Source organism: Bufo gargarizans, chromosome 2, assembly GCF_014858855.1.
Source record: "Bufo gargarizans isolate SCDJY-AF-19 chromosome 2, ASM1485885v1, whole genome shotgun sequence".
NCBI classification, from domain to species: Eukaryota; Metazoa; Chordata; class Amphibia; order Anura; family Bufonidae; genus Bufo; species Bufo gargarizans.
This window is the reverse complement of record NC_058081.1, coordinates 210,925,254-211,028,551: the sequence shown is the minus strand read 5'-3', so window position 1 is coordinate 211,028,551 and position 103,298 is coordinate 210,925,254. Positions and strand designations below refer to the sequence as shown.

General features: G+C 44.5%; 1 protein-coding gene across 1 annotated transcript; it reads right to left on the bottom strand.

Annotated features, from left to right (window-relative positions):
- Positions 1 to 50,276: 50,276 nt before the first annotated feature.
- TSPAN33 (tetraspanin 33) lies at positions 50,277 to 97,909 on the bottom strand. Its single transcript, XM_044283430.1, has 8 exons — positions 97,730 to 97,909; positions 70,268 to 70,325; positions 69,705 to 69,832; positions 67,703 to 67,777; positions 56,740 to 56,835; positions 53,891 to 54,019; positions 53,142 to 53,303; positions 50,277 to 50,757 (listed from the first exon to the last, which is right to left on the bottom strand). Exons 1-8 carry the CDS (start codon positions 97,826 to 97,828, stop codon positions 50,656 to 50,658), a joined length of 849 nt encoding a protein of 282 aa, XP_044139365.1. The 5' UTR covers positions 97,829 to 97,909; the 3' UTR covers positions 50,277 to 50,655.
- Positions 97,910 to 103,298: the final 5,389 nt, after the last annotated feature.

Genomic DNA, 103,298 nt, shown 5'->3' with positions numbered 1-103,298 from the left:
ATATTCTTGTCTTAGAATATTACGAATATTTGAAAAAACAAATATATTTGATATAGTGCTATCATGTTTTTGCTCGGCAACTGAAAATTTTGCGATAAAAATTCGTAGAATATAACGAATATTCAGCGAATATTCAACAAAATATTCGCTAAATATTGCGAATTCGAATATGACCCCTGCCGCTCATCACTATTTGTAAGATCTGGTCCTTTTAGTAGATGATCGTTCAGTGCAACACCATCGTACTTTGCTGAGCAATCAAATACCACTCTAATCTTATCTGGTTTCTTTGAGTGGTAGACACCTTGATGTGGGATGTACCACACTTCTACTTCTTTAGGCTGATTATTAACTTTCTCTGCATGTCCTTCTTCAAGAATGCCTCCCATGAATTTCAAATAATAATTCTTCATTTTGGGATCTCTTACCATCCTTTTCTTCAAACATTTCAATTTTGCTAGGGCAAGGTTTCTGTTATTTGGCAGATGAGGTCGTTCTCTAAAGGGTAAGGGCATTTGAAGATGACCTTGATTCTGTTGAATACTTTCTTCTAGAGTGTGTAAAAACTCTATGTCTTCTTGGGATACATTCTTTTCTTTAGAACTTATGTCTGCAAAGTCGGATTCAAGGATCGTGATCACTTTTGTTGGACTTACAGTTGGTAACTCTTAGACTGATATTCGATGACACAATCCTGTGACCTGTCTTGAGTTTGCGATCTGCTGTTATCCTCCAACAACACCCCATCCTAGATCAGTTTGAACAGCATAGGGTTTACCCTTTCCTCCTGTGATTACCTTTCGTGGTACCAAGGCTTCGGGACAATCTTAGCCTATCAACAGTCCAACACCAAACTCCTTCAGCGGGAACATTTCATGAGATATGACAGATAGGTGTTCCCATTTATTGGCTGTTTCACAGGTAGGTATGCAATCTTGATCTAGAGGTATATCGTCTTTTGTATAAGCTGGAGGTAGATCTAATGTGCAGTTTGAATGAAGTCCTCTAACTCTCAGTCCTTTGACTGTTCACTAATGTGTCTCTCCCCATCATTGTGGTGAGTTTGAGCTTCACTGGTTCTGTAGCCACTTGTAATTTCTTGCAGATTTTTTGATCAATGAAGGTGACGTCACTCTGGGCATCCAGTAGTGCATAGGCGTATACCTTCTTGTTCCTCCTTTTAGGATTTGAAATGCAAACTGGTAGAACCATTGATGTGCTGTTTCTTTCTCCTTCCCTCACTCTGCAAGAGAATACCGATACTTTCTTTCCTTCCTCAGTATCTTTAAGTATTGAGGATTTATCTTTCTTTGGACGTTCTTCATGTAGTGGTGTAGGATGGTGTCCTAAGCAAATGCTGCATATGGACTTTTTTTACACTCCTTAGTAACATGGCCTTTTCTTAGACATCCGAAACGCAGTTGGTTATCCAGTACAAATTTTTTCTTTTCTTCTGGAGACTCTATGGGGTGGTTCTCTCCACAGAACATACATTTGAAGGTAGTGTGAAGATTTGTCGGTTCTGTCTCTCTACTGATCCCAGTAGTGACTTTGAACTTGCTCTTGTAGGTATCTGGACCTTTGGCTGCTGTGTTGGTTGAAAAGCTAGTTGCTCTGGCACGTCTTATATCTCTTGCAGGCTTTCTTCTAAGGATTTTAAGACATAACATGATGTTACTGGATTACATGCTATCCATGCTTCCTCATTGATGAACCCAGAGAACTCTAAAACTTGGGAAGTTCTTACCTAGATCTAACTGTTTAGTCACATAGTGATTCCATTTAGAAGCTTCTTCTTCAGGTAGCTTAGTTAGCATCCTGTGGTTTTCTAGATAGTTGTTCAGTACTTCCAGTCCTTGAACATGTGGGATGGCATTGCTGCATGCTTGCAGGAAGTCACCATACTTTTGGAGTCTGAAGTGTTCTTTAGGACCTATTTTAGGCCAGTTATTCAGTTTCTCTCTAAAGGCTCTTTGTACTAAGAAAGGATGACCATATCTTGCATTAAATTTTTCCCAAGTTTGCTTGTAGGCTTCTTCGTCTCTTCTATAGAAGTTACCTTCAAGAACTTCCTTGGCTTCTCCACCAACATATCTCTGAAGGTAGAATAACTTGTTGACTGGACTGAAGCAATGATGCTCAATGATCATTTCAGAGCTTGCCTTCCACTCTATGAACTCCAGTACATCTCCTGAAAATATAGTAGGTTCCAGAACGGGAAGTCTAGCTAGGACTGTTCTCTGTTGTCTTGCTGGGACAATGGTTGTAACATTCTTTTGACCGTTGCAGTGACATTTAGGCTACTTTCACACTAGCGTTCGTCGGTCCGCTCGTGAGCTCCGTTTGAAGGGGCTCACGAGCGGACCCGAACGCAGCCGTCCAGCCCTGATGCAGTCTGAATGGAGCGGATCCGCTCAGACTGCATCAGTCTGGCGGCGTTCAGCCTCCGCTCCGCTCGCCTCCGCACGGACAGGCGGACAGCTGAACGCTGCTTGCAGCGTTCGGGTGTCCGCCTGGCCGTGCGGAGGCATGCGGATCCGTGCGGATCCGTCCAGACTTACAATGTAAGTCAATGGGGACGGATCCGTTTGAAGATGCCACAATATGGCTCAATCTTCAGGCGGATCCGTCCCCCATTGACTTTACATTGAAAGTCTGGACGGATCCGTACGAGGCTATTTTCACACTTAGCTGTTATATGCTAAAATAATGCAGACGGATCCGTTCTGAACGGAGCCTCCGTCTGCATTATTATGATCGGATCCGTTCAGAACGGATCCGATCGAACGCTAGTGTGAAAGTAGCCTTAGGAATATAATCATCCAGTTCTATTTTCTCATTTAGTTCTGAATTAGGGGGAGTCCTCTTCTTCATTTTTTTCCGTTACAGATAGAAGGTTCACACACCTTTTTCCTAACACTGAACTAGGTCTCCCTTTGCCTTTCTGAGCAGGGATGGAAGGATAATGACTTATTTCCTCACTAAGTGCTGGAGATTTCCTTCCATTCTCCTGGGCATATGGAGGAAAATAGGAGTCCGTTTCTTTACATAGTACAGATTTAAACCTAAGACTACTCTGATTCATATCCTCTTTGTGTACTCTAAGTCTGACTTCTATGATCTAAACTTCTTTTTGCCTTTCCAGACTTTTCATCTTTTGGCGCTGTGCCTCGATTTCAGCTTCCTTTTCAGCCACCAGTTGGCTCTGCGCCTCGATGGCAGCTTCCATCTCAATTTCTGCTCTCTTGACAGCAAGTTGTTCAGCTAATTCTTTTCTTTTGGCTAAAGTACTTGAGGAACCTGATACGGGGGCGGCACTTCTGCTAGCGAAGGAAGTCCCAATTGTAACTGTGGTTCCACCTAAGGACCTAGCATAGCCTCTCATAAAGAGCTTGTTCATTCTCCTTCTTGCTTGCTTTAACTTCATCATAGTTTTCAGAAGATGATAGTTCTCTCATAAGCTTTACTAAATCTTTAGTGACTGCAGTACACGTGTCCATGTTCCTTACAATGTCCTGGGAAGGTGTAGTAAGCGACCGCAGGTTGACATATGCTGCCATAAGCTCTGATTCAGATTCTTCGACCGTCTCTACCATATCACTCAAGTTCCCTTTTATACTTTCTGGTTTTAACTTTCCACGAATGCCTTTAATGTATAATTTCCACTTCACATACATTCTGGCAAACTTTTTTCCTTTTAATACTGCTTCTTGCTCCAAACTTTACAGCATCTTTGGGGTCAGTTTTTTAGTACGTGATGAATGTCGTAGTTCATCTGTTTGGGCTATATTTGTTTGAGGCAAGACTAATTCTGCATCAGACAGGTTCTTTTGCTCTTCAACTTCTACTCTATATATCTTTGTATCGTCTAACAGTGGCATGGTAATACTAGGCTCAGACATTTTACTTTAAATGCTATAACAATCAATATGAATATTAAAGGACCTTTCACTTTAAATGTAATTTTGACAAATGCAGAAATAAATCACTTTCACTTTAAATGCAATAGCAATAGATGCAGGCAATAAATTACTTTCACTTTAAATACTTTAGAGTCCGTGTAATACAAACTGTCCTTTGTTTTACTTTATTCCTAAAAAGGAAAATGTCTCTTTATGCCAAAGCCTATATGCAATGATAAGTAAGGAAAGCTCTGACTTTATTCTGAAGAGCAGGAACAAATGTCAGTCTTAAAGGAGACTTGTCTTTTCTTGATGTGATGCGATGCTCTGTGCTGACTTGCGATACTCTGTGATGACTTGCTATGCTCTGTGCAGACTTGCTATGCTCTGTGCAGACTTGCGATGCTCTGTGCAGACTTGCCAAAATTGGCTTGGATACGCTGCTGCAGGCTTTAGGCCTAGTTGCGGGAGACTAGCTGGCTGCAGTACGTGGCCTCTTCGTGGATAGCGGTGCAGACACTCTAGCTCTGGACTTTGGCCTCCCACCATGCGTCTATTTCTCTCTCTAGGGATCGCAGGAGGGTTGGCGCTCTTTCTCTGACTATCTTGCCTTTGCCGTTCTGCCACTTTAAGAGTCAACTGCAGTTTGACTAATGCACACATTCTAAGGCCTCTATGGTAGCTCCGCTGAGGTGTCTTTGCTTGCTCACTCAGGGAACAGTTGCTGCATGGTGGTATATGCTGGTGCTCTGCTGCTCTAATGCACTCTTTTCTGTTCAAGTTGAAGAGCGCTATCACTTGCACAGAAATAGTTCCACTGTAGGTTTAAAGAGCACACCAAATGTTTGAAATAACTTCTTTATTAACTTCAACTTTTCCTTATATAACACTGCCGCCTCCGCAGCAGATAGTCCATGTACATAACACGTGTTGAAAAGATATCACAAAATGGCAGTATGCATAAGATGGAGTTTCAACTGTTCAATCTTGTCATTCAACATAAAATGGTGGATATACTTCTCCTTTGAGTATCGGTACTCTCACTTTAAGTTATTTAAGCACTTTATGATCTCTCTGAGAGGTATATCTGAGGTCTAACTAATAGTTCACTTGCTGAATTTGGTCGCAATTGGCAATATGCAGTTAGCAGTAACTATTTGCAGATTGGTTGAGTATGATCTGGTATGGTTGTATGCAATATGGAATTTGAATTTGGGCTGTGAACTTTGTAGTTTTGCAATTGGTGGAACTGTAAGTAGACACACATATAACTGGTTCAGTATACAGTTCTAATCACCATATTAACAGTAGGAACATTATATAACTGTTTTTAAATACCTATTTTGGCCTCTCTGCTTCCATAAAACTCAGCTCTTAGTGGAGTGAATGTCTATTCAGCTTCTCTCTTTGGTGAATAATAATTTCTAGCAGCTCCTGCTAGGGAATTTCCCATACAGGCTGTGTGTGAGGCTGGCTGTGATTGGCCAAGACACCTGCTGTGTATGAGGCTGGCTGTGATTGGTCTAGACTCCTGCCCAGCAACAACAGTTTAACTCTATGCTTCCTGTTGTTTCTGCTGTGTCATTGAGCTTACGTCACATCCATATAATGAATCTTAAAGGCATATTATCTTTTCTGCTTCTGTGAACACAATATATATAACAGTTATATGACATCCAAACATGGCAGGTCTAGCTGTATAAACATATAAGCTCTATTAGCAACCTAGGACAGGTCTTATCTGGTCAGCTAGACAGGCTCTTTTCAGCTTTGACACCTGCTGCACACACAATCACCTTATCAGTGGCCTCCATGATCCATTACTGGTTCTGTACACCCTTCCAGCATACAGTCATATTTTCTCTTCTCACATCAAGCTCACCGACTTGACACTCATCTTGTCAGGTACAACTGACTCCTGGTTGCCACTAGCAACCACCTTAGTTTCACAGGAAACTGACATGGCAGCATCACTCTCTGAGCTGCTATCCGTCACAGCACAAGCACCCCATGTCACATTTGTCATTATGAGCCCTGACCTCTAGGGGCACACATGAGCTAATCTCCACATTGGGCATTTCCTTAGTAACCGCATCTGCTTCAGATTTTGCACCATCCTGCTTCCTCTTAGGCCTCTTGCCCACGACCGTTGTGCTCCTGTGGCCATATTGCGGGCCACATACAGCGGTTCCACAATACACAGGGTACCGGCCATGTGCATTCCGCATCACAGATGCGGACCCATTCACTTGAATGGGTCCGCAAATCCGGAGGTGCGGTGCGTAACGGAACCCCACGGAAGCACTATGGAGTGCTTCCATGGGGTTCCGATCCGTGCTTCCGTTCTACAAAAAAATATAACTTGTTCTATCTTTTTGCGTAACGGACTGATCACTGACCCATTCAAGTTTAATGGGTCTGGATCCGTCCCGGCCGACGAACGGTTGTTGCCCATGCATTGGGGTCCACAAATTGTGGTCCCCAATGCACGAAACGGAACTAATACGTTCATGTGCAAGAGGCCTTACACGGCTTAGCATAGAATCCCTGAGTTTAGCCATCCCAAAGTTACCTCTTGTAACTGACAATTCAGGTAAAGCAGTGACTTTCTGTCCTGCAGACACCTGTGAGGGAGACATCTCAGTCGGCTAAGGCTACTTTCACACTTGCGGCAGAGTGATCCGGCAAGCAGTTCTGTAGCCAGAACTGCCTGCCGGATTCGGCAATCTGCAAGCAAACGGACAGCATTTGTAAATGGATCTGGATGCAGATCCATTTTACAAATTCATTGCAAGAACGGATCCGTCTCTCTGCATGTCATCCGGAGAAACGGATACGTTAGATATTTGTTTCACATTTTTACCCCTTTAAACATTTTTCACATTTTTACCCTTTTAAACTCGGCAGCACCCAGCCATTTTCATTCCCACATCCTCCACCATATGTGACAACTCGGGGTCACTTAGCTCTTCAGGATTGCCGTCTTCTCCGCTTAGACGGTTGGCACACCTTAGGAAGCCACTCCAACACTACATATTTTGGTGCAAACTGGCCACGACCAGCTTTATTGTCACTTTTACAGCAGTCCAGACAAATCATAAACATAAATCCTCGGCCGTCTGGCCACTGACTATGTAAGGGTGGGTTCACACTAGCATTAGGGATTCCGTTATGGCTTTCCGTTATAACGGAATGCCCAGACAGAATGCAAAACGGAAGCCTTTAAAAGGCATTCTGTTTGCTTTCCGTCCTAATAGAAGTCTATAGGAAAGCATAACGGATCCGTCTGTTTCCCGTTATGCAAGACGGAAAACAAAGTCCTGTGGACTTTGTTTTCTGTCTTGTATAACGGGAACCAGACGGATCCGTTTTGATTCCCACAGACTTCTATTAGGACGGAGAGCAAACGGAATGCCCTTCAAAAGGCTTCCGTTTTGCATTCCGTCATAATACAAGTCTATGGGCAGAAGAACGGATCCGTCCTTCGGTCTTATAACCATGTTATAATGGAAAGCCATAACGGAATCCCTAACGCTAGTGTGAACCCACCCTAAGTCGTGTACCGGGGTGGGCTCCCCAGGATACAGTGAAGTCATGAACGAGGAGAGCACCAGCTTTTGCCAAAACTGAATTTTACAAAAATATGGTAATAAACACAACCATAAATGCTGGGGGCACACAATAAATTTACATACACCCAGCCCGAAGGCTGAGACCCTTGTGCTACACGCGGCACCCTCCGATGGATGCAGGAGGAAAGTGCAGTAATTTGCCTACTTGCGGGCACAACTAAACTGCCATACCTTACCTGTTATTACCCTAAAAAAAACAAGAACCGCTGTATGGGTGTGTGGTACGGACTAGCCTGCGGTGCAGCACAACAGCTTACAATCTTACAAAGCTCTACAGTATTTCCCATCCCATAACTGGTCTTGTAGCATGTGCCTAAGTATTCCTCCTGAGCAAAACGCCAGCCTGGCTTGAGTTTGTGGGAATTTTATCAGCTTCCCAATGTGAAATGTCACTTTAAGTTATGGAGTCCTTGCAATGAACAGTAGTAACACTTGTGGCCTGACACAAACAGAGACCCTAACTAAGCACAGGCCTGGTCTCGTTCTCTAAGCACCAACACTGTAATGAGGTGCGTGCATGATCTTACTGACCCGGGTCTGCTCTGCATCCGCTGGGGACTGAACAGAACAAATGCCTCTCCAACAAGCATGCAGTACCGCAGTGTATGTAGCTTTGCTCCTCAGCTCCATCAGCGTTCCTGGAAGCAATCTTTGTTCCTCTGGACAGGATCAGGGTCTTGGACACGATCAGCTTTACTTAGCTGCAGCTCTGTTCACCGAGGGGTGCTCTTACACCTGGATGCCGTCTAATTCTCTGCTCACACAGTTCCTCAGTCTCAGCTTTCTCTAAGATGGCTGCTTCCTTTTCTTCTCCAGGCTCTAAAACCCCACCTCTCACGAATATAAAAATATATGCAGTCTGTTAGCTGTGTTTTGGAAAAAGTGGCATCTTGTGGCCAAACAGCAGAATGTCAGCCCAGTTAATTTAATTTAATCTATAAAAACTGTGTTCAGACAATGAGAGCTGTTTCCCCATCTCAGAATTACACAGTATTTCTCCCTCTCTATTGGAATCTGGGTCTACCACCCAGCTCCCCAAAACACAACACGGTGATTACCCTACCCAGGGTTAGAGGGTCCCAGCTCCCACAAGCCTTGATGCAGCCTGCTCCTTCCCCAGACTGGGAGCCCTGATTGCGGAGCCCAGCCCACATTTACCTGAGCTCCTCAGCTGGCTGCTAATTATCTAAATTACCAGGCTAGCTGCTGCAGACAGTGGGAAAACCCTATTTTCCCAGCCTTTCCTATTCTCAGCCAGGCTCCTCTGGGTGAGATACACCATTTCAATGGCCCTCATATGGCCCTCTGCCAGCTCCACTGCCACAGTCCTTACAATATTATTCTTTCTATCTGTAAAGCACGCCGCTGTACTCTTGGGCACCATGGTCATGCCACTTGCCAGTCTTTTTTTAAACAGTTTTGATATTTGTATGGTAGATTGTCTACATGTCAGTAAGGGTCCATCAAAACACGGATACCGGCCTTGTGCGTTCCGCATTTTGCGATCTGCACATGGCCTGCCCTATGACAGAAATGCCTATTCCTGGCCGTGATGGCTAACAAGAATAGGACATGCTCTGTCTTTTTTGCGGGTTCACGGAACAGAACTACAGAAGCACACGGTGTGCTGTACACATCTTTTGCGGCCCCATTGAAATGAATGGGTCCGCAGCTATTCCGCAAAATTGCAGAACGGTTGTGGACCCAGAACTACGCACTTGTGAATGGACCCTTACTAGGACAACTATTTTGAACTAAGTCATTCTAGATACCTTTTTCTGCGGCTGCCACTGCTCTGCTCACCTGTGTCACGGTACAGTGTGGGAGAACTCCACACCGAACACGGATTGGAAACGGGGATAACAACTAGGCCTGGATGTTGGGATAAGGGAGCAGGTCACCTCCTAATGCATCCCTAATCCTCGCCCTGACTCCTATCCGTATGAGCAAACTAGATGGTAGGAGGGCTCATACACAGGAACCTCGGACCCTGAGTTGTCCTGAAAATCCCTGGAATAGAGAAAGGGATGAGACAACCTGTTCTTCCAAGATAAGGAAGAACAGGAGTCTCCACCGGCCAAGACGCAAGGAAAGAGAAAGACAGAGAACAGCCACTGGATCAGCATGTAAGAGCCCAGAACAACCAGCACTTACCTGCCACAGCAACAACGACTGGAACCTAAACACCAAACAGGACGCAGCACAAAACAACAAACACAGAATCCAGCAAACCAGTAACTGCTTGGACTCCCATGCGGAAAGGGTGCATGGTGGCCCCCGGCAGAGCTGCTCACTGAGTTGTTGTTCCCCCTCCGGGGAACCCAGGAGCCCTCTCACCGAAGGCACAAAACAGAGGGAACATGTCTAGCATCCATGCAGGACTTTGCACACCAAAGACAGACCAGACATGGAACAACAACTAGACATACAACACCAACCCGTACATACCAAACTACACATAGAATAGGGGAAGGTGACATCGAGATATCATTGGGGATACATCGATGTCCCACTAGGTGGCCCCACACATTAATTTCTACCACACTGCTACCATGTAGTAGTTTGCCCTCACACAATAATTTCCCCTACCCAGTAGTTTACCCCACACTGCCCCCACACAGTAGTTTACTCCACACTGCCCCCACACAGTAATTTACCCCACACTGTAGTTTACCCCACACTGCCCCCACACAGTAGTTTTCCCCACACAGTAATTTCCCCCACAATGCCCCCACACAGTAGTTTCCCCGACATTGCCGTAATATTTTTTCCCCCATAGTAATTTCCCCCCATACTGCAATTTCCCCCCGATGTACTGTATCTTTACATGTCCTCCTGTGTCTCCCCCCACCCATGTCCTCCAAAGTTGGCACATATTATAAAAAAAAAAAACTAAAAGCTAAATACTCACCTATGTCCAGGCGCGCTATGGCAGGCGCGCACTCTTCACTGTGCTTCGTCCCGGCATATGCGCGCGCGATGACATCATTATGCTCGCCTGAGCTGGGATTTCACTACCGCATAGGCCTCAGGCCGACTAGGCCTGAAGTCTATGACGGTGATCGGCGGCGGGGCAGGGAACTAGGCTTTCCCGTTTCCCGCCGCAGTATGTGGGCATTCGGGTCGGCGTTGGGCCCCCCAGCGGTTCTGGGCCCAGGGCTGCCGACCCGAACGTCCCTATTGTAATCCGCCACCGATTGCAGGGTATGGGATTTTGACAGGCTGCCATAGTAATCAATCGGAACCCTGTGATTTTGCCTAGGATGCTTTGATAAGAAGACATCCTTTTGTCTAGCCCCTCAGATGCTGCGGTAGCTATTGACTCCAACATCTTAGGGGTTCTATAACTGGGATCAGAGTCACCGCGGTTCTGGTCATTGCTTGTGGGTGTCAGCTGGATAACAGTCAGTATCATCTGCATATGGAGTGCGCTCAGCTAGTGAGCCTGCTCCATACATCTATTACATGCAAATGATATACAGTTATGTAATTTTGTGTTAAGGGGCACATGTTGTTTTAATATATTTTATCAGGCGCAGGTGACTCTTCTATTCATAGATAAGTATAATACATCACCAACTGGTACTATATTTTATATATATATATATATATATATATATATATATTTAATTTTTTTCACCATTGTTCATCTTTTAAGCGATGGCCTATTCAGGATAGGTCATCATTAGTTGATTGGTGGGGATCTGACAACCCGGACTCCAACCAGGCTGTTCAGCAATAGCTCTGGCGTTGGAAGCAGATAACTCACTGCAGCACTGTTCCCATCACCAGAGCTATTACTGAACAGCTGATCGTCAGGGTATTGGATCCCCACGATCAGCTAGTGATGGCCTATCCTGAGGACAGGTTATCGAGTAAAAAAGGTGGACAACCCCTTTAATTGATACAGGATACACTCCTTACATCTACAGTACATGTACTTTTATCATGGTAATCCTGTTTCTTTCCATTCTTGTGGTAGTCTTACGGTGGCTTACAGACTGTACACGTGTGATTACATGCTTCCTATAGTACTACAGTGCACGATCGTGCTATGTAAAATGATAAATCAATCATCCACAATTCTGTATAACTTTCATAAAAGTAAATCTTTCATGAATGCATTAACAAAGACAGGAAAGTACTAAAGAGTTTTTCTACTACCCCTGTCTAAGGACAACCATAGAACTTGCCTCCTAGATGCACAACTCACTTCTAAGCCTCGTCTTGAAATGATGCCTTCAGCAAGTCGACAACTAACCACCTCAGAGTCCCCACCACACCCATACATGCCTGGAACATCAGGGGCTGTGTTTTCTGGCCAACACTGAAAAGCAACTTGGCAGGCTGTGCCATCAAGACGTAGTGAACTGTCATAAATTGTATTGCCAAGAACACCCTGCTAGACCTACCAGGGCTTCAGTATGCTGTATCCGTAGTATACTATTTATATATCTATTAGTTCCAAGTGTAGGAGTAGTGGAACGTCTCCTCATCTGTGTGGCATATAACCCACAACTTGTGTTATAATGAAGCAAATCGATGACAGAAATCTAAAAATAAGGCCTATTGCACACGACCGTATGGCTTTTTTAGTATTTTGTGGTCTGCAAAAAACGGATCAGCAAAAAATAAGGATGACATCCATCCGTGTGAATTCCGCTTTTTGCGGAACGGAACATCTGGCCCCTAATAGAACAGTACTATCCTTGTCCGTTATGCGGACAATAATAGGACATGTTCTATCTTTGAACGGTACGGAAACGGAATGCATACGGAGTACATTCAGTTTTTTTTGCGAACCCCTTGAAATGAATGGTTCTGTATACGGACCATATACGGAACGCAAAAAAACGGAACGTAAACTGAAAAAAAAAGTGTGCATGAGGCCTAAGGCTATGAATAGCTGAGGGACCAGACACACAGCTTCATGAGAGGGATATGCTAACATGCAGTCAAGGACTCCTGCACACTTACCTATTACTGCGCCATGCCACCCGTGTGTTCTGTAGAGATTTAATATGGCACACATAAATATGCAGAGTTTCTGTATGGATCCTACAGAAAAAATGTGCCATGCTCCATTGGATTCTCTACTCTGGAAATATTTTCCTTGGAAGCATTACTACTATTCTAGATAAATCTGTAGCACATTGGTGTAAAGGCCACCATAAGTAGCCCACAGATTTCCTACAGCTCCAGAGTGGTGATGTTCAGGATATGCACAGACAATTTAAGACCGTAGGTGACGTATGCTCTTACACGTATTGTTACAAGACAGCTATAGGGATCTTTGTTAATTCCCGGGCTGTCCCTAGATAAATGCAAAACCGTCTGATTGTGATGCTAAGGTCCCTTTCACACAAGCGAGTTTTCCGCGCGGGTGCAATGCGTGACGTGAACGCATAGCACCCGCACTGAATCCTGACCCATTCATTTCAATGGGTCTGTGTACATGAGCGTTGTTTTTCACTCATCAGTTCTGCGTTGCGTGAAAATCGCAGCATGTTCTATATTCTGCGTTTTTCACGCAGCCCTGGCCCCATAGAAGTGAATGGGGCTTCGTGAAAAACGCATTGCATCTGCAAGCAAGAGGGGTTGCGATGCTAAGAGATTGTTTGTAAACATTCAGTTTTTTTATCACACGCGTGAAAAACGCATCAAAACGCATTGCACCCGCGCGGAAAAAACTGAACAACTAAATGCAATCGCAGACAAAACTGACTGAACTTGCTTGCAAAATAGTGTGAGTTTCACTGAACGCACTCTGAACGCATCCGGCCCCAATCCGTAACGCCTGTGTGAAACCAGCCTAAAGCTGGATTTAGGCTGTGTTCACACGGGCGAGATTTCCGCGCGGGTGCAATGCAGTAGGTGAACGCATTGCACCTGCACTGAATCCGGCACCATTCATTTCAATGGGGCTGTGTATATGAGCGTTTTTTTTCACGCATCACTTCTGCAATGCTTTAAAATCGCAGCATGTTCTATATTCTGCGTTTTTCACGCAGCCCTGGCTCCATAGAAGTGAATGGGGCTGCGTTAATAACGCATTGCATCCGCAAGCAAGTGCGGGTGCGATGCGTTTTTCACTGATGGTTGCTAGGAGATGTTGTTTGTAAACCTTCAGTTTTTTATCACATGCATGAAAACGCATCAAAACGCATTGCACCCGCGCGGAAAAAACTGAACAACTAAACGCAATTGCAGCCAAAACTGACTGAACTTGCTTGCAAAATGGTGCGAGTTTAACTGAACGCACCCTGAACGCATCCGGACCTAATCTGTCACGCTCGTGTGAAATCAGCCTTACATAGGCCAACTGAGCGGCTGATTGTCGGGAAGAAAGAGTTCAGCTGCTCGTTCAATGAAGAAGACTGCCATTTAGGTCCCTTTCACACGAGCGTGAGGGATTGGCTCCGGATGCGTTCAGGGTGCGTTCAGTGAAACTCGCACTATTTTGCAAGCAAGTTCAGTCAGTTTTGTCTGCGTTCAGTTGTTCAGTTTTTTCCGCACTTGCTTGCAGATGCAATGCGTTTTTCACGCGCGTGATAAAAAACTGAAGGTTTACAAACAACTTCTCTTAGCAACCATCAGTGAAAGATGCATCGCACCCGCACTTGCTTGCGGATACAATGCGTTTTTCACGCAGCCCCATTCACTTCTATGGGGCCAGGGCTGTGTGAAAAACGCAGAATATAGAACATGCTGCAATTTTCACGCAACGCAGAAGTGATGCGTGAAAAACAACGCTCATGTACACAGCCCCATTGAAATGAATAGGTCAGGATTCAGTGCGGGTGCTGTGAGTTCACGTCACGCATTGCACCCGTGCGGAAAACTCGCTCGTGTGAAGGTAGCCTTACATGCAGCGATGTCCTTCACTGTATGCTATTGTGATCCCTCGTCCTCATTAACAATCATGGCTTCTGAGCAGCAGATCGCAGTTTAGACCACATGATCTGCTGCTCAGAAGCCATGATCGGTGGTGCCTGCACAAGCAACAGGATCACCTGATGAACGTTCACAATCTTAAATGTGGGGTATTAAGGTCCCCTTAAGGCCAATTTTGCAGGCGATTGTCGGGAAAGAAGCATTGCTCATCAGTGAAGGAGACCTTGCATTTACATGTAGTGATCTCCTTTACAGTATGGGGAGGAGAGATCACTAATGCCATCGCTCGTCCACATACAGAATAATTGTTTTCTGGCACCAGAGGCTACACAGCACAATCGGCTGCCGGCAAACGGCGATTTTTGTGACAGCCTGAATGATGTGATTATCCGACGAACGAGCGCTTTAGGCCTCTTTCACACGGGCGTCATGTTTTTTGCCCGGATAAGAGCCGGGTGCGTTGCGGGAAAATGCGCGATTTTTCCGCGCGAGTGCAAAACATTGTCATGCGTTTTGCACTCGCGTGAGAAAAATCACGCATGTTTGGTACCCAAACCCGAACTTCCTCACAGAAGTTCGGGCTTGGGATTGATGTTCTGAAGATTGTATTATTTTCCCTTATAACATGGTTATAAGGGAAAATAATAGCATTCTGAATACAGAATGCTTAGTATAATAGGGCTGGAAGGGTTAAAAATAATAAAAAAAAGTTAACTCACCTTCTCCTCTTGTTCGCGTAGATGCTGGTCTGTTCTTTAGCTGTGGACTGAATGACCTGAGGTGATGTCAGATCACATGCTCCAATCACATGGTCCATCACCATGGTGATGGAGCATGTGATCTGACGTCATCAAAGGTCCTTCAGCCACAGCTAAAGAACAGACCGGCCTCTACGCTAACAAGAGGAGAAGGTGAGTTAACTTTTTTTATTATTTTTAACCCTTCCAGCCCTATTATACTAAGCATTCTGTATTCAGAATGCTATTATTTTCCCTTATAACCATGTTATAAGGGAAAATAATACAGTGAATAGACTGTCACCTAGAACCCATGCGTGAAAATCGCACCGCATCCGCACTTGCTTGCGGATGCTTGCGATTTTCACGCAACCCCATTCATTTCTATAGGGCCTGCGTTACGTGAAAAACGCACAAAGAGGAGCATGCTGCGATTTTCACGCAACGCATAAGTGATGCGTGAAAATCACCGCTCGTGTGCACAGCCCCATAGAAATGAATGGGTCAGGATTCAGTGCGGGTGCAGTGCGTTCACCGCACGCATCGCACCCGCACGGAAAACTCGCCCGTGTGAAAGGGGCCTTACTCTTTCATCGAGCAATCGGCAGCACCTTTACATTGCCGGATAATCGCTAATGAGCGTTCCTATGAACGCTTGTTAGCGATCATCTGGCCGAGAATGGGCCCATGTAAAGTGCCTTTAACGCTGCACCTGTGCATCAAATGTAATCATAGGATGCATTAAGAAAATAAAAAACACAGTATGCCCATTGTAAGGCCTCTGTGGAAAAATCCAGCCTTATCGATGAAGATGTCTGCGAAGGATCCGCGTTTGGTCTGTGTGTTATCTGTATTCCACGGACACTGCTCAGCTGAAAATCTGTGCCATCCGTGTTGTTTCAATAATTTTTCACAGAGCCATACACTTCAATGGGCCTGTTTGGGTCGCATCACAGACCAAAGTAGCGCATGTCTCCATGATTTTTTCACAGTCACTAAGAAAATACTGATGTGCGAAAAAAGACATTACCCACGTCATTGAAAAACAGAAACGTAAATGAGACCTAAATGTGGTTTAGAGATTCGCTTTTTATTGTACATGCTGTTTTTGTTGTCAGGCTTTGATAGCCTTATAATGTCTGTACATTTGCATAGTGCTGTACTATTGTAAATGGGCTGTGGGTCGGATACACCTTAAGGGCTCATGCACACAACCGTATGTACTTTGCGGTCCGCAAAAAACGGATCCGCAAGCGGATGACATCCTTGTGTATTCTGCATTTTGCCCTTCATAGAACAGTACTATCCTTGTCTGTAATGCGGACAATAATAGAACATGTTCTATTTTATTTAGCGGAACGGAAATACGGACATATGGAAACAAAATGCTCACAAAGTAACTTCAGTTTTTTTGCGGACCCATTGAAGTGAATGGTTCCGCATACAGTCCGCAAAAGAAATGGAACGGACACGGAAAGAAACTAGGTTTGTGTGCATGAGGCCTAAGGGTCCATTCACACTGCCATATTTCTCGGTCTGCTTCCGATCCACAATTTTGCGGAACGGGAGCTGACCCATTTATTTCAATAGGGCTGCAAAAGATGCGGACAGCACACTGTGTGCTATATGCATCCGTAGTTCCGTTCCTCGGTCCGGCAAAAAGATAGAGCATGTCGTATTCTTGTCCGCAATAGAATAGGCATTTTCTATCATAGAGACGGCCATGTGCAGTCCGCAAAATACGGAACGCACGCGGTTGGTATCTGTGTTTTGCTGACCGCAAAACACTTAAGGACGTCTGAATGCACCCTAAGGCTACATTCACACGACCGTATGTATTTTGCGGTCCGCAAAATGTGGATCCGCAAAAAATATGGATGACGTTTATGTGACATCGGTGTTGCATCTGTTTTTTGGCGGATCCATTGTAACAATACCTATACTTGTCCGCAAAACGGACAGGAATAGGACATATTCTATATTTTTTGCGGGGCTACAGAACGGACAAACGGTGTGCTGTCTGCATTTTTGGCGGACCCATTGAAATGAATAGGTCTGCATCTTTTCTGCAAAAAAAAACAAAACGGAACAGACACGGAAACTGTGTGAATGTAGCCTAAAAGGAACCTTGTAGGCTTAGGAGTCTGGTGGGCGGTCCGATCAGTCATTGACAACCTCTGTATGCACACTAGGAAAACCCACTGGACTCCTAAGCATAGAAAGAGCAGGGATTTAAATGAATAATAAAGTTATATTAATATATTTTCCTACAAAACTATACCGTATATCAATCTGCTCAGGTCCTCCTGCTCTATAATATGCAGACTGCAGACTGCACTGCATTTAAAGGGAACATACGATTCCCTTTAGCACCTCCTGCCGCCATGGCACATGAATACATGTTAGGTATTTGTATGATATTCCGATTATTTGGATGCTTATGGCCGTCACGATTCTCCCTCTCATAGTTTTCCTGCAGCATACTCCTGAGTAAACGGGCTCACGTGTCTCATGATATGAAGAATGCATTGCGGGAAATATTCTGACTGTAGGGCTTTCAGTCAAGTAAATGCTACAATGTTAAATCTGTGCTTTCTTGTGGCAGCCCTGTGTACCTGGTGCTAAGAATAAGGCCTGGCTGTTTTTCTGCTCTCTTTGCAGAATTCCTAACATTCTTGCCATTTGCCAGGATGAATTTCGACCCAAGGAGCATTTCTTCAGCACTGGCAGTGTGGGGTAACGGGGGTGTTTTTCTTTTTTCCCTCTTTTGGCTGCTTTCTGCCCTGCTTGCTCCAAACACTGAGGATTAGGACCAAAAGCAGAAGGCTGTGTGTGTGGTCCGCTCTGCATCCTTTCCCCTGTACCTCCTCCTGCCTCACAGGCCCCATGCCCACCCTCGCAGTTAAGTCATGCTGCAATATTTTAACTCTTTCCTGAAATGAAGACATTATATGCAACTCATAACTTTTTCAGGTTGTTATATTTCTAGTTTTCCTCAGCTATTACTTGTATCAAGCACATGGCGTTATTAGGGTTAAGAGGGCTAAATGAAAATATGACTCTGAAGATAGTGTAGCTTTCATGATCTTGGTGATTACTTACGTGGCATGTTATTGCAGGTGAGAAGAGTTGTAGGAAGTGATAGGACCATTATATAGCATTAACAGAAGCTACCATACTTTCGGGTGGTGCGGCTTCAGGTTCCCAATTCATCTCTCTGTATTCCGGCATTGCCAGAAACTTGAAAGTCTCTGTCCGGCCACATTAACTATAATGAGATCTGACCGCATTCCAGAAAATATGCCCTAAAGAAGCTCTATGAGGCTACTTTCACACTAGCGTTCAGAGCGGATCCGTCTGAGACGGATCCGCTCATATAATGCAGACGGTGGCTCCGTTCAGAACGGATCCGTCTGCATTATATTGTAAAAAAAATTCTAAGTGTGAAAGTAGCCTGAACGGATCCGTCCAGACTTTTACATTGAAAGTCAATGGGGGACGGATCCTTTTGAAGATTGAGCCATAGTGTGTCATCTTCAAACGGATCCGTCCCCATTGACTTACATTGTAAGTCTGGACGGATCCGCACGCCTCCGCACGGCCAGGCGGACACCCGAACGCTGCAAGCAGCGTTCAGGTGTCCGCCTGCTGAGCGGAGCAGAGGACAAACCATGCCAGACTGATGCATTCTGAGCGGATCCGCGTCCACTCAGAATGCATTAGGGCTGGACGGATGCGTTCGGGGCCGCTGATGAGCCCCTTCAAACGGAGCTCACAAGCGGACACCCGAACGCTAGTGTGAAAGTAGCCTTATAGAGACTCACTTTAAAGTGTCAATGTATTTAGAAAACGCAACATATCAGTGGTTTTGATCAGTGGGGGTCTGAGTGCTGAGACTCCCACTGATCGCTAGAACGAGGAGAGAGAAGTGCTCACATAGAGTCCTCTAACTTTTCGCTGCAGAAGACACACACAGGGACACCTTAGGCTGAGTTCACATTACTGTTCTTTCCTATTTTCTGAAAAGTCAGAGGAATATGAAAAAAAAGACTGATCTGTCATTTTGAGCATTAATTATAATTCCGGCAAAAATGCTGGGTTTCAGTTGGAAGCAGACAGTTGCATGCAGTAGTTTATGTCTGGCAGAAACCCAGCATCTATGTCACGGGAGCCAGCGGCACACTCTCCCTTCACAGTGCCGCCGGCATTCCGCACGCATAGCGGAGCGTGGATGTGGGCGGCGTCCTCATCTCCATGGGGACCAGGGAGCTTGGAGGATCCGGCCGCGCATGCCTCCTCTGCATGGCCAGCGTCCTCCGTCCCCTAGACAACAAGCAGCAGGAGAGCTGAGCGCCAATAATGATGATTGGCGCTCGGCTATGTTGGGCTGTGTTATGCCAGTCATAACGCTGGCCACGTCATGTGACTCACCAGTCTGGGCTATTTAACAGGCAGCCTGCTGGCCACAAGTTGCCTGTGATTGGTCTTTCTACCTTCACCAGCATTCCTATTGTTACCTAGCTATTGTATTTGGACCTCGGCTTTGTTTCTGACCTCGACCTTGTTACCTCCTTGGAATTGACGTGACCTCTCGGTTTGTGTTGACCTTACTATTGTGTTTTCCCTTGTGTACCTGCGTGACCTCCTGGCTTTGACCTTTGCTTCCCTGACTCTGTTACGTGTTACACTTGCACTCTTTAGGCCCCTGCACGTATCTAAGCTAGGGACCGCCGCCAAGTCAGTTAGGACGGGCAGTGCAAGTAGGTAGGGACAGAGGTGCGGGTGGAGATCAGGGCTGCACTCTTCCCACCCCTACGTGACAGAATCACAGGCCTTACCTAATACCGTGGACCCTATGCGAGCCCTTATGGATCAGGTACATAGTCTCGCTCAAATGGTGCAGTATTTGGCAGAGAGGCTACAGCAGCAAGAATTGCATCAAACCCCACCTGTAGTGGTCTCTTCCGCTCAAAATATTGAACCTCATGTAAAACTGCATGACCATTTTTCACAGGATAAGAAGAATTTCCTGACATTTAAAGAAAGCTGCAAGCTTTATTTTCGTTTACATCCACATTCTTCGGGCTCTGAACAATAAAGGGTAGGCATTGTTATCTGTTTGTTGCAGGGAGACCCGTAAGAATGGGCTTACTCTCTTCCCACAGATTCCCCTTGTCTATCTAATGTTGAATAGTTTTTTTTTTCAGGCCTTAAGTGTATTGTACGATGAACCTGATAAGTCGACCGTAGCTGAAAGTCAATTAAGGTCTCTTAGTCAGGGAGACAGACCAGTGGAGGAATATTGAACCAAATTCTGGAAATGGTGCGTTTACTCTGGTTGGAATGATCCAGTGCTTAGATGTCAGTTTCAGTTGGGGCTCTCAGAAGACTTGAAGATATGTTGGTCAGTTACCCCCTCCCTGACACTTTAGAACAGATTATGACTCTAGCTGTTAGATTGGACTGACGAATTAGGGAAAGGCAAAGCTTACATCCGATCCCTCACCCTCAAGAGTCCAATCCTCCAGAAGAGCCCATGCAGCTCAGAATGACTAGGAGGGATCTGAGACGTCAAAAGGGTTTCTGCTTCTACTGCGGAGAATCAGATCACTGGCTGGGTAGGCAATGTCCTAAAGTTCCTCCTTCCACATCCGGACGCCCAGAAGGATAAGGTTCCCAAGGTGGTTAAAGAGATGGTGTTGTTGCCGGTGGTTGTTTCTTTTGGCTCCAGTAAGGGCCTGGGAGGGCATTTGTTGATTCTGGGTCTGCCGCTAATTATATTGACCATAACTTTGCTCTTTCCCTTGGTGTGCCCATGTTGTTCCTTGCTAACCCTATTCAGATCATTGCTATTAATTCCACGCCGTTGGTGGGCGGGACAGTAGAATATTATACTCCGGAAGTAACCTTGACTGTGGGGGTCTGTCATATGGAGTGTACTTCTTTTTTTAATTCTAAAACATTTACCTGTGGCGGTAGTTCTGGGTATACCTTGGCTCCAGGTTCATAATCCAGTCATCTACTGGTCCATGGGTGAATTAGAGAAATGAGGGGTGAAATGTGATTCATGTTGTCTACCTGTTATTCAGGCTGGAGTCTCTGCTGAGTCAAACTCTCTTCCCACATACATTAGTGACTTTGCTGATGTTTTTTTTCTATGTCCGAGGCTGATTTCCTTTCCCCTCATATACCTTATGACTGTGCCATAGACCTTGTTCCGGGATTTAAGTACCCTAGGGGTCGTATTTATAATTTGTCAGGTCCGGAACAGAAGTCTATGAGGGACTACTTGAAGGAGAGTCTACAAAAAGGACATATTAGCCCCCCAGTGTCTCCTTTTGTCAATGACATCTTTAGACAATTTATTGGAAAATTCTTAATTGTTTATTTAGATGACATCCTGATTTATTCGCCTGACTGGGATTCTTACATTATTTACACTAGACAGGTACTGGAGGCTCTTCGGGAGAACCGACTGTTCGTGAAGGGTGAGAAGTATATTTTTGGAGTACAGGAAAATTCGTTTTTAGGATATATTCTCACACCCCAATCCTTCAAGATGGATCCAGGGCAGGTACAGGCCATTTTGGACTGGGTGAGACCTTCCTCTCCTCAAGCGTTATAATGCTTCTTGGGTTTCGCAAATTATTATCGAAAATTTATTAAGAACTTTTCTATTATTGCCAAGCCTCTCACGGATCTAATAAAGAAGGAAGCTGATCTAGTGAATTGGTTACCAGAGGCAATAAAGGCTTTTGAAACACTCAAGAGGTGTTTCGTTAATGTCCTAGTATTAGTTCAACCTGACCAAGAGCAGCCTTTTGTGGTGGAGGTTGATGCTTCTGAGGATGGAGTTGGGGCAGTACTCTCCCAGGGGTCATCAACTCTCACTGGCTGAGACTTCAGTGGTAGGGCCCTCAGCCATTTGGGTGCTCACATGATCACAGCTGAGATTTTGAAATCAGTGACACGACAGAATGACAAATACTGCTGAAATGCTCTTCCTCCTACAGGTCAGCTAAAACAGAATTGAATTAAAGTCCAGGAGAAACCCTTTAAGCATATTCAGGTGCAATACTCTGACTCAAGCACCTGGCTGTATACTTGGTGCTGTATGGATCCACAATACTGCAGCCATAGCTATATGGGGGCAAAATTTGCTTCTGTATGCCTCTGACCAATCACCACTGAGCAACACACGGAGTGCTTATGGCTTCGTACGCGGTCCATGCACGGGCATGAGCCATAAGCTTCCACATTCCTCATTTGGGATATTATTTCTAGTGCTATAGTCTGTTAACATGTAATAGAAAGACTGATAATGAGATTACCTCTGACATGATATGCATCCGGGATTAAACATGCTTGGCTTTAGTGAATAAACTTGTGGTCATTTCTGTAAAAAGTGATGCTTTCATATAAAGTAGGCTAAAGTAGAATTATAATAAACTATGTGAGAAAGTGATTTTCTAAGAAGCCACGTGAAAATGTGTCTCAAACCTGTCTTGCCTTGCCCTTAGTTTTGCTGCCAACTACCTGCTTTTTCTCCATCTCATCTTGGGTGACTCATGTTAACACACAGCTCTTTAAACCTGCAGTATCAGGCTACAGGAAAGGGGAAAGCTGGCCTCCAGTGAAAGAGAAGACCTGCGTTCTTCCTCTCTGTGATGCACTAGTGCCCCCTAGGGGATGAACAAACAGAACCGCTATTGAAGTACCGTAACTCAGTTTACAGCAACTCAATAGTCTCTCGTCTGGGAAAATATTATTTAAACTCTTTTGGCCTATAATATAAAAAATACTTTTTTTTAACTCCTATTTTCTCCTATTGCTGATGACATATCCGTACCAGTGATATCATATGATCGTGGCAGCCAAACATGGCAAAGGGGATTGGAGAGGTGTACTGAAGATCTGTATGTGGAGGGTTAACCACCCACAAACAACTGCAGGTTTGATTCAGCACAAAGTAATCTTCTGACAGCTATGATTTAGTACAGCGTCAAAATGTGGGGTTCATATCTACTGATTTTTGAGGGGCCTGAAAATAGTAAATCCTCTTATTTTTGTATATCAAGTATTATGCAGTGAATATAACCATCAAAACTTCGGTCTATAGGTTATTTCAGTTGTGTATATCAAACAGTGTAGTTTAATACTTAAAATTGTACTACTATTGCACAGTAAAAGCATGTTTTGTCAGGACAAAAATTGCATGTCTGTGTTGCCATATACCAAGAGTGATAACTTTCTGAATGTTTTAGTCAAGCACTTTCTTGGAGTTAAAGGGGCTGTCTCACTTCAGCAAATAGCATTTATCATGTGGAGAAAGTTAATACAGTAATACAAGGCACTTACTAATGTATTGTGATTGTTCATATTGCCTCCTTTGCTTGCTGGATTCATTTTCCCATAAGATCATACACTGTTTGTTTCCTTGGTTACGACCACCCTGAAATCCATCAGTGGTGGCTGTGCTTGAACACTATTGGAAAAAGTGTCGGCCTTTCTGGTGGCCGGGACTGTGGGAGAGCACATAGGCTGGTGCTTTTTTCTATACTGACTGTGCAAGCACGACCCCCACAGATGGATTGCAGGGCTTTCGTAACCGTGGAAACGAGCAGTGTATAATGTGATGGAAAAATGAATCCAGCCAGCAAAGGAGACAATATGGACAATAACAATACATTAGTAAGTGCCTTGTATTAACATAGTAGTAACATAGTATATAAGGCCCAAAAAAGACATTTGTCCATCCAGTTCGGCCTGTTATCTTGCAAGTTGATCCAGAGGAAGGCAAAAATAAACCCTGTGAGGTAGAAGACAATTTTCACCACTTAAGGGGGAAAAAATTCCTTCCTGACTCCAATCAGGCAATCAGAATAACTCCCTGGATCAACGACCCCTCTCTAGTAGCTATAGCCTGTAATATTACGCTCCAGAAATACATCCAGGCCCCTCTTGAACTCCTTTATTGTACTCACCATCACCACCTCCTCAGGCAGAGAGTTCCATAGTCTCACTGCTCTTACCGGAAAGAATCCTCTTCTATGTTTGTGTACAAACCTTCTTTCCTCCAGACTCAGAGGATGTCCCCTTGTCACAGTCACGGGGATAAATAGATGATGGGAGAGATCTCTGTACTGTCCCCTGATATACACAGCCTGTCCAACAAAAAAAAAAGTCGCCACCTGAATTTAACTAAGCAAATAGTTATGAGCATCCTATTGGATAATTACTACAAAAGGGACTTTCTTTTTGTCCCACATACCAACTGGATACTTTCCAGCTTGAAATGGACCTTCAAAAGGTTCTTTCGGAACTTGAGACTTAAAGTACATTTTTCGGATAAACCGGACATCGTGATCCCCTCGCTGGAACCTAAATCTTTAATTTCCCTTAAGACGTTGGGATTGTGTTTAAAATCCATTTTCTCCCCTCCCAAAACCTCCCCTGCGGTTGAGACATTTGTAAAGTTGGTCAACAGGGACATGTCCGTGCTGAGCAAAAATCTCCAAGATGGTACCTTCCGGATTGCTCCCAATCTTTCTAATATTGAACGTCAAACTCTTTCTACACTACCGTAATTTAAAATAGTGACTTGATTATAAAACCTGCTGATAAAGGAGGGGCCATAGTAGTAATTGACAAGACAGATTATATGACAGAGGTGCACAGACAACTGAGCGACACCCAGGTTTATGAAAAGATAGCAGTTAACCCTACACTGGCAATTAAAACTCTCATACAGACTACCCTCATTAAACACTTAATAACCCCTTCCCAATTACTCCCAATAGGTCAGGGCAGGCAGCACATGTACAGGTCAGGCAATCCAGGTCGGCAACAGGAGAGTCAAAGCAAGCAAGCAGGGATCAAACAGGTAGCAGAGTCCAGGAATACAAGTATGAGTCAGGAACACAGGCACACAAGCGGATACAAGGAACCTTAGCAGGACACAAGTACCTTGACACAGAGGCATCTGGGAAGAGGGCTGAGCCACTTATATATGTGCAGGAGGGTCACATGACCTAACCCATAAAGCACAGGAAGTGACGCTCGCCGGCCCTTAAGGAAGTGTTGCAGGAAACAAGCAGCAAGCATGCTGTGGACAGGGCTGAGAGAAAACTGTAGAGCGGATCCCAGAACAACAGTACCTACACAGACAGAGCACAGGACTGAAGCTGCGAATGGGAAGCATTGGCCGCAGATCACAGTGGAACACGGCACCCGGGACTGTGGCGGTAAGCAGGGGAACAGCGGCGCACAGCAGCCGCTGTTACAAGGATGAGTGGAAGATGGCTTTTATTACCCCAGAGGGTCACTTTGAGATCCTGGTAATGCCTTTTGGGTTGACCAATGCTCTGCGGTTTTTCAGCATTTTCTGAATGACATTTTTCATAACCTGATGGGGAGGTTTGTTGTCGTGTATTTGGATGACATACTAATTTATTCTCCAGACGTGGAGACTCATCAGGATCACGTTAGACAAATGTTACCGATCCTAAGAGATAATAAATTGTAAGCAACATTAGAGTGTGTTTTTGCTGTACATGAGGTATAATTCTTGGGCTACCTGCTGTCATCTTCAGGTTTTCAAATGGATCCAGAGAAAGTCCGTGATGTATTGGACTGGGATTGACCTGAGACTCTGAAGGCTCTTATGCAGTTTTTGGGATTCACCAACTATTACCGAAAATGTATTCAGAACTATTTTACAGTGGTGAAACCCTTAACTGACATGACTAAGAAAGGGACAGGTGTTTACAAACTCGGCCAAGTATAGAGACAGGGGGATATGATACTATATGAAGATCTTAAAAAGGAGTATGGACTGGGTAATGTATAACTGAGTTTTTTTTTATTTACAATTAAAACAAGCACTGCGTACTTTGCTAGGAAAAGGTACACAAATTGATACCCTTCCGCAGCCGTTAGTGAATATCTCCAAGTTAACAGCACGGGGGAAATAAATTTCTAAAATATACGGATGTCTGCTACATCAAAAGACCAAGGAAAAAGCAGCCAATAGCTTAATGCATAAATGGAAAGATGCTATAAACCCCCAGCGAGAAGAGTTTTAGGAATTGGCTATACAGGAAAAAAATAGGGGTTCAAAGAACTTTTCCCATAGGATTACCCAATTCAATATATTATACTGTCTTTACTACTCCCCTAAGATATTAATGAAGTGTTATAAACCTAAAGTTTTTAATTGTTTGGGGAGTGATGGATAAAATGGACACCCACCAACATCGGGAAATTGCATCCAAACTCCTCTTCCAAGCTAGGAAATGCATTATTGGGCATTGGGGAGGTAGTGCTGTTCCCACGGTCAGGGAATGGGAGAAGTTTACTAGAACCTCACTTGCCAGAGAGGAATTTCACCTGGCAAATATTAAGAAAAAACATAGATTTGTTAGAATATGGCAGAAATGGTTAATATAATTACTCCCCTGGAGACGACGGGTGGTATGGGTTGGGGCCGTGGGATGTGGGGGTGAGAGAGGGGTAAGAGGTATGAGGAGCTTCCCCATTTTTTTTCCCCCTCTTCGAGGGGGAGCAGACATCGAATAAGGGAGGAGGGGGAGGGTAAATACAATGTTATGTAATTAACCACCTCCGGACCGCCTAACGCAGATGTGCGGTCCGGAGGTGGCGGCCCTGCGCAGAGTCACGCATATATGCGTCATCTTGCGAGGGCCGGGATTTCCTGTGAATGCGCGCACACAGGCGCGCGCGCTCACAGGAACGGAAGGTAAGCAAGTGGATCTCCAGCCTGCCAGCGGCGATCGCTCGCTGGCAGGCTGGAGATCCGAATTTTTTAACCCCTAACAGGTATATTAGACGCTGTTTTCATAACAGCGTCTAATATACCTCCTACCTGGTCCTCTGGTGGTCCCTTTTGTTAGGATCGACCACCAGAGGACTCAGGTAGGTCAGTACAGTCGCACCAAACACCACACTACACTACACCCCCCCCGTCACTTATTAACCCCTTATAAACCCCTGATCACCCATGATCACCCCATATAAACTCCCTGATCACCCCCCTGTCATTGATCACCGCCCTGTCATTGATCACCCCCCCTGTCAGGCTCCGTTCAGACGTCCGTATGATTTTTACGGATCCACGGATACATGGATCGGATCCGCAAAACGCATACGGACGTCTAAATGGAGCCTTACAGGGGGGTGATCAATGACAGGCGGGTGATCACCCATATACACTCCCTGATCACCCCCTGTCATTGATCACCCCCCTGTCATTGATCACCCCCCTGTAAGGCTCCATTCAGACGTCCGCATGATTTTTACGGATCCATGGATACATGGATCGGATCCGCAAAACACATGCGGACGTCTGAATGGAGCCTTACAGGGGGTGATCAATGACAGGCGGGTGATCACCCATATACACTCCCTGATCACCCCCTGTCATTGATCACCCCCCTGTAAGGCTCCATTCAGACGTCCGCATGATTTTTACGGATCCATGGATACATGGATCGGATCCGCAAAACACATGCGGACGTCTGAATGGAGCCTTACAGGGGGTGATCAATGACAGGCGGGTGATCACCCATATACACTCCCTGATCACCCCCCTGTCATTGATCACCCCCCTGTAAGGCTCCATTCAGACGTCCGCATGCGTTTTGTGGATCCGATCCATGTATCCATGGATCCGTAAAAATCATGCGGATGTCTGAATGGAGCCTTACAGGGGGGGTGATCAGTGACAGGGGGGTGATCACCCCCTGTCATTGATAACCCCCCTGTAAGGCTCCATTCAGACGTCCGCATGTGTTTTGTGGATCCGATCCATGTATCCATGGATCCGTAAAAATCATGCGGATGTCTGAATGGAGCCTTACAGGGGGGGTGATCAGTGACAGGGGGGTGATCACCCTGATCACCCCCTGTCATTGATAACCCCCCTGTAAGGCTCCATTCAGACGTCCGCATGTGTTTTGTGGATCCGATCCATGTATCCATGTATCCGTAAAAATCATGCGGATGTCTGAATGGAGCCTTACAGGGGGGGGTGATCAGTGACAGGGGGGTGATCACCCTGATCACCCCCTGTCATTGATAACCCCCCTGTAAGGCTCCATTCAGACGTCCGCATGTGTTTTGTGGATCCGATCCATGGATCCGTGGATCCGTAAAAAATCATGCGGATGTCTGAATGGAGCCTTACAGGGGGGGGGTGATCAGTGACAGGGGGGTGATCACCCTGATCACCCTGATCACCCCCTGTCATTGATAACCCCCCTGTAAGGCTCCATTCAGACGTCCGCATGTGTTTTGCGGATCCGATCCATGGATCCGTAAAAATTATACGGACGTCTGAATGGAGCCTTACCAGGGGGGTGATCAATGACAGGGGGGTGATCAGGGAATCTATACGGGTGATCACCCCCCTGTCATTGATCACCCCCCTGTCATTGATCACCCCCCCCCTGGTAAGGCTCCATTCAGACATTTTTTTTGGCACAAGTTAGCAGAAATTTTTTGTTTGTTTTTGTTTTTGTTTTTTCTTACTAAGTCTCATATTCTACTAACTTGTGTCAAAAAATAAAATCTCACATGAACTCACCATACCCCTCACGGAATCCAAATGCGTAAACATTTTTAGACATTTATATTCCAGACTTCTTCTCACGCTTTAGGGCCCCTAAAAAGCCAGGGCAGTATAAATACCCCACATGTGACCCCATTTCGGAAAGAAGACACCCCAAGGTATTCGCTGAGGGGCATATTGAGTCCATGAAAGATTGAAATTTTTGTCCTAAGTTAGCGGAAAGTGAGACTTTGTGAGAAAAAAACAAAAAAATTCAATTTCCGCTAACTTATGCAAAAAATAAAAAATTTCTAGGAACTCGCCAGGCCCCTCATTGAATACCTTGGGGTGTCTTCTTTCCAAAGTGGGGTCACATGTGGGGTATTTATACTGCCCTGGCTTTTTAGGGGCCCGAAAGTGTGAGAAGAAGTCTGGGATCCAAATGTCTAAAAATGCCCTCCTAAAAGGAATTTGGGCCCCTTTGCGCATCTAGGCTGCAAAAAAGTGTCACACATCTGGTATCGCCGTACTCAGGAGAAGTTGGGCAATGTGTTTTGGGGTGTCATTTTACATATACCCATGCTGGGTGAGAAAAATATCTTGGTCAAATGCCAACTTTGTATAAAAAAATAGGAAAAGTTGTCTTTTGCCAAGATATTTCTCTTACCCAGCATGGTTATATGTAAAATGGCACCCCAAAACACATTCCCCAACTTCTCCTGAGTACGGCGATACCAGATGTGTGACACTTTTTTGCAGCCAAGGTGGGCAAAGGGGCACATATTCCAAAGTGCACCTTTCGGATTTCACAGGCCATTTTTTACAGATTTTGATTGCAAGGTACTTCTTACACATTTGGGCCCCTAAATTGCCAGGGCAGTATAACTACGCCACAAGTGACCCCATTTTGGAAAGAAGACACCCCAAGGTATTCCGTGAGGGGCATGGCGAGTTCCTAGAATTTTTTATTTTTTGTCACAAGTTAGCGGAAAATGATGATTTTTCTTTTTTTTTCTTTTTTCCTTACAAAGTCTCATATTCCACTAACTTGCGACAAAAAATAAAAAATTCTAGGAACTCGCCGTGCCCCTCACGGAATACCTTGGGGTGTCTTCTTTCCAAAATGGGGTCACTTGTGGCGTAGTTATACTGCCCTGGCAATTTAGGGGCCCAAATGTGTAAGAAGTACCTTGCAATCAAAATGTGTAAAAAATGGCCTGCGAAATCCGAAAGGTGCACTTTGGAATTTGGGCCCCTTTGCCCACCTTGGCTGCAAAAAGTGTCACACATCTGGTATCGCCGTACTCAGAAGAAGTTGGGGAATGTGTTTTGGGGTGTCATTTTACATATACCCATGCTGGGTGAGAAAAATATCTTGGTCAAATGCCAACTTTGTATAAAAAAAATAGGAAAAGTTGTCTTTTGCCAAGATATTTCTCTCACCCAACATGGGTATATGTAAAATGGCATGCCAAAATACATTCCCCAACTTCTCCTGAGTACGGCGATACCAGATGTGTGACACTTTTTTGCAGCCAAGGTGGGCAAAGGGGCACATATTCCAAAGTGCACCTTTCGGATTTCACCGGTCATTTTTTACACATTTCGATTGCAAGGTACTTCTCACACATTTGGGCCCCTAAATTGCCAGGGCAGTATAACTACCCCACAAGTGACCCCATTTTGGAAAGAAGACACCCCAAGGTATTCCGTGAGGGGCATGGCGAGTTCCTAGAATGTTTTATTTTTTGTCGCAAGTTAGTGGAATATGAGACTTTGTAAGAAAAAAATAAAAATAAAAAATCATCATCATTTTCCGCTAACTTGTGACAAAAAATAAAATGTTCTATGAACTCACTATGCCCATCAGCGAATACCTTAGGGTGTCTACTTTCCGAAATGGGGTCATTTGTGGGGTTTTTCTACTGTCTGGGCATTGTAGAACCTCAGGAATCATGACAGGTGCTCAGAAAGTCAGAGCTGCTTCAAAAAGCGGAAATTCACATTTTTGTACCATAGTTTGTAAACGCTATAACTTTTACCCAAACCATTTTTTTTTTGCCCAAACATTTTTTTTTTATCAAAGACATGTAGAACTATAAATTTAGCGAAAAATTTATATATGGATGTCGTTTTTTTTGCAAAATTTTACAGCTGAAAGTGAAAAATGTCATTTTTTTGCAAAAAAATCGTTACATTTCGATTAATAACAAAAAAAGTAAAAATGTCAGCAGCAATAAAATACCACCAAATGAAAGCTCCATTAGTGAGAAGAAAAGGAGGTAAAATTCATTTGGGTGGTAAATTGCATGACCGAGCGATAAACGGTGAAAGGAGTGTAGTGCCGAAGTGTAAAAAGTGCTCTGGTCATGAAGGGGGTTTCAGCTAGCGGGGCTGAAGTGGTTAAAAGATGTTATAACTCTTTTTGTATGAAGCAAAAAATAATAAAGATTAAAAAAAAAAAGTGAGAAGAATGTCATTTACAAATAAAGAGACTTTAAATTCTACCTGATTGACTTTAACCCAATGTATGTCAGGATGAGACTTAATAGCTGCAGCAAGGGGTTCAATGCATAGCACGAAAAGGAGAGGGGAGAGCGGACATCCTTGACGTGTATTATTATAGATGGGAAATGTACTAGATTGCGCATTAATATTATTATGATATTACTTTTAAAATTAGAGGGGCAAAGGTTTAAAAGTAATATCAGGAAGTATTACTTTACTGAGAGAGTAGTGGATGCATGGAATAGCCTTCCTGCAGAAGTGGTAGCGGCAAATACAGTGGAGGAGTTTAAGCATGCATGGGATAGGCATAAGGCCATCCTTCATATAAGATAGGGCGAAGGGCTATTCATAGTATTCAGTATATTGGGCAGACTAGATGGGCCAAATGGTTCTTATCTGCCGACACATTCTATGTTTAGATAAAGCATTTTGATGGTGGCCGTAGGCTGGGTATAAAGTGTGCAGAGTGCAGTGAGGAAAGGACCTGTAATGCCAAAAGCTTGCAGGGTGGAGAACAAAAAAGGTCAACTCAAGCGATCAAACGCTTTTTCTGCGTCAAGGCTTAACAATAAAGCTTGATGGTTATGCATATTAATATCATCTATCAGGTCTATGGTTCTCCTCGTGTTATCTCCATCCTGACGACCCGTAACAAAACCCACTTGGTCCTTGTGTATTAATTGATGGAACTAGTACGAGAGTCGATCATCGAGGGTTTTGGTAGATATTTTTAGATCAGAATTGAGGAGGGCAATAGGTCGGTAATTTGAACAGTCCAGTGGGTCTTTACCGGGTTTTGGAATAAGGGTTATGTATGAATGTAGAATCGATGCAGGTATCGGAGTTCACTTTAAAAAAAGAGTTAAATAATGTTAACATATGCAGTAGAAGTATAGAGGAAAAGGTTTTATAGTAGAGGTAAGGTAATCCATCCGGCCCAGGGGATTTCTTCTGCCGTAATCTGGGCATTGAGCGAGGATAAAGCTGTCATGCCCCACTCTGACGATGTGCGGAGGTCAGCCAGGAGAGCAGCACGAGTTTAGTGATTGCTTTGGAGCCGTGCTGGATCCGCCTCTCTCAGGTGCACTGGGTGGGGTCTTTAGTTTAAATAGCACACTGCCCAGTGTCCTGAGCGGATTATACTGTTCATTCTGGTCTGGGAAGCTTGGAGAGAAGGTTGGCTGTCAGTTCCTGCTCTCAGAGATAAGTGTCATTGCTAGTTCGGTTGTTTGTGTCTTCTTGTCCATCCAGGTTCTGTGCGAGCAGACTGCTCCTATCTCCCCACTTCACCATCTTAGGGAGTTCAAGGTTTTTGTTAGCCCAGGCTGGAGGACACTAGCACACCACCTACCTTCAAGGTCTGCTGTGGGCTGAGCAGTTTCAGGGAAAGAGGTCAGGGATAAGCTAGGAGGTGACCCTTCCCCTGTCTCTCGACAAGAGCCTGGTTGGTGTGTTATCTTTGGTACAAAGTGTACGTCCGCAGTGACAAAAGCCTCTCTCGACACCTTTGGTAGGTTGCATTGAGTCAAAAACGAGGTGAAGAGATTTTGGCGTTCCGCCTGATCGGATGGTACTTGCTGTAGGAGGGAATAAAGAGATGTATAAAACTCTTGAAAAAGGTTTGAGATAGCTTTAGGATCATATATCATATTGCCATCAGCTCGCCTCAAAACTGTTGGGGTTCCTAAGACATTGGAGTCGCGCAGCTGATACGCTAGGATAGTGTGGGGTTTATTACCCCATGCATAAAAACTTTGCCGTGAATATAGTAGTAGCTTTTTTGTTTTTGCAAAAGCCAATTCACGCAGTCTAGCTCGCAAAATTACTATACGGCGTAACAAGTGACATGAGCGGCGAGTCTCCAATTGGAATTCTAAATCTCTCAACTGAGCAGTGATGGTAGCATGCTGCAAGTTACAATCTTTTTTCAATCTGGAACCCAAAGCAATACAGTTGCCTCTAAAAACTGCTTTATGTGCCTCCCACAGTGTAGAAACAGAGGAAACAGATAACTGGTTGAGACAGAAATATTCAGAGAGTGTTAAGGAGTTCTTTTCTAAGTAATGGCCTGGCAAGAAAAGTGTATTTAATCGCCAGTGGCATACTTTAGTATGGTTTCCAGACTTCTAATGAAAATGGAAATCGGAGCATGGTCCGACCACGTGATATTTCCCACCTCTGCTTCACTTAGCATTCGAAGGGTAGGGATATTACCAAAAAGATAATCGATACGGGTATGCGTACTGTGTGGATTAGAATAAAAAGTGTAAGACTTAGGCTCCTTGACATGTCCGCAGAATGGGTCCGCATCCATTCCGCAAATTTCTCATATGTCTCAGATTCAGGCAGGCCCCTGAATCAGATATTATTTCTGCGCCCTCTGTTATCTAAATCTTCTAGGTGACAGGAATTGCCCCTGATAGTCCGGGAGTGACAGGCAGGGGCGGGCTGGGCCGGGGGGCAGGCAGGCAATTGCCCCCCAGGCTGCCTAAAAAAACGGCCGCTGGGCCGCCCCTTTAACAAAAATTATTTATATTTTTTTATTCTTCAGGGCCGCACCGCCGATCACCACAGGCGGCGCGGCCCTGGATATAATTGCGGCGGCGGGGTGGTACTGTGTGCTGTGGGGCAGGGGAGGGACTCAGGGAGAGGCATGTCCCTCCCCTGTTCTTCTGATAGGCCGCAGGCACTAATGCCTGCAGCCTATCAGAGGCCGGCTCAGGCAGCGCGATGACGTCATTATCATTGCGCCGCCTGAGTCGAGTGGCACACAGCAGGGACATGGGCTGGAGGAGGCCTGCATCGCTGCTGATGGAGCCAGGTAAGTATTAGTGTTTTTTGGGTTTTTTTCTTTGCGGGGGGAGCTGGCACTATGTGGGGGGGGGGGGGGGATCTGGCACTATAGGGGGGGCTGGCACTATAAGGGGGCTGGCACTATTGGGGGGGATCTGGCATTATTGGGCGGATCTGGCTCTATTGGGGGCTGGCACTATAGGGGGGCTGGCACTATGGGGGAGCTGGCACTATGGGGGGGCTGGCACTATGGGGGGGGCTGGCACTATTGGGGGGATCTGGCACTATTGGGGGGATCTGGCACTATTGGGGGGATCTGGCACTATAGGCGGGCTGGCACTATGGGGGAGCTAGCACTATAGGGGGGCTGGCACTATAGGGGGGCTGGCACTATTGGGGGGATCTGGCACTATTGGGGGGCTTGCACTATGGGGGGGCTGGCACTATGGCACTATGGGGGGGGGAGCTCTAAAGGGGCCTTTTGTATTGGAACATTATGGGGGCACTATGGCATTTGGTGGCACTAAGGGGGCATTTTTTACTGCCACATTATGGGAGGCACTATAGGGGAGAGCAGCACTATGGGGCATTATTTGGGGGCACTATGGGGGAGTGGAGCACTATTGGGGCATATGGTGGCACTAAGAAGGGGCATTTTTTTACTGGCACATTGTGGGGGAGAGGAGCACAATTATTTTTGGGGGACATTATCTTTATACTATTAGTGTCTGGGCGCAGTTATTTTTTAGAGCACTGTGTGCAAATAATTGTTTAAAGGGAACCTGTCACCTGGATTTTGGGTATAGAGCTGAGGACATGGGTTGCTAGATGGCCTCTAGCACATCTGAAATACCCGGTCCCCATAGCTCTGGGTGCTTTTATTGTGTATAAAAAACAATTTGATACATATGCAAATTAACCTGAGATGAGTCAGAGCTTGAAAATATGACTCTTCTCTGGTCACACAAGTAAGATATGACTCTTTTATGTTAATTTGCATATGTATCAAATCTTTTTTTTACACAATAAGAGGAGCTATGGGGACTGGGTATTGCGGATGTGCTAGTGGCCATCTAGCAACCCATGTCCTCAGCTCTATACCCAAAATCCCGGTGACAGGTTCCCTTTAAGGGGGCACTATCTGTGTGGTAGTAGTATTTCCAGGGGGACTATTTCTGCAGTATAGTATTGGGGTGGCAGGAAAGGGTGTTCAGAAGATGTGAAGATGATGGAAATGTGGGAAACTAATGTCTGTTTGTCAATCTCTGCAGAGACGGGAGATGGCAGAAAAATCATCATGGCGGTCTGGGCTGAATGGAGAAGATAAAGAAAGAGAACATCTACAACAAAGGTGACATCACTGGATGTAAGAGGTATGAGGTGCTATGTAGGAGAGGAGATGCTCCGGCTCCTTCCCCTGCCATTTGCAGAAGGAGGATTCAGAGCTGGGTGAGGATGATGAAAGGGGGCAGCAGGCCACGGGCGGGTGACAGATGGTGGGGGGAATCACAAGCCCTGAGCAGGATCAGGGGAGGGAGTAGAGTGGAGGAGCTTCCTGGCTGTAGCCTGCTGTTTATTGTATAATGTGAAGCAGGCAGTGCAGCCAGGACAGGCCTCCCCTCTCCGTATGATTTGTAGAGACAGGCCGCAACTATAGAATGTCAGCGGTACAGTGTTTGTTGGGAGTGGCCTATTATATGTAGGAGGGGCTTTAATAATGGGCGGGGCTAAAATGGGCCACTTGACTGGATTTGCCCCCCAGGACTAAGGCTGCCAGCCCTTCCCTGGTGATAGGTAATGATACATCTACGGGTATCATCATGATCTGTTTCTATAGAGTCAATGCGGGTGGACATATGTTCAAAATCTTGACGCAGAGAGGATATTTCAGATTTACATGTGCTCATCACCTCTGCTATTAGGGCCTTGAAGTTTTCTTTAGTAGGGAAATGCTGTAGGGTCTGGTGAAATATTAAGGTAGCCTGTGAGGGTGGTAGTGAACCTTCCTCTCCATCCTCCACTGAGAGCAGCTTCCACTTAGCAATGTCCCCTTCATTCCACTCCAGGGTCTGTGCTGGATCTATAGGGTCACCTGGGGGGTCACCCCAGTCACGGCGACGCTGAGATGGTGTTGCGGCTTGCCTAGCCTGTTTGGCTGCTGACTTGGGCGGAATGGCAGACGTCAGCAAGGCCTGATTATGGGGCCCAAACAATGCCTCTGCAAGGTCCCCTGAAGCATGACTGGGAGGCTTGGGAATAAATTCCCTTGCTGCTGGGCCTCCTGAGAATCGGGTTTGCTGGGCCTTGTGGCAGAGGGAGCGCGTGAGCTACTGCGTCCCTGTAATCTTCAGAGGACGAGGGCAGAAGTAGAAGGAGCAGGGCCTCGATTAAGGTATGTGTCCAACGTTGAGCTTACCAGATTGGTGACTGGAGTATTCCTGGGCTTTTTGGGGTTCAATTTATTCCCCATGGGATGCGTTGCCGGTGCTAATGGGTCTCCTTAATAAAGCGAAGCGGCGGAGCTCAACACCTACGCTGCCATCTCTTCAGCAGTCCAGACCACGCCCGGGGACAGATTGTCCCCCACTGAATCTACACCATCACACTCTCAAGGTAGACTCTCATGACTCTATAGGCACCTGAACCGGAAGTATGCACTCTATGATCTGTGGCGGATAAACTATCCCACATCTACAGTCGTGGCCAAAAGTTTTGAGAATTACATAAATATTGGAAATGGGAAAAGTTGCTGATTAAGTTTTTATAATAGCAATTTGCATATACTCCAGAATGTTATGAAGAGTGATCAGATGAATTGCATAGTCCTTCTTTGCCATGAAAATTAACTTAATCCCAAAAAAAACTTTCCACTGCATTTCATTGCTGTCATTAAACGACCTGCTGAGATCATTTCAGTAATCGTCTTGTTAACTCAGGTGAGAATGTTGACGAGCACAAGGCTGGAGATCATTATGTCAGGCTGATTGGGTTAAAATGGCAGACTTGACCTGTTAAAAGGAGGGTGATGCTTGAAATCATTGTTCTTCCATTGTTAACCATGGTGACCTGCAAAGAAACGCGTGCAGCCATCATTGCGTTGCATAAAAATGGCTTCACAGGCAAGGATATTGTGGCTACTAAGATTGCACCTCAATCAACAATTTATAGGATCATCAAGAACTTCAAGGAAAGAGGTTCAATTCTTGTTAAGAAGGCTTTCTCCTAAAGAGGATTCAGCTGCGGGATCGGAGTGCCACCAGTGCAGATCTTGCTCAGGAATGGCAGCAGGCTGGTGTGAGCGCATCTGCACGCACAGTGAGGCGAAGACTTTTGGAAGATGGCCTGGTGTCAAGAAAGTCAGCAAAGAAGCCACTTCTCTCCAAAAAAAAACATCAGGGACAGATTGATCTTCTGCAGAAAATATGGTGAATGGACTGCTGAGGACTGGGGCAAAGTCATATTTTCCGATGAAGCCTCTTTCCGATTGTTTGGGGCATCAGGAAAAAGGCTTGTCCGGAGAAGAAAAGGTGAGCGCTACCATCAGTCCTGTGTCATGCCAACAGTAAAGCATCCTGAGACCATTCATGTGTGGGGTTGCTTTTCATCCAAGGGAGTCGGCTCACTCACAATTTTGCCCAAAAGCACACCGATGAATAAAGAATGGTACCAAAACACCCTCCAACAGCAACTTCTTCCAACAATCCAACAACAGTTTGGTGAAGAACAATGCATTTTCCAGCACGATGGAGCACCAAGCCATAAGGCAAAAGTGATAACTAAGTGGCTTGGGGACCAAAAAGGTTGACATTTTGGGTCCATGGCCTGGAAACTCCCCAGATCTTAATCCCATTGAGAACTTGTGGTCAATCCTCAAGAGGTGGGTGGACAAACAAAAACCCACTAATTCTGACAAACTACAAGAAGTGATTATGAAAGAATGGGTTGCTATCAGTCAGGAATTGGCTCAGAAGTTGATTGAGAGCATGCCCAGTCGAATTGCAGAGGTCCTGAAAAAGAAGGGCCAACACTGCAAATACTGTCTCTTTGCATAAATGTCATGTAATTGTCGATAAAAGCCTTTGAAACGTATAAAGTGCGTGTAATTATATTTCACTACATCACAGAAACAACTGAAACAAAGATCTAAAAGCAGTTTAGCAGCAAACTTTGTGAAAACTAATATTTGTGTCATCCTCAAAACTTTTGGCCACGACTGTAGATCCTACACCTTCTACTCACACCCGCATCGGACACACACCCATATAGATAATTTTTGGGGAAATATACCTACCCTCCGATTGCTTTGCGATGCAGAGGTGGGGAACATTACGTGGTCAGATCATGACCGATTTCTATCTCTCTTAAAACCTCTGGATACCACACTAGAGTGTGTCATTGGAGACTAAACGATTCCTTACTTACTAGGCCATTACTTAAACAGGAACTGCACACCACCCTCACTGAATACTTCTCTGTTAACCAATCTTCTGTGTCATCCATTTCTACACTATGGGAGGCACATAAGGCGGTCTTCAGGGGAAATTGTATTGCCCTGGGCTCAAAACTAAAACGAGACACTGCTTTGCAAAAGACCACAGTTACTGCTCAATTGAAAGATTTAGAATCTCAGCTGGGAACACTTTGATCGTGCCATCTGCTTTGCCATATAGTGCTCTTGCGCGCTAGATTGCGGGAATTGGCCATGGCAAAAACAGAAAAGTTGTTACTGTATTCAAGGCAACACTTCTACGCATGGGGTAATAAGCCTCACACTATGTTAGCACATCAGTTGCGTGAGTCCAATGTGACAGGAACCCCAACAGCACTGTAGCAGTCTGATGGCACTATGATATATGACCCTAATACTATTTCCACCCTTTTACAAGAATATTAAACACGTCTCTATACTCTCTCTTGCAATAACTTTCTTCCAACAAGACAGACCACCAAAACCTTTTCTTTGCTTTTCTGAATAAATGTAGTCTGTCAAAGAGGCCGAACATGGCACTAGCATCTCTTAATACCCAGATCACGGTGGAAGAGCTTGAGGGGGTAGTTAAACAGCTCCCTAACAATAAATCCCCTGGGCCCCGATGGCCTACCTTACCTCCTCCTACCACATATGTTAACTTTATTCAATTCCTTCTTACAGCGTGCTCCGATACCCTAGTCGACTCTCCACTCCTATATAACCCTCATTCCAAAACCAGGCAAAGACCCATTAGACTGTTCAAATTATCGAACCATAACCCTTCTTAACTTCAACCTAAAAATATTCACTAAAATCTTTGCTAACCGGCTCTCATATTGGCTCCCCCAATTGATACACAAGGACCAAGTGGGCTTTGTTCTATGATGGCAGGGTGGCGACAACAAGAGGAGAACTATAAGCTTGATCGACGTGGTCAATAAACGTAAGCAACAAGCTCTAATATTAAAGAGGACCTTTCACTAGTATACAAACTAAAAACTAACTATCTGTGGGCAGAGCGGCGCCCAGGGGTCCCCCTGCACTTACTAGTATGCCTGGGCGCCGCTCCATTCGCCCGGTAATCAAAAAATTAGTCCAGTACACTAGGCTGAGACACCGGAGCCTATAACAGGCAAACGGAGCGGCGCCCAGGCATACTAGTAAGTGCAGGGGGACCCCTGGGCGCCGCTCTGCCCACAGATAGAGTTAGTTTTTAGTTTGTATACTAGTGAAAGGTCCTCTTTAAGCTTGGATGCGGAAAAAGCATTCAACCATCTAAGTTGGTCTTTCATGTTTTCCACCCTGCGGGCTTTTGGTATCACTGGCCCTTTTCTAACCTTCACTATGGAGGAGATCCAGTCCTTAAAGGGAACCTGTCACCGGGATTTTGTGTATAGAGCTGAGGACATGGGTTGCTAGATGGCTGCTAGCACATCATCAATATCCAGTCCCTATAGCTCTATGTGCTTTTATTGTGTAAAAAAAACTATTTGATACATATGCAAATTACCCTGAAATGAGTCCTGTCCCTGACTCATCTCACATACAGGACTCACCTCAGGTTAATTTGCATATGTATCAAGCCGTTTTTTTTTTTTACACAATGAAAGCACACATAGCTATGGGGACTGGGTATTGCGGATGTGCTAGCGGCCATCTAGTAGCCCATGTCCTCAGCTCTATACACAAAATCCCGGTGACAGGTTCCCTTTAATGGAACCTTTTCCATACACATAATGGTCTTTAACTGAAAACCTGAAAGGAAGCTTGGGTCCATTACTTCACCACTCTTGATCTCATAGAAGGACTAGATGTGGGGGTCGTGGGTTTCAGATGGGACTCCTAAGGCTCTCAAGGATCACAGTTCCCCATCACATGATTCGTCAGAATAAACCTCCCTCAGTCAGAGAGGGGATACCCTCCACACATGTCCTTGTTACTGGTTATGTTTTTTTTTTTTTTAAATGTCTATTCTGTTTTAATCTCGCATTATATGTGATTGGATTGTGTTAATGGATGATTTCAGTGGGAAAAAAAACTTTTATAAAACCCAAATAAAATGTGTTTAAAAAAAAAAACCACTGTGAAAAATGTTGCTTACTGTAAACGCAGACATCCACCTCAATTTTCTTCAGGTGACAAAGTCTGGCTATCCTCTAAAAACATCAACCTCAAGGTTTCAGCTTATAAGCTGGCTCCTTATTTCCTTGGTCCATTTAAAGTCATTAAGAAATTAAATCCAGCCTGCTACAAGTTGCATCTCCCTGCCTCTCTGCAAATATCTAATTCTTTCCATGTCTCTCAATTCAAACCTGTGATCTTCAATCGCTATTTTAGAGCTTCCACCCCTGCAGTCTTTGGTCAGTTCTCCTGTTCCTCCTTGTGGGCACAAGTGCCGTGCTGCTCAACCAGCTGGCCTCTTTGCTTGGCTGGAGCTCCGGTTCTGCTTGCCTTTTTCCCCCAGCCAGTGGTGTTCTTGGTTGCCGGCGTCTCATGTATCTCCAGTAGGCGGCAGCCTGCAGGCCTGTTCCATAAGACTTGTGTGCTTGCCCTCAGCCTCTTAATAGGAGCCAGTGGGTACACATCCAAATTCTTCCCCAGACTATGACTGTGCATCCCTGGGTATAGGAGGCACCTTCCCAAGAGGGTGCCTGAACTTCAGGTTCCTAGTTTACTTGTGTGTGTGTGTTATTCTGTCTGTTAGCCCATTTACTTAACTTTTGCCTGATAACTGACTCTGATACTTTGCTACCTCCCCTGACCTTAGTCTGTTTCCCATATTGATCGATTGCTGCCTGCCCTCAGACACGCTTGAACTCTGCCTGCCTTGACCTCATCCTGTCTCCTGACTACCAATACTGTCTGACCCCTCGGTACTTCACACTGGTGTTTCTGACCCCCGCGGATCAGCTGCCAACTACACAGGGAATACCTCAAGAGGCAGCGGCCTGGTGGCCCCCCTGCAGAGAAGAGTGGATCATTGTATAGGGGTTAAAGGATGAAAACAGGGGACTGCTAGGATAATGCCCTTAAAGGGGTTGTTTCATCTCAGACAATGGGGGCATATCGATAGGATATGCCCCCATTGTCTGATAGGTATGGGTCCCAGCCACCCTCCATTCATTTTCTATAGGGCTGCAGAAAGCGAGCGCTGGCTTGAATATTTCCGTCAGGCCTATAGAAGAGAATGGGAGCGCTGGCCAATCATGCGCAGTGCACTCCTGTTCACTTCTATGGGGAGAGAGCTTGGTGGTGGCTGGACCGGAGTCCTCCATTCAACACTTTGCGGGGCTCCATTCCTGATATAGGCACCCGCACCTATCAGACAATGGGGGCATATCCTAGAGATATACCCCCATTGTCTGAGATGAGACAACCCCTTTAAGGATAGCCCAAAGTCAAACCGGTTAGTTGGTACAAAGGGTTCCACATCCACTGTCTGTTACAGAATGTCTGATCAGTGAGATCCCCACCATTCGTGAAAATGGGGTCCCAAGGTCCCCTAAAATTAGGAAAATTTACTTCTACCTCACATTTTTTTTTGCCTTCCTCTTGATCAACTTGCAGGATAACAGGCTGAACTGGAAGGACAGATGTCTTTTCAGCCTTACAAACTATGTTACTATTTTACCGCTATGGCTGCTATGGAGCCCGCAGTGGCAGTAGGGGCCAAGACCATAATGGATTTCTGTCAACCATCACAGCCCAGGCCTCATTCCCTGGCCTGTGATCTTCCCAGCAGGTACAATCCAATAACATCAGAAGAGAACATAGGGAGGGATCATTCCTCAGCCTGTCCTTGCCTACTTTCCCTGTTAGTCCAGCAGTCGCAATGATGTCACTGCAACGTATCTGCTAGGGAGACCATAATGTGCTACATTTATCCGGGCAATGGGTTTAAGGCGAGTATTAATTTTTTTTACATTTTATTACCACTATAGGGACTTCAGAAGGGGCACTAATGGGCAAACACTACTATGTGGGAGCACTAGGGGAAAAAACTAATGTGAAGAGGAAGCAGTAATGTGTGAGGGCACTAAGGGAAGAAAAATAATATGTGGAGACATTAAAGGGGATAACCATTGTGTGGCGGTACTAAGAGAACATAACTACTATATCGAGGCACTAAGGGGGAATAACTACTGTGTGGAGCACTATGGGAGCAAACGTACTGTGAAGGGGGATGCTACTGTGGAAGAGACACTAAGGGGACATGACTAGTGGATGGGACTATGTGGGGCACCAAGGAAGGAGCACTTCTGTGTGGTGGCACTTAAGTGACATAACTACCGTGTAGGGGAACTAATGAATAACTACTGTGAAGGGGGCTTTACTACTGTGTGGAAGCATTAAGGAATCACTATTGCGTGGATAGGGGGTTATATGGTGAGCGTGGGAGGTCTTGACTAGCCGCGGGAGGGGTGGGGAGCATTAAAAAATTTGCTATGGGGCCCAGCCTTTTCTAGTTATGACTCTGTACGTTTTATTATACTTATTTTATGCTACTTTCACACTAGTGTTTATATTGTCACACTTTGGTGTGGGAGGGAAACACCACACCGAGCATAGGAGGGAAGGAGGAAACAGGGAATTAGGCTTAAGAACTAGGGAAGGAAGATAGACACCTCCTAGTGAAAACCCTAACCAAAATCCTGACTGACTACCAGTATGAACAGACCCCAAAGGTAGGTGAGTTCATACGCAGGAATACCTAGGGTCCTATCTAGCCCTATAAGACCCTGGTACTAATGGCAGGGACGAGACTACCTGTTCCTCCAAAAGGAAGGACAAACAGGAGTCTACTTCAGGCCTAATACAAACAATAGGGAAATGCAACACACAGAACCCAAACAAAATACAAAAGGGATAGGAAAGACTTAACTTCAGAGAGGCTATGTAAGCACCAGGAACTCAGCCGAGATCTAACCACAAACAATCCACAGGCACAGAAGCTATAAACCGCACAGCATAGTGGGAGAAGCAACTATAAATAAGGAAGGTTAAATGACCACATAAGCATCACCTGGAGGCAAGGGGTGTGGCCATACCAGACACAACACAGATACCTATTGATTCACAAGTAAAACCTGTCAGATAAAACCACGTGTTGCCAATCTCATAGATCTTCTGCCACTCACTGTCGCCAGGACGTCAGTATGTCTCTGTACGTCCGTGACATCTATTTTCCAGTATTAAGATCCGTCATAGGGTCTCAATACCGGGGAAAAATGTTTCCGTTTTGTCCCCATTCATTGTTAATAGGGACAAAGTGTAACTAAACAGAACGGAATGCCGTTTGGTTGTGTTCTCATACCGGAGAGCAAACCGCAGCATGCTGCGGTTTTCTTTCCGTCATGGGATGCGGAGCAAGACAGATCAGTCATGACCCACAATGCTGTCAATGTCAATGAGGATGGATCTGTTTTCTCTGTCACAATAGTAAACGGATCTGTCCCCCATTGACTTTCAATGGAGTTCATGACGGATCCGTCTTGGCCATGTTAAAGATAATACAACCGGATCCGTTCATAACGGATGCAGATGGTTATATTATCAGTAACGGAAGCGTTTTTGTTGAGCCCTGCAGGATTCAGCAAAAACAGTAGTGTGAAAGTAGCCTTACTTTATATAGTATAATAGCAGTTAATGTTTTTTCATTCTTTAAAATATTTTTGAATAAATGTCACTGCATGGTAAACATCTTTATGCATCCAAAATATACCAATGAGACACATAATTGACTACATCATACTGTATTTTATTTGTACAATACATTTATCTCCAAGTATTACATACAGCCCAAATGGAATGAATATTTAAACTGTATTGTACTGTTGCAAAACACAAACAGTTTTGAGAGCATAAGAAAATATATAATTTTGTCTTGTAACATACAAAAATACAGTTTACTGTTATACACAGGACAGAGTGGAGCCCTTTAGTTAAAATGATACAGTAAAATATGTTTATAGTCCCTGTGGGTAAGCATATACTTTGTGGAAGTATTGAAGAACGTTCACATGTGGATTCTTCTGCTGGAGGCTGACCCTGCGATATCTGCCATACATTTAGGGTTTTACGTGCCACAGATCCACTTGCAGATTTTGATGCATAATCCATGGGTAGATAACTGCCACAGTTTCCGTGCAGAATCTACATCAATAAGGCTACATGCACATGACTGTATTTTGGGTTGTGTCCAATTTGCACTTTTAGCGGATCGCATGCTGACCCATTCATTTCTAGGAGTCCACAAAAAATGTGGACAGCAAATATGTAATCCATGTAGCTGTTCTGCAAAATATAGAACATGCCCTATTCTTGTTCGTTTTGAGAACAAATAGCCAGGTCTAGTGAAGGGAGTGAGTAAATTGCGGCTTGCACACGGACAGTATCCATATTTTGCGGATCTGTGGTTTGTGGACCGCAAAACTGATACAATCACGTGCACATAACCTGACTGACACGTCACTTATTTTTCTGTGACATGAATTTCAAATCCACAGCGGAATATTACACACGTCTGAATGGTAACAATCATGGATACAATCAGAATTACCTGCATGTCCTGTTGCTTGTAGAGGTGGCGCAGTGTAATTACAACTACTCCGTCCTCTTCAAACTGCTGATCGGCGGGGGTGCTGGGAGTCGAACCCCTGTCGATCTGATATTGATTATCTATCCTGAGGATAGGTCATCAATATTGTTTAGCTGCACAACCCCTTTAACAGCAAAATAGTAATGCTACAAAACCCTGATTTTTCTTACCTCCTTGCTTTTTAATAAGCAGTTCTACAGTTTGAAGAAACTCTACATCCCTATATCACATATAAAGCGGCAAAAATATTAGGGTTTACTGAAATTAACTGAATATTCAGTTGTTAAGAGGAGCTGGGCTGGACACAGACGGGACAGACTTTGAAAGAAAAAATTAAGCATATTGCCCTATAAACATATATTGTCTCAGCAATGCTATTTCAATAGTGGGGATAACTAGTTGCCAGACAGCTTTGGTGCTGCTTAGGCCTCTTTCACACTTGCGTTGTCCGGATCCGGCGTGTACTCCACTTGCTGGAATTACACGCCGGATCCGGAAAAACGCAAGTGAACTGAAAGCATTTGAAGACGGATCAGTCTTCAAAATGCTTTAAGTGTTACTATGGCAGCCAGGACGCTAGTAAAGTCCTGGTTGCCATAGTAGGAGCGGGGAGCGGGGGAGCGGTATACTTACAGTCCGTGCGGCTCCCGGGGCGCTCCAGAATGACGTCAGAGCGCCCCATGCGAATGGATGACGTGCCATGTGATCACATCATCCATGCGCGTGGGGCGCCCTGACGTCACTCTGGAGCGCCCCGGGAGCCGCACGGACGGTAAGTATACCGCTCCCCGCTACACTTTACCATGGCTGCCAGGACTTTAGCGTCCCGGCAGCCATGGTAACCATTCAGAAAAAGCTAAACGTCGGATCCGGCAATGCGCCGAAACGACGTTTAGCTTAAGGCCGGATCCGGATTAATGCCTTTCAATGGGCATTAATTCCGGATCTGGCCTTGCGGCAAGTCTTCAGGATTTTTGGCCGGAGCAAAAAGCGCAGCATGCTGCAGTATTTTCTCCGGCCAAAAAACGTTCCGGTCCTGAACTGAAGACATCCTGATGCATCCTGAACGGATTTCTCTCCATTCAGAATGCATTAGGATAAAACTGATCAGGATTCTTCTGGCATAGAGCCCCGACGACGGAACTCTATGCCGGAAGAAAAGAACGCAGGTGTGAAAGAGCCCTAACTCTGAAGCCAACAAGACACTGCAGGTTAAAGGTGTTGCCCAAGTTATTTTTATCGATGAACTATCCTCGAGATAGGTCATCAATATCAGATCGGCGGGGGTCCGACTCCTGGCACGCTCGCTGTTCAGCTGGTTGAAAAGAGGGCGCACATTGTGCGAGCGCTGCCTTCCCTTCAGTGTTTGCCTGCTTGCAGGAACGAGCCGTCACACTAAAATGTATGGGATGACTTCTTGTACTTATACCTGCTCATCGCTGCTGTTGCGACGGCGAGCAGGTAAACAATGAAGAGAAGGCAGCGCTGGCACCCACAGATAACAGTTTGATGTTGGATCTCCTCAAAACATCAGGATCTGCAATAAAAAAAAAAAAAAAAAAAAAAAAAAAAAAAAAAATCGAATAAAATGTCTATAGCCAGTGTTATGCTGAAAGTAGTTGTCCCATGAATAAATGTTTCTGTTAGATCACACATAAGGTTTCAATTGGAAGAATTAATGGGGTCTTCATGTACTTTAATACTGATGGTCTATCCTCAGGATAGACCATAAATATCTGATTAGCAGGGGGTCCAACGCTCTGCACCCCACCAATCAGCTGTTCTGCAGTAGCTTCGGAACTAAAAGACGGCTCCAGAACTACACCGCTCTGGAAATTGACGGAATTCATTTTGGTGATGGACAGAGCTGGTATCTGCAGAGCTGCACTCATTCACTACAACGGGACCAGCACTGCAGTAACCAGTTCCATCCACTACAGAAATGGACAGAGCTGTAAAGTTCTGCCACTGACTTTTAGCCCTTGAGCTCCTGTAGAACAGCTGATTATAGGGATGCGGGGTGTGGGACCTCTGTTGATTAGATATTGAAGGCAAATCCTGAGGATGGACCATCAATGTTAAAGTACCAAAAGACCCCTTTAAAAAAAAGAAGTGTTTGTTATTGCACACTCTGGTTTTCATTTGATTCAAAAACATCATTGATCCCTAATGTCTCCAGTACCAGTGAGAAAAAGTGTCTTCTATATTCTTACTGGCTGGCCTGTACAAAAGCAGGACTCATTCTGCTGCCTTTTTACAAGACTACCCAGGGACTGAAAAGGAGGTACATGTGTGACAGAACACATTAGTTCTAAGAGGGAATAAAAAGAACACCAGGGGGCGCTATGACACATGTAACAGCAATATCTAGACACACAAGCAAACTGATATCTACACAACTCCTTGAAATTTCACAATAGTTGGGATGATACATATAGCAAAATCACTATATCTAGAATGTAGCTAGTGAATGTTTCTCTACTTCTAAGTCTATGTATATATGATGTCACATCAGTGTTACACTTGTATGCAACAATATTCATCTTAATGACCTTAAATACCCAATAAACAATGTACAATCATCATATTGTGCCAAAATGACAAGGAGCTGTACTGTACCAAACACAGTGGTTGATACAGTGCATTTACACCGACTTTGGAAATGCATATTTTTTAAATTAAACTCTAGCAAAATTCATACATTTTCATGAATCATAGCTCTTAAGGAAAAAATTGTTACTTTGGTAATAAATGTTATTGCCATTAAAGGGAACCTGTTACCGGGATTTTGTGTATAGAGCTGAGGACATGGGTTGCTAGATGACCGCTAGCACATCTGCAATACCCAGTCCCCATAGCTCTGTGTGCTTTTATTGTGTAAAAAAAACTATTTGATACATATGCAAATTAACCTGAGATGAGTCCTGTTCTGGAGATGAGTCAGGGACAGGACTCATCTCAGGTTAATTTGCATATGTATCAAATTGTTTTTTTAACACAATAAAAGCACACAGAGCTATGGGGACTGGGTATTGCGAATGTGCTAGCGGCCATCTAGCAACCCATGTCCTCAGCTCTATACCCAAAATCCCGGTGACAGGTTCCCTTTAAGTTATACTTTCTACTGTTTGTATGGTCTCTGTTATCTACAAGAGATATTTTCAATCTGTGGTCCCTGATATAGGAGTCACGTTTCAGCAGATGCAATAAAGAGTGTATGGCTACTTTAGGCACTGTTCTAGAAATAGTGATAGGCCAGCGTTGCAGACTATGGGGGCACCTGCAGAAACTGGATATTGTAGAAGTAGAAAAAAATATTTTTCACAGTTTTTATGATGCTGCTGCCTCTATTCAATACAGTTCATTCTAGAATTCACTGAATGGTACATTTGCATGTAAGTGGGATTATAGTACAATGAGCAAATGCCTTCATTTGAAATTCTTTTAACTGGAGAGAAGTGCCCACTGAATGCTGTCTATAGGAGAATGGAGTATATAGAGTATTAAGGCAATCATCTGTATAGTTTTACTACTATGTCAATGCATATACCAGTATCAGATATATACTGTAAATAAGCAAATAGCTCTTTAAAGGTATACTCTGGTTACTATAAGTTATCCCCTATCCACTAGGTAGGGGATAACTAACTGATTGGACCACCACCAATCACTGGGAACCCCACTGATCCTGAGAATGAGGGTTCCATTCCCCAGTCCTGATGGAGGGGCAGATTGAGCTCCATTCATTCTCTAAGGCAGCGGTCCCCAACCGCCAGGCCCTGGAAGATTGTTACAGAGGAGCGAAGACGTCAGGCGCATGCGCGCCCGACGCGCACATCACACACAGCGTGGCCGTACAGAGCGGGAAGGAAGGGGAGCGTTCCTTCCTTCCAACTATGATGCCAGCCAGCCACTGCCACCAATGAGAAGAGAGTGGGCGGAGGAGGGGAGGGACTGTGGCCACTGTGCCACTAATAATAATTAATAATAATGGGTCCAGACTCAATAAAAAGCAGGACATGTAGAGCGGTGCCCAGGGATCTCCCGCACTTACTATTATTCCGCTCTGTTCGCCCGCTGTGGCCCCAGTTCCATTCTCCCACACTGGATGCTAATTACTATCGGAACACCAGGAAGGAGACATCAGCTTTTCTCCCTGGGCCTTCCTTCTCACTCACTGCGCAGAGCATCACAGTCAGGGAGAAAAAAAAAATCACCTTCTCACTGGCTGTGACGCTCTGCACTCTACAGGGAGAAGGAATGCCCAGGGAGAAAAGCTGATGCCTCCTCCCTGGTGTTCCGATAGTAGCAATTAGCATACAGCGCGGAAGACGGTAACGGGGGCTACAGCGGGCGAACGGAGTGGCGCCCAGGAATAATAGCAAGTGCAGGGAGATCCCTGGGCGTTGCTCTACATGTCCTGCTACTTAGTTAATAAAGTATGGACCCATGAAAGGTCCTCTTACAGATACAGGAGGCAGGTGCGGCACCTGAGGGGTTAACTGCCGCTGATCACAGCTCCCTGTCAGAGGTCGGGTGCCAGCTATGTGATTCTGCCGAACCCGCCTCCTGTATCTGTATTAAAGGTTAATTATCATTGGTGGCGCAGCACACCCACCCCCCAGTATTAAAAACATTGGTGGCGCAGTGCACCCCCCACCAGTATTAAAAGCATTGGTGGCAGTGGCCACAGGGTCCCCTCCCCTCCTTGGTGGTGCAGTGGCAGTTCTGATCGGAGCCCCAGCAGTGTAATCCTGGGGCTCCGATCGGTTAACAAGGCAGCTAGGACGCTACTGAAGACCTGTTTGCCATGGTAAGCTCCCTGCTGCTATGTGTACTATGCAGAGAGCAGCAGGGAGAGTGTAAAGTCCTATTCACCCCAATAGAGCTCTATTAGGGTAAATAGGACAAGAGATGAAAAGATCCCAGGTTCTAGCCCCTAAGGGGGGAAATAGTTATTAAATAAAAAATAAAAAAGTGAAAAAAACAAAATATTAAGTAGAAATCAGCCCCTTTCCCAATTTTACATATAAAATATATAAACAATAAATAAACATATTACATATCGCCATGTCTGAAATGTTGTGAGCGCCGAAACAGAAAAATAAAAACTCTTAGCGCCGCCCACCCCCTAAGCCCCACCCCAGAACCCCCACCCGATCCCTGGGAAAATAGTCTTGCATGAAACTGCTCCTTGGTGCAAAAAAGGTTGGGGACCACTGCTCTAAGGAACTGCTGGAGATAGATAATACTTTTGGTAGTTGGAATACCCCTTTAATTCTAAAAGCTTTATGGTGTTTGAGTTAATTAAGTAACCTAACCAATGACAACACTAACAGTACAGAGGCTTTGCTTCAAGTGTTAATTTTAGTCCTTCAAGTCTCTGGTTCTGATCCAGACGGATGTTCTGTTGCTGCTTCCTCTCGGCACTGCTCATTTCGCTTCTTCAACATTATCACACTGTACCCAGGTTCCTGTGACGTTTTTTTTTTTCTTTGCCTGCTGCATTGTTGCTGTTCAGAGCAGTGTTGGACGCAAACGCCTATCCTTCTGTCAGTACCACGGGTCTGACCGGTGCTGCTGGTTATATGACTGGAGTTTGATTTGGTCTCTGATCTGGTTAATAAGAACCTGAGATAGAAGAATTCCAACCAGCTTTTTCAAAAGAAAGAAAAGAGCAGACAAGAGTTACTACGAGTATTTCAATATCTTTAAAGAGGTTGTCTTACTTAGACAAATGGAATTTATCATCTAGATTCTAGAGAAAGTAGGCAAGGCACATCGTAATGTATTGCGATTATCCATATTACCTCATTTGCTGGCTGGATTTATTTTTCCATCACATTATATACTGCTCGTTTCCATGCAATCCAGCAGTGGTGGCCCTGCTTGCACACGATAGGAAAAAGTACCAGTCTATTTGCACTCCCGAGGTCCTGGCCGCCAGAGAGGCTGGGGCCTTTTCCTACAGTGTGCAAGCACGGCCACCATTGCTGGATTGCAGGGTAGTCGTAACCTCTGAAAACCTGCAATGTATAATGAGATATAAAAATGGATGAAACCAACAAAGGAAGCAATATGTACAATCACAATACATTAGTAACTGCCTTATACTAACTTTCTCTACATGATAAATGCCATTTGCTAAAGTGAGACAACTCCTTTAAAGGGGTTCTCCGGGAATTAATACAATTAAAATACATAAATATTACTTTATGATAAATTTATTCCCAAATAACTTTAATTAGTTATAATGGCTCATTTTGTCTAGGGAGCAATCAATAGGAGAAATAAAATGGCCACCATCCTATTAGTACATGGAGGTTCCAGAATACAGGTTATATGATCTTCAACTGAATCTCTGTAGGAATGGAGTTCATGAGGAGACATGAAGTACAGAGAGGGGGTGGGGGTGACTGATGAGTAGCAGCACTTGTATGCAGTCTCCATTACCACAGCCCCACATTACCACAGTCTGTCCTCTCAGTACTTCATGTCTCCTCATGTACTCCATTCCTACAGAGATTCAGCTGAAGATCTTATCAGCTGTATTCAGGATCATAATCTCTGACAAGCAGAACAGAGATGAGGAGGAGGCAGCTCTTTGTGAAGTAACTTGTCCTCCTGTGTGATTAGGACCGGTTGTGTGCACTAATAGGACGGCGGCCATTTTATTTCTCCTAATGATTGTTCTCCCGACAAAACGAGCCATTATAACTAATGAAAGGTATTTGGGAATATATTTATAATAAAGTAATATTCAAGTATTTTCATTTTCTTAATTCCCGGAGAACCCCTTTTAAGGACGCATTCTCATTAATTTTATTTGGTTTTGCAACCAATCACCATGTTATTGACTTCCCTTTATAAGCTTTTCTTACGCCCATTAGTCCTGCTGTACACCTGTCTGCAGCACTTGGAGCTGCCAGTTTTTTTATGGTCTTGTGAGCAGTAATGCCCTCCGACCAAGTGATCCTCACATCACAGCTCCTCTTGTATGCTCCCCAAACTGTTATGTAGTAGTATTATAGGCTATGCTGTACTGCTCTCGCCAGCTGAATAGAACACCTTCTTGGTTACTATGCATGTTTGGTGGCTCTCCTTTAGAAGTCCATGGAGCAGCAGAGAGGCGTCTGTATCATCCCCATATGAAGCACTGAAATAAAGCTATAGAACAACCTACAATACTTAAATATTTATTCATATTCTGTCAGTAGTAAACAATCTGAAATAGATACATTTAAAGCTTACACCACTATATACAACCATTAGATATGTGTATGTGAAAGCAGTATACTACCAGCAGTCAGTGGGTTGTCTATTATGAGAAAAGATTGAATTTGTCCTGCCGTAAATGGATATCCCCAATACTTTCTGTGATGACATATTATTAGGATAAGCGAGGACTTACTGATTGGTTGGGGTCTGACTTTCAGCGGGACCCCCATGGACCCAGAGAATGTGGGTCTGTTGCAGTCCCTTAACAGTTCTTCTCTGCTTAGCAATGCTCTTGTCCACCCGCTGTGGAAGGGGAATACAACATGGCTCTATTCAAGTGAAAGGGTCTAGGAGCATCGCCAGACAGGGAAAAGCTGTGATGAGGCCCCATCACCCCAGGATCAATGATGGGAATACCCATTTCACTAAATATGTTTGAGTAATCAGCTAGCTCAGACCAAACCTAAACTGGCCTATAATTTTTTTACTCATCCACTTATTCCCATCATGGACAGTGGGGGCATATCGTAAGGCGAACGGAGCGGGGAGAGTGGTGGCTGGAGGACCTTGGGTTTCCCGGGGTCTGGCCACCGCCAAGTGCTCTCCCCATACAAGTTAATGGGAGCAGTGCTTCCGAGATATGTAGACTTGTATGTTTATGCAAATTAGGCGGTTTGAGCACCGAGGGGCCCTCATAGCTCTTTGAGCACTGCTACAGCTTACACCTCTTGGTGCTTAGTACACTCCCCTCTGCATTTATTGACAGGACTAGACAGCTTCATAAGTACAAGTTGTTATATAAAAGAGTAGTATTATGTTACCTGTGGGATAGCCAGACCTAGTGCAACCCCTCCAAGCAAGAAGAGGTTACTATGCAGCCAGTTAACCAGCTTGTCAATGCAGCCATTGGTGTGTATAAACTCTCCTGCCTCTACGTAGTCGAGAGTCTGCATGTCATATCCACACATGGTATTCACGACAGCCTACAAGAGAATATATGGGTATTTATGCATTGCCCCGATATTTAACAGACCAATGTTGTCCTTCATGTGCACTCTATGTAGCTTTTTAGATACAGAACAAAACTAGCTTACTGCTCTGTACGAAGCATGTATAGCTCTCCGCCTATTGCTTGGTAGAAATAAAACAAAATCAAGATGTTGTCTACATTATCTATTAAATGACACTAAGTTTTCTGAAGACACTATGAACACACATAGGCAGACATTACTACAAATTGACATGCTGTCTATGAGACATGCAAGCTGTCCTTACAAAACGGTTGCTGCAAAGACATCTGGAAATCTTTGTATATTCAAAACAATCTTGGAAAGTAAAAAATTAATGTGACGATTCAATGATCCTGTACTGACCTCACATACTTTTTCTGCTCCTCTCACACAACTGCATTCATCCCACTCTAGATGTGACCTTCAGATGTAACAAGAAATCCTATACAGTTCTGTACATGTAATGTAATGAGTACATTTTTTTCATTTATTAGAGAGGGATTCCTCCTCCATCTTGCATAAATACAAAATCCTCATGATTTACAATGGGAAATTCTTACCTCATCCTCACTATAGAGGCAGCAGGAGTAGGGTACAGAGCAACGTTCTCGACTGGGGTTTTCTAGGGAACAGTTGAAGTATATGTTCTGGGACCAGTCTTTATAAGATATTCCACCACAACAGTTAAACTAAGGAGGAACGCATAGGATAAGATCACCAATTAAAGCTGTTAAACTTTGCATAAATCAATAGTGCAGGTGAATATAAGAAACTGTGTAATATATATTTCTCCACTTCTCAGCTCTGTTCCTAAATTGATATTCACTCTGAAATGTCTGCTGAATCTGTCTTAAGAGACCAAGACTGTTAGTTCCCTGAAGGATAAAATTACATCTGCCTATAGAAGTCCATGGAGGGGAAGACATGCTTCAGCAATTCCCAGAATGACCACTAATTTAATGACCCAAACCTTAACCATCATATATGCTGATGATGCTGTAACTTTAGGCCATCAGAACCGCGGTTGGGCTGGGAAATACAGCCATAACATGGACACTAATGTGTATCCACATTAGGGATGTTTGAATGAAGCCTTAGTTTTACTGCCTCACAGCTACAGGTTTCACTTCTTTTCTGGTCAGAACTTCTCTACAATGTCTTCCATGTTCTGCTTCTCCATATTTGAAAGATAGTGACACGTAAGCAGAGTCCCTTAAACTTTCTGTGAGCAGTGTATGGGAGACATCACAGCAGCTAGTGTCCACCCACTGGCTTGTGGAGAACACAGAATTAAAGATGGAGACTACACATGGGAAACTGCAAAAAAATGCAAGTCATATATCGGTCAGACACAATGTTTTTACTCTTGTATAGCTTATTCTTAAAAAAAAAAAAAAAAAAAAAAAAAAAAGAACATCTACTTCTTCTTCTACTACTATCTGTATGGTAGAAGGAAGGGACAGTTGGAAGTAACAAGCATACAGGAACAGAATACACTGTTTGGTTTTCACTGTAACCAATTGAGTGATGCAGGTCTGCATAAAAGCAGCAAACACAAAATGAGTGGAATAATTGGAGATTTAAAGGGCTTCTGTCACCCCACTAAACTCTTTTTTTTGGGGTACTTATAATCCCTATACTGCGATATATCTATACATTATGTTATTAATCATTTTCGTTCTGTAGATAAGGCAAAAAACGTCTTTCGGTGACGTCATCGGCGCAGGCGCACTGAGGGAGTGCTGAGGAGGCAAGCCTCCTCTCAGAGCGCCTGCACCGAATCAAGACAGGCGCGCAATTTTTGAAATGCAGACAGGGCCAGCCGGAGGAGGAGATCGCGGCTGGCCCTGTCAATCAACAGGAGGAGGGGGCGGTTTTTTGCGGCTGCTACAAGCAAGTAGATGCCCTACTTGCTGGTAGACAGGTAATTAGCATATTATAAAAGTACGTTTTTTGCCTCATCTACAGAACGAAAATGATTAATAACATAATTTATAGATATATCGCAGTATAGGGATTGTAAGTACCCCAAAAAATAAGTGAGTTTAGTGGGGTGACAGAAGCCCTTTAAGACCATTTAGAGTTGGTAATTTTTTATTTTAAAAGCATTGGAGACATGAAAAGATGACTGCATTTGTGGACATAGTGTCACGGCCTTTGGTGTGCGCCGTGACACTGTTGCCACGCTTGCAGTTGCCTGTGGCAACGTGTTGCTGTTATAGCATGCAGGGGCAGTGTCATGCCTTTGTTTTGTGCGCCGTGACATGGTTGCCACGCATTCTGTTGCCTGCGGCAACGTGTTGCTTTTTATGCTTGTGTGTGCACTTCCCCTTTAAGTTGTTTCCTCCTTATGTCTGGTGGCCGTGGGGTTAATGTCTTCCTTGGTGTGGAACTGGGTGTGGTCTCTAGGCTCTATTTATCCTTGTGTTTTGAGCCTGAGATCTAGTTTTGTCTCCAGCCTTTGTGTGTGTTGGAGTGTTGATATTCCTGGATTCCATGTGTCCAGTCTTAGAGCCATCCTAGTTGAACATCATTGTCACCCCCTTGTTTCTTTGTTCTATACCATACCCTTACCTGTTGTTGTGTTTGGCGTGGGTTTATGTTATGGGTGTGTGGTGATGCCTTGTTTTGCGTTATGCCTGGCATGGTTGCTAGACATCACCTTGTCTTTCTATGCCTCTGGAAGGGGGCCTCATTGGTTTCCCGGAGGGGTGAACCCATAGTTTAGGAGCAACCTTGCCTGAAGCCAGCTTGCATCTGGTGTTCGCAGGATGTTCCAGGTTGTTTGGTTGTCGTTGTTCCATCTTTGCTACGGCAGGTAATTGTTTGTTGTTCTAGTGTGTTGTTGTTTTCCCTGGTGCTTACCTGCCGTTCAGTTGCTGCTCTATCTATCTATCTTCCATCTGTTACTAGGCCACTGGAGACTCCGGTTCGTCTGTGTTTTTGAGGAACCGGTTGTCTCCTATTCCTGACCCCTATGCAAGGGACCGTTAGGGTCAGCAGTATCTAGGTTCCATTGTATGAGCCCTCCCACCTTTAGGGGGCGCTCATACGGTCAGGAGATCAGGGTAAGGATTAGGGCAGCTGTAGGAGGTGACCTACGCCTTTTCCCTGTGTTCGGGCTTAGTAACAGCCCGCATAATTTGGTGGGGAGTTTCCCCCACTCCCCATAGTGACACACAGCTTTTAAAGATTCTAACTACAGATATGATAGGTCCAGTATAATTGTACTTTAGTTTACCTTTAGCATTATCATAGTAGCCTTCCTAAGTTACCAAATTTTGGCAGTGCATTGTATTGTACTATATTCCAATCTATTAACCAGAAATGTACAAGGGGATATTACAGACTGCCATTATGTATTGTTGAATTTACTTTTCTCTATAGCAGACCAATGATGTTATATTACCTGTCTTTGTCCAATGTCTATGAGATTTTGTAGATCCAGATCATCCCTGTAGTGAACAATTGCATTATCAATCACTTCACTGACCTTCCCACGAGCCTTCAAGAGAATAAGCATACTTACAATCAAGCAGGGCAATGTTAACGAGGCCAGCATTCTACATACAGGCACTATAATATTATTGTTAAAGGGGGTTACCCAAGATCTATAATGTCAACTGCGATGCTAGGGAGGATCATCCCCGTCACCACCTGCTATTGGCTGCCCTCCGACGCCGGAAGTTTTTATCCGTGCAAATTGGAGGTGCAGCGGCAGCTGTGACGGCATTAGAAGCAACGCGGGTGGAATGTCTGAGAGGGGCCTGGGCACATGGGGGGGGGGGGGGGGGGGGCTGGATTTCAGATATTTGATAACCCCTTCAATATATACCAGGCTAAAATGCAAGGAAATAAATAACATCAATATCTGAATGGAAGGTTAATGCCTTGGAACAATGAAAAAAAATCACACAGTCAAGTTACATTATTAGGACCACTTCTGCCGTCGGCAGCATGTAGCTCATGAAGGAACTCTTGTGTTGTGAGCTGGCTTGGTCTTGATTAGCTTTCTGCACACATATCGCTTGTTGCTGTCATGGGTAAAAGGGGCGAGTTATCAGAGGTGCGACTAGGAGGATTATTGTCTTTCGGGCCAAGAGTAGCAGTATTTCTGAAACTGTGCAGTTTGTGAACTGTTCACGTGCTGCAGTGCTGAAAGTGTATTGTGAGTGGACAAATGGCAGCATTGTGAATAAGCGTTGTGGAAACCACGGAGCACCATGTGCCATTGATGTGAGAGATGAACATTGGCTATGAAGGTGTATGAGGGCGGACTGACACACTTCAGAGGAGTAGCTCACCACCAGAATGAACCAGGGGGCTACCAGTCTAAAACAGTTCAGTGAACCCTACTACATATGGGGCTCCAAAGCAGACTATGGTCACTGCACCTCTGCTAACAAAGTTGCATCTGCAGAAAAGGCTTAAATTTTCTCGGCAGTATCAGAATTGGATCTTCAGTTTTGCCTTCTCCAATGAGTCACATTTTCTGCTTCATCGAACCAATAGCCATTGGCATGTCAGGTGAGAATCATCAAAGAACAAACACCCTGCAACCATTTCTGGAAGAACAGAAGCTGGTGGTGGCAGCACTATGGTCTGGGGAATGTTTTTATGGTGTTCTCTGGGCCCAATCATCCATGTGGAAGACACTCTCAACAGATTTGGGTATGAATGAATCCATCCTTGCAGATTACATACACCCATACATGCTGATTGTCTTCCCTGGGGCGGATGGGATCTTCCAGATTGGCAATGTGACATGTCACATGGCTAGAAATGTCCAACACTGGATTGAATAGTATGACCAAGACTTCCAAGTACTAGGCTAGCCCCCTAATTCCCCAGACTTGAATACAAATATCTGTGGGACCACCTCAATCGTCGTGTTCACTCTATGGATCCTCTATGGATGTGTGACGCAATGTAATCAGCATGGCTCCAGATACCTGTGACAACAAGCACACGGCTGTTAAATCTGGATATTAGCTGATAGCCATATTAAAGTGACTTCACTGTGTAGAATACACATAAATTGAGTAATTTGGCAAATTTTAGCCACCTCCTTCCGAGTGGCATTCACAAATCTAGAATCTCCTGAGCTCACATAGTGTTCACCGTCTGCTCAGGGATTCCCTTGGTAGTTTTTTGGAAAGCTCTGGGCAATTTAAATGCACTTACTCAGTTTTAATGTATGCACTTTTTACATCACATCTAAACTCCAACATCTGCCACTATAATAGCCATATGGTGTCTTATGGCACTATAATGCTGAAAAAAGGCTGGTCATTCAGTTCACTTTTTTGTAGTGGCCTACTGTATAGGATAACAGTCTGCACCACTCTCCTATACAGTTTTAAAAAAAAAACTTGTATACCAGCATGACTCGTTTGGCCACTGTCAGCTGAATGGAGGTCTAGGATTAAGTTATTTTCCAAAACATATGCAAAAGTAAAAAAGAAAGGTGAATGAAACCTTATATCTATAAATAAAACATAAGAATAAGGTTGATAAGTAAACTTTTCCCTTTTTTCTTCTAAATGTATGCTGGGTTCATGAGTAGTGATAGTGTGAAACAGGCAAAACCATATCATTTTTTACTACGAATTGCTGTGGTTTTGCCATGTGGTTATTGACAGCACGGTTTTCACAGGTGAAACATGTTAAAAACCGCAAGGTTGAAAATGCACTGCAAAACCGTGGCAAATGTGCAGTTTTGCACAATACACTACCCGTGAACCCAGCCAAAATGTAGGACTACAGTTCATCTGTATAATAATTTCATATAGATGCACAGTACAAGTACTTAAATACATAAACCATTCCTAATTTCTTTACAAGCAGGAGACTCCATTATATGCAATACTTCTTTACTGGACTCCAACAGCAAAAGTTTAAAGAAAGATATGAAGAAAAAAAATGTAAAGAAACATGCAGTGAGGTACACTGACAGCCAATCACAACACAGCATAGGGTATTTAAGCTCCTGTAATATGCAAATCATCCTCTTTCTTTGCTGTTGACTCCAGCTAAGTGTACTGGTTTTTTGTCTTGTGTGACAGGATATTTATATTCACCCCATAGATATTACCACATATAGCTACTACCACGGTACCCCAATGTTTCCTGTGGTAAAGTGGTCATTGTTTTGGGTTATCACCCAACTCTCATACACTTCCCCTTGGTGTTAGGATCTTACTTTACCACTTCCCCGCTACCGTCCTCCGGTGGCCTACTCTCTTCCTCCGGCGACTCTGTGTCTCCTCCCCCTGAGAGGACGCTGCTCTCCGCTGTGTGCGAGCGACAGCTAACGCTGGTCATCAGCTGTGCTTCGCTGCACACAATCTCCTCACTACCTCAGGCTCGGCACTGAAGAGATTCCCGTTGAGTTTCAACTCTCTGCTCCATTTACCGGTCCTCCTGCGCCATCTTCTGCCCTCCGGCTGTATTACCACAGTATCCTTTTATATAACAGTTATATATATAGTGGTTTTGCATATCTTATGTGCATTCTGCCTCTCCTAATCACCTCATACTAACTAGTAAGTCTCTTTTTTCTGCTAGTAGTGCATTTTTCTACATATTACACATAGAATTTTGTCATATGTTACATTATTTGAATTATTTTTATTCCTTGACAATTGTTCATATATTCCTCCTGGCTGAAGGAAATGCTGAAGCTGAATTTTTGGACGAAAATTTTATCCAGTCTCTGATAGAACAAACCATACAAAAGTCAATTCATGCGGCATTAAACTCTGCTATGTCATCTGTACACGAGGTTATTAATAAATCTGTTGTGGCCCAAGCCATATCTCATTCCACCTCCTAATTTACCTCAAGCGATTCCGGCCACTCCATCGGATTTTTGGTCAGCGGAAGATTCCACATCTAATATGGCGCAGGGCCTTCACAAACAAGGCAAACACTCTTACAAACGCAGCTTTATATTTATCGATCCTCAGCCCAAGAAACAAGCCAAAATGGCTAAAACTAAAGAGGATCAGGTTCATACTCTAACGCTACAGATGTCAATAGTTTACATCCCTTACCCTCCGCCACTGAGGAGTTAAAAACTAAGCGGGCTCTAAGGGCTTCGACATCCTGAGTCAAGCCCAAGACATCAACACTCAGTCAGCCATTCTGAGTCTCCCTCCCAGAAAGCTAAAAACCATCCGAAGAGAGATTCGGTCAGTCTTGAACAGGCAGCGGATCTCACTTCGCACTTTAGCTCGGATAGTAGGTCTGCTATCCTCTTCCATTCAAGCAATTTTCCCCGCTCCTCTACATTATCAAGCTCTCCAACGCTTGAAAATCCGTCATCTCAGGAAAGGTTTGGGATATTCGGACGAAGTATCCCTTTCCCCAGATGCCAAAGAGGAACTCCTGTGGTGGTTGGATCACATCCAATTATGGAATGGGACGGCTAGCTTCAATACGGTTCCAGATCTGATTCTGGAATCGGATGCCAGTTGCAGCGGATGGGGTGACCGGTGCGGCTCCTTATCCACTAGTGGAAAATGGTCCGAAGAGGTGCTACTTCACATCAATTGCCTGGAACTCTTGGCAGGGTTCTTCGCCCTTAAGAGTTTTGCAAGAGACAGATCGCGCTGTTGCATTCTCTTGCGGATGGACAACATCTCTGCAGTACAGTATGTGAACGTCTGGGAGGCACCAGATCAGAAATCCTGGCCAATATAGCGAAAGAATTCTGGCACTTTTGTCTCGACAGACATTACGCTGAAGGCGGAATATCTTCTGGGCCTTTCCAACTCATTTGCAGATTGGAACTCTCGCTTCATAACAGTCGACAGCGACTGGCGTCTACATCCTATGATTTTCCAACTCCTCGACTCACTGTGGGGCCCCCTCCAATTAGACCTTTTCGCATCTCGATTAAACCATCAGCTTCCCAAATTCTTCAGCTGGCGTCCCGACCCGGAGTTGTTGGGTACAGATGCCCTCCTCCACCTCTGGCCTTCGGGAACTCTATACGCCCCCCCCCCCATTGCTCTCATTCCAAAAGCACTGTTAACCAGAACCCAGAAATAGACTATAGTCTTGATAACTCCATTCTGGCCTACTCAGTCTTGGTTTCCTCAACTCCTGGGGATGACCATAGACTTTCTACGCTTATTGCCAACTCATCATTCCATTCTCCTGGACCCTTCCGGGAATCCTCATCCCTTAGTCTTGTCAGACCTACTTCATCTAGTAGCATGGCTCATCTCCGGTCAACAGAGTTTGATATCTGACTTTCACACTCAGCTCAGGATATCCTCTCAGATGCTTGGGCCCCGGGTACCAGGTCTGCTTACAGATCAGCCTGGAGACTTTGGGCTGATTGGTGCTTACAACGGAATGTGGATCCCGTTCACGCACCTACGGTACAGGTCTTGAATTACCTATCGGACGATTAACGTTTATTGTTCAGCGATTTCCTTACATCATGCTCCGCTCCAGACTATGTCAATAGGTAACACCCCCTTGTCTGTAAGTTAATGAAAAGGTATGAAATTCCGCAGACCTCCTTTACCAAAGTATCATTCTACCTAGGATGTTACTTTGGTACTTAACCTTTTTGTCTCCTGGGGAGATAATGATCTCCTATCTTTAAAGCTCCTTTCTTTTAAAGGGGTTGTCCGGGTTCAGAGCTGAACCCGGACATACCCTTATTTTCACCCCGGCAGCCCCCCTGAGCCTAGCATCGGAGCATCTCATGCTCCGATGCGCTCCAGTGCCCTGCGCTAGATCGCGCAGGGCACGGGCTCTTTTGTTTTTAATAACACACTGCCGGGCGGTAACTTCCGCCCAGCGGTGTATTCGGTGACGTCACCGGCTCTGAGGGGCGGGCTTTAGCTCTGCCCTAGCCGTTTTACTGGCTAGGGCAGAGCCAAATCCCGCCCATCAGTGCCGGTGACGTCACCGGGGTTCCTGTCAGCCCCATGGAGAGCCCCGGTACATCACCGGAACTCAGAAAAATGCCTTTGCCCTGTGCGATTTAGCGCAGGGCAAAGGAGAGCATCGGAGCATGAACTGCTCCGATGCTCATGTCAGGGGGGCTGCCTGGGTGAAAATGGAGGGCTGTCCAGGTTCAGCTCTGAACCTGGACAAGCCCTTTAAGTTAGCTACTCTTCTATGCCTCCTCTCTTTCAAAAGAGTCTCCGATGTTAGAGCCTTAGACATATCCCAAAGACAATTTTCCCCACAAGGCGTATCCTTCTCCATTTCCCGGTGTACTAAGACCAATTTTCCCTCCGTTTTTTTTACTCCGCCTTTCCTCAACAAGAACATTTGTGTAATCGTTGTCTCAAGGTCTACAAACGTAAGAATGAATCTCTTAGACAACCAGCTCATTCTCAATTATCGTTCTGTAAACCTCACCTTCCGGTTTCATCCCCCAACTATAGCCAGGTGGATTAGGCAGTCTATACAATTAGCAGGTATCGATACCTCCGTATTCAGGGCTCATTTGTTGTTGTGCAAAGGTTATGCAGGCTGGTGCCTCTCTATCTGAAATTCTTAAGGCGGCCGACTGGTCGTCAGAATCCACATTCAAAACATTCTACTTTCGACCCGAACCCCATACTTAGATGTTCTTAATCTAATCGCATAATATAGAGTTCCAGTTTATTACTCATGTATTGTATTAGCTTTAAACATGCATATAATGGAGTCTCCTGCTTGTAATAAAATTGGAGATTTTCCTAGCTGCTTGTGCAGGAAAATATGGATTTTATTAAATACTGGAGACAAATATTATCCCACCCTATAACCCACCCTGTTTCTGTTCTCTTCTAGTTTAATATTCTTCTGGGAGTCTTCAGTCGATCTCTTCCCTCGACATGGCTCATTGAACTTTGGATGATTTCCAGTTTTTAGTTCAGGAAAGATTGATGACATGTTCGTTATTTCTGTTTGTTTACATCAAAGGAAGAGGATAATTTTCATATTACAGTGGCTTATATACCCTATGCTGTGTTGTGATTGGCTGCCAGTGTACCTCACTGCATGTTTCTTTACATTTTTTTTCTTCATATCTTTATTTAAACTTTGCTGTTGATTGGAGTCCAGTAAAGTATTGCATATAATGTTCGTCTCTAGTCTTTAATAAAATCCATATTTTCCTGCACAAGTAGCTAGGAAAATCTCCAAGCAGGAGACTCCATAAACCAATAGAAACACTAAGGCCCCTTTTTACACAAGCGCGCGGGTGCAATGCGTGATGCGAACGCATTGCGCCCGCACTGAACACCGACCCATTCATTTCAATGGGTCTGTGTACATGAGCGTTGTTTTTCACGCATCACTTGCGTTGCGTGAAAATCGCAGCATGTTCTATATTCTGTGTTTTATCGCGCAACGCTGGCCCTATAGAAGTGAATCGGGCTGCGTGAAAATCACATCCGCACTTGCTTGCGTGTTTTTCACAGATGTTTGCTAAGAGATGTTTTTTTGTGTACCTTGAATTTTTTTTATCATGCGCGTGCAAAACGCATTAAATCACATTGCTCCGGCGTGATAAAACCTGAACGCGATCGCATACAAAACTGAATGACCTTGCTTGCGAAATTGCGCATTTTTCACTGAACGCATCCGGACCTAATCCGCTCACTCTCGTCTGCAAGGGGCCTAAGGCCATCAAGTTTGTCTTGATGTGCCCTGCGCTGTCAGAGCAGGCATATCATTTATGACGAGGCAAAGCCTCACTGTTCTCCAGCAGGAAACTGGTGAGGACAATGTAAAAGGGCCGCTTGTGACTACATCTAGGCGTAATGGCATTTAAAAACTCGCTTTTGCGACTTTTTAAAATCAAAAGCAAGGCATAGGGAATGATAAATATCCCCCTCAAGGCCTCCTGCACATGACCGTAGGTGTTCCATTGCCGTATTGCAGACCTCATTTGCGGATACGCAATACATGGGCACCATTCCGTGTGCATTCCGCATCACGGATCGCGGACCCATTAAAGTGAAACTGCGATGCACTGCGGCTGCCCCACGGTTGGTGTTCGTGCATTGCGGGCCGCAGCACGGCCACGGGACGCACACGTTCGTGTGCAGGAGGCCTAAGGCTGTATTACACAGCCTGATATTGCAGATGATTGTCAGGAGGGAAGAGTTCCCTCCTGGCAATCACCTGCTTGCCAGCAGAGGAGTCCACTGCAATTACTTGCAGCGATCTCCTCCGCAGCATGGGGCAGAGAGATTGCTATGCCATAGCTCGTCACCATACTAAATAGTGGTTTGCCTGTGGAAGATCGTAAAATTTTTTTAACATGTCAAAAGATTTGGTTTGCCAGATGATCGCGCTCATTTGCTTGTTCATCAGAAACAGTATTACACTGCCAGATGATCACTAATGTGTGTTCATGCGAACACTCATTAGCGATTATCTGCCAAAAAAATTATAATCGGACAGTGTAATACAGGCTTTAGTTTTTTATATCTTGAATGAGTAATCAGTTCAGTCATCTCATGTCTTATTTTTGCACACAGAGCTTCCTCCCCTCTGGACATTGCATCCCACAAGATGACATCTAAGGGCCCATTCACACGTCCGCAAAATGGGTCTGCATCCGTTCCGCAATTTTGTGGAACAGGTGCGGACCTATTCATTTTCAATGTAGCCTGAATGTGCTGTCCGCGTCAGCGGATCCGCCAAAAAATAGAACATGTCCTATTCTTGTCCGCAATTGCGGACAAGAATGGGCATTTTATATGAGTGTGCCAGCGATGTGCGGTCCGCAAAATGCGGAACACACATTGCCAGTGTCCGTGTTTTGTGGCTCTGCAAAACACATACGGACATGTGAATGGACCCGCCCCTCTTTCTGTGTACCATTTCATATAAATGTATTTACAGGAGCTTTATAATTGAGGAAACCTATTTTCTAGCTAAACATTTTCTACTGTACACAAAGCACACCATTAAATGCTGCAGAAGGTATTTTGGATATCGTAAATCTGCTCTGAGTGCACAGACTATCGACTCCACAGCTGTGTTTATCCATGATAAACTGCATGCATGAAGAAAGGACGAAAGTTTAAGCAAAACTTCCAGCTTTAGTTTTCACAAAATAGACACGGTCACGTAGGAGCACTCGCATATAAAATTTTGAAATATGTAATTTGTATGAAAATATTTTTGAAGTGATATGGATCAAGTTATAAGCATATCATGTCAATTTTCAGACTAAAACATATAGTACATCACAAATAAGTGGCAAACATGAAAGTGTTAAGCCTTAGGCCTCATGCACACGACCGTTGTGTGTTTTTTGGTCTGCAAATTGCGGATCCGCAAAACACGGATGGCGTCCGTGTGCGTACCGCAATTTGCGGAACGGCGCGAAATAGCCATTAATATCATTGCCTAGTCTTGTCCGCAAAATGGACAAGAATAGGACAGGTTATATTTTTTTTTGCGGACCACGGAACGGAGCAACGGTTTCAGAAAGGACACAGAGTGCTGTCCGCATCTTTTGTGGCCCCAGTGAAGTGAATGGGTCCGCATCCAAGACGCAAATACTGCGGCTCGGATGCGGACCAAAACAACGGTCATGTGCATGAGGCCTTATTCACACGTTGTGTTTGGTTAGTGATTTCCATCAGCGATTGTGAGCTAAAACCAGGATTGGAGCCTCCACAGACATAAGGTATAAGGGAAAGATCTGCACCTGTTCTGTGTTTAGAGACGCACCTGGTTTTGGCTCACAATAACCGATGGAAATCACTGACCGAACACTGACGTGTGAGTAAGGCCTCATGCACACGACCGTTGTGTGCATCCGTGTCCGTTGTTCCGTTTTCCGTGATTTTCTGCGGACCCATTGACTTTCAATGGGTCCGTTGAAAACTCGGAAAATGCACCGTTTGTCATCTGCGTCCGTGATCCGTGTTTCCTGTCTGTCAAAAAAATATGACCTGTCCTATTTTTTTGACTGACAACGGTTCGCGGACCCATTCAAGTCAATGGGTCCGTGAAAAAACACGGATGCACACAAGATTTTCATCCGCGTCCGTGATCAGTGTCCATTTTTTTCCTATCATTTGTAAGGCAAACTTGACTTAGATTTTTTTCTCACTTTTCTGGTCTGGTCATCCTCCAAAAATCCAGGAAGACACACGGAAGAAAAAACGGACACGGATCACGGAACAACGGAACCCCGTTTTGCGGACCGTGAAAAATTACTGTTGTGTGCATGAGGCCTAAGGCATTATTGTGAATGAAGCAAGACAAAGGACAGCAACTATAGATGATCATCTATTATAGCTCTACAAAATGAGGGTATAAAAGGCACAAATTTTGTTTGCAAAAACACGTGACTTTTTAGGCTTTTTCCAGTACTTTTGTCACTTTCCCAAACAGTGAGCTGGGTGTGGGTGGGAGGATGCGGGCTGCAATGGCACCTCCGCCACCCAATTTTAGTTCTGGCACATGGACAGCAGAAGATTAATTTATACCTCTGCTTTTTATGACTTTATTGTTCACAGGTAAGGTCAGTGACTGACACAGAAGAGGTGTTATCAGTGATTGAGGACATTCTGTGTGTAAGAGTGTATACAGAGATAGCTGTCAGTCACTGATACCTGTACATGAGGGAGGTGTTATCAGTGAGTGATAGCATTCTCTGTATCAGTGTTTATACATAGATAGCTGTCAGTCACTGATACCTGTACATGGGGGAAGTGTTATTGGTAATTGATAGCATTCTCTGTGTAAGTGTGTATACATAGACACATTTATCTATTTCCCCCCTGCTATCAATGACTAATAACATCTCCCACGTGTTCATCTGAAGCCAGAAATAGCTGCTATTTAAATATATAAATTAATGGCTTTGCTGGATATTTTCCCACAAAAATTATAAGAAAAAATTGTGTTTTAACATATGCAAATGAGCACCTAGGAGCAACGGGGCCGTTGCCTTTACATCAAGAGGCTCAGCCCTTTCTACAACTGCCATGCCCTCTGCACTTTAATTGACAGGGTCAGCCAGTGAAAATATCACATCGGGCCCTGTGAAAGTACAGAGGGCACTGTAGTTGTAGAGACAGCAGAGCCTCTAGGTGTAATGGGAACGCCTCCTTTGCTCCTAGAGGCTCATTTGCATATATTAAGACATTTTTCTCAGCAATGCGGACACATAACATGGGACCAACATAGATGTCTTCAGCTGCCAAGTGCAGATGCACTAGGTCAGCCAATGTCATAGCTACAAATCTACTGACAGATGTCCTTACAGAAGAAGATAGCAATAAATGTGTCCATAGTCTATAAGTACTGTACCAAACAAGAGATTTATTGGCTGCAAGTTAACCAACAAAACTCAGATGCAATGAAATACATTGGCTATTAAACATCACCTTGTCCGAGAAGACGAAGCCCACAATGCCTGCAGACAGCTGCAGTAGAAACACCAATGTCAGACATATAGAGAACTGCAGGAGGAAGTCAATAAATAAACATTACTTAGAAATTACTATATGGGAAAAATGGGTAAAGTTAAAAGTATTCAGTTGGGCTAGGTTCACATCACCATTTAGTTTTCAGTTCTACTGATACATCAAATAAACAGAAGATAAAAAAAATAAAATAAAAAAAATTATATATATATATATATATATATATATATATATATATATATATACATACACACACATACACATACATATACAGTATATATATTTTGAGCACCCATTGAGCTTATTTTGCATCACATTACAATCTGCTACTAATATGTGCTACTATCTGGTTTTAAAGAGGACCTGTCACCACTCCTGAATGATTGTTTTAATAGCTCCATGCATTTCCCATGTAATAACAATTCTGGAGCATCTATTCTTATGTCTGTATGTTGTCCCATTCCTTTATTTCTATTAAAAGTTATGAATGAATTGCCAGCAGTCTGTAGTAAGGGTACAGACCGGTGGTAACCAGTTGGGGGGGGGTGTACCTCCACAGTCTGAAAATGGCAGCACTGATTGGATAGAGTGAGTCTGTGCAGGTGCACACCCCCAACTGGTTACCACCCCTCTGTACCCTTACTACAGACTGCTAGCAATTCATTCATAACTTCTAGTAGAAATAATAAAGGAATGGCACAACATACGGACAGAAGGATAGATGTTCCATAATTGGTATTACATGGGGGATGCATGTAGCTATTAAATCAGGCATGCCAGGAGAGGAGACGGGTCCTCTTTAACTGGCAGAAAAAAACATTCCCTTGCATGTCTCCTCTGGGTCATCCCTGATATGCAGGGTAGAAGCAATTTCAGAACATCACTAGGCTGATAATATAAATGAGGATCAGGCAGTGGGAGAGTGGTGGATGTACACATTGAAAATGGATCACTCTTCAACTGCTCATTTTAAATGCATGTAAATGACAAATATTGGTGATTATTTCATGACCTGTACAGTAAATATAATATTTACTGGTGTTAAAATCTCTTTCAGAGGAGCCGCTTATGCAAATCACAAACATCTAGCGTTTCTTTTAAGGAAAAAGGTAAATGACCTGTACCTAATGTAATGAGAAATACATTTTACTGTATATATTTTTATTTCTTTCATGAACCATAAAAAATCTAGAAAAGGCAGCCATGTTATCTGTTTTCACTGACAGGAGGCAGACCTTAGAGAGCACCTGTCATTAGGATTAACCCTATTAAACCAGGCATACTGCCTGACACAGCTGAACATGTTGAGTTCAATGTTATCTTCCTGCAATCAATGTCCATTGATGAGAAATCCTAACATTTATTAATATGCTAATGTGGTGCTTGGTGCACCAAGGGGCAGGCCTAGCCCCATGGAACACCGCCTCACCTTCTCTTCTCCCCCGTTTCTACTCCCGAAGTGATTGACGGGACCAGGAATCCGCACTGCTCCGATGCCTGACCCCGAAATCTCACTCTTGTGCCAGTTGGGGCATGTGCAGTCGATCTTGCTCAGCTGCCTCCACTCCGAGATCTGAACTGCGCATGTGCCAATTGTAATCTTGCTGGCACATGTGCAAAACTTTAGGGCCAGGCACTGGAGCAGGGAGGATGCCTGGACCTGTGAATCAGTTTGGGAAGTAGCAACAGGGGAGAGGAAGAGGTGAAGTTGCATTCCAAGGGACTAGGCCTGGGGTGGACCAGCCAACTGCAGAAAGGAAGGTGGTGTTGACCTCAGGGTTGATCATGGTGACAGATGCTCTTTTATAACAAAGGTTACAGAAGAATCAGAGATACTGAGATAGAGAAGTATAGAGAAAATATTACACGTTACACAACAATGTGTGGTGATCATTTCTTTTCATAGGGAGCTTTTTTTTTTTTTTTTTTTATGAATGTAAAACTCCAGGTCAATGTAACCCACCGCTTGCAAAAGGCAGATGTTTTCCCGTAGAGACCCAATGCATCCACAAAATGTAATAAGGAACATTAAAACGCCAGCCGCTATAAGGAGTACTGCAGGGTCCACAGCAAGACATGCCATAGCAGCCTCTGTTGAGGATTTACAATACAGTATTAGCATTGGAGCAGCAAGGCAATCACACCAGCTTCATATTCAGTGCAAGCTACTGCTATAACATCAACTACTCGGACACTAAAATGTAAGAAAAACATGCATTCTTTAATAATCTTAGTGTGGCTTAGTGTGACGCCATATGGGTGCACATGTGAAAATTATTAAGAGACTGAATGAGTTTGATGTATTGTGAATATACTGTATGTCTTTAGTCAGTACAAAGTAGAGGAAGCAGAAAGTTTTTCGGAATGACTGACAGACAGGGTTCCCTTCCATTATTAGTGGTTGTGCTCCAATAGCTAGTCTCACGTATTGTATACTTGATGTCAGTGGTGCTGTAGCTAGTTTTCTATGTACTAGATATGTGCATTCTAGTCCTCACATTTAGAATGGAAGCATAGCCCGCTTACCTGCATGTTTCATCAGTCGCGCATAGACTCCAACACCCACCATCACTATGGATATCACCTTGAAATAGAGTAATGAAAAATATATCAGTGCAGTCACCTCATGTTACCCCCCAAGAGTGTAGTACCTAGTGTTGGGCAATATACACCCAGAACAGCTGATTGGTGGGGCTGCAGAGTGTAGTACCTAGTGTTGGGCAATATACACACAGAACAGCTGATTGGTGCGGCTGCAGAGTGTAGTACATAGTGTTGGGCACTATACACACACAGAACAGCTGATTGGTGCGGCTGCAGAGTGTAGTACCTAGTGTTGGGCAATATACACACAGAACAGCTGATTGGTGGGGCTGCAGAGTGTAGTACCTAGTGTTGGGCACTATACACACAGAACAGCTGATTGGTGGGGCTGCAGAGTGTAGTACCTAGTGTTGGGCAATATACACACAGAACAGCTGATTGGTGGGGCTGCAGAGTGTAGTACCTAGTGTTGGGCAAATATACACACAGAACAGCTGATTGGTGGGGCTGCAGAGTGTAGTACCTAGTGTTGGGCAATATACACACAGAACAGCTGATTGGTGGGGCTGCAGAGTGTAGTACTAGTGTTGGGCAATATACACACAGAACAGCTGATTGGTGGGGCTGCAGAGTGTAGTACCTAGTGTTGGGCAATATACACACAGAACAGCTGATTGGGCGGGGCTGCAGAGTGTAGTACCTAGTGTTGGGCAATATACACACAGAACAGCTGATTGGTGCAGGCTGCAGAGTGTAGTACCTAGTGTTGGGCAATATACACACAGAACAGCTGATTGGTGGGGCTGCAGAGTGTAGTACCTAGTGTTGGGCACTATACACACAGAACAGCTGATTGGTGGGGCTGCAGAGTGTAGTACCTAGTGTTGGGCAATATACACACAGAACAGCTGATTGGTGGGGCTGCAGAGTGTAGTACCTAGTGTTGGGCACTATACACACAGAACAGCTGATTGGTGGGGCTGCAGAGTGTAGTACCTAGTGTTGGGCAATATACACACAGAACAGCTGATTGGTGGGGCTGCAGAGTGTAGTACATAGTGTTGGGCACTATACACACAGAACAGCTGATTGGTGCGGCTGCAGAGTGTAGTACCCAGTGTTGGGCACTATACACACAGAACAGCTGATTGGTGGGGCTGCAGAGTGTAGTACCTAGTGTTGGGCACTATACACACAGAACAGCTGATTGGTGGGGCTGCAGAGTGTAGTACCTAGTGTTGGGCACTATACACACAGAACAGCTGATTGGTGGGGCTGCAGAGTGTAGTACCTAGTGTTGGGCACTATACACACAGAACAGCTGATTGGTGGGGCTGCGGGGCTGCAGAGTGTAGTACCTAGTGTGGGCAATATACACACAGAACAGCTGATGGTGGGGCTGCAGAGTGTAGTACCTAGTGTTGGGCAATATACACACTAGAACAGCTGATTGGTGGGGCTGAAGAGTGTAGTACCTAGTGTTGGGCAATATACACACAGAACAGCTGATTGGTGGGGCTGCAGAGTGTAGTACCTAGTGTTGGGCACTATACACACTATACACACAGAACAGCTGATTGGTGGGGCTGCAGAGTGTAGTACCTAGTGTGGGCAATATACACACAGAACAGCTGATTGGTGGGGCTGCAGAGTGTAGTACTAGTGTGGGCAATATACACACAGAACAGCTGATTGGTGGGGCTGCAGAGTGTAGTACCTAGTGTTGGGCAATTACACACAGAACAGCTGATTGGTGGGCTGCAGAGTGTAGTACCTAGTGTTGGGCACTATACACACAGAACAGCTGATTGGTGGGGCTGCAGAGTGTAGTACCTAGTGTTGGGCAATATACACACAGAACAGCTGATTGGTGGGGCGCAGAGTGTAGTACCTAGTGTTGGGCACTATACACACAGAACAGCTGATTGGTGGGGCTGCAGAGTGTAGTACCCAGTGTTGGGCACTATACACACAGAACAGCTGATTGGTGGGGCTGCAGAGTGTAGTACCTAGTGTTGGGCACTATACACACAGAACAGCTGATTGGTGGGGCTGCAGAGTGTAGTACCTAGTGTTGGGCACTATACACACAGAACAGCTGATTGGTGGGGCTGCAGAGTGTAGTACCTAGTGTTGGGCACTATACACACAGAACAGCTGATTGGTGGGGCTGCAGAGTGTAGTACCTAGTGTTGGGCACTATACACACAGAACAGCTGATTGGTGGGGCTGCAGAGTGTAGTACCTAGTGTTGGGCACTATACACACAGAACAGCTCAGCTGATTGGTGCGGCTGCAGAGTGTAGTACATAGTGTTGGGCACTATACACACAGAACAGCTGATTGGTGGGGCTGCAGAGTGTAGTACCTAGTGTTGGGCACTATACACACAGAACAGCTGATTGGTGGGGCTGCAGAGTGTAGTACCTAGTGTTGGGCACTATACACACAGAACAGCTGATTGGTGGGGCTGCAGAGTGTAGTACCCTAGTGTTGGGCACTATACACACAGAACAGCTGATTGGTGGGGCTGCAGAGTGTAGTACCTAGTGTTGGGCACTATACACACAGAACAGCTGATTGGTGGGGCTGCAGAGTGTAGTACCTAGTGTTGGGCACTATACACACAGAACAGCTGATTGGTGGGGCTGCAGAGTGTAGTACCTAGTGTTGGGCACTATACACACAGAACAGCTGATTGGTGGGGCTGCAGAGTGTAGTACCTAGTGTTGGGCACTATACACACAGAACAGCTGATTGGTGGGGCTGCAGAGTGTAGTACCTAGTGTTGGGCACTATACACACAGAACAGCTGATTGGTGGGGCTGCAGAGTGTAGTACCTAGTGTTGGGCACTATACACCCAGAACAGCTGATTGGTGCGGCTGCAGAGTGTAGTACATAGTGTTGGGCACTATACACACACAGAAAAGCTGATTGGTGGGGCTGCAGAGTGTAGTACCTAGTGTTGGGCACTATACACACAGAACAGCTGATTGGTGGGGCTGCAGAGTGTAGTACCTAGTGTTGGGCACTATACACACAGAACAGCTGATTGGTGCAGCTGCAGAGTGTAGTACCTAGTGTTGGGCACTATACACACACAGAACAGCTGATTGGTGGGGCTGCAGAGTGTAGTACCTAGTGTTGGGCACTATACACACAGAACAGCTGATTGGTGCGGCTGCAGAGTGTAGTACCCAGTGTTGGGCACTATACACACAGAACAGCTGATTGGTGGGGCTGCAGAGTGTAGTACATAGTGTTGGGCAATATACTGGTATATGTGATATACTGCAGTATTCATTTTTTTTATTTAAAGAAGGTAGGGGTGCAGAGTGTCGGACCTAGTGTTGGGCAATATACTGGTATATGTGATATACCGTGACATTAATTTTTTTATTTAAAGGGGTTGTCTCACTTTAGCACGTGCCATTTCTTTTTTAAACTCGTTTTATTGAGAATAACAACCAAAATTGGTACAGTTATACATATGTCAGTATCTTGAATTACAAATTATCGTATATTCATACATTGCCATAAATTTGTACAGTGCAAACGGAGCGCAATGCAATCCAATTACGATGACATTAAAGCAGGTAAAACAAAGCACGTGACGTCACTTAGCAAATTATGTTTACCATTCTACCCCTCCCACCCAACATGCATCATGACATACTTAAGCACGCAATTCTATGCATTTCGTACTGAGTACATGTGAGAAGGCACAGCTGTAATTGGTGAAGAGCACCAAGATCCCCACACCCTCTCAAATTTCTGAGGACATTTCCTATTCCCATACATCACTTTTTCATAGGGCAAAACTTGGTTCACCAGGGCCTTCCATTGGCCTATTGTCGGCGGTCTGTCCGCCATCCACCGCAAAGCTATAGCTTTCCGTGCCAAGAATAGAGACTCTTTTAAGAAAGTGCAAACATACAGGGAGCGGGCATCATTATCCACTATCCCTAGGAGGCAAATTTTAGGACAACAGGGAATCACCTCTGTGATCAAAGTGGACAAAGTATCCACTACTTTCTTCCAGAAGGGTTTCACATACCGGCAGTCCCAGATAAGATGCCAGAAATCCGCATTATCTTGGGCGCACCTGTGGCATCTCGTGTGGTCAAGCCTACCCATTTTGTACAATCTGGTGGGTGTTAAATAACTCCTGTGGAGAATGAATAGCTGAGTGAGCCTGTTGTTAAGAGAGGGTGACACAGTCGATGGCGCACACAAAGCCTCAGCCCATTCCTCATCACTAAGCTGTGGCACCCTCTCCTTCCACCTAGTCTCCACCAACAGGGGTTTGGAGCGAATTTTCAAATCTAAAAGATGTGTGTACAAGGTCGAAATCATCCCCTTAGGCCCCTGTGTTCTAAGTATAGCACGTGCCATTTCTCATGTAGAGAAAGGTAATACAAGGCACTTACTAATATATTGAGATTGTCCATATTGCCTCCTGGTGGCCGGGACTGTGGGAGCACACATAGGCTAGTGCCTACCACCGCTAAGAACGACCACGACTTAGGGATTGCAGGGTGGTCTGTAACCATGGAAACGAGCAGTGCATAATGTGATGGAAAAAATGTATCCAGCCAGCAAAGCAAGCAATATGGACAATCACAGTACATTAGTAAGTTGCTTGTATTAACTTTCTCTACATAAGCAATGTTATTTGCTGAAGTGATACAACCCCTTTAAAGAAGTTCTCAAATTTGTTTTGTTTTTTTATCATGCTTGGTAAGCTGTGAGTAAAGCTTTCTCAAACAGCTGATCACTAGGGGTGCCAGGAGTTGGAGCCCCATCAGTCTCATATTGATGATCTATCCTGAGGATGGGTCATCAATATGAAAATCCTGGAGAACCTCTTAAATTTATCAGGTCATGATCTATAGTAAAGCAGAATCCTGTTCTTTAAGAGCAGCCACATAGGCCACAGACACTCACTGACTTCTATGGGAGGTAGAGGGAGAGCTTATGCTCTGATACCTGTGGAGATGTCAGGAAGGAGCAGATAAGGCTACTTTCACACTAGCGTTCGGGTTTCCGTTCGTGAGCTCCGTTTGAAGGAGCTCACGAGCGGACCCGAACGCTTCCGTCCAGCCCTGATGCAGTCTGAATGGAGGCGGATCCGCTCAGACTGCATCAGTCTGGCGGCGTTCAGCCTCCGCTCCGCTCGCCTCCGCACGGACAGGCGGACAGCTGAACGCTGCTTGCAGCGTTCGGGTGTCCGCCTGGCCGTTCGGAGGCGTGCGGATCCGTGCGGATCCGTCCAGACTTTCAATGTAAGTCAATGGGGACGGATCCGTTTGAAGATGCCACAATGTGGCTCAATCTTCAAGCGGATCCGTCCCCCATTGACTTTACATTGAAAGTCTGGACGGATCCGTCCCAGGCTATTTTCACACTTAGCTTTTTTTTGCTAATATAATGCAGACGGATCCGTTCTGAACGGAGCCTCCGTCTGCATTATTATGAGCGGATCCGTTCAGAACGGATCCGCCCGAACGCTAGTGTGAAAGTAGCCTAAGCTGTAATTAGGGCAATTCGATTCATTCGTCAGAGTGTTGTTTTCTTCAGGAGCCTGGTATAAGTTTTGGTTTTCCCTCGTTTGGTTACTATAATGTAACACCAGGTAAACAGGTGTGTGTGGTGTAGTAACCAGTTTTTCAACAGTTGCACACTTTTTACTAGAGACATTTACAAATAGATTCACACACTGGTAACACAATTGTCCTTCACTGACTTTTATAGGCATGTATATCAGCTTGTTGGCAGATTACAGCAGCTCGGTGAGGCATCTACTGCCCCAAAGCACCAGCAAAGCTGCAAATCATTAGTCAGGCAGTAAAAACTCAGCGCTGGTCGCTCGCATACTGTACCTTTAGCATGTCCTAGACTGAAACCTCTATAACCACCAAGGTTAATTAGAACTCAGCCCATGGGCACAGATGTCTCTGGGGATAATGTGTTGTTGTACGTTACAGTCTAGAGAACAGCATTCCTCATTCTGTATGAAAGGTAAGTCCAGTGTATTAACCTGTGAGCAAGGTCATAACTATGTCTAATATTTATATAAGACATCTTTATGAAGCATTGTCACTCCTAGAAGCCAGTGTCCTGCAGGGACCACAGCAAGTACAAGTCTCCTAAACATCTATGTCCATGAGTGTTATCAGGTAGTACATGGGTTTTTTGACTCCTAGTCATTAAAGGGTTTCTGTCATGAGAAATAACGTTATGTAGGTGACTGACATTAGCGATCTGCTACTGTCAGCAGTACATGACTGTGCTTTATAACTCCTGCCTGCCGCCGTTCCTTCAAAATAAAGACTTTTATAATATGCTAATGAGCCTCTAGGTGCTACTGGGGCGCTGCTGCAGCACCTAGAGGCTCTGCCTTCTCACCCTTTGGCACACCTATGTAGAGTTGATTGACGCTCGAGTTCTCCTCAGTGTCCCGTAAATCCTGCGCCGTCCTGTTTAGTATTCGGCGCAGGCGCAGTGAGTGAAAGACGCGCTCCTGCTGCCAGCTTCCTTCCTTCGGTGCATTCTATGGTAAGAGTGAATTATCCCCCATCCACAGTATAGGGGATAAATATTAGATTTGTGGGAGTCTGAACGAACGCACCCCCATGATCATAAGAATGGGGGCCCTGTACCCCCAGAGCTGCTGGTTGACCAAGTACACTGCTGCTCCATTCATTCTCTATGGGATAACAGAAAACAGATTCTTCTTAATGGAACACCCCATTAAGGGGGTTATCCCATGATAAATGTAAAAAATGAAAATCAGACATCATCTAGTATAGGGATGCTCAACCTGCGGTCCTTCCAGTTGTTGTAAAACTACAACTCCCATCATGCCCTGCTGTAGGCTAATAGCTGTGGGTTGGCCGGGTATGCTGGAAGTTGTAGTTTTGCAACAGCTGGAGGACCGCAGGTTGGGCATCTTCAAAGTTGTGGGCATGTTCTGTAAATTAAATGATGCAAATCCTCAAACAATCCATGTTAGGCCGAATGCACACGGCCGTGTTCCGCGGTCGTGAGCAGTCCATGGTATGCCGACCTAGATTTCTGCTGACAGCAGGAGCGCATGGCGTCACTGGTTGCTATGACGCTGTGCGCTTCATGCCGCCGCTGCACTACAGTAATACACTCGTATAGATCATACGAGTGTATTACTGTAGTGCAGCGGCGGCATAAAGCGCATATAGGAACCAATGACGCCGTGCGCTCCTGCTGTCAGCAGGAATCCAGGCCGGCATACCACAGACCGCTCACGGCTGCGGAACACGGCCGTGTGCATTCGGCCTTAATTAAAGGTTGTGAGGCACCAAAATACGAAAAAAGTCAAGGGGGGTGACTACTTTTGCAAGGAACTGTATATGTGGCAGGCACACACTACTATAGATGTATATGTGGCAGGCACACACTACTATGGATGTACAGTGGGGCAAAAAAGTATTTAGTCACCCACCAGTTGTGCAAGTTCTCCCACTTAAAAAAGATGAGAGGCCTGTAATTTTCATCATAGGTACACTTCACCTATGACAGAAAATCAGGATTTCTAATGAATTAATTGGTAAATTCCTCGGTAAAATAAGTACCGTATTTGGCCACCTACAAGCATTTCTGGCTTTCACAGACCTGTAACTTATTCTTTAAGAGGCTCCTCTGTTACCCACTCGTTACCTGTATTAATGGCACCCGTTTGAACTTGTTATTAGTATAAAAGACACCTATCCACAGCATCAAACAGTCACACTCCAAACTCCACTGCAACGGATCCTACAGATCCTGGCGTCACCGTTTCTCACACCACCCTTGTTTTGTGGATTAGGAGGTACCCTCTACCCCTCTCAACTTCATCTTGGAAGAGATGTCTCCTGACCAAGATTTCATCCAAAGTGCCCTCCGGGCAGCATTGGACAAGGCCGCGTCCTTGGCTAAAAATCTAATTGTCTCTGCGGAGGCGTCCGCTAGGAAACCTGTGGCGGATTTTAACAAGGGAATAGAATCTAGTAGGGATCGACCGATATTGATTTTTTAGGGCCGATACCGATAATTTGTGAACTTTCAGGCCGATAGCCGATAATTTATACCGATATTCTGGGAATTTTCATTTTTGAAAAAAAAATAAAAAATTCCCATAAATCTGCTGAAAATTAATGTTTATTGTTAATGTGTATTTATTTTTTTTGTAAATCTTTCTATTTCATTTATATTTAATATTTTGGTGTTTTTATTTTTATTTGTAACTTTTATATTTTTTTTTACTAACTTTTAGCCCCCTTAGGGACTAGAACCCTCGTCCTATTCACCCTGATAGAGCTCTATCAGGGTGAATAGGAGCTCACACTGTCCCTGCTGCTGTGTGCTTTGTGCACACAGCAGCATGGAGCTTACCATGGCATCCAGGGCTTCAATAGCGTCCTGGCTGCCATGGTAACCGATCGGAGCCCCAGCATTACACTGCTGGGGCTCCGATCGGAGGAGCAGGGGAGAGGGGATCCTGTGAAGGGGCGCACTGTGCCACCAATGTTTTTAGTACTGGGGTGGGGGGGCCCTATGCGCCACCACTGCTTAATACTGGGGGGGCTTGGGGGGGAGGGGGGCGCACTGCGCCACCGATGCTTAATACTGGGGGGCTTGGGGGGGCACACTGCGCCACCAATGAAGCTTAATCTCTCATTTATTCATATACAGGAGGCGGGAGCTGGCTGCAGGATCACATAGCCGGCTCCCGACCTCTATGAGCAGTAGCTGCGATCCGCGGCACCTGAGGAGTTAACTACCGCAGATCGCAGCTACAGCTCATAGAGGCCGGGAGCCGGCTATGTGATTGTGCAGCCAGCTCCCGCCTCCTCTATATGAATAAATGAGAGATTAAGCTTCATTGGTGGCGCAGTGGCCATAGCTCCTCCCCTCTTGTCCCCTGTCCTTTCATTGGCGGCAGCGGCACAGGGGGAGGAGACACTGCTCCTTCTCCCCTGTGCTGCTGCTGAGGGAACACTGAGAGCGCTGTCAGCAGCGCGATCTGTGTTCTCCATACGTTATCGGAATATCTGCAAAATAAATGCCGATACCGATGGCGTTCAAAATCCTGAATATCGGCCGATAATATCGGTAAATCCGATAATCGGTCGATCCCTAGAATCTAGTATCTGTTCCCTGGACGTCTTGTTAATTAGATGATTTGCCGATACCGATAGCGTTCAAAATCCTGAATATCGGCCGATAATATCGGTAAATCCGATAATCGGTCGATCCCTAGAATCTAGTATCTGTTCCCTGGACGTCTTGTTAATTAGATGATTTTCTAATTTATTCAGCCACAGGTACATAGATCTGGCGACAGAAGTAGCGGCTATGTTGGTCTTAACACTAAACATAGCTGCCTCCCAGGATTTTTTTTAATAAACTGTCAGCCTTCCTTTCCATGGTGTCCCTTAACTGACAGGAGTCCTCGAATGGTAGCAAGGTTTTCTGACTGACCTTGGCCACCTGGATGTCAATTCTGGGGATTTCGTCAAAAATCTTAGAGTTTGATGGGTCAAATACAAGGCGGTTCCTGAATTCCTTGGAAATTCCTAGTTTCTTTTCTAGATGGGCCCATTCATCCATCACCATCTCCTTAAAGGGGTTGTCCCACTTGATTAAATAGGGTTACATTAAATCATTGCCCCCCACTGAACATTTCTTCTAATACATGTCATAAAAAAAACCATAGCATTCAGCCTAAAAACGCTCCTTTTACTCCCCTTTGTTTGTGCTGGTATCCCATGGATACGGCCGCATCTCGCTGGCCACATCCATGCCGCACCTGCGCACTGGTAACTATTGCGATCCTACAGCCGGCCTCTCACTCACACTGTGAGCGCACGTCGCATAGTTCTGCGCATGCGCGGGCGCCCGATCATATCAATGTATTACTGTTTTCTTGTAGCAGGAGGGAGCGCACGGCGTCATAGCAACCGAGGGCGCCGTGCGCTCCCTCCTGCCGCCGGGATACAGTGATACACTGCTATGATCTATAAGAGATGATGACATGATGTGCTGCTAATAAACATTGAGTGCGGCCCCCCCCCAGTATAATAAACATTGAGTGCGGCCCCCCCAGTATAATAAACATTGAGTGCGGCCCCCCCAGTATAATAAACATTGAGTGCGGCCCCCCCCAGTATAATAAACATTGAGTGCGGCCCCCCCCCCAGTATAATAAACATTGAGTGCGGCCCCCCCCCCAGTATAATAAACATTGAGTGCGGCCCCCCCCCCCAGTATAATAAACATTGAGTGCGGCCCCCCCCCAGTATAATAAACATTGAGTGCGGCCCCCCCCAGTATAATAAACATTGAGTGCGGCCCCCCCAGTATAATAAACATTGAGTGCGGCCCCCCCAGTATAATAAACATTGAGTGCGGCCCCCCCCAGTATAATAAACATTGAGTGCGGCCCCCCCCAGTATAATAAACATTGAGTGCGCCCCCCCCCAGTATAATAAACATTGAGTGCGGCCCCCCCCCAGTATAATAAACATTGAGTGCGGCCCCCCCGTATAATAAACATTGAGTGCGGCCCCCCCCAGTATAATAAACATTGAGTGCGGCCCCCCCCAGTATAATAAACATTGAGTGCGGCCCCCCCCCGTATAATAAACATTGAGTGCGGCCCCCCCCAGTATAATAAACATTGGTGGCGCAGTGGGAAGTGCCAATGAGGGTTAAAAAAATAAATAAAAAATTAACTCACCTCCACCAATTGATCGCGCAGCTGCCGGTCTCCTGTTCTTGCTTCAGGACCTGTGGTGACGTCACTGAGCTAATCACATGGTCCATTACCATGGTGATGGATCCTATGATGTACCATGTGATGACCAAAGTGATGTCACCACAGGTCCTTTGACAGGTCCTAAAGAAAGAACAGGAGACCGGCAGCTGCGCGATCAATTGGTGGAGGCGAGTTAATTTTTTATTTATTTTTTTAACCCTCATTGGCACTGCCCACTGTGCCACCAATGTTTATTATACTGGGGGGCGCACGCAATGTTTATTTTACTGGGGGGGGCCGCACTCAATGTATATTATACTGGGGGGGGGCCGCACTCAATGTTTATTATACTGGGGGGGCGCACTCAAGTTTATTATACTGGGGGGGGGGCGCACTCAATGTTTATTATACTGGGGGGGGGCGCACTCAATGTTTATTAACTGGGGGGGCGCACTCAATGTTTATTATACTGGGGGGGCGCACTCAATGTTTATTATACTGGGGGGGGGCGCACTCAATGTTTATTATACTGGGGGGGGGGCGCACTCAATGTTTATTATACTGGGGGGGGCGCACTCAATGTTTATTATACTGGGGGGGGCGCACTCAATGTTTATTATACTGGGGGGGGGCGCACTCAATGTTTATTATACTGGGGGGGGGGGGGCGTACTCAATGTTTATTATACTGGGGGGGGCCTCACTCAATGTTTATTATACTGGGGAGGGCCTCACTCAATGTTTATTATACTGGGGAGGGCCTCACTCAATGTTTATTATACTGGGGGGGGGGCCGCACTCAATGTTTATTATACTGGGGGGGGGGCCGCACTCAATGTTTATTATACGGGGGGGGGGCCTCACATACATTGTCGGCTCCAGAAGGATGACTCATCCACATGAACGAGCACGCAAGGACTGAGCTCTCAGGGCGAGTCATGAGGAGGCGTGGCCGGCCTTCACTCAACTGCCGGAGCCAAACCAGGAAGTTATCAGGACATTTACTGCTGGTAAGATTGAAAAAGCAAAGTGGGACAACCCCTTTAATGTTTTAATTTATGGGAAATACCCGGGAGCGTCTGACCTTCAATCCCCCAAACATCTCCTCCTGAACTGTATGCGGTCGCTGGATTTCCTCCATCCCCATGGTATCCCTGACCACCTTTAAAAGTTCACTCATCTCGCTAGGAGTGAAGAATTTTTTTTTTAGAGTCCTCAATGATCTCGCCCTCAGATAAGGGGGTACTCATCATCCTCTTTTTTTAGAGGATGAGGCATCGTCCTCCAAATCCGTTTAGGTGGGCGAGCCCCCAGGGTATCTTCACGGAGGGAGGCCAGAGAAGACTTAACTTCCTCCTGAATCATGGATCTAAACTCCTGCATAATTGAGGGTTGTTCTTCTCTCACTAATTTGGCAATACAATCCTTGCAAAGTTTCTTAGTATAATCATCAGGAAGCCTGACGGAGCACTGGATGCATCCGGCGGTCTTCCTGGGCTTTTTTAAAGCAAGTTTGGCCTAAAGTGAAAGAGCAGCCTGTTAATTTTATGTCGATCCAGTATAGTTGCATAAACTTAGATGCAGTATACCAGAAGACCCCAGGGGGAGGGGCACATACTAGTGGTTAACAGAACAATCCTACTAAGGCACCTTCCCCCTGGCCCCCATCTGTCAAGCTGCCGGCATGCCCAGGTGGGCTACTCACGCAGGGGCGCTCTGGAGCGGTCTGCTCCTTCTGCTGCGGCTCCTTCTCCTGGTCCGACATGTCCTCCAGTGATCAGAGAGCGATGCAGAGAGCGAAGCGGGAAAGTGCTAGTGAGTATTTTTTGCAGAAGACATCCACTTCCGGTTTTCGTCCGGCGGCCTGGAAGTGACGTCAGACGTGCGCGCCTGCGCAAAACGTCCTTCCGGTCAGCTACCTACACAGGGAGGTAGGTGACCCAGCGGCAGCTCAGGGCAGGCTTCCCACAACATGGAGCGTGACCCCGGTGTCTCCCTGCCAGCTTTAGAACGGAGTCCGCCGGAGAGCAGGGGACGCAGTCCTGGATGAAAGGCCCGCAAGGGAGGCAAGATACACCGCCGATGCGGTCACCCAGGTACTTAAAAATAATAAAAACGAGGTCCAAATCCACTTCACCTCCCTGAAAGCCAGAGAGGACTTTTCTCTGTCCTGGCCACTATAGGGGCAGGAACACACTGGTGAATGGTGGTGAGAGGGGTCCTTTTAACCTGTCTCTGTTCCTGCCCCTACAGAGGTCAGCGGTCAATCTCTCTCTGGGCCGTCATGGTGGTGAAGTGGAAATCCCTATTCTTGTCCGTAAAACGTTTTTTTTTTTGCGGAGCTACGTAACGGAGTGCTGTCCGCATCTTTTGCGGCTCCATTAAAGTGAATAGGTCCGCACCCCAGCCGCAAAAAACTGCGGCTCGGATGCGGACCAGAACAACGGTTGTGTGCATGAGGCCTTAGACAGATTTGTGAACAATATTTGAGTAGTGGGTCTTTTGTGTATGTAGAAAATGTTTCAGATCTTCGAGTTCAGCTCATGCAAAATGGGAGCAAAACTGAAAGTGTTGCGTTTATATTTTTGTTCAGTGTAGATACAGGGAGTGCAGAATTATTAGGCAAATGAGTATTTTGACCACATCATCCTCTTTATGCATGTTGTCTTACTCCAAGCTGTATAGGCTCGAAAGCCTACTACCAATTAAGCATATTAGGTGATGTGCATCTCTGTAATGAGAAGGGGTGTGGTCTAATGACAACACCCTATATCAGGTGTGCATAATTATTAGGCAACTTCCTTTCCTTTGGCAAAATGGGTCAAAAGAAGGACTTGACAGGCTCAGAAAAGTCAAAAATAGCGAGATATCTTGCAGAGGGATGCAGCACTCTTAAAATTGCAAAGCTTCTGAAGCGTGATCATCGAACAATCAAGCGTTTCAATCAAAATAGTCAACAGGGTCGCAAGAAGCGTGTAGAAAAACCAAGGCGCAAAATAACTGCCCATGAACTGAGAAAAGTCAAGCGTGCAGCTGCCAAGATGCCACTTGCCACCAGTTTGGCCATATTTCAGAGCTGCAACATCACTGGAGTGCCCAAAAGCACAAGGTGTGCAATACTCAGAGACATGGCCAAGGTAAGAAAGGCTGAAAGACGACCACCACTGAACAAGACACACAAGCTGAAACGTCAAGACTGGGCCAAGAAATATCTCAAGACTGATTTTTCTAAGGTTTTATGGACTGATGAAATGAGAGTGAGTCTTGATGGGCCAGATGGATGGGCCCGTGGCTGAATTGGTAAAGGGCAGAGAGCTCCAGTCCGACTCAGACGCCAGCAAGGTGGAGGTGGAGTACTGGTTTGGGCTGGTATCATCAAAGATGAGCTTGTGGGGCCTTTTCGGGTTGAGGATGGAGTCAAGCTCAACTCCCAGTCCTACTGCCAGTTTCTGGAAGACACCTTCTTCAAGCAGTGGTACAGGAAGAAGTCTGCATCCTTCAAGAAAAACATGATTTTCATGCAGGACAATGCTCCATCACACGCGTCCAAGTACTCCACAGCGTGGCTGGCAAGAAAGGGTATAAAAGAACAAAATCTAATGACATGGCCTCCTTGTTCACCTGATCTGAACCCCATTGAGTACCTGTGGTCCATCATCAAATGTGAGATTTACAAGGAGGGAAAACAGTACACCTCTCTGAACAGTGTCTGGGAGGCTGTGGTTGCTGCTGCACGCAATGTTGATGGTGAACAGATCAAAACACTGACAGAATCCATGGATGGCAGGCTTTTGAGTGTCCTTGCAAAGAAAGGTGGCTATATTGGTCACTGATTTGTTTTTGTTTTTGAATGTCAGAAATGTATATTTGTGAATGTTGAGATGTTATATTAGTTTCACTGGTAAAAATAAATAATTGAAATGGGTATATATTTGTTTTTTGTTAAGTTGCCTAATAATTATGCACAGTAATAGTCACCTGCACACACAGATATCCCCCTAAAATAGCTAAAACTAAAAACAAACTAAAAACTACTTCCAAAAATATTCAGCTTTAATATTAATGAGTTTTTTGGGTTCATTGAGAACATGGTTGTTGTTCAATAATAAAATTAATCCTCAAAAATACAACTTGCCTAATAATTCTGCACTCCCTGTAGATGTACACCTGGGCAATGCAGGGTATATATGCTAGTACAGAATAAAAGCAAGATGTTATATTTCAAATGTCTTGTAACAGGTATTTAGAAACAATGCACAGAAAAAAAAAGGTCAAAACTCAGTGACAGTATCACTGATAAGTATCACTTACACTGCCAGAAGACACGTTCATCTGATAGCATCAGGAAAGTGAATGCAACAATGCAAGGAAACTCCGACCACAAGTAACACATATCAGAGAGCCTCAGGCATGTGCCATCACAGCTCTGGTCTTGCATTTAGTTCAAGCACTAGCTCGGCTAATAATAATGTAGAGACTGAGCTACTATTTAGCATTTCAGTTACAATAGTATACAGGCCAGCCTAGAAAGGGCAAAGGCATATGATAACATCTGGGAATGCCATTTGGAAAATGTGACCCTGCCACTGCCTAATTTAAAGGAAGAGCTGCTGTTGTAGCCGTAAAAAAAGAAATGCATACAATGGTGAAGGAAAAGATGACATGTTTACATGTTACTTATTGCATGCACTGGCCGCTTTTTATTTGTTTCTATCATTTATAACTGTAGCCTAGCGCTTTAATCCATTGATTGGAGGTACTTAGCTCCTGTTCTTATGATTGGTGGGGGTCCCAGTAGTTGGATCCTTACTAATCCAATAGTTAACTTTATAAAACTGAAATACCACTTTACCTGTACACATTGCGGATTACGTCCCCATACAAATTCATTGTTTCTGAGCTGCTAATTGCCGTTTAGGGTACTTTCACGCTAGTGGCAAGGAACTCCGGCAGGCTGTAGACATGTCGTAGTTTTATTCCGGCCGCTTCTTGGCATGTTTACTGTGCTGCCGCCGGAGCTCCCTCCCGCCCCCATTATTGTCAATGGGCCCGGAGCGGTAGTCCGGCAGCACGGATCCGACAGCTGGTTACCCCCCGGAACAGCCTGCCAGAGTTCCTTGCTGCTAGTGTGAAACTAGCCTTAGATGCACAATCTGCTACCCAGAAATAAAGATTTAGGTGCCCACATCAGGGATCCTTCCCAATAACTTCTCAGATCATTGGCCCATGTAAACAGTCCTTGAAGTTACTAATCCACAGTAAAAGGAGAATTTTAAGATCCATTCATGGCAGTTATGTTGTGTACAATTGCCTAATATGTACCTTGTACTCAAATTGCTCTCTAACGGGTAAAACCAGTTTCATGTTTGGCTCGCTGGTTCGGCTATTTTTAGAACTCCCTGGCGATAGGGGAACCCGCACCTATCTGACTTTGATAGTGTATCCTAGCGGTAGTACTTTTCATCTGTGTGCGCAATGGACTGCACATACACCCACAGAAGTCCACATCTTCCTTTTTAGGGTCTGTGTGGAGAAACCCAGGGCATGCACTACTACTTTGGTCTGTGTCTTATACAACACTGGGCTGGTTATGGAAAGATAAGCATCAGATCATTGGGGGTCCCACCGATCAATAGAATGGAGGCCACATACCCTGAGGAGCCCCACAGAAATGGACAGAGCAACTAGTCAGAAAAGCGTGCTGCTGCTCTGTTGATTTCTATGGGAGCCCCAGAGATAGCTGTGTAACTGTTAGCGGTGTGACCTCCAACAATCTGATAGTTATACCTTATCCTGTGGATAGGTGCTAAACTTATATAACCGGAATACCTCTTTAAGTGTGTATATGAAGCTATATGCATTGGAGACAATTACTTTATTATAAATATATTCCCAAACACATTTCATTAGTTATAATGGCTTGTTTTGTCCAAGGAGCAATCATCAGGGGAAATAAAATGGCTGCCATCCTATTCATATACACAAAACCTGTCCTAATCACACAGCAGGACAAGTTACTTCACAACACTGAGCCAAAGAGCTGCCTCATCCTCCTCTCTGCTTGTCAGGTATTATGATCCTGAATACAGGTGATAAGATGTATGTCTGTTGGAATGGAGTTCATGAGGAGGCATGAAATACAGAGAGGATAGTGGGGATGTGGATAATGAGCAGCAGCACTTGTATATAGCCTCTGTTTCCACAGTCTGTCCTGTCCGTCCTCTCTGTACTTCATGTCTCCTCATGAACTCCATTACTACAGAGATTCAGCTGAAGATCTTATCATCTGTATTCAGGATCATAATCCCTGACGAACAGAGAGGAGGAGGATGAGGCAGCTCTTTAGCTCAGTGTTATAAAGGAACTTGTCCTCCTGTGTGATTAGGACAGGTTTTGTGTGTACTAATAGGACAGTGGCCATTTTGTTTCTCCTAATGATTGATCCCTAGACAAAACAAACCATGTGCTATGCCAGGATTAGCTGAGCAGGCTACTGCCTGTGGCTGCTAAAAGCTTACATGCAGGACTTTTAGCTTGCTCAGCTTTGCTAATCCTGGCATAGCACATGGTTACAGGGTACCCATGTTCTATGTCAGCATTTAGTAAACCTCGAGGGGCACAGGCAGGAGCAGCAATGTGCACTCCTGTCTATACGCCGTTCTCTGCGACCCTATTGATAGAGTGCACAGTCTGTACTCTGTACACTGCTGAGAAGTCAGCGATGTGGAGAATAGTGAATTTAAAGCGTGGAGGAAATCAGGGCTTTGGGGGGGAATAACTTTAGTAAAAAGTCAAAATCAATAAAGTACATTAGAAAAATTACTTTTAGGGCATTTGGGACATTTTAGAAAAAAACTTTATTAAAAGTTTAGTTACTCTAAGTATTTTCAATTTCTTAATTCCCGGAGAACCCTTTAAGGTATATACAGTACACCGGGGGAGATTTACTAATCGGAATACACTATGAGTCATGAGTGCAGCTGGCCTACATGATTTGTACAACATTTATTAAGTGTTTTAGATGCTTTTTGGCTTCTCCAGCAAGGGAATTGGTCAAGATACAACAATGGCCCAGATTTACTAATGTGTTCGCGCCAAAAATCTGCTCAAAAAGTGGTGCAAATTGGCACATCTAGGGGTTCTACACATTTTCCAAGATGCTAGATTTAGCAGAAAGAGGTGGAGCTTCATGGGAATTGGGTGGTGTGCAATTCCCATGCATGCAGCACTTTTTACCCCATCTAAAATAACGGATCTCAGACCGAAATGGCAAAAACAGAGGCAAAATGTGCATGACTGAGCATAATGATGCTTAAAATACAGGATCCGTTTTTTTCGGCTCAGAAGAACAGAAAACTAAACATAATGTGAACTCTTATCATCCATAATGTGAAGCCTTATCATCCAAACTTATTTCAGACGGTCAAGTTTCACTGTGTAAAAATTAGACGAGATTAATAATTCTGTCCCACTGGGTCTTCTCAGACATCACAGTATGCACAGTTTACCTTCAAGCCTCCAGATTGTAACTAAAGCAGTGCTAACTGCAACCCAAAAGAGCATTAGGCTAAGTCTACACGACGACATTTGTCGCGCAACATTTTGTTGCACTAATGTCGTGCAACAATTTTTATAATGGCAGTCTATAGTGTCGCACTGCAACATGCAACATGCTGCGACTGCGACGCAATAGTCGCAGAAAATCCATACATTCATCCTGCCCCCATTTGTGCCTCCTCAATGCTGGCCGTACCTTCCCCCTTTCCAGCGCTGCCCCCTGCCCTCGATGCGGTCCCCCTACTGTGTTTGATGGCGGCGGCTCCATTCCTGAGCCGCCGCCATCAGCAGCGAGTGTCAGCTCTTTGCTGACACTCTGCTGAGAGAGGGGGCTCCCTCTCTCAACCATCAGGGCTGCCGCGCTGTGATGGCAGCACCCGATGGTTGCCATGGCAACCCGGACGCTTTGCAAAGGCGTCCGCTATTGCCACCTACAGGACATCTGATAGTATTATACTTTGCAATGCAAGAGCATTGCAAAGTATAGTACAGCCATCAGCCCCACTGTATCTTCAAGATCCAAGAGGGACTTGACAAAAAAAAAAGAAAAAGTGAAAATAATAAAAAGTTAAAAAAATATAAAAAAATATAAATAAAAAAATTGCCTTTTCCTATAAAAAATAAATAAAATAAAAATACACACATAATAGATATCACCGCGTCCGTAACAACCGTCTCTATTAATATATCACATGATAGACCCTGTCCGATAAACACCATTAAAAAAAATCTGTGTAAAAAAAGACAAAAAGTGCAACATCAAGCGATCAAAAAGGTTTATATCAAACAAAATGGTACCAATAAAACAGTCATCTCATCCCGCAAAAAATGAGACCCTACATAATAAAATCGCTCAAAAAAAAAAAAACTATAGTTCTTAGAACACTGAGACACTAAAACATTTTTTTTTATTTCAAATATGCTATTATTGTGTTAAAGTGAAAAAAAAAAGTCTACATATTAGGTATCGCCGCATCCGTAATAACCTGCTTGATAAAAATATCACATGACAGGTGAACACCGTAAATAAAAAAAGGCCCAAAAAGTCATTTTTGTCACCTTACATCACAAAAAGTGCAACAGCAAGCGATCAAAAAGGCTTATGACCCCCCCAAAATAGTATTAATCAAACCGTCACCTCACCCCGCAAAAAAGGATACCCTATTTAAGACAATCGCCCAAAAAATAAAAAAGCTATGGCTCTCAGACTATGGAGACACTAAAACATCATTTTTTTTGTTTCAGAAATGCTATTATTGTGTAAAACTTAAATAAATAAGAAAAAGTATACATATTAGGTATTGCCACGTCCGTAACGATCTTCTCTATAAAACTGTCAAATGACCTAACTCCTCAGATAAACGCTGTAAAAAATACTGTTCCAAAACAGCCAATTTTTTGGTCACCTTGCCCCATAAATTGTAATAATTAATGATTAAAAAGATCATATGTATAGGGTCCTTTTTGGGAGTTTCTACTGTATGGGTGCATCAGGGGGGCTTTAAATAGGACATGGCATCTAAAACCAGTCCAGCAAAATATGCCTTCCAAAAACCATACGGTGCTCCTTTTCTTCTGCACCCTACCGTGCACCCTTACATCAGTTTACGACCACTTGTGGGGTGTTTCTGTAAACCACAGAATCAGGGTAATAAATATTAAGTTTTGTTTGGCTGTTAACCCTCAATGTGTTAAAGAAAAAAATGTAATAAAATGGAAAATCTGCCAAAAAAGTGAAATTTAATCTACATTTTCCTTTAACCTCTTTAGGACACATGACATACCGGTACGTCATGATGTCCTGGTACTTAAGGACACACGTCATGTGTTGTTCCGATCACTGCCGCCCGGCCGGCGGCGATCGGAACAAGGTGCCTGCTCAAATCAAATGTGCAACAAAACGCAGGTCAATTCAGACGGGAGGTGCGGAAGGCGGGATCGCGATCCCCCGCCCGCCTCCCTTTGATTAATCGTTGGTGGCCAGTGGGTATACCAGGGTGTCAGCACATTGCCAACACCCTGGTATAAACGACTGACATCTGTGATGCGATGTCAGCCGTTTAACCCTTTCCATACCACGGTCCGTACGGACCTTGGTATGGAAAAGGTTAACAGTAAGAGGGGGCTCCCTCCCTCTCCCATCAGGGGGCTGCTGTCCCTTTGCAGCCCCCGGACAGGATGCGGTGACAGAGGGAGGGAGCCCCCATCCTTACCCTTCCCCATCTGCGCAGTTGTGGCCACAACTGAGCAGACGGGGAAGGTTCCCATGGCAACAGGACGCCTTCTCATGGTCCTGAACAGATCTGTGCTAAAGGCATAGCTCTGTTCAGACAAAGTGTAAGTAAAATACAGTACAAAACACTATATAGTGTACTGTACTGTATTATACAGACATCAGACCCACTGGATCTTCAAGAATCAAGTGGGTCTGAGTAAAAAAAATAAAAAAAATAAAAAAAAGTAAAAAAAGTAAAAAAAAAAAAGGTAAAAATCAAAAAACACATTTATCACTGATTAAAAAGGAAAAAAAATTCAATTCCCTACACATGTTTGGTATTGCCGCGTCCGTAACGACCTGATCTATAAAACGGTCATGTTACTTTACCCGAACGGTGAACGCCATAAAAATAAAAAACTATGATAAAATGGAAATTTTGCCCACCTTACTTCCCAAAAAAGGTAATAAAAGTGATCAAAAAAGTTGCATTTACGCCAAAATTGTAACAATCAAACAGTCATCTCATCCCACAAAAATCATACCCTACCTAAGATATTCACCCAAAAACTGAAAAAACTATGGCTCTTAGACTATGGAAACACTAAAACATGATTTTTTTTTTTGTTTCAGAAATGAAATCATTGTGTAAAACTTACATAAATAAAAAAAAGTATACATATTAGGTATTGCCGCGTCCGTATTGACCGGCTCTATAAAAAGGCTCTATAAAAATATCACATGACCTAACCCCTCAGGTGACCACCGTAAAAAATAAAAACGGTGTAAAAAAAGCAATTTTTTGTCATCTTACGTCACAAAAAGTGTAATAGCAAGCGATCAAAAAGTCATATGCACCCCAAAATAGTGCCAATCAAACCGTCATCTCATCCCACAAAAAATGAGACCCTACTTAAGATAATCGCCCAAAAACTGAAAAAAGACTATGGAGACACAAACATTTTTTTTGTTTTAAAAATGAAATCATTGTGTAAAACTTACATAAATAAAATAAATTGTATACCTATTAGGTATCAGTCCGTGACAACCTGCTCTATAAAATTACCACATGATCTAACCTGTCAGATGAATGTTGTAAATAACAAAAAAAAAAAAAACGGTGCCAAAAAAGCTATTTCTTGTTACCTTGCCGCACAAAAAGTGTAATATAGAGCAACCAAAAATGATATGTACCCTAAACTAGTACCAACAAAACTGCCACCCTATCCCGTAGTCTCTAAAATGGGGTCACTTTTTTGGAGTTTCTACTCTAGGGGTGCATCAGGGGGGCTTCAAATGGGACATGGTGTAAAAAAAAAAAACAGTCCAGCAAAATCTGCCTTCCAAAAACCGTATGGCATTCCTTTCCTTCTGTGCCCTGCCGTGTGCCCGTACAGCAGTTTACGATCACATATGGGGTGTTTCTGTAAACTACAGAATCAGGGCCATAAATATTGAGTTTTGTTTGGCTGTTAACCCTTGCTTTGTAACTGGAAAAAAAATATTAAAATGGAAAATCTGCCCAAAAAGTGAAATTTTGAAATTGTATCTCTATTTTCCATTAAATCTTGTGCAACACCTAAAGGGTTAAAGTTTGTAAAATCAGTTTTGAATACCTTGAGGGTTGTAGTTTCTTAGATGGGGTCACTTTTATGGATTTTCTACTCTAGGGGTGCATCAGGAGGGCTTCAAATGGGACATGGTGTAAAAAAAAACAGTCCAGCAAAATCTGCCTTCCAGAAACCAAACGGCGCACCTTTCACTCTACGCCCCGCTGTGTGGCCGTACAGTAGTTTACGGCCACATAATGGGGTGTTTCGGTAAACGGCAGAGGGCAATAAAGATACAGTCTTGTTTGGCTGTTAACCCTTGCTTTGTTAGTGGAAAACATGGGTTAAAATGGAAAATTAGGCAAAAAAAATGAAATTCTCAAAATGTCATCCCCATTTGACAATAACTCTTGTGCAACACCTAAAGGGTTAACGAAGTTTGTAAAATCAGTTTTGAATACCTTGAGGGGTGTAGTTTCTAAATGGGGTCATTTTTGGGTGGTTTCTATTATGTAAGCCTCGCAAAGTGACTTCAGAACTGTAGTGGTCCCTAAAAATTGGGTTTTCGCGAATTTCTGAAAAATTTCAAGATTTGCTTCTAAACTTCTAAGCCTTGTAACATCCCAAAAAAATAAAATATACCGTAATTTCCAAAATAATTCAAACATGAAGTAGACATATGGGGAATGTAAAGTCATCACAATTTTTTGGAGTATGTATTACTATGTATTACAGAAGTAAAGAAACTGAAACTTTGAAATTTGCTAATTTTTCCACATTTTTGGTAAATTAGGTATTTCTTTATGCAAAAAAAAAAAACAATTTCAGAATGGCCTAGATAAGGCTACTTTCACACTAGCGTTCGTCGGTCCGCTCGTGAGCTCCGTTTGAAGGAGCTCACGAGCGGACCCGAACGCAGCCGTCCAGCCCTGATGCAGTCTGAATGGAGCGGATCCGCTCAGACTGCATCAGTCTGGCGGCGTTCAGCCTCCGCTCCGCTCGCCTCCGCACGGACAGGCGGACAGCTGAACGCTGCTTGCAGCGTTCGGGTGTCCGCCTGGCCGTGCGGAGGCGTGCGGATCCGTCCAGACTTAAATGTAAGTCAATGGGGACGGATCCGTTTGAAGATGCCACAATATGGCTCAATCTTCAGGCGGATCCGTCCCCCATTGACTTTACATTGAAAGTCTGGACGGATCCGTACGAGGCTATTTTCACACTTAGCTGTTATATGCTAAAAATAATGCAGACGGATCCGTTCTGAACGGAGCCTCCGTCTGCATTATTATGATCGGATCCGTTCAGAACGGATCCGATCGAACGCTAGTGTGAAAGTAGCCTAAGTCAAAGCGTTTTAAAGTTATCAGCACTTAAAGTGACACTGGTCAGATTTGCAAAAAATGGCCTGGTCCTTAAGGTGAAATAAGGCGGTTAATTCTAGTGGAACACCTAAAGGGTTAAAAAAAAGTTTAGAAATCAGTTTTGAGTAACTTGAGCGGTGGAGTTTCTACAATGGGGTCATTTATGGGGGTTTCCACTTTTTAAGCCCCACAAAGTGACTTCAGACCTGAACTGGTCCTTAAAAAGTGGGTTTTGAAAATGTTCTTAAAAATGTTAAGAATTGCTTCTAAACTTCTAAGCCTTCTAATGTCCTAAAAAAATAAAATGACATTTCCAAAATGATGCCCACATAAAGTAGACATATGGGGAATGTTAAATAATAAATATTGTATTAGGTATCACTTTCTGTTTTAGAAGCAGAGAAATAGAAATTTGGAAAATTGTGAATTTTTCAAAAATGTTGGTCAATTTTGGATTTTTTCATAAATAAAGGTGAAATATATTGACTCAAATGTATGACTATCATGAAGTACAATGTGTCACGAGAAAACAATCTCAGAATGGCTTGGATAAGTAAAAGTGTTTGAAAGCTATTACCACATAAACTGACGCATGTCAGATTTGTAAATTTTAACCTGGACACTGGGGCATCAATGACCCTTGGTCATGAAAGGGTTAAGCTTGCATGGGATAGGCATAAGGCCATCCTTCATATAAGATAGGGCCAGGGGCTATCCATAGTATTCAGTATATTGGGCAGACTAGATGGGCCAAATGGTTCTTATCTGCCGACACATTCTATGTTTCTATATGTGTAATTTTTTTGGTAAATAAATTCCATTAATCCATTCACAATGTCATGCTCTTCCAGAGGTTTTTGTAAAATTATTGGGCAGTTTCTCTGCCTACAAGATATTATGACAGATGGTTGGTTAACTTTTGCAGTTCTCAAAACTGAATTTGACTTGGCAGAGATCACATGCCTCTTCTTCACAGCAAAAATGTTATAACATGAACAGAGTTGAGAAAAAGACCTTAGGCTACTTTCACACTAGCGTTCGGGGCTCCGCTTGCGAGTTCCGTTTAAAGGCTCTCACAAGCGGCCCCGAACGCATCTGTACAGCCCCAATGCATTCTGAGTGGATGTGGATCCGCTCGGCCTCCGTTCTGCTCAGCAGGCCGTGCGGAGGCAAATGGATCCGTCCAGACTTACAATGTAAGTCAATTGGGACGGATCCGTTTGAAGTTGACACAATATGGTGCAATTTCAAACGGATCCGTCCCCCATTGACTTTCAATGTAAAGTCTGGACGGATCCGTCTGACTAACTTTCACACTTTCTGATATTTTTTCTGAAATATAATGCAGACGGATCCGTTCTGAACGGATTCTATCGTCTGCATTATATGAGCGGATCCGTCTGTGCAGACACCAGACGGATCCGCTCTGAGCGCAAGTGTGAAAGTAGCCTTAATCCTATCTTCTACAAACCTATGAATGCAGAATCAACCTAATTAAACTAATATGAAAAGTTCATCTACTTGCATATTATAAGTTATACCAGCAATAATTAGTCTTTATGTAGAAAACTATGATTTAAATCAAATCCACCCTGGGAGCTAATATCCACCCCAACATAGTCTGTCGGGAGCTCCCCATACACATTAGGGATCATGCACGCAACCGTATGTAATTTGCGGTCTGCAAATTATGGATCCGCAAAAAAGAAACAAAACAATGGCATCCGTGTGATGTCCATGTTGCATCAGTTTTTTTTTTTTTGCAGATCCATTGTAACAATGCCTGTCCTTGGACAAGAATAGGACATGTGATATTTATTTTGCGGAAGAGACATGCAGACATACAGACACAGAAGGCACACATAGTCATTTCCGTTTTTTTCCAGCACCATTGAGATAAATGGTTCCGCATACGGACCCTTCGAGCTCATGCACACGACTATTTTCTTTCTGTGTCCGTTCATATTTTTTTTTTCAGCCCGTATGCAGAACTATTCACTTCAACGGGTCTGCAAAAAAAATAAAAAATACGGAAATGTCCGTATGTCCTCATGTCCATTCCGCAAAAAAAATAGAACGTCCTATTCTTGTCCGTTTTGTAGACAAGGATAGGCATTGTTACAATGGATCTGGCAAAAAAAAAAAAAAAAGATGCAACACGGACGACACATGAATGTCAACTTTTGGTGGATCACAAAATACATACAGTCGTGTGCATGAGCCCTTAGGCTACATTGACAAGACTGTATGTGTTTTGCGATCCGCAAAAAATGCAGATGACGTCCTTTTGGCATCTGTACTGCATCTGTTTTTTTGGCGGATTCATTGTAAAAATGCCTATCCTTGTCCACAAGACGGACAAGAATAGGGCATGCTCTATATTATTTGCGGGGCTACGGAACGGAACATACAGATACATTTTTTCCAGGCCCATTGAAATAAATGGGTCCTCATCCAATCCACACAAAAAAAAAAAAGAAAAAAAAGAAAACAGAACGGACATGGATACAAAATACATTTGTGTGCATGCAGCCTGATGCAGTGATCCATCACCCCCAGCACTGCAGCTGGTGTGAAACTCTCAGCACGCTCCATTCACTTATATAGGGGTTCTGAGAACAGCTGAGCCAATGGACATGCTGGGAGTTGTAGTTTCACAAGAGCTGGAGGTTGCTGACCCCGCTCTAATGTGTAAGGGTGCCTTTAGACCCCTTTCACACAGACGAGAATTCTGCGCGGGTGCAATGCGTGAGGTGAACGCGTTGCACCCGCACTGAATCCGGACCCATTCACTTCAATGGGGTTATGCAGATGAGCGGTGATTTTCACGCATCACTTGTGCGTTGCGTGAAATTCGCAGCATGTTCTATATTCTGCCTTTTTTTACGCAACGCAGGCCCCATAGAAATGAATGGGGATGCGTGAAAATCGCATAGCATTCGCAAGCAAGTGCGGATGCGGTGCAATTTTCACGCATGTTCACAAGGAGATCATCGGGATGGGGACCCGATCATTATTATTTTCCCTTATAACATGGTTATAAAGGAAAAGAATAGCACTTAATACAGAATGCTTAGTAAAATGTTGCTTGAGGGGTTAAAAATTTTAAAAAAATTTAACTCACCTCATCCACTTGGTTCGCGCAGCCGGCATCTTCTTCTTTCAGGACCTGCAAAAGGACCTTCGATGACGTAATCAAGCTCACCACGTGGTGAGCACGGTGACTTCAGCGCAGGTCCTGCTGAATGAAGATAGAAGACGATGCCGGCTGCACGAACAACAGGATGAGGTGAGTTAATTTTTTATTTTTATTTTTTAACCCCTCAAGCAACATTTATTTTCCCTTATAAATAATAAAATCTACAGAACACCGATCCCAAGCCTAAACTTCAGTGAAGAAGTCCGGGTTTGGGTTCGGGTCTGGGTACCGCATTCAGTTTTTTCTCACGCGAGTGCAAAACACATTGCACTCGCGCTGAAAAAAACCGAACATCGGAACGCAATCGCAGTCAAAACTGTCTGCAATTGCATGCCTGCACGCGAGGCATCCGGAGCAAATCCTGGACGCCCGTGTGAAAAGAGGCCTTAGAGGGTATTCACAAAAGGGGGGAAGGGGGGGGGGGTATTTCTTGCAGAAATTTGCCCGACTGTCCACTGGCTCTGAATGGGATCCGCGCACGCCCTGCAGAAACAACCAGATGTCTGCAATGTAGTTTTCAGTTGCAGAAATTTCTGCAACAAATCTGCGGAGTGTGAACATAACCTAGGCCTGATGAATGAGGCCAATGTTAAAAGCTACCCTGAAGCAGTGGGCATAGAGGCAGGGTGCAGCCAGTGCCCACACCCATGCAGTGACACAGCAGTACCCAGCACTTTCCTAGGACTGGAGTGTCAGCCCTGCAGCCCAGTGAGGAGCAGACCTGTGGCTTCTGCCATGTCCTGTGCCCCCAGCGGTGAGCCACACACACGTCCACAGCACAACTCACCCAGAACAGCATGCTGAAGAAGAACAGCAGGTATTTCACCACAGGACTAACGAAGGAGAAGTCCGCCCCGATCACGGCGGGCGCCGCTCTCCTCGCCATGGCCGGATTCTCGGTGGGGCTTGTTTCGCACCCTAAGGCATGTGTAAGGGGGTGTGATTCATGTAGGAGCACAGCGACCCCTAGCGCTCACAGTCCCACAGCTCATTGATCAGGCATCGGCCCATTGCACACCCGGCCCGCCACCGCTTCTCCAGGTTACGTTTACCTGTTGCTGATTGGCGCGCCGCTCTGCAAGCTGCGCGCTGATTGGTCTGTTCAGCTGTCTGTCACAGTGTGCAGGCACGGACACCTGTATGGGGTAGTGGCTGGTCACTGAACCGAGAAACAACACGGTCTATAGACGCGGACGTGACGTGACTCCTGCGGAGGAATTCATATCTGCTTTCTATATATCGTCTACAGGGGGCTGAGAATGGTGAGGCAGCCAATAGCATCCCAGCTTTCATTTTTTGTAGAGGTATTGGAAAATGAAAGCAGCACTGTTATTGGTTGCTATGGGCAACTGCCTAGTTTTAGGGTATGTTCACACAGTGAATTTTGACAAGCTGTGGATTTATGACTTTTTTTAAAGTCAAAAATAAATAAACGCTCTTCAGCGTTCTGAGTGTACAGCACTGTTATTGCCCAATTCCCATTCATTTCAATGGAAGATACAGTGCGGATTCGGCACCAAAATATAGCTTGCTGCTTCTTTTTTCCAGTGTGGTTAAAAAAAGCCAATGTTGCTTCCCATTGAAATAAATTGGAGGCTGTTTGGAGTCGTTATTTGGCACTTATTCTAATGCAGAATGAGAGGGTTGATAAGATAACCCCAAAAAATTGTCCCTGTACAGGGTCAGCCTTATTGAGACTAAACGTAACTTTTACTATTTATGCCAAAAAATGATACAATTGTGATCCATTAAAAGTATCGGGTACCGCTGTCACTCTATGATGGTATACAGATCATGTCTATCATCTGGCCTAAAGTGCACATGAAATTCTGGTGGGGGGGAGGGTTGATCCACCAGTATTTTATGGTGAATCTATAGGTATCTAGATTACCCAATATGTCCCGGGTCTAGAAGTCTGGCTGTAGACTGCCTATGGGATTCTTCCAAAATAGCCGATTTAGTCAGCAGTAGAGTTGAGCGGACACGTGGATGTTCGGGTTCGGCCGAATTTCACAAAAAAGTTTGAGTTTGGGACCTGAACTTGACCCCAAACCCCATTGAAGTCAATGGGGATCCTAACTTTTGAGCACTAAAATGGCTGTAAAAAAGTCATGGAAAGGGCTAGATGTGGTTAAGAGCATAGCAAGTGCTCTGCAAACAAATGTGGATAGGGAAATTACTTCAAATAACATAAAATACGTAAAAATAAAAAATAATCTTGATCTTGAAGGACGAGGTCCATATGAAGTAGGAGGTTGAGGAGGCGGTGGATGTGGCGGTGTAGGTGGAAGCGGCGGTGGAGAATGAGGAGGTAGCCTACACTGCTTTTTGGTTTTATTTTTTTTTGTTTAAATTGGGGCACACCCCAAAACATTGGGAAATATAACCTGTGATAACCCCCTCCAGTCGTGCTAAACACACGTTCAGACAATACACTGGCTGCAGGGCAGGCCAGCACATCCAAGGCGTAAAGGGCAAGCTCAGGCCATGTGCCCAATTTGGAGACCCAGAAGTTGCAGGGGCTGACCCCTGTCAGTCAGTTCGTGTAGGCGTGTGCACACTTATGTGCCGGTGATGTTCACGATACAATTGGATATCTGCTCTATCAACTTTCGATGTTCTTTTCTGCACCTACCATGTTGATCACGGTTAGTGGCGAATCAGGGTTCCACGCCGAAGAGGGAGCGTGAGAAAGGGATACTACATCGAAGGAAGCTCAATGGCTGAAATTAAATGTGATCGGGTGGAAATGTGGGAGAAGTTATCAAAGCGGAAGGATCGAATAAAAGGAGGGGACGCGTGGCAATTGCCCACTCCAGACTCGAGGAGGTAATGACGATAAATAACAATACAGGACTCTTAAGATGCCCTGTTATTGGAATGATTAATAAAAAATTATAGGGAATGTCACTGGAGTATTTTGGATTTGTAAACGTTAGACAGTAGAGGCCCTGCTGCCGCTTTGTTAACTCTAGATAATTTCTGCCTGATCGCACGTCCCTGTGACATCCACGATCCAATTGGATATCTTCTCTATCAATTTTCGATGTTCTTTTCTGCGCCTACCATGTTGATCACAGTTCTCGCGAATCAGGGTTCCATGCCGGTGAGTGAGCGTGAGAAAGAGAGACCACATCCAAGGGAGGTCAATGGCTGCAATGTGATCGAGCGGAAATGTGGGACAAGTTATTAAAGCAGAAGGATCGAATGAAAGGGCCAATTAAAGATGAATTTTAGAAATTTCTGGGTCACTGGGCTCAGGGCAGGGTAAAAAGATTGTGCTCTGCACCCACAAAACAAAATCTAGGTAGATCGCTGAGTTAACAAGCACTTCAGATTAAAGATTATGTCCTATTCTCTCCCTCACAGCAGCAGCATCCTCTCCCTACACTAGTAACAGCAGAATGACGTGCAGCACTACGTGACTCCAGCTTATATAGAGCCTGGGTCACATGCTGCACTGGCCAATCACAGCCATGCCATTAGTAGGCATGGCTGTGATGGCTTCGAAAGGCACTCAAGTTAAACGCTTGTTGATTGGCTGCTCTGCAGCCTTTCAAAAAGCGCCATTAACTTGCCGAACACCAAACCCGAACTTTTACTGAAAAGGGGTTTGTGTCAGGTGAGTTTCCAACCACATGTGGGTTGTTTCTGTAAACCGCAGAATCAGGGTAGTAAATATAGATTTTTTTTTCTCTCCTTTTTAAACTTTATTCTTTTCTTTTTGAAAACGTACACATTCATCACATCAATACCGTAATACAACAAAATCCATATTACCACTTTAATAAATATTATCCTTATTACTTATCACCCGAATACCCACCTGCCACCCCATGGAAAAAAGGAGAGAGAGAGGAACTGAGGGGGGGAAAAAAAAAAATTATAATTTTTTTTTTCTTCTACCTAATATGGCCATTTATTCCATATCTCGTCCAATCCTTCTGAATTTTTAGTATAGCACTCAGAAACCCGTTGAGTTTTAATGAGATTAACCACTGCTTTACGCCACTGTCCCACTGTGGGCGGGTTTTCTTTTATCCATTTCCTAAGTATAAGGAGTCTAGCTTGAAATAGTACTTTACCCAGAACCAATCGTGCTTCTTTCTTTAATTTCAAATGTTCCGTTGCTCCCAATAAGCAAACTACTGGATCTTCAAGCACCTGAACATCCAGGAATACAAATACACTCTCTGCTATCTCCTTCCAATATCTAAAAAGTCTGGGGCATCTCCAAAAACTGTGTATTAGATCTGCATTCCCTGCCCTACATTTTGGGCAATTATCTGAAGTTCTCACACCCATTTTCTTTGGCATCTTAGGAGATCGATGTCATCTAAATATTGAGTTTTGATTGGCTGCTAACCCTTGCTTTTGCTACTGGAATTTTTTTTATTCAAATGTAAAAATCTTCCAAAAAAGTGAAATTCTGAAATTGTATCTCTATTTTCCAATAATTCTTGTGGAACACCTAAAGGGTTAATAAAAGGGTTGTAAAATCTGTTTTGAATACCTTGAGGGGTGTAGTTTCTAAAATGGGGTAAATTTTGGGTGGTTTCTATTATGTAGACCTCACAAAGTGACTTCAGACATGAACTGGTCCTTAAAAAGTGGGTTTTGGAAATTTTCTGACAAATTTCAAGATTTGCTTCCAAACTTTTAAGGCTTCTAACGTCCGCCCAACAAAATGTAATTTTCAAAATAATCCAAACATGAAGTAGACATATGGGAAATGTTAAGTAATAACTATTATATGAGGTATCACTATTATAAAACTAGAGAAATGGAAATTTGGAAATTTTTCACATATAAAGGTGAAATATATTGATTCATATTTATGAATGAAGTACAATGTGTCATGAGAAAACTGTCTCAGAATGGTTTGGATAAGTAAAAGTGTTCCAAAGCTATTACCACATAAAGTGACAAATGTCAGATTTGCAAAAATTGGCCTGGGCAGAAAAGCAAAAACTGGCCCGGGGTAGAAGGGGTTAACTGCAGAAGCAGGGGAATTGTATACATTGCCACATGCACATGCCCCAAATTATGTGTTGGGAAGACCATCCAGGAGTTTAGGAGACGAATCTCCGGACACCTGAGTGGAGTGAATGCTGTTAGGGAACACCCATAGCCAGGAATATTGAATGCAAACATGATGCCGATGTACTCGTTCTAAGATTCTGGGGTATCTTTAGCTGCAGAGTGGACCCTTGGGGAGGAAACTTAGACAACAAACTGTTGAAAGAATAAGCAAAGTGGATATATAGGCTTAAAGGGAACCTGTCCCCAGTTTTAAGGTGTCTTAACTGACATAAATAAGTGACTGATTCTCTTAGCAAAATGCTGGGCCACTTTCTTTGACCCAGTCAATCTGCCAACATCTTGTATTGAAAAGCTCCAGCTCATAATGATGAGTCCTAAATATTCGTGAGCTCCTGACTTTCCCTGCCTACCTGCTGCTGATTGACAGTTTTTTTGTCCATATGAATCAGCAGCAGGTGGGCAGGGGAGTGGCTATAGCCCCGAATAAAAAAAACGCTGGAATCGCTGACGTCACGCTGGACTCAAATCAGCTTATTAGCATGCGGCATGTGGCATCTTTGTGTGTATATTATAAGGTAATCATCTGTCACACCAGTAAGTGAATACATCTAAGGCACTTTTTAGTAGTTAATGATTGTATATAATTAGTTAGATTATAATCAAATATCCACATGACAGGTTCCCTTAGTCCAAATGGCCTCAATGAGGGATTTTCTTTCTTAGGCTACTTTCACACTTGCGACAGAGGATTCCGGCAGGCAGTTCCGTCGCCGGAACTGCCTGCCGGATCCGGCGATCCTGACGCAAACAGATGGCATTTGTCAGACGGATCCGGCACTAATACATTTCAATGTAAATTAATGCCGGATCAATTCCAGCAAGTGATCAGTATTTTTGGCCGCAGAGAAAACTGCAGCATGCTGCAGTATTTTCACCGTCCAAAAAACATAAGAGGGACTGAACTGATGCATCCTGAACGGACTGCTCTCCATTCAGAATGGAATTAGGATAAAACTGATCAGTTCTTTTCCGGTATAGAGCCCCTGTGATGGAATTCAACACAAGAAAAACGCTAGTTTGAAAGAACCCTAAGCCTTTATTTAAATATGATGAATAACATGTCAATGTCCAAGTGATTATCTCTTTTCATAAGACTCAAATCCTGCCATCAATTAAGAGTGCAAAATAACTCTAAACCTGCCACCTCTCAGCCCTTGTAGCCAACTCTAATATATTTACCTGAATTACTCCCTCTCCCTCCTTTCTTTCCCCCCATTTTTCCTTTTTGTGTAAATGCACAGATCATAAAAGAT

Excerpts from the sequence above, each read along its gene's own strand:
- TSPAN33 (XM_044283430.1), bottom strand. The coding sequence starts at position 97,828 with ATGGCGAGGAGAGCGGCGCCCGCCGTGATCGGGGCGGACTTCTCCTTC. Across the intron at positions 54,020-56,739 it reads TAGACATTGGACAAAGACAG|TTTAACTGTTGTGGTGGAAT; the intron begins GTAATATAACAT and ends GTTCCTCCTTAG. Across the intron at positions 50,758-53,141 it reads TAGGTCTGGCTATCCCACAG|CTGGTTGGAATTCTTCTATC; the intron begins GTAACATAATAC and ends CTTTTGAAAAAG.